The 144,179-nt window shown below is 37.7% G+C and overlaps 7 protein-coding genes across 9 annotated transcripts; 2 read left to right on the top strand and 5 right to left on the bottom strand.

Annotated features, from left to right (window-relative positions):
* Positions 1 to 22,366: 22,366 nt before the first annotated feature.
* On the bottom strand, positions 22,367 to 27,454 carry gja1b (gap junction protein alpha 1b). The gene is made up of 2 exons (XM_084432909.1): positions 27,319 to 27,454; positions 22,367 to 25,184 (listed from the first exon to the last, which is right to left on the bottom strand). The coding sequence occupies exon 2, from the start codon at positions 25,166 to 25,168 to the stop codon at positions 24,023 to 24,025; it is 1,146 nt and encodes a 381-aa protein (XP_084289035.1). The 5' UTR covers positions 25,169 to 25,184; positions 27,319 to 27,454; the 3' UTR covers positions 22,367 to 24,022.
* Positions 27,455 to 28,042: 588 nt separating this feature from the next.
* On the bottom strand, positions 28,043 to 45,934 carry LOC311304426 (gap junction alpha-1 protein-like). Its single transcript, XM_084431422.1, has 5 exons — positions 45,837 to 45,934; positions 45,281 to 45,346; positions 43,718 to 44,504; positions 31,640 to 31,699; positions 28,043 to 29,041 (listed from the first exon to the last, which is right to left on the bottom strand). The coding sequence occupies exons 3-5, from the start codon at positions 44,468 to 44,470 to the stop codon at positions 28,178 to 28,180; spliced, it is 1,677 nt and encodes a 558-aa protein (XP_084287548.1). The 5' UTR covers positions 44,471 to 44,504; positions 45,281 to 45,346; positions 45,837 to 45,934; the 3' UTR covers positions 28,043 to 28,177.
* On the top strand, positions 39,484 to 41,982 carry gja12.2 (gap junction protein alpha 12.2). The gene is made up of 2 exons (XM_084432914.1): positions 39,484 to 39,623; positions 40,943 to 41,982. The coding sequence occupies exon 2, from the start codon at positions 40,949 to 40,951 to the stop codon at positions 41,684 to 41,686; it is 738 nt and encodes a 245-aa protein (XP_084289040.1). The 5' UTR covers positions 39,484 to 39,623; positions 40,943 to 40,948; the 3' UTR covers positions 41,687 to 41,982.
* Positions 45,935 to 47,350: 1,416 nt separating the features above from the next.
* Positions 47,351 to 49,938, bottom strand: gja13.1 (gap junction protein alpha 13.1). The gene is made up of 2 exons (XM_084432913.1): positions 49,826 to 49,938; positions 47,351 to 49,076 (listed from the first exon to the last, which is right to left on the bottom strand). The coding sequence occupies exon 2, from the start codon at positions 49,052 to 49,054 to the stop codon at positions 48,200 to 48,202; it is 855 nt and encodes a 284-aa protein (XP_084289039.1). The 5' UTR covers positions 49,055 to 49,076; positions 49,826 to 49,938; the 3' UTR covers positions 47,351 to 48,199.
* Positions 49,939 to 51,087: 1,149 nt separating this feature from the next.
* LOC311305298 (gap junction Cx32.7 protein-like) lies at positions 51,088 to 52,012 on the bottom strand (the record flags this gene model as incomplete). Its single annotated transcript, XM_084432912.1, has 1 exon — positions 51,088 to 52,012. Exon 1 carries the CDS (start codon positions 51,982 to 51,984, stop codon positions 51,088 to 51,090), a length of 897 nt encoding a protein of 298 aa, XP_084289038.1. The 5' UTR covers positions 51,985 to 52,012.
* Positions 52,013 to 54,124: 2,112 nt separating this feature from the next.
* Positions 54,125 to 56,975, bottom strand: hsdl1 (hydroxysteroid dehydrogenase like 1). Of its 2 annotated transcripts, XM_084432911.1 has the most exons (5): positions 56,674 to 56,941; positions 56,539 to 56,579; positions 54,838 to 55,283; positions 54,527 to 54,745; positions 54,125 to 54,431 (listed from the first exon to the last, which is right to left on the bottom strand). In XM_084432911.1, the coding sequence occupies exons 1-5, from the start codon at positions 56,706 to 56,708 to the stop codon at positions 54,360 to 54,362; spliced, it is 813 nt and encodes a 270-aa protein (XP_084289037.1). In that variant the 5' UTR covers positions 56,709 to 56,941; the 3' UTR covers positions 54,125 to 54,359. The 2 variants fall into 2 exon arrangements, with proteins under 2 accessions (XP_084289037.1, XP_084289036.1); XM_084432910.1 differs by having other exon boundaries at positions 56,539 to 56,975.
* Positions 56,976 to 57,024: 49 nt separating this feature from the next.
* On the top strand, positions 57,025 to 111,097 carry tbc1d32 (TBC1 domain family, member 32). Of its 2 annotated transcripts, XM_084432908.1 has the most exons (35): positions 57,025 to 57,342; positions 57,665 to 57,771; positions 57,847 to 58,042; positions 58,133 to 58,294; positions 59,694 to 59,871; positions 60,006 to 60,077; positions 60,189 to 60,314; positions 61,596 to 61,674; positions 61,771 to 61,874; positions 61,962 to 62,023; positions 64,159 to 64,309; positions 65,041 to 65,100; positions 65,796 to 65,898; positions 66,799 to 66,936; positions 67,045 to 67,134; positions 67,958 to 68,100; positions 69,151 to 69,278; positions 69,995 to 70,196; positions 71,914 to 71,993; positions 72,160 to 72,298; positions 72,655 to 72,742; positions 73,019 to 73,137; positions 73,584 to 73,703; positions 74,814 to 74,902; positions 82,952 to 83,074; positions 83,205 to 83,313; positions 84,478 to 84,571; positions 85,036 to 85,161; positions 86,318 to 86,401; positions 91,809 to 91,878; positions 96,791 to 96,906; positions 97,997 to 98,151; positions 99,770 to 99,910; positions 107,206 to 107,394; positions 110,181 to 111,097. In XM_084432908.1, the coding sequence occupies exons 3-35, from the start codon at positions 57,888 to 57,890 to the stop codon at positions 110,298 to 110,300; spliced, it is 3,915 nt and encodes a 1,304-aa protein (XP_084289034.1). In that variant the 5' UTR covers positions 57,025 to 57,342; positions 57,665 to 57,771; positions 57,847 to 57,887; the 3' UTR covers positions 110,301 to 111,097. The 2 variants fall into 2 exon arrangements, with proteins under 2 accessions (XP_084289034.1, XP_084289033.1); XM_084432907.1 differs by lacking the exon at positions 57,665 to 57,771.
* The last annotated feature ends 33,082 nt before the right edge of the window (positions 111,098 to 144,179 follow it).

Raw genomic sequence — 144,179 nt, 5'->3', positions numbered from 1 at the left:
GTGAGAGAAATTAATGACAGAAATTACATTTTTGGGCGAACTAACCCTAGGATGCATGTAAACCTATTGCAGGAGACCTCCAAAACTAAATTATTAAAATGGGCACTTTAATAAAAAGTCCAAAAAGTTCACTGGGCATTAACTAATGTTAAGAGATAACTTTTGCTCTTAAAAAATGTATTGGCAAAGCAATGATTTAATATGTTAATAAACTATAACACAAGCTCTTTCAATTGGGAGAGGAACAGAGTTTTACAGTAAAAAGTGTCTTCTCATGGGCTCCCCGGTGTCTATGGTTTCCAAGAGGAACGTCTACGACAAGAAAAAATGCCCCCTCAAACAACATAATTCTTATTTAAAGGGCATATCTCTTCGAATCACAAGGAAATGTACAGGTATGTGTACATGTCCCAGTCCAGTTTACTTGAGTATCTAACATAATATACAGTAAATCTTCTAGAAAGTCTTTGCATCTTTGTATCTGGTGATGGATTGTGCAAGATTTAGAGTTTACTTTTTTTTTTCTTTTTTAATCATGTGTCTCTAGCTATTGTGTTGTGTTTTAAGCAGACATGTCCTCACTCTCTGCTGACCACTAATTTACAACCACATAAATAATGCTTTTAACGTGTAATCAAGCACAAAATAACTGCATTTAAAAATAGGCAAACTCATCCCAGATTATCTGAGAGGATCCACCCTTACAGCTGATTAACATGTAGGTATTTTCTGACATATGTAACTATCGAGATGCTGCTGCCGGTGGTGTTTAACTTCAGCCATTAGTCATGTTGTTGACATCATAGTGCATAATATGCTATTATCCTGTATTGCGTAATTGCATGTTAGTACTGAAGCCAAACCAGGTAGACATTACGATAACAGCTTTAATTAGTTGTCTGGAGCCCCTGACTGCCCTGATTACCTGACTTACAGATGTGAGGTAAGCTGTGCCACTTACACAGGTTTTCCCAAAGACAAAGGGAAAGGAAACAGAAAAGTTATATTATGTGGGAATAATTTTCATTCCAAATAAAAATATTAACGTAAATGAGTTTATGCAAAAAACTATACCACTATAAAGTCTATTTTGACTGCACTTTATTTCCAATTTTTTTTTTATATGTTCCTAAACCAGCCAGCAAATGCTTCAAAATTAATTTCAAAACATTAAAAATGTCATGTAACCTTATTTGGTATTTAGAAAACTCATTTACAAAAGAGATTTATTGGACTTTGTTGAACTGAACAAACTGTAAGGCGTTATCATCCCACATTCCAACCATCAAGGTAACAGGGAAATATGAAATGTTGATCTCTGTTTGTAGTTTCCCCTACTGTGTGTGTCAATACACAATTTTGTGGCATAGAAATCTTTGATTATTTTCTTTGAAAGCTGATTATTTTCTTTGAAAGGTGGGACTCTCTTCATCCTTTGGTTACTCAAGTTTTTTCAATGACACCCTTGTAATACTATCACCTATCACCTTTTTACCCACCTTTTACCTAGATGCAACTCTGACACATTTTAGATAAAAATGCAATATACTGTACTACTGTAGCAGCCGGTGAAGTCACCGGGTTCAAGCAGCAATCTAACTATTCCCTATACCGACAGAGGCCCTCATTGACTCATTGACAAAACATTGACCTAAAATCACCTGATTTGCAGCTGATCAGTTGCACATGAATAGTTTTTAAGATATATGTATGCACATTATTTGATACTTCAAATGTTATCTGTACTTTTCATGCAGGAAAAACTATAAATCATTTCGATTTGTGTGTCTACTGCACACTGCCGACACAGGTAACTGAAATATATTTCTTTATGAACGTAATTATGCTGTAAATATTAACCATGAACATATATCTGGGAATATTAGCAGAAATTGATTCGAATATACATTAGATATTACAATACATACAGTCCCCTATTACTATATTGCACTGAATTGTATTAAAATCCAGGGTTTACCATGCATCATCTAGCTCGAAACGACATAAATGCTTGGAAGTAAAACTTCACGTCTTTAAATACATACGCAGCCAGTGTTATTTCTCTGAATAAGTTGTGAAGTGTGTATATTATTTCCTGATTTCTTTATATACACTTCACACTCTTAGAGATCTTGGAAACCGTTGAAAAAATTCTAGTGCTCTTTACTAGCACGACAGTTTGCATGTGAATTAAGTGTTATTTGAATATTTTTGAGCTAATTATTCGTTAAGCCAACATTTTAAGTCGTCATCTTTATTGCTTCGAAAACATGCTGTTAGCAAAAACACAGTTGAATCATTTACAGTTACTGCACAATTAAAATCAAATTGCAGTGAGGAAAATAAGTATTTGAACACCCTGCTATTTTGCAAGTTCTCCCACTTGGAAATCATGGAGGGGTCTGAAATTGTCATCGTAGGTGCATGTCCACTGTGAGAGACATAATCTAAAAAAAAAAAAATCCAGAAATCACAATGTATGATTTTTTAACTATTTATTTGTATGATACAGCTGCAAATAAGTATTTGAACACCTGAGAAAATCAATGTTAATATTTGGTACAGTAGCCTTTGTTTGCAATTACAGAGGTCAAACGTTTCCTGTAGTTTTTCACCAGGTTTGCACACACTGCAGGAGGGATTTTGGCCCACTCCTCCACACAGATCTTCTCTAGATCAGTCAGGTTTCTGGGCTGTCGCTGAGAAACATGGAGTTTGAGCTCCCTCCAAAGATTCTCTATTGGGTTTAGGTCTGGAGACTGGCTAGGCCACGCCAGAACCTTGATATGCTTCTTACAGAGCCACTCCTTGGTTATCCTGGCTGTGTGCTTCGGGTCATTGTCATGTTGGAAGACCCAGCCTCGACCCATCTTCAATGCTCTAACTGAGGGAAGGAGGTTGTTCCCCAAAATCTCGCAATACATGGCCCCGGTCATCCTCTCCTTAATACAGTGCAGTCGCCCTGTCCCATGTGCAGAAAAACACCCCCAAAGCATGATGCTACCACCCCCATGCTTCACAGTAGGGATGGTGTTCTTGGGATGGTACTCATCATTCTTCTTCCTCCAAACACGTTTAGTGGAATTATGACCAAAAAGTTCTATTTTGGTCTCATCTGACAACATGACTTTCTCCCATGACTCCTCTGGATCATCCAAATGGTCATTGGCAAACTTAAGAGGGGCCTTGACATGTGCTGGTTTAAGCAGGGGAACCTTCCGTGCCATGCATGATTTCAAACCATGACGTCTTAGTGTATTACCAACAGTAACCTTGGAAACGGTGGTCCCAGCTCTTTTCAGGTCATTGACCAGCTCCTCCCGTGTAGTTCTGGGCTGATTTCTCACCTTTCTTAGGATCATTGAGACCCCACGAGGTGAGATCTTGCATGGAGCCCCAGTCCGAGGGAGATTGACAGTCATGTTTAGCTTCTTCCATTTTCTAATGATTGCTCCAACAGTGGACCTTTTTTCACCAAGCTGCTTGGCAATTTCCCCGTAGCCCTTTCCAGCCTTGTGGAGGTGTACAATTTTGTCTCTAGTGTCTTTGGAAAGCTCTTTGGTCTTGGCCATGTTAGTAGTTGGATTCTTACTGATTGTATGGGGTGGACAGGTGTCTTTATGCAGCTAACGACCTCAAACAGGTGCATCTAATTTAGGATAATAAATGGAGTGGAGGTGGACATTTTAAAGGCAGACTAACAGGTCTTTGAGGGTCAGAATTCTAGCTGATAGACAGGTGTTCAAATACTTATTTGCAGCTGTATCATACAAATAAATAGTTAAAAAATCATTTATTTTAGATTATGTCTCTCACAGTGGACATGCACCTACGATGACAATTTCAGACCCCTCCATGATTTCCAAGTGGGAGAACTTGCAAAATAGCAGGCTGTTCAAATACTTATTTTCCTCACTGTATATACATAACTACAGTGAACTGTACAAGGCAAATTAAGTTGTATGTGCATGCCTTACAAAGCATGAATTCGTATTCATTTTGACATGTGTCTCGATCCTTCAAGTCCTGTAGGTTGTGAGGTGGAGCTGCTGTGGATCGAACTTGTCGGCCCATCACATTCCTAGACCTTCTGTTGGCTCGGACCAGATGGGGTCGCCTTCGTTGGATAGGTATGAGATTGCCTTGGGTGCCCAACATCCATGTAGCCAGTTTGTGGTTTGTCCCTCCTCGGACCACTGTTGGTAAATTTTCACTGCTGACCCGGATCAACCCACAAGCTTTGCCATTTCAGAGATTCTCTGACCCAGTCACCTTGCCATAACAATTTAGCCAAAGTAAAAGTTGCTCAGGTCTTTATTCCCTCCCATTTCTCCTGTATCAACATGTTGATTACGAGAACTGATGTTTGCTCACCTTCTTATCTACCCAGACCATATATGGCCTTGTTAACAGATGATCACTGATATTCTCTTATCTTATCTCTTCTTATCTCATGATATATATAGCCTGAATTTGCTCTAGCTTTACTGTATTTGAACACAACCAATATTTACGTAGCTGGATTTGTTTTAGTAATTGTTGCACCGTCTACTTTTACAGAAGCATTGTATTTAGTTTTGAAAACCATTTCCTTTCGCACAAATAGCATGTGCAGACAAGAATAGCATGTAAGACAACCGTTTTAACAGCCATCCGGTTTGTAAATGGTTTATAGTTTTCCACCAGTTCAGCTTTCAGTCCTTCGCAGCTTTTTTTTCCAGTTGATATTAATTTTACGTTTCACACTTTATGGCCATTTTACGCAGACTAATTCTGCAACAGCTGCACCATTAACTCTTCAATCACTCATGGCGTTCGGTGCAATAAAAAGAGCTGTGAGGCGAGACGCGCCGCGGGCTTGCGGTGAGGGTGACACACGGGAAGACCCGCTGTGGGCTGATGGAGAGGCATTCAACGCTCCCAGGCTTGTTTCTGGCTGGCCGCTTTTCCAAAGCCCAGCCCTCCCAGCAGGTGATATGGGTAGCTACTGTTTATTAAGCTGTTTTGTGGGCAGTAAAATGCAAGAAGTGGCCTATTAGGCCTTGTCTATGTCTGACAGACTGTGGCCAAGCAGTTCACTAATTACTGCTTATAAACGCTATAATTTCATTACTTATCGCTGAGCCCAGCAAAAAGGAAAGACATTATTTGTTCAAATCGACCAATACCACTCATGTAAATCACAGTTTGCTCTCCATCCATTTGTCCAATTATGCACGCTTGTGCGCAGATGACAACCTCAGACATATATCTGCCTACTACTGTGTTAACTTGCTAAACTAAATGAAAGTTTGACCCATTCTTTCAGTAAGATTTCTTTCCCACCAGATGACATGAGACAGCACCTTTTAGCTCTGTTTACCCATATTTTTTAGTCAATGCATGGGAACAGCGACTGGCTGACATGCTAATACCATGTGTATGCATTTAAACCCATTTAAATGTGTTTTTGTCAAAACATGGAACACCCAGCAAGTCACATATCATATAATTTAGGAATTATAACTCATTTAATTTTGTCTGGGTTTAAGTGCTTTTACTTAATTGTTTATGATTATAGCACAATAGCGCTTTACTATTAATCAGAAGCAAATGTTGTGGTTATTTGAGGGTTAGACATCAGCAAATCTCCAGAAACCTCAAGGTTTCATATGGCATATTATATTCCAATAATTACAGCAGAAGTGTGAGGAACTCGATCTCCTCTGTGCCAGACCGTTCTGGGTTGACTGAAACCAGATCATGCTTCAAACTGGTTTCCGTTTATTTCCGTATTTATTGGATTGTGGTTCAAACCATAACCACACTTTTTTTTTTGGACTGACAAAGTCACATCAACCACATTTTTAGATATAGGGGGAATTCATGATTATAATTATTTAGTTTCAATTAACAGTCATATTTTCTACATTACTCTAAATTTCACAGCACAATTCCCGATCTTGTGGACCAATTCTGAGTGATCGTTTGCCGTTGAATTTTATTTACGTGAGGTAAAAGCGCAACATTAATTAGTGAGAATACAATATTTTTTGTGAGTACAATCATTTGCATAGAAAGATGCGCTGATTTGCCCAGAAAAGAGCGACAATGACAAGGATTACTTAAAATAGTTATGGCACAGCCTTATATAAGCTTATTTAGTGCCTGGAAAGACTACATTGTAGGTTTTTTTTTTTTTACCAATTCATAAGCCATAAACCATAAAACAACTGTAGTGAATTTATCTTAGTATGGTCATATGGTGATTTGTCAAACCAAAAAATGACAAACTCATTGTCCAGATTTCCAAAAACAGAATGTCAGAGACTATAAAAGTATTAAACTTTGAAGAGATCCACACCAAGATTTTTACAGACAGGAAGGAAGGACATAACATTGGAAGTAAAAGAAGAGCCAAATTAAACACTTGTCTGGCGCTGTTGGATTTTGCTATGGTTACTGCTTGGTAACTGTTCCAAAGGCTTTAAGACCATATCCACAAAAATGAGAGCTTAATAGGCAAAAGAGAAACTGCACACAGTCCATTCAGACTTAACTCAGATGATAAGCTTGTTTCTTTATGGGAATCTCAATGGAGGTTCTTCTGTATTAAAAACGTTCTCCCAGGTGAGCTCATAGCTTCAGATCATCATGACTCAAACACATCACTTCAGGCGTCGGCATTTAAATGATGTCAGCTTCATCTGAGTATCGAGCGGACTTCATTGCTTCTGGGTTGCCTGTCTAATAGCCTCTTTAGCAGAAATAATTGCAATATAAATAGGCTGTGCTGATGAAATACATACTTTTGCATTTAAAGGTGTTTCTTTTAAAGCCTTCATAAAAGCATCCAGAGCTTGGCACTCTGTTTAAGTATGTGTCAAACTCTTTGTTGCCAGTATTACAGAGCCAGACTCGGAGACGTGCAAAGCAGAATTGGGTTGCATAGGAACTGAATTCCTCCCACGGACTCATGTGGTGAAAATTTGAAAAAGCGTTCATTTGTGTGGGTTGGAGAGCGTGTCTTTCTGATGGTTTTTTTTCAGCATTTAAAATGGGAACGCTGTGTCAATGCGACACACTTCATTTTTCAAATATTTTTTTTCCAAATGTACAGGTACACCACGAGAACAGTGACTCAAGTTCAACTCGTATTGTAGGTTTGTACCTATTGCTCGCATTCGGCCGCATATGAGATTTTAGAAGTTCATTATGAGTCATGAACCTTGTGATCAAATGAGGGGGCAGCTGAGGGCAGCCTCGCACTGAAGGCATTTTCTTTCAACTGTTTGAGCCCATTACCCCGTCCTCACCTCAACTCAACCTCAACATCAAGCCTTAATCCAATGTGTGCTGCAGCAGAAGCTAAGAGTGGGTAAAATACCACCTCTTTTCTTGTATCTCAAGTGGGAAAATGGTGGAATTATCTGTTTTGGCTTGGATCGTTAGCTTAGCATTCATCCTAAACATTTTCTCACACCTTTTGTCCGTTAGCTCTTAAACATCACAGCATTGCAGATTAAAAACAAAAAGCTAGCGGGGGTAGCAAAGTCCACCCATGCTTAGCTCAATGTTGTGCCATGTCCAAACCCCTACTAAGAGCAGCTCGTTCCGCTGTGAGCTGATTTCTAATTAGCACCCTGTTCATTTTGTTTGTTGTTTTTGCTTGGCATGCTTACTGTGAGTTCTTTCTGCTTTGACTATGCAAAAACCTTTCCCAAAATCTCTTGTTTGGTAGTACCTAAATGTTTTCCAGCTAACAACCAAGCAAGTTGATGTTGATGTTTTATGCTTCAGCTTTTATTTAATGATTGATTCTTTTTTATTATTATTATTAACAGGATGACAAGCTGATGCAGTGTAAAGAAAAGCCAATACGCTTCTTGTCATAGATGCATCATGCATCTATCAAAACTCTAGACTGACTTTGGTATGTCACATGAAATGAACATATTTGCATCCTTCTCAATTGAATTATTGTTTAAGGATTTTTCCAGAAACTGATAAGTTTGACAACCTGAGGCACCTTTTCACGTTGGCTTGGAGAAAACCAGTCCAGAAAAACTATATTGTAAAGTCATTCATTCCATACAGTACCTCACTTTATTTTTCATTTCCGACGTATCTCTTTTTTTTCAATCTCTCTTTCTTATTGCCTGTCTTTAATGTAGAGGGCCCTCGTTTGGTTTTATACAGGATGACATTTGGCCCAAATTCTTACAATCATGTTAATAACTAAAAAAAAAATAAGGTTGATCATCATTTGATTAATCTGACCATCAATACAGCCTTTACTTTATTATAATTTTTTTCTACTGGTTGTGTCAGTTTACTTTACAATGCAAAGATCTGTAATATTACTTGGTTATAATTTGCCAGTGTTGCTAAGTTACAAACAGATCATGATTTAAAGTATTTAAACTAAAGTCAAGCTCTTATGAAAAGCGAGACTGAACTAGCTATTAACAAAAAGTAGTAGTTCTCTCTCTCTCTCTCTCTCTCTCTCTCTCTCTCTCTCTCTCTCTCTCTCTCTCTCTCTCAGCATTCAACTGCCATCTGAGATTTGAATCAGTGAATCATTTCTTTTTGATTCGGTTCAACAGTTCAAATAAACCGATTCACTAAAGCGAATCAGACTTGTTAATGCTACATACCAGAAACATTCTAGGATAATGTGTTTGATTTTTGTGATGTGACAAGAATACTTAAAAGTAGTAGGTAAGTTTGATAACTTCAAATAAAAAAATATATTAAAAAAATGCCTACATTTTTTAAGAATAAGCAATTTGGTTGTACACGTAATTTCAAGTTAAATTATACTAAACAGAACTATTTTTTTTTTTTTTTTATGATGATTTACAGTAATGTAAAAACATAAGTTGCAAAGACTGATCATATAATTTATAGAGAGCACACTCTAAAAAATGCTGGGTTGTTTTAACCCAATGTTGGGTCAAATATGGACTAACCCAACGTTGGGTTAAAAAATGCAGTTTAAAAATGGACAAATTGCATTTTGGACAAAATCAAAAATGGACAAAAATGCAATTAAAAAATGGACAAATTGCATTGGTTACATTAAAAATGTAACCCAACGGCTGGGTTTGTCCATTTATAAATTGCATTTTTTAACCCAACGTTGGGTTAGTCCATATTTGACCCAACATTGGGTTAAAACAACCCAGCATTTTTTAGAGTGCAGCTACTTTTTGAAACAGGAAAAAAGGAAAACTCATGGTAGCAACAGTGGCCGATGCCTAAAGACAGTTTTTCCCGATCCTCGAATATGTATATTTGAAGAAGAGCAATGTGATCTGCAGATGGAGCAAATGCACCTGAGTACAGAGACAGTTCGGCTCTGAGATTACACAGATTTTAGAAGACAGCAAGGGAAACTGCCATCCCTCGCGAGCTAAGCAAGCTGCAAAATGAGGAAACCCTCTGTCAGGGAATTGCAACCATCTCAAACAGTCATCCATCAAAGTCATTTTATATTACAATGCACACTTTGGTATATAATCAAACACACAGGCGATGTTGTCTGTTTTTACAATCACAGCGGTTTGAGAACCTTGTATGCGTTAGCAGGGAAAATCAAAGAAGAATATTTTAGGAAGTTTGTGGATATGCACTTACGTTTGTTTGTTGAATGTGTCTATAGCAGTTAAATGAGTGCTATGTCATCCTGCCCTACTACTTTTTTTATATCTTAGCTGCTCGCATGCGCCTGAGGAACACGCGTTTTTGCTGATTTCAGAGTTCCTCAGCATCTGAGAGCCACTACTGCCTTGGCAAGTGTGCAGCCAGCAAAAGCGAACATACAAAGCCTTGTTTTTAACAAGGTTATTAGCTGCTTTAGCATTCCTGATGCGATTGTAAACATGCTTGTGAATTTATCTGGAGATGGAGAGCCAAAGCAGTGGAGGTACGACCAAGAGAAGGAAAACCCAAAAGCGTATAGATTCTCACAGGGTTCAAATGTCCTGAACAGCAGTAGTGCGGCATGTCAGATAACAAGAATCACATTACTCTAAATACTGACATAAGTTTCCATGAATGAGAAAAAAGATCCCTCATCTGTGCATGGTCTAAATTTTGAAAATCCTCATAATGTGCAATAGCATATTTAGCACGCTATTGCTGGAGCAAATGTGTCCATTTCAACACTATAGCTATGTTCAGAATACACTCTCAGAAAAAAAGGTACAAAAGCTGTCACTGTGGCGGTACCTTTACAAAAGGTACACTTTTGTACCTAAAGAGTGCATATAAGTCCCTCAAAGGTACATATTGGTACCAAACGTGTACATATTAGTACCTAAATGGTACATATTAGAACCCTTTTGAAGGGTACTGTCCCAGTGACAGCTTTTGTACCTTTTTTTCTGAGAGTGAATACCAACAAAGCTATTAAATAAAAAATAACTAACATTGAATCTAATGTTTTAAAATAAAAGGCTATTTGTTTAATCAGTGCAGCAGTTCTGTGGTTCAGAACAGTTAGATTTTTTTGAAAAAGTTGGGTTTTTCATAAATTTATTTTTTATTTTTATCCCTCTTTTAATTAAAGTAAAAGTTTTGGTTTAGTTAAACCAGAGCTGTTCTGCAGCGCAAACAGAGCATTGTCAAGTCAAGTCACCTTTATTTATATAGCGCTTTTTACAATACTGATTGTTTCAAAGCAGCTTTACAGTGATTACAGGAATTTAATGCAACAAAGTCATGGGTTAGTAGTGCTGTTACGAGGTGTTGTGCAGGTGGAAGGAAACTCAAAGTCCAAAGGCTTCAATGCAAACAATTTACTTCAAAAGTAACTCAGCGATACAGACAGGCAGGAAAACACTCCAACATAAACGAGAACCGACCCACACAGAAGGAGAACACAGGGCTTAAATACACAGGAGAACTGAAAAGGGAACAAGACACAGCTGACAAGACTAACGAGGAACCAGGTGGTACAAATGAACTGATGACAGAAACCATGGAAACAAGGACTAGACCAAAATCAACAGAGAACAGGGGAAAACGGATCACAGAAACAGAACTCAGAAACACAGAACATGTAACATTACTCCCCCCCCTCCCCAAAGGCGCGTCCTCGCGCCTATAACATCCAAAGGGGTGGGAGGGTGGGCGCCCTGGAGGCTGACAGGGGAGACCAGGCAAGGGAGACACAGTAGGAAGCCTCCAGGGCGGAGCAGGCTGTGGGCGTGGACACGGCAGAGCAGGCGTGGACACGGCGGAGCAGGCTGTGGGCGTGGACATGGCGGAGCAGGCTGTGGGCGTGGACACGGCGGAGCAGGCTGAGGGTGTGGCCACGGACACGGCGAAGCAGGCTGAGGGTGTGGCCACGGACACGGCGGAGCAGGCTGAGGGTGTGGCCACGGACACGGCGGAGCAGGCTGAGGGTGTGGCCACGGTGGAGCAGGCTGAGGGCGTGGCCACGGCGGGGAAACCCCTTCGGGCGGCCATGGCGGGGAATATTTTTCGGATGGCCAGGACAGAGGTATATGGCCCCCCCAAAAAAAATACTTGGGCAAAGTCCCGGGTGTCAGAGAGGGCTCGGTGCAGGGCAGCGATGAGGGCTCTGCGCTGGGCAGCGATGAGGGCTCGGTGTCGGGCAGCGATGAGGGCTCGGCGCTGGGCACTGTGCTGGACGGGACCAGTGGTGAAAGCTCTGTGCTGGACGGGACCAGCGGAGAGGAATGCTTTGTGCTGGACGGAACCAGCGGTGAAGAAGTCTTTGTGCTGGACGGGACCAGCGGTGAAGAAGTCTCTGTGCTGGACGGGACCAGCGGTGAAGGATCTGTGCTGGACGGGACCAGCGGAGAAGGCTTTGTGCTGGACGGGACCAGCGAAGATGAAGGCACTATGCTGGACGGGACCAGCGGAGATGAAGGCACTGTGCTGGACGGGACCAGCGGAGATGAAGGCACTGTGCTGGACGGGACCAGCGGAGATGAAGGCACTGTGCTGGACGGGACCAGCGGAGATGAAGGCACTGTGCTGGATGGTACCAGCGGAGATGAAGACACTGTGCTGGACGGGACCAGCGGAGATGAAGACACTGTGCTGGACGGGACCAGCGGAGATGAAGGCACTGTGCTGGACGGGACCAGCGGAGAAGAATGCACTGTGCTGGACGGGACCAGCGGAGAAGAATGCACTGTGCTGGACGGGACCAGCGGAGAAGAAGTCACTATGCTGGACGGGACCAGCGGAGATGAAGGCTGGGCTCTGTGCTGGACGGGACCAGCGGAGAGGAATGCTTTGTGCTGGACGGGACCAGCGGTGAAGAAGTCTTTGTGCTGGACGGGACCAGCGGTGAAGTAGTCTCTATGCTGGACGGGACCAGCGGTGAAGGATCTGTGCTGGACGGGACCAGCGGTGAAGGCTTTGTGCTGGACGGGACCAGCGAAGATGAAGGCACTATGCTGGACGGGACCAGCGGAGATGAAGGCACTATGCTGAACGGGACCAGCGGAGATGAAGGCACTGTGCTGGACGGTACCAGCGGAGATGAAGACACTGTGCTGGACGGGACCAGCGGAGATGAAGACACTGTGCTGGACGGGACCAGCGGAGAAGAATGCACTATGCTGGACGGGACCAGCGGAGAAGAATGCACTATGCTGGACGGGACCAGCGGAGAAGAAGTCACTATGCTGGACGGGACCAGCGGAGATGAAGGCTCTGTCTCGACGTTCACAGACACTAGCGGGCAGGCAACTGGCTCTGGCGGGCAGGCGATGGGCTCTGGCTCTGGCGGGCAGGCGACGGGCTCTGGCTCTGGTAGGGCAGGCGACGGGCTCTGGCACTGGCGGGCAGGCGACGGGCTCTGGCTCTGGCGGGCAGGCGACGGGCTCTGGCTCTGGCGGGCAGGCGACGGGCTCTGGCTCTGGCGGGCAGGCGACGGGCTCTGGCTCTGGCGGGCAGGCGACGGGCTCTGGCGGGCAGGCGACGGGCTCTGGCTCTGGCGGGCAGGCGACGGGCTCTGGCTCTGGCGGGCAGGCGACGGGCTCTGGCTCTGGCGGGCAGGCATGGAGAATCTCAGGTGGTGGGAAGGCGGCCACCCTGGGTACCAGAATTAGGCGTGGCCGCACAATCTTCCATCCCGCTGCTAGGTCCATGTTCATCGAATATTTTTTTTGGGTCGGTTCTTCTGTTACGAGGTGTTGTGCAGGTGGAAGGAAACTCAAAGTCCAAAGGCTTCAATGCAAACAATTTACTTCAAAAGTAACTCAGCGATACAGACAGGCAGGAAAACACTCCAACATAAACGAGAACCGACCCACACAGAAGGAGAACACAGGGCTTAAATACACAGGGGAACTGAAAAGGGAACAAGACACAGCTGACAAGACTAACGAGGAACCAGGTGGTACAAATGAACTGATGACAGAAACCATGGAAACAAGGACTAGACCAAAATCAACAGAGAACAGGGGAAAACGGATCACAGAAACAGAACTCAGAAACACAGAACATGTAACATTACTCCCCCCCCTCCCCAAAGGCGCGTCCTCGCGCCTATAACATCCAAAGGGGTGGGAGGGTGGGCGCCCTGGAGGCTGACAGGGGAGACCAGGCAAGGGAGACACAGTAGGAAGCCTCCAGGGCGGAGCAGGCTGTGGGCGTGGACACGGCAGAGCAGGCGTGGACACGGCGGAGCAGGCTGTGGGCGTGGACATGGCGGAGCAGGCTGTGGGCGTGGACACGGCGGAGCAGGCTGAGGGTGTGGCCACGGACACGGCGAAGCAGGCTGAGGGTGTGGCCACGGACACGGCGGAGCAGGCTGAGGGTGTGGCCACGGACACGGCGGAGCAGGCTGAGGGTGTGGCCACGGTGGAGCAGGCTGAGGGCGTGGCCACGGCGGGGAAACCCCTTCGGGCGGCCATGGCGGGGAATATTTTTCGGATGGCCAGGACAGAGGTATATGGCCCCCCCCAAAAAAATACTTGGGCAAAGTCCCGGGTGTCAGAGAGGGCTCGGTGCAGGGCAGCGATGAGGGCTCTGCGCTGGGCAGCGATGAGGGCTCGGCGCTGGGCACTGTGCTGGACGGGACCAGTGGTGAAAGCTCTGTGCTGGACGGGACCAGCGGAGAGGAATGCTTTGTGCTGGACGGAACCAGCGGTGAAGAAGTCTTTGTGCTGGACGGGACCAGCGGTGAAGAAGTCTCTGTGCTGGACGGGACCAGCGGTGAAGGATCTGTGCTGGACGGGACCAGCGGAGAAGGCTTTGTGCTGGACGGGACCAGCGAAGATGAAGGCACTATGCTGGACGGGACCAGCGGAGATGAAGGCACTGTGCTGGACGGGACCAGCGGAGATGAAGGCACTGTGCTGGACGGGACCAGCGGAGATGAAGGCACTGTGCTGGACGGGACCAGCGGAGATGAAGGCACTGTGCTGGATGGTACCAGCGGAGATGAAGACACTGTGCTGGACGGGACCAGCGGAGATGAAGACACTGTGCTGGACGGGACCAGCGGAGATGAAGGCACTGTGCTGGACGGGACCAGCGGAGAAGAATGCACTGTGCTGGACGGGACCAGCGGAGAAGAATGCACTGTGCTGGACGGGACCAGCGGAGAAGAAGTCACTATGCTGGACGGGACCAGCGGAGATGAAGGCTGGGCTCTGTGCTGGACGGGACCAGCGGAGAGGAATGCTTTGTGCTGGACGGGACCAGCGGTGAAGAAGTCTTTGTGCTGGACGGGACCAGCGGTGAAGTAGTCTCTATGCTGGACGGGACCAGCGGTGAAGGATCTGTGCTGGACGGGACCAGCGGTGAAGGCTTTGTGCTGGACGGGACCAGCGAAGATGAAGGCACTATGCTGGACGGGACCAGCGGAGATGAAGGCACTATGCTGAACGGGACCAGCGGAGATGAAGGCACTGTGCTGGACGGTACCAGCGGAGATGAAGACACTGTGCTGGACGGGACCAGCGGAGATGAAGACACTGTGCTGGACGGGACCAGCGGAGAAGAATGCACTATGCTGGACGGGACCAGCGGAGAAGAATGCACTATGCTGGACGGGACCAGCGGAGAAGAAGTCACTATGCTGGACGGGACCAGCGGAGATGAAGGCTCTGTCTCGACGTTCACAGACACTAGCGGGCAGGCAACTGGCTCTGGCGGGCAGGCGATGGGCTCTGGCTCTGGCGGGCAGGCGACGGGCTCTGGCTCTGGTAGGGCAGGCGACGGGCTCTGGCACTGGCGGGCAGGCGACGGGCTCTGGCTCTGGCGGGCAGGCGACGGGCTCTGGCTCTGGCGGGCAGGCGACGGGCTCTGGCTCTGGCGGGCAGGCGACGGGCTCTGGCTCTGGCGGGCAGGCGACGGGCTCTGGCGGGCAGGCGACGGGCTCTGGCTCTGGCGGGCAGGCGACGGGCTCTGGCTCTGGCGGGCAGGCGACGGGCTCTGGCTCTGGCGGGCAGGCATGGAGAATCTCAGGTGGTGGGAAGGCGGCCACCCTGGGTACCAGAATTAGGCGTGGCCGCACAATCTTCCATCCCGCTGCTAGGTCCATGTTCATCGAATATTTTTTTTGGGTCGGTTCTTCTGTTACGAGGTGTTGTGCAGGTGGAAGGAAACTCAAAGTCCAAAGGCTTCAATGCAAACAATTTACTTCAAAAGTAACTCAGCGATACAGACAGGCAGGAAAACACTCCAACATAAACGAGAACCGACCCACACAGAAGGAGAACACAGGGCTTAAATACACAGGAGAACTGAAAAGGGAACAAGACACAGCTGACAAGACTAACGAGGAACCAGGTGGTACAAATGAACTGATGACAGAAACCATGGAAACAAGGACTAGACCAAAATCAACAGAGAACAGGGGAAAACGGATCACAGAAACAGAACTCAGAAACACAGAACATGTAACAAGTGCCAAGGTCATGGGTTCATGAGTTCAATTCCCAGGGAATGAAAGAGTTGATAAAATGTATTTGAAAATGTAATACTTAAAAAATAAATAGAAAAAGGTGTCGGTAACACTTTACAATAAGGTTCATTAGTTAACATGAACTATCAATGAGCAATACATTCGTTACAGTATTTATAAATCTTTGTTCATGTTACTTCATTAACTTAAGTTAACAAATACAACCTTTGATTTTAATAACGTATTAGTAAATGTTGAAATTAATATTAACTAAGATTTATAAATGCTGAACAAGTATTGCTCATACTTAGTTCATGTTATCTAAGGTAGTTAACTAATATTAACTAATGAACCTTATTGTAAAGTGTTACCAATGTGTCTACCAAACGCATAAAATGAAAATAACCAGGGTTAATATTACTTCCAGTTCATTTGTCACTCTAGAAATGGAAGGTTTAGTTTAGCGCATTGCATCAAGGGAAATGTTTCATACAGAGTGCATGCAATGCATTGTAAACATACTATACTGTATATAGGCTACTGCAGAAGTAGTAAGAGTAATATGATAGTATGCAATTCTGATCAAAGTAAAAATGTCACTAACTGTATTTAGAATTGCATACATTTACATTTACTGCATGTATTTTTTCCAAAGCGTTGCATTCAAGGTGTACATTTTATCAGTTCATGCAATCTAACCCATGACTTTGGCGTTGCTCTGCTGTCTGAGAATGGCACTTGCATATGTTCTGGTGTAAAATACTGTCCTAAAACATTTTTAGCTGCCTTGAAACAATAGAGTGCTGCAGTAATGACGTATTTTTGTTGGCCAACCCGGAAGTTAGCATCACCCTGGTTCCTTCAACAAAAACCCAATAGGATTTTTCCATTGGCTTGAGCCAGGCTCAGACTACAGATGTTTATAAATCTCAACCGATTGTGAAATCTGGTTGCATCACAGCACATAAGAAGAATCTTCACAAATTGTCTTCTTTCAAATCTCAAACCTGCACACACTACAAGATTTGAAAATCTTTAGATTCTTAAGATTGCCAGATTTAGTGCCTCACGTGATCTCACAGGGAAGCAGATGTAAAGAAAATGGCAACTTGCTCTAGACATCATATGAGGTAAAGTCATAAAGATTTATAAAGATATTATAAAGTCAGTCGTATTATTGCAACATTTCGACCAGCTGTTCCTCCATCTATACAGATGTTTGTTGTTTCGCGGTCGCCATTTCAAAGGTTCCGCCACTTCCGTCTCTTTGTAGACTTGTCAGTCATTTGCTATTGTGGAAGTGCTGATAAGTACTTAGGAAGTAATCATAATCATAATCTTTCCCAAATTAAAATCCATCCGGTAACGGTCGATTTCTGGCCAAAGAGTGAACTCTGAGTGAACTTGCATTATTCTGAGCGCAGAGGATAGAGCTAAACAAAGCAACGGTCACGAATTAGAAGTCTAAAACGAGATTTTTTAAAGAAATTTGTTTAATGTGGGAGGAGCTTGAGTTTGTTGCCCAGCCCTATTTGTTTGAACCGCAGGAGGCGTCTACTCTCACTTAAGCTTACGCTACTCCTACATCCTATGTCAGGCATCGGGTCAGAGGTCACTCTTCAGCCGGAAGTTGACTCATGTACAGCCATTATCAAATTTATAAATATGAATATTATTCTTACAAAAACGCATAACTTTGCTTCTTTATTAGCCGTATGGATTACTTTATGGATAAAGCTTGGAAGAGCCAGGATATGTTTTAATATAACTCTGATTGTGTTTGGCCTAGGACACCTATACACCTAGGATGGCTTTAGAGTAAATTATGGGTTAATTATCATTTTTGGGTAAACTGACCCTTTAAGCTTCCAACAACTCTTTCAGTCTTTGTTTAAAATCATTTTCGCTGAAAGTTCGAGTTATAATAGTTTGTGAGAGCGCGATTATAAACACAGATTATATGCACAGATTCTCACTGCTAAGGGCCAATGCTGTTGAAGCCACTTTATTGAGAGTTAGGGGTGCAATGGATCACAAAATGGATTGGATCATTTTTCGGATCAGGAACACTTCAAGTACTTCGGTACCACAGTAAAAGCTACTAGCCTTACTAACAAAGTTCAGACATTATTACGGACAAGTGAACAGTCGGTAATAAAATAAGAGCAAATAAACATGCATAGATAAATACAGTACAATAGAACAAAGAAAGATAAACAGTGCCATATTTAGTTGCAGAAACTGAATAATCAATAATCTTTCTCGCTTAGCAGCTGTTTAAGCAGCCCTTTAAAATTATAGCTATTGCAAATACATATTGCCAGAAGAGCAGTGTTGAAAGTGATTCAGACTGCTGCATTCTTTGAATAGATGCTGGTTACAGTCAGGCGAATGAAATATATCTTATTCCCCATTCTTAGAATACTCCTGGCTTGATTTTCCCGATTTGGACCTCTCAGTGGAAAACCAGGGTGCATCTGGCTAAATTTAGAGTAATGACCATAGTCGACATATTGGACGTTTTGCCGTAAGTGAGAGCCGGTGTGGAAGTGAGGGGAAAAAACGCAGAACGCCGTTTCGGGGTGAAGCATGGAAATATTTTGCCTATGCCAGTCAACCAGCTATTGACTTTGGATGTGGGCCGCATACTTTCTTCTCTCCTGACCTCTCGGTAACCGATGACAAGTCTCGTAATTTTAGCTCTGGTATGGACCCAGCGTGCCCTATACTCTCCAAACCCCATCCACCTCAATTAGAGGTATCTTACAGAGACCCAGTGAACTTTAAAGTCTCTCTTTGAGACGCGCAGGATCCGGCCACATTAAAGATTTTACGGCCTTGACACTTGGACGAGGGGAGCCGAAGAGTTAGTGCTATCAAAACAAAGGTGGCGCTGGGTTGCAGAGAACAGAGTGGACAGTGGCAGGACCGCCGTATAATGCATCCCACATGGCCAACATCCTGCTCCAACAGCGACACATGGAAGAACCTCATGTTCCTTAAAAAAGAGATGCTGTGCCGAGGCCTGTGCTGATTCACCCCGACCAGGCCCAGAGTTTGCTATCTGGAATATGCTGCATGTGCGCATACGTCATGCAATATTGTTGTTGGGTTTTGCTGCTCATGTTCTGGATTTGCACTTCATTCCTCCTATAATTCTCTTCATCTGCCTCATTTAATTTGCATGCATTCCAGTGCGCATCTGTCTGCTCTCTGAAGTTGTGCTCTGTTCTTGATATCAGCTAAATAACTTAATTTTTCTGCTCTTCCCTGAGCCTGGTGTTTAGTGCTCGCGCTCATTTCCTGTCTTTCATTTCCTGTGTCCGTATTTTGAGTTTCTGTCTGTGTTTTGAGTCCGTCTCTGTGTCTCTTCCTCTGTCTCAATAGCAGCCTGTGAACTCATTCTGTCATGTGTTGTTCTCTAACTTTAAATGTGTAGGAGACTGCTTTTAACAATAAACTGTTTGCAGGGCATTGTTTTGTGGTTACTAAGGTGTTCTATAGGTTATTGCCAGGACATTGCTGTGTGGTTGCTAAGTGTTCTTGGTAGTTGCTAGGGTGTTGCTTACTCAAAAGTAAAAAGTTATTCTGGTCACTCCTTCAATGCAAGATCAATCCTTTTTTTTTACCCCCAGACCTTTTATTACCATTTTAAATGTCAAATTTGTAATTCTAACAGCTTAGAACAGTAATAGAACATCTCTCCTCAACAAGTCACACGATTTAGATACTTAAGCAAACTCCACTAATAACACAGATGCTTCATACTGATGACTTTTGAATGTAATTGGAATAGAAGTGAAATGAAGACAAGGACAATTGAAACGACAGACCCTTTTGATGTAGCGCTTGCTTATGAGAAACTCCAGGCAAAATTGCGGGCTTTAATAATTTGCGTTGTTTTCCACGGAAGGAATTGGCAAAGCCTGGGGTCACATGCCTCAGGTCTTCCTGCAGACTTCCCGTTGGAGGCCTAACCTAGCAGGGAGGAGCTCATATGGCCTACAGACAACATTAACTCACTTTGAATAAACAGCAAGGGACTAAAACAAGGCAATAAATTAGGTGAGACTGAGACTGACAGTGTCAGGTGATGATATAGTGAGAAATGAGAGAAAGAGAAAGTTAAATCCTCTTGCTGACAGAGAGAGTCTATTAGTGCTGAGTTCCTCTGACTCTGTGCGTGTTCTTCAGCTTATTAGACATGTTTGGGAGCTGCTCTTCCATGTTTAATAAAACCACAGCTTTTCTCTCAGCAGTCCCAGACCATCCAGCAGTGGAAAATTTCAAAGAAAAATGCGATGAGGACGAATCCAATTTCTAACCGCATGGAAAACTGAGACACCATTTGGGATTGGCAGCTCTCGCCATTGTAAAATTGGAAGCATCCTATTGTTTTGCTTTGCTTATGCTTATATAAACAGCAGGGAATGGGCAGATCTCTCAGGAAACATGACTGTGCATGATATCCACAGTGCCTGGAGGTGCAAAGCGGTCAGTCCGTGTGTGTTGACCATCTACAAAGCATTGCATGTTTTTCACACCCTGCGTGCTTGATAGTCGGCATTCCACCGCTGAGCTCCAGGAAGAGTCGGAACATTTGCGGGAATCACATGTGATGTTCTCATGCACCTACACTTGGACCCGCTCCCATATAGCAGCAGGAGAGGGATAAATTCTGAGATTTAATAAACATTTTGGTCAGGAAGATGACCGTCACAGAACCAATGCTTTTTGGAATTGTGAATAAAACTCCCCAGAACATTTGTTGCAAACTTTCTATGGTTTATCAGATTGTGAAAGACGTGTCATTAAAAAATAAAGTCAGGCGGGTGTCCAATATAAGATTGTGAGAGAAGCAAAGCAGCTGTTTAATCAAACATGGGCGACGTCATAATAAAACGTCCATTGGACATTTTTAGTCAAAGTTAGCAGCTTTAACATGGATTCCCAGCACCACCCAGGAGTTGTGGTCTGGGTGGCAGTTTGGGCACAGGAAATGTAACTCACACACTGAGGTTTCCAGGAGTGTGGGCAGAAGCCTATGCATTTCCAGTGACTCTTTACTGACGTCCCCATCTTTCTCTGCAACATGTTTACCCATCCCTCGAGTGGTTTCTCTGACGTACATTCTGTTTCATTGCTGACATATCTTGTGGGGATGAATGGTGACTTAGCATTGAAAATACATTCAAAAGTTTGGGGACAGCAATACCTTTTTTTTCTGAAAGAAATCAACACTTTTATTCCACAAGGATGCATTAAATTGATAAACGGTGATGTTAAAGACATTTATAATTAGGGATGCTCTGATATCAGTATCAGGCCTGATACTGCATGTGAAAGATAAAATATGATAGAGCAATAGAATGAACAGTGAAAGTGACAGAAGCTTGTACATTACATTTTAACAGGCAAAATTAAGCATGAAGGAAATATACATAATGTTACAAAAGTTTTCCATTTAAAAAAAATGCTGTTCTCTCTCGTTCAAAGAATCCTGAAAAATAAAATGAATAATTTTTAGTAGCACAACTGTTTTCAACAGTGGCAATAATAAGAAATGTTCAAACAACATTCTTGAACAGCAAATCTGCATATTAGAATGATTTCTGAAGGATCAAGTGACACTTAATGCTGCTGAAAATTCAGCTTTGCCATCACAGGAGTAAATTACAAAATAGAATTTTACAATTTTTACTGTATTTTTTATATATTTTTTTAAATGCAGCTTTTGGTGAGCATAAGAGACTTCTTTCAAAAACATACAAAGCTCTCATAGACCCCAAACTTTTGAAAGGTAATGTATATGTGTATACAGAAGACACTGGGCTTCAAGGCCTATTTTATTTATTTTTGCACCAGCTGATTTCTTTCTTTTATCTTTTTCTGATGAATAACTGCAGAATTTATCAGTTTGGCCTCTGGTATATGCAATAGTATTGTGTGATAAATCTGGTCTAAAAAGATCTGCATTAATTAGCATTAGATCAAAGTCTCCTGCTTTTTTTTATGTTCTTCTGCTCTAGCCACATGTGGTCCACAGACTCGGCCCAGGCATATGGTTTTATTTAGCTTTGTGGAAAGGTTAAATAGGAAACTTGGATAAGAGAAAAGGCTCTGAATCTTTTTATATGATGAAATTTTGAAAGTTTCTGGGGCATTTTAAAACATACATGTAAAAACTTATCAGTCTTTCAGTTTGCAGTCTTTCTTGGCGTGGACCGATCTTGGCCGTTACACTGCGTTTGTCTCTATTGCCTGTTTAAACACGGTGGTTTGTGTAGGGCTAATTCTCTTGGATGAAAAGCCTGCACCAGACTCCTTTAGATACTGGCACCAGACAAATTGCAGTGCATTTTTTTTTTTTTTTTTTGATCATGTGCCTCTCGTTGGGTGTAAACAAAAATACTGAAATGACTAAGTGTATATTGGAAAGCATTAGTGTGGTCATATAAAAGAGTTTGACTGAGACACACAAATACAAAATGACAAAGAAAAAATCTTTATTGGTTAAATTGCTTTTTCACAGATTTGATTAATGTCCGGTTTTGTTTGATTGCTCGGTTTTTCCACTGTCATGCACACCGTACGACAGCGGATTCCCATGGAATGGCATTACATCAGTGTTGTTCTGATTTAAAACCCAATATGCACTATTTACCAGATGCAAAATCTTGCCTTTAGCCACTCGACGGCCCAAACCCAAGGATTCTGTGAGAGCACTGTTAAAGTGTAGTGATTTTACGCCTCGTAGTGTGTTGTAAAATAAATTAGTTACGTGCATAACAGAGAACTTCTCGTCATTTTTGCATCAAATAACACCCTAGCCAAAATCTCAGTGCAAACACCATTGTAGCTGAAAAATCCATGAGCCTCTGCAAATGAGTACCAATACTATGATGCACAATTTGAAAAATCAAAACAAAGAATGTCCATAATGAAATGTCATCTACTAGAGTTTGGTAGTTGTGGAGCTACGCTGGCATATATCTCTTAATATAACTGACTAAATATTAGTCCAGCTCTAAAAAAGCAGTCTTCTATCAAAAAAAACTCACATTTGTGACATAGTTAGCTTGATTTACAGTACTAAAACTCTATCTCTCAAGCAGCAATGATTACATTGAGTTAAAAAGGTCATTCACTCCAAAGGTAAGACGTTAATTCTACTCATTCTAATTCGAAACTAATTCATTCCGTCTGCCCTCCACAAAGAAAAAAAGGAAAATAAAATGACAAAAAAGAGAAAAAAGAGAACAAAAGTTAAACCTTTCTCTCACACACTATTTAGGACAATTTCAGTAAAAATGCAGAAAAGAAAACCAAGCCGTGTACCAGTTGGTACAGCAGCGCCAGTCCACACATAGACATTTTCAATCCATACCACCACCCAAAAAACAACAAATATCATCAAATAACAAAAACCGACACCACATAAATTCAAAGTTTATCAGGAAAATGACAGTCCACTGTGATTAATAAAAAAAAAAAGAGTATTTGCTGATGAATGTATTGCTGAAATTTGGATTATTGTCAATAAATATGCACTTGGATGGTATTAATTATGTAGACATGACCTTGAGTAGTAGTCAATCTTACTCTAGTGGTGGATATCCTGTTAATTTTTATGAATAAATAAATATTAACACCCTGTTGGACAACAGGGATTTGATGTCATGCAAACGAGTGACGTATAACCGTGTGTTTGTGTGTGTGGGTGGGGGGGGGGGTTAGAACACAAATCTACACGTACTGTAGGAGTGCAACATGTTAAAGTGGAATCATTGTGTGGCATTTTAATAAACCAAATACGAACAAGCAAACAAAATCAATCACATCACCAAGGCATATTCTGGTGGGCAGAATCGAGAGGCGCCCCAGGTCTGGCCCCTTTGCTTGTGCCCCTTTGAGCCCCCCTATAGCTGTTCGTTTGTTAGGGCATGTTAGCTCCGCTAGTTTTCAACATCATTATTAATGAATAGTACCTCCAGCAGTGTGAGTAATTTTATGTCTCTGTATCGACTAGAGTCTAGAGAGAGGATCTTGTGCGGGTGAAATCCCGCCCCCTCAGCACAGGAGTTGAGCGCGTCTCACTGCCTGTGTCAGTCTTTTAGCGTCGTGACGCGGCACCAAGTCGCGCGGCTAGACGTCCAGGTCGTCGGGTCTCGCTCGACTGCTCATGCGGCTGCTGGCGCGGCTGCACGGCCGGGCGTCTATCAACGCCAACGGCTGCAGCTCGTGGCCTGGCGCCAGTTTCTTGTGCTCCTGCGTGTCGTCGGGGAAGTCGAAGGCCTGAGCGTGCGAATTGGAGATGGTGCTTCCGTTCTGGCCCAAGCGGTTCTGTTCTGCGCTGTAGTTGGCCCAGTTCTGCTCGTTGGCCTGCTTGTTGTAATTGCGACAAGAGTTGGTCCGCTCGCCGGTGGCTAGTTTATAGCCCGGAGGCGACATGGGCGAGAGCGGTGCGGTCGGCGAGGAGCAGCCGTTGTAGTAGGCGTACTTGGTAGTGGACAGTTCCTTCGGTGTAGGGCTCATGGTGCCGGTGTGGTACTGTTGGTTCTGTTGGCCTTTCACGCGGTCCTTGATCCGTTTGAAGAGCACGTAGAAAAGCTCTATGATGTTGAGCAAAAGCGAGACGAGCGAAACCACCAGCATGAAGATAATGAAAATGGTCTTCTCCGTTGGCCGAGAGAGGAAACAGTCCACCCGGTGGGGGCAGGGCGAACGCTCGCACGTGTACACGGCGGACAGGCTGATGCCATAGATGTACCACTGGATGACCAGGAAGCCCACCTCAAAGACGGACTTGAAAATGATGGTGACTATGTAGGTGCGCAGCAGGGCGCCTTTCATCTTCACCTTGCCGTGCTCCTCTAGGCCGTGCTTGAACTTCTTGTGCTCGATCTTCTTCAGGTGGACCTCGACGTCGCCGCCGTCGTTCTGCACGGCCTTCAGCACCTCCTCTTTGCGGTTGAGCTTCTCCTCCTTGCGCATCAGGTAGAACACGTGCGCCAGGTACAGGAGCGTAGGCGTGGACACGAAGATGATCTGAAGCACCCAGAAGCGCACGTGCGAGATGGGGAACGATTTGTCATAGCAGACGTTCTCGCAACCGGGCTGCTGGGTATTGCACTTGAAAGCCGACTGCTCGTCACCCCAGGCCGACTCCACCGCTGTTCCCAGAACTAGGATCCGGAAGATGAAGAGCACAGAGAGCCAGATCTTCCCTCCGGCCGTGGAGTAGGCCTGCACCTTGTCAAGAAGTCTTCCCAACGCACTCCAGTCACCCATCTTGAGGGAGTTCTAGCTGAAAATAGAAAAGCTCAGATGTAATAAAACGTACTCAGACACTTTTGGACACTTCGGTGACACTTGAATATGTCAGAATGTCTTTGTATTAGATGCAAAATATCAAAGTGACATCTCTGAACAAATAATTTTTTCTATTATTTTTAAACAAATAGTCCATCACTTTTAGTGAATGTATAAAGTCAGTTCCCCTCAAGTTCATACCAGCATAACTGTTATAGCATAACATAAATATATATATATACACACACATGGCACATTTGGATTAAAAAGTCACCTGGTTTTAGTAGTTGTTATGCAATGCAAAGACATTCGTACATTTTGCAGTGTGGCTTAAGTGTCCAAATACTTTTTTTGAGGCCACTGTAGTGTATTTTTTCTGCACGTAAAGCACATGATGAAAGTGTTAGTTTCAGCACCTGCTGAGGATGTTATTATGAAAATAAGCATGAAAACTGACCTCAAGATTATCATAATATAAACTACACCTGGTCTCAGAAAGCTCACATAACAAACATGTGGCTCGCACACACGTAGGGGTTAGGTTTAGGGTTGTAAAGATAACTGCCAGCACTCGCTGCATGTCTTTTGCTTTGTGAAATCAAAGTTCTCAAGCTAATGCTACCATGACAGTTTTTACAGAAAGTGAGTCATCATCTACTGATTAAAACATACCTCTTTAACATGACTGACTGGGGAATTTAAAGACACGTGTTTTTTTTAGCAAGACGTTGGTCCCTCTGGTTACACCAGCAATGTTTAAATGCGAACAATAACATTCACTTGAAATCTGAATTGAATTGGGAAGCACGTCTTTGATTAATTCCCCTGTGCAGCATGGAAAATCAAATATCATAAGGAACTGTTTAAGAAGTTCTAAAGAATTTCCTGATTCATGTGGTGCAGGCATGATGAAGAGCATCTCTTCAATATCCTGGACAATTTGTGGGTCTCGTGGCACTAATAAAGTTTAAATGGGGTATGTGGAATGTATATCACGACAATTACAGTGTTAACATTTATAAGAGACATCAAGGGGGAGACATCAAATAGTTAGAAAGTAGGCTTGTCTCTCTGTAATGTTGCATTCTACTAAACCATTGATAGGTTTTAGTATATAGTAAAGAAGAATATGGTATAAGAACTGTTTATATAAAATTTACATGTAGGAATACTTGAGAATTACAGGTTTAAGTTTTGCTACAGAAGGGATATTTAAAGGGATAGCTCACCAAAAATGTAAATTCTGTCATCATTTACTCACCCTGTATGAATTTCTTTCCTCTGCTGAACACAAAAGAAGATATTCTGAAGAATGTCAGTAACCAAACATTTGACCGGCCCCATTGACTTCCATAGAATATATATATGGAAGTCAATGGGGCCCGTCAACTGTTTGGTTAACAACATTCTTCAAAAAATATCTTCTTTTGTATTCAGCAGAGGAAAGAAATTCATACAGGTTTGGAACAACTTGAGGGTGAGTAAATGATGACAGAATTTTCATTTGTGGGTGAACTATCTTTTTAACATTGTAATACGGGACTGAACAGCGCCCTCTAGGCTACAGCGCGTTGACGACGCAAGCGAAACCGTTCGTTTTTCACCAGAAAGTCGTATTAGAGTTGTAAAAAAAACAAAGGCAGGAAAAAATTAAAGTTGTTTTCCATTTATTCTATAAGAAAAATAGCTGTTATAATTTGTTCCAATTAAATTCATGTATTTGATTCCTGCTTACATTTTTCTTCAAACCTTATTCCAGACACAAAGTTTTTGAAGTTTCTATTAGTTCCTTTTTGTTTTAATTACTGAAATGTCTATTAAATGTCTTGTTTCTACCGAACATGTCCTCCACAACAGACGTGAATAAATACTAAACTAAACCTAAATATGATAGGCTATAATAATGAACCATATATGATTATAATATGTTATATGGCGATTTATATCGTTTCATAAACTTCTAAACTCACAGAAAAGTTTTTCAAAATCAAATAAAACATGACAAAAGCCTTTTAAAATGATTAAATTAATTCTTTAAAAGTAACTTTCCACTGTGATGCTCAGTTATGAATATTAGTGCTGCTATGAAAAAGTTTTTAAAAGTTGAAAGACTTTCTGTAAAAACTTACCTAGATAGAAGTAAAGAGAGGAGAGCCCTGTAGGGACTTACTCCGTCACCTCTGAAGACCAGTCACCAAATCCAAGTAAGCGACTATGGAGAAACTGAGGCACACTTGTCAAACTTTCCCTGCTTATAAGAGACTCGGAGGGAAGAAAGTGGAAAGCAGACACACAAAGTTTGGCAAAGTCACGTGACTGCTACGTCAGATTTTTTTGGGTCCTCCTCATACACTCTCGCTTGATGGGTTTCTTCAACTCAGACGAACAAATATTTCGCTCGAAAACTTTATGAAATTGACGAGAATTTAACAATTCACAAACAGTTATGTATTATAAGAAAGTGATCTGTAAATCAGAATGGTAGAAAGTTTTTGATTATGCTATATGTATATATATAATTTTTTTATAATAATAGTTTAATAGCTCAATAGCTGAATCCCCGTCTTTATAAGACAATAATTAATACACAGTCGTTTTCATGTATAGATTTATCTCCCATTTATTCTTGGTGTATAAAAAACGTGGTTAAACATATTTCTAGTTGAAAAATAAAATAAAAAAGGCAGTAGAAACTATAGAAACGGACAAAAAAACACACACACAAAAAAAACACTGGCCTTAGTGACAGAAGTAAGGCGTTTAGTGAATGCAACTCAAGAAGATTACAGCGCCATCTAGTGTTCAGTTAGCAAAAGTTACAATTAACAATTAAAACATAAAATAAATCATAGGCTAAGTTTGATAATAATTTATCATATTAATATTTCTTTCTTATATTAATAAAGTTGATTATATTAGCTAGCCTATATGTATTTTCCTACAAGTGTTCCCAGAAATAGGTGCTAGAATATGACACAAGGACTTTCCTTATAGATCAGTTTTGGCTCCATCAAGACTGCCTTTTCTTTGACCGCACCTGTTCTGAAAGGCCATGTTTAACTCATTGTGTCTCATTCCATCAACAGCACTGGGTTCTACCATAAAAGGTGAACGATAATGGGGATCTCCAGCATGCATTATAGGCCTATTCTTATATTTCTTATTCCTCCCACTTATGCTCTTACAAAGCAAATATAATATTTCTAGAACATTTAAGGCCAGAGACACACAAGCCACCACCAGCATGAAGATAATGAAGATGGTTTTCTCTGTGGGTCTAGACATGAAACACTCTGTCTTCACCGTACAGGGCGAGATCTCACAGTGGAACTTGTGCTCCATGATAAATCCAAACAGGTAATACTGTCCAACGATGAAAGCCACCTCTAAAATGATCTTTACAAACAGCTGGGTCAAGTAGGTACCCAGCATGTTTCCTTTGATTGCAACCTTCCCGTTAGCGTCTGTATATTTTGGCTGCTTCGACATCGGGTTCCTTTTCAGCTCCTCTCTCAATTTTTTCTCTTGGTGGATGACGTGCACCACGTGGCCCAGGTACAGCAAAGTCGGAGTGGAAATGAAGATGATCTGCATGACCCAGAAGCGAATGTGCGAGATGGGGAACTTCCAGTCGTAACACACGTTCTCGCAACCAGGAGTGTTGGTGTTGCATATTAAGTTGGATCTCTCGTCACCCCACACGCTCTCCGCCGCCGTTCCCAACACCAGGATCCTGAAGATGAAAAGGACGACCATCCATATCTTGCCGATGACGGTGGAGTGGGACTGTACTTTGTCCAGTAAAGCTGAGAGAAATCCCCAATCTCCCATGATTGGTTGCTCAGGGCTTCCCTGGAGGATAGATAGGAGATTTACACTAAATTATACACAATTCGTTTTTTATAGGAATACATGGTGATCATCACAAATATAGCAATTGGAGGTTAGCAGAGTGAAATCAAGTAAATTAGGCCGTTTTTTTATCAAAGTTTTTTACTCTTCGTTTTTTAGTGTGTACACTTCATAAGCAAAACACTGAAAAATGGCATTTCCTACTTAGTATTTTTGTCTTGTTTCCAGTCCAAATATAAAAATGATTAAATCAAGATGCATTTACTAGATGAGTAACATTGTTTTCTGAAAAAAAAAACTAAAAAAAAAACTTTTTTGCTTCCTGTTACCCTCAAATCTACCCTCAAATCTTTTTTTTTTTTTAAAGGTTTAAGTCAGGTACTTCTTTGTCGACTACTTAAATATCCCTTTAAATAAAACACCACCAACCCCACCCCCGCCCCTTATACATCCAGAATACCTACTGCACGACTATGAACAAATTAGCAAATCACTATAAAATATCACTGATTGACATAAAATTATATATATTTTTGGTTTTAATAGCTTTATATTATTATATTGTTATCAAGGTTAGGTTTGGGGTCAATTTGACACTCCCATTGATGGTCTCAGGATGCCTCACTGTTGGCACGACACAGGACTCATGGTAGCGTTCACCTTTTCTTCTCTGGACAATCGACTTTCCAAATGTACCAAACAGTCAGAAGGATGCTTCATCAGATACAATAACTTTGCGCCAGTCTTCTGCTCTCCAATTCTTGTCCTTCCTGCAGAATTTCAGTCAATCTTTGATGTTTTTATTGGAGAGAAGTGGCTTCTTTACCGCCCTTCTTGACATCAGGTCGTTGTCCAAAAGTCTTGGCCTCGCTGTGTGTGCAGATGCACTTACACCCCCTGCTGCCAATATTGAGCAGTTCTGCACTGGTGGTGGCACAATTCTGTAGCTGATTCCTCAGGAGGAGAAGGTCCTGGCACTTGCTGGACACTCTGGGATGTCCTAAAGCCTTCTTCACTGCAGCCGAACCTCTTGAAACGCTCTTGATGATCTGGTAAATGGTTCTTTCAGGTGCAAAATTCTTTGCAGCTATTTCCTTACACGTGAGGCCATTTTGATGCAAAGATGATGGCTGCACATCTTTCTTTGGAGGAAACCATTGCTTATACAAGAACACATTGATTGGAAGCACTTCTTAGCAATCATGTGCCGATGATATGATTGGTAAAATTATGTTAGCTGGTCATTTGGTGCCAAGGACAAAAACAGTGAAATTTGGGGTTTGTGATAAAGCTTTTTGCAAATATGTAAAATGCCTCTGATCACTCTGCACAATAATCTAGAAAAATGTGAATCAACATCATAACAACTAAAGCAGCAAACTTTTCAAATTTGGCCACAGCTGTACCCTGTCATTCAAGTGGGAAGTGGGACCATAGTAACGGTCCATTTTTGGAAGGTAATTTACCTGCTAGACAACATGAGGGTCAACACTAGGAGTCTCATGCTCATCTGAGGAGGATGCCTCATAATCAGGGTCTTCCTCTTTCTCAGACACATTCTCCTCTGTCACTGTCACTTTCAAAGAACTGACAAAATCTAATTGACAGAAAACCTTTGCTTAGAGATCATTTTCAATTGAGAGAGAGCATAAAGAGAGAAGAATATCAAAGTTCTTGCAAGAATTATGTTTTCCCTTCCCTGGAAATATCTAATTGGCACTGGAAATATCTAATTTCTTGTGAGAATTACTGTATGATTCACCCCTCCACTATATCGTGTGAACTATCAGTGGCTCTCGCACACTTCAGGTAGACTTACGTATATGGTAATGTTAGGTTACGGCCCTAAAGCAGAGGGAAGTTTTTTGAAGATCATAAAATCTCAAGTTATAATGACCTCAATATTATCCAAACCAACCAAAACAAATGTGTGATTTTTTGTCAAATCACCAATGTGTGATATATTTCGTATATGTTTTATACAGCAAAATGAGCCTGGGGTCAAATTGACCCCAAAGAACACAGATGCTACAAAATGTGTACAGAACATTGAAAACATATCATCATGTTAACTTTATGTTTACCCAGAAAATATTTTAAATATGAAGCAAAAATGTTTTTGTTAATTATGTATTTAGAGACGTTAAACACTGAATGTGGTCAAATCGACCCCGAAGGTAATAGGAGGGTTTTAAAACAAACAAAATGATCTGCCAGTGGGATAAGGAAAATATTCTTGTTTCTGTTTGAATTCAGATTAGTTTTCTGACCCCATTGGCAGATATTTTTGCAGATTAATGCAAAATGAATGCCCCCTCCCCCCCAGTAAATCTAGTAAATGCATCTTGATTTGAGCATTTTTAGATATTCTGACTGGAAACAAGACAAAAATACCAAGTATAACTTATTTTAATCAAAAGGGTAAAGGAATGTGTAAATTGTCACCTTAGTTCCACCATGAATGTTACAAGACAACAACAGCGACTGAGATTTTTACAACACATTGGCCATTTTGCTGTAATGTTCTCACTTCCCAAAAATCTTTCCAGTTTATTTAAAGCATTTGCATCTCATCCATTATAGAAATGTCATACTCACCAAATTAAATGGGCAAGAAAAAACGTTGTGCCTTGTAAGCTCAGAGTATTTGTCCCCAACCTGTAGACATATAAAATCATACATTTTAGGACACAATCAAAAAGACAATTTTTGGGTTATTAACCAATCTGAAACCTTTGAGGGAAAGTTACTTCCTAGTTAGAATGTTTTCTGTAAGAATTCATACAGATAAGATGGGGGACCAAAGTAATATGTATATATATATTAGAAATGTTTTATGAACGATATTCAAAATATATTTAACACTTTATATTAGGTGTCTTTAACTGCTATGTACTTGCAGCAAAAAATAAAAATACAAATAAGAACAACATGCTGTATAGCAAAACACTTTTGCTATTGAAGTGGGATACATACGGGTAAGGTTAGGGACAGGTTTGGTGTTTAAAGGTATGCAGTGTAACAGATGTAATAGATGTAATTACAGAAATTAATACATCACTGTAAAAAAGTTGCTGCCTTAAACTTTTAAAGCTACAATATGTAAGATTTTTGTAATAAAACATCCAAAAATCACTTGCACAGTGTGATATATTTCCTGCAGTTGCGTACTTACAATATCCCAAAAGTTCCCAAAGATTTCAGAGAAATTCCTATTTTAAATAATGGCTCGTCCCTGTTCACTTGACATCACATGACGTAATATCCACATTGTCCCTGGTTTCCGCTCGTACGTGTATGTACTTAATAAGTGCATTGTATCTATTGATTTATTTAAATGTTAGTAGTTAAAGATACCTAATATAAAGTGGGTCCAAACAGTTAACAATAACTATCTTGTTAATTATTTAAATATATTTTATATTAAATTAATGCATTGAATATGTAACTGTTAAAATCATACTCCAACAAATCCCAAAATATTCTTACCTGAATGAAGAGTCCAAATGGTAATTTCCCGTAAAGCAACAACTACTACTAATGATTGTAAAAAAATATATTTTTTTAAAATCACTCGCAAGTATGTATTTAAATCAGCTTATTTTCTTATTCAGTTTGTTGAGATTTAAAGACTATTCTACAATAAAACATCGGTATCTTTATGAAATACCGGTCGCTTTCGATGAAGTCAGACAAGATTCAGTCATTCATCTTATACATGACATGTGATTTGCCTATATCTGAACGAACACTGAAAGCTCCACCCAACTCTCTGATAAAGAAAACCAGTTTTAACCAGTCATTTATCACTTCTTGATTTCTGTTCTTCTTAGAAGTAGTCGAATCATGAGTCTAGTTGCAACACACTTTCACACATTAGCGAAATTTGTCTGAATCATCAGCTTTGAATATGTTGCTAGGTGGAAACAACATCTATGTGATGGTGGTGTGGTGTAGTGGCTAAAGATCAGGGCTGGTTATGTGCTGGGTTTGAGAAATGACAATCACTGCTGTGTCTTTGACTTAACCACTGATTGTTCCAGAGGGATTGTCCTCTATAAGCAAGGACACAAGTTTCAGCTTAATGAATAGCCTACAACGAAACAATATTTGGTAACACTTTATTGTACAGTGTCCTTGTAACACGTTACATGTAGTTACTATAGTAATTATTGTGCATAATTACACACAACAAACCTAAACCACACCCTAATCCTAAACCAAGTGAAGTCAAGTACCTTTATTTAGTGCTTTACAGATTGTTCCAAAGCAGCTTTACAGTGAAAACAAGAAAATTATTCAATGACGTAAACAGAGTTAATTTCAGCTGCAGCTCTAAAATAAAACAGTGTCATTGTTCAGCTGAAGTCAGTTTAGTGTTTATTCAGTTTCGTGGTAAAGAACATCAGTTATTAAATGAGTTCATTTCATCTATAAAGCAGTTCTGCAGAAAACAGTGATGTCATCGTCCAGTTCAGTTCAGTTTTTATCCAGTAGTACCAGCTAGTCAGATCCATAATATTGTTGAATAAGTTTCCCCAACTAAGCAAGTCGACAGTGGCAAGGAACCCAAACTCCATTAGGTGACAAAATAGAGGAAAAAAAAACCTTGGGAGAAACCAGGCTCACTCTTTCTATGAAAGAACATGGTGTGATTATGATTCAGGCAGCATCACAAGTCTGTAGGCTATCAGATTGTGGATCGGTAGCATTAACCCTAACCCTAGGTACATGTAGTTCATTATTATTACTCGGTACTTAAATGTATAATTACACTATTAAAACAGTTTTGGCAGACATTAATAAAGCTTGATGAAAACTTGCACACAAACAAAAAAACATATTTACCCTAATCTCAAGTCTCCTTGGTAAATAAGTACATTGACTTTTAAGACAACTTCTGACAAAACTGTTAGATGTGGTGGAAAGGCGTCACAACTGAGGAACGGTCATTATTTGTGTAAAAATGTATGGGTTTTTTTTCACACACAGGAAATTGATTTATTCCTTTATTTATCATTTATTTATGATTATTTCCCACTTTGTTTAGATAATTGTAGTTTTTATGGAATATTATTGTATGATGGATAACCTATTTAAACTTTATGTAGGCCTATTTAAAGTCATAGTAAAAGGTTTAAAAAGAACCTTTATATAATAGGAAAAAGCTTAGTTTTAATAAGAATCAACCCGAGATTTAAAAGTTCTATGTCATTGAAAAAACTCTAGCCATATCCCAATTTCCTAATCTGAAACAAGCCTTTATAAAACACGAATCCCAATTTGAATGCGTGAAATGAGGATAGATACACTGTAAAAAATGAGTGCTGTGATTATTTATCACAACTTAAAATTCAACATTAGAATAAGAAGTAATGTGTTGTTTCAACTTAAAAAAGAACTTGTTTGTGCTTGACTTAAAATAGTAAGTTTAGTTAACTTTAGTTGGATAATTAAGTTATCTCAACAAATTTTAAGTTAAGAATTGCAGCTATAGATAGATAGATAGATAGATAGATAGATAGATAGATAGATAGATAGATAGATAGATAGATAGATAGATAGATAGATAGATAGATAGATAATTCTCTGTATAAATCACAGATTGACCCTGACAACCTTTAACACTTGACAATTTATTTTCAATTAAAAGCTTGTGTAATCTCCCAGTAAAAAGGAGTTTTATTTCTCAAGGATTTGCATTTTTGTTTAATTATGTGTAATTGTGGGAGTGAGATCTGCGGACAGTCATCCTGACAATGAACTTGAGTAATCTCTGCTTATAAAACATGGACACGGACACTTTTCATGTCAGGTCTTTGTGATTGAAAAAACTGGGTTACGTTAAACTAACATAATTTGTTCATGTAACTTCAACATCATGGAATTAAGTCATTTTAAGCGACCCAATTTAAGTAGTCTCAAAAAGAATTTTTAAAGGCTTCCTGACATGATTCAGGAGTTCCAGGTGTATCCATTAATATTTCATTTATTTTTGTAACACATAATTAAATTGATAGATTACAGCTAGCTATTTGCTAGCAGTAGCACATGTTATCATCTTAAATGCTAAGATTTACATGCTCTTTCAACCAAAGCAGTTGTAAGTAACAACTGCCAATGGTTCAGTAGTCATGCTAATGGTTCAGTAGTCATGTCAAAGCAATAACTAAATCAGCATACTATCATCTGAAAAATATTGCAAGAATAAGATGCTTTGTTTCCAGACAAGACTTAGAGAAACTTGTGCATGCTTTCATCACCAGCAGGGTGGATTATTATAATGGACTCCTCACTGGCCTTCCCAAAAAGACCATAAGACAGTTGCAGCTCATACAGAACGCTGCCGCCAGGATTCTGAGCAGAACCAGAAAATATTAACACATCACACCAGTCCTCAGGTCTTTACACTGGCTCCCAGTTAAATTTAGGATTGATTTTAAAGTATTATTACTGGTATATAAATCATTCAATGGCCTAGGACCTCAATACATTGCAGATATGCTCACTGAATATAAACCCAACAGATCACTCAGATCATTAGGATCATATCAGCTAGAAATACCAAGGGTTCACTCTAAGCATGGCGAGTCCGCTTTTAGCTATTATGCCAGCCGCAGCTGGAACCAGCTTCCAGAGGAGATCAGATGTGCTCCTACAGTAGTCATATTCAAATCCAGACTCAAAACACATCTGTTTAGCTATGCATTTACTGAATGAGCACTGTGCCAATGCTCGTCCGACTGTTTGTACTGTATTTTATTAAATTTTTCTAAACTGTTTTAATTATTCTTATTTCTTTTACTATTTTAATTTCTTCTATGTTAAGCACTTTGAATTGCCATTGTGTATGAAATGTGCAATATAAATAAACTTGCCTTGCCTTGCCTAACAAAATCAGTCCACAGCCAAACAAAATGCTCCACTCTTCTCCACAATGGTAACACACTGTAATTTAAATGGTTCTAATAATTCCAATGTAATTGACCATTAAACACAATTACACACTATCAAGTCTTCCCCTTTTCTCATTTTCTCAAAAAAACATAAAATAACACTTAATTTTAACATTTATTTTCTCTTAATTCAACCATTTGCAAAGCATGCTGGGAACTAACAAGCACCGTCCAGTTTCAGTTAATGCAACACAAATCATTCATGTAATCCAACACAAATGGATTAAGTAAACTTAAATTTTATATATATTTAAGCAGATTGAACACAATCAAATTAAGTTAGGGCAAAATGGCAGTTGGCGTCGCACTATACTGCCACCCTCTGGATGTAAGAATTTTTTACTTAAAGGGATAGTTCACCCAAAAATGAAAATTCTATCACTGTTTACTCACCCTCAAGTTGTTCCAAACCTGTATGAGTTTCATGCTGAACACAAAGGAAGATATTTGGAAGAATGTTTGTAACCAAACAGATCTCGGTCCCCGTTGACTACCATAGTATATTTTTTTCCTACTATGGAAGTCAATGGGGACCGAGATCTGTTGATTACAAACATTCTTCCAAATATCTTCCTTTGTGTTCAGCAGAACAAAAAAACTCATACAGGTTTGGAACAACTTGAGGGTGAGTAAACAATGATAGAATTTTCATTTTTGGGTGAACTATCCCTTTAACATAAATGGTTTGTGTTTAGACAACGCGTTAGGATTTTGTAGAGTTAAGTTGAGACATAATTACGTGGACCTTAATAGAAAAAATCATTTAAAGTCAACAAACACAATTATTATAAGTAAATTGAATATAAATATATTATGTCAAGTGCACAACCTTCCTTGTTAATTTTTTTAGTGTAATTTCCTAATCTGAAACAAGCCTTTATAAAACACGAATCCCAATTTCAATGCATGAAATGAGGATGGATGGATGGATGGATGGATGGATGGATGGATGGATGGATGGATGGATGGATGGATGGATGGATGGATGGATGGATGGATGGATGGATGGATGGATGGATGGATGGATGGATGGATGGATGGATGGATGGATGGATGGATGGATGGATGGATGGATGGATGGATGGATGGATGGATGGATGGATGGATGGATGGATGGATGGATGGATGGATGGATGGATGGATGGATGGATGGATGGATGGATGGATGGATGGATGGATGGATGGATGGATAGATAGATAGATAGATAGATAGATAGATAGATAGATAGATAGATAGATAGATAGATAATTCTCTGTATAAATCACAGATTGACCCTGACAACCTTTAACACTTGACACTTTATTTTCAAGTACAGTAAAGCCTTGTGTAATCTCCCAGTAAAAAGGAGTTTCATTATGTGTAATTGTGGGAGAGAGATCTGCGGACAGTCATCCTGACAAAGAACTTGAGTAATTTCTGCTTACAAAACATGAACACGGACACTTTTCATGTCATACGTGACTGAGATCCAAAAAAGGGGGCAACTGAGGGACAGCAATCATTTGAACTGATAACTCAATAACAAAGATATTTTACTCAAGACCTGAGAAACTTCACCATAGATTTGAACTTACACCCTAAGTGATCAAAAGAAATATTGTCTCAGGTCCTGACAGAAAAGTCATCTTGCAGTGACAGATTAACTAAGCCCAAATTGATGAATGGACCCTAATATTTTCTCTTTTTGCCACATGAGGACAGGAAATTTCATAAGAACAAGATCAGCGAATTACGTCAAACTCAACATTTTAGAGAACACATGCTTACTACCGCTTCAACCACCCCCATATTGAGAGGTCAGATCATTAAACTGTGGACTGAAAACCAAATATTACAAATATAAAAACAAATCCTTTCAAACAGATACATTAGAAGGATATATCAACATTGGTTTAGAGATAACAATGTGGTGAAAAGAGTTTAAAGAAACCATAAGATGGGGGGGAGGAAAGAAAACAGAAGTAAAGAAGTTTTGCTTCCTAAAATGGCTGTTGTTTAATATAGACATCACTGGAAGCTGGCACTGGTCTCTGTATTGTGAGTTAATCTAGTTGGACTTGGTTCCTTTTACCAAATGCCGTGACATTAGTAGGCCAGGCTAAGATGTTTTTACGATTCTTACTTACAGTAACATTTTCGATTCATTCTGAATCTGTTCGTCTTAAACAGTCCTCTTTCCCTCTCGTAGATAGTGCTGTAAAATCTGATTGATTCTAATGAATCGGTTTGTCCGAAATGGCTCGGTCTGGAAGGTCCGATTCACTCTTTTGAATTTGTTCGTCTTAAACGGTCCAGTCTCTAATACGAAACTCTCATAAGTTTTTTTTTTCCGGACGGTTCTTATAAATGAACAGATTCTAAAAACAGTTGAATCACGTCATTTTTGTAGCAGACTATTCATCATTTTATTATTTTAATTAGTTATATAGCCTATTTAGTGCATTTTATTGCTATTTATAACATTTATTTGTGCAAGTTTGATTTTGACATGTCATCCTAATTGGGTTCATTCATTTAAAAACCCTCTTTTTTTAACACATTACAGCCTATATTTGACTTTTGGGTAGTTATATATTTTACCAACATAAACTTCACCTCTCATTTCTCCAAGTAAAATCTCTAGCCCACTCATGATGACCATAGAGACGCATATACCTCCACAGAACTGGACATATTCGTCTTCTTTCAGTGGTTTGCATCATAAAAATACTCTCAGACATGACATTCTTTCAATTATGATATAAAAAGGGATCTAAAAATGGATGACGAGGATAAAAATTGTGTCCAAAATGGGTGTCCTTTCATGTGGTGTTTCTGTTTTATCACTGAGTGAGAACAACCATATTCTGTCTGCACTGTACACTTCACAGAACCGCAAGTAAAAGTAATGTTTGCCAATTTTCTCCCATAATTATGGTTTCTGTGGAGAACAGCTGCGGTGAAACTACATGAGAGCTGGACAAAGTTCAAACATGCATGCTAACATACATATTTACATATTTGCTGCTTTCCTTTTACCCAAATAAATCCTTAATTGGCTTTTGTACCACGGTCAGACATGCATATTGAAATTAATTTTACAGAAATGTTATCTGAATAATATCAAAACATTATATTGTATAAATCCATTACTGTACATAGACAAAAACAGCATAACATATTGCAATGATCATGGCCTTTGGATTACATAAGATATTTTTTGCAAAAATGTCAGACCTTTCCTTTCAACATTGTGTTTGTGTTTTCGGAAAAATGCTGTATATGGAAACGACAGTTTCATCACATTTCGCATGATCATGACTCTTACTCTTTTCTTTTTTTTTTTTTTTGGTTTCATGTATTGCAACATCCTGAGGCAAAGCTGGACAATGTAAAGATCGGTGTTATTTAAATCCGAGAGTGTGCGATTTTGAATACGTGCTCATCGACCCGAAGTGAAATGAAGACATTTTTTTTTTTACTTTTGTTTTAGTGTCCACCCATTTTTTTTTGTGGGTGGACACTAAATGAAAGCTACACTTATAAAAAATACAAAACTTGTTGAAGATCAGATCTTGAAACCTCTGATATCATCTTTTCGCCTGCACACAAGAAGTGTCACAGGAACTGTCATCATAACAATAAGGTAACCTTGCAAATGGAATTACACTCTACTTTGCACTTTAACATTTACTGATGATTGGAATGATTGTTTTTATTTAAAACAACATGTTTTCTTATTGCTGATAGGCCACATATTTTAATGTTGATGTTGTACCAACTTTCCTACTGTACATAATAGAAGAACCCATACATTAGCTTTTTTCTTTAGTCAATTTTACAATTTAATTATTTTAAATGACAGTTATAAACTTGAGGGGAAATGACTACATACGCCATTAAAAGTGATGGTGATAACTAAAAGACCATTTAGTTAAAAATAATAGATAAAATATCTAAGTAACAGAGTTGTCAAATATATGTTCACTACCATTCAAAAGTTTGGGGTCAGTAAGATTTTTAATGTTTTTAAAAGAAGTATCTTCTGCTCACCAAGGCTGCATTTATTTGATAAAAAACAATTGAAAAAAATAATATTGTGAAATATTATGACCATTTAAAATGACTGTTTTCTATTTTAATATATTTTAAACTGTAATTTATTCCTGAGATCAAAGCTGAATTTTCAGCATCATTACTCCAGTGACTCCAGTGTCACATGATCCTTCAGAAATCATTCTAATATGATGATTTGATGCTCAAGAAACATTCATTATTATTATCAATGTTGAAAACAGTTTTTTTTTTAATTCTTTGATGAATAGAAAGTTCAAAAGAACAGCATTTATTTAAAATAGAATATTTTCTAACATTATAAATGTCTTTACTGTAACTTTTGATCAGTTTAACTCATTAACTCATTATTTCTTCCCCCAAAAAATAAAATTAAAATTCTTACTGACCCCAAACTTTTGAACGGTAGTGTTTAATGTTACAAAAGCTTTAGATTTCAGATAAATGCTGTTCTTCTGAACTTTCTATTCATCATAGCATCATGAAATAAAAATGTAAATAACTGTTTTCAACACTGATAATAAGAATGAATGTTTCTTGAGCATCAAATCATCATATTAGAATGATTTCTGAAGGATCATGTGACACTGGAGTCACTGGATTAAGACTGGAGTGATGATGCTGAAAATTCAGCTTTGATCACAGGAATAAATGACACTTTACTGTATATTCACATAGAAAACAGCTGTTTTAAATTGGAATAATATTTCACAATATTACTGTTTTTGTTTGTATTTTTAATCAAATAAATGCAGCCTTGGTGAGCAGAAGATACTTCTTTTAAAAACATAAAAAATCTTACTGACCCCAAACCTTTGAACGGTAGTGTATGTCCATGTAATTCCTTTTCTCCCATATTGTACTTTACCTCAGAAGTCTTCTCGTTTGCAGGTCAGCATGGGAGACTGGGGATTCCTCTCGAAACTTTTAGACAAAGTGCAGTCTCACTCAACCAATATTGGGAAGGTTTGGCTGACGGTTCTGCTGATCTTCAGAATAATGGTTCTTGGGGCTGGACTGGATAAAGTCTGGGGGGATGAACAGTCCAGTATGGTCTGCAACATCAAGACTCCTGGTTGCTTGAATGCCTGCTACGACCATGCCTTCCCCATCTCCCATATGCGATTCTGGGCGCTCCAAATCATCTTTGTGGCCACCCCGAATCTGGTCTACCTCGGCTACGTTCTGCACGTCATTCACAAAGAAAACAAACTGAGACAGCATTTACAAAACCAGGCAGAGAAACGTGGCGTCAAACAACCCAAATACACTGATGACAACGGGAAGATTTATTACAAAGGAAGCCTGCTTTGTTGCTATATGTTGAGTCTCTTTGTGACTATCTTGTTTGAATCAGGGTTCATTGTAGGCCAGTACTATTTAATTGGCCTTTGGATGCCCGCGCAGCTAGACTGTAAAGTAGACCCTTGCCCTAAAATCGGCCTGCAATGTTTTACATCCCGCCCAACTGAAAAGACCATCTTCATTATCTTCATGCTCGTTGTGGCGTGCGTGTCTTTGGTTTTGAATCTAGGAGAAATATTCTATCTGATAGGTCGTAGGAGCCAGCACAAGATGAGGCCATCTGCAGTGATTGAGATGGAGAAATTAACCCATACTAAGACATTTTGCTAAATGAAATCATTTTTCCTTTAGACCCATGTCTGGAGCTCAAGCCTTCCACCATTTCCTGTTCTATTCTATTTAAACAGTTTTTTTTTTTCCTTTTCTTTTCAGGTGAAACAAGATTTAAACGTAAAAATAGTGTTTACATCGCTTATGTATGCCATTGTATCTGTTTTATAATATCTGACTTGGTAGCTAATTGAAGAACACAGTTTAATTATTATGATCATTAGCCTATTATTTTAGCAGTAGCTTAACACACAGTTCAGGGATTATTATGAACATAACTATTGTGAATATGTCATATGTGCAAATAAAAATACACATAAAAACAACAGCAAAAATACTGTGTTGTTTATAAGATGCAAGATGAATGGTTATTTCTAAATATTACGAGTGATGGTGTCCATGTTAACTAGAGAAAAAAAAAAGTTGGCTCGCATTGCTGTTATGTCTTTTCATCACAGGGGGGCGTGTGAAGAGCACAAATCATCAGTGCATTTGAAAATCAGGACAATTAGACACCAATACTTGAAATAACACTTCTGACAGAATAATGTAATATTAAATTGCCGTGAAAAACAACTAATGCACTTATAAAGCAAACAAATAAACACATTTCCATTATTATTATAAAACTTGTTCTATTTAAAAAAAATATATATATATATATATATATATATATATATATATATATATATAGCTTGAGATCACCAAACAATTTAAAAGGATACCCCACATGCGTTTTAATAGTCACATCGCATTGTATTTGTTTATTTGTATGTATGTGCTTCAAGTAATTCCCATTAAGATTTACATATAGTTCACCCAAAAATAAAAGGTCGTATCAACACTGCATGGTTCTCTTCTTCCATAAACCACTAAAGGAGATAAGGCAAGTAAAAAGACACACGTGAAACAACCAAGTTTGACGCGTCAGAAACGGACATATCTGAATATTTGTGAGATAAAAACGTAAAATATGCGCACATTCAAATTGCAATTAGATTCCAGCAGCACGTGAGACATATGGACTACTTCTATGATGTCTTTATCGTGCTTTTTTGTTATTTTTGGGGTCATGGAGGAGGTTTGGGTGAGTAGCTAAAGTATGCTACAATTGATATGTTTGGATGCTCCTTTAAAGGGATAGTTCACCCAAAAAATGAAAAATGTGTTATTATTTACTCACCCTCAAGTTGTTCCAAACCTGTAGCCTATGAGTTTCTTTCTTCTGTTGACCAGAAAAGAAGATATTTTAAAGAATGTTGGTAACCAAAAAGTTGACGGTAGCCATTGACTTCCATAGTAGGAAAAAAATAGGCCCAGTACTACTATGGGTGCCTTCAACTGTCTGGTTATCAACATTCTTTAAAATATCTTCTTTTGTGTTCAACAGAAGAAAGAAACATACAGGTTTGGAACATCACGAGGGCAAGTAAATTATGACAAAATTGTCATTTTTGGTAAACTATCACTTTTATTCTTTTCTGAATGAATGAAACTGTAACAGCAATACACGTAGCTTCCCACACATCATTAGCTGAGCAATACTTTAATTTAACAAGAAAAAACATAGACTTGTTACATTATTCACAGTTTTTATTTTCCACATTTTATTGGTTACTCTCATAGAGTTCCACGTGGTTTGCTTTAACCAAATGGTGAGAGAAGAAAGTATTTAGAAAATTATGAAACTGTAGTATGTTACATAAACTATTATCTATGTGTAACGTAAGTTTATGACAATTCCGTTGTCAGACCAAGAGAGCATCACAAAAATGTAATACAATGAGATAAGTGATAGAACATAGACAAGTCATTACCTTAACAAAGGTTAGAAGTTATAGTCCATATAAAATTACCTTAAATACCATGCACCAACATTCATTCTAGTGCAAACATTAAATACATATACTCATTTCACAGCAAAACAAAAACTGTGCAAAACAAATTGATCACAAAATGACATTAATTGTAATACTCATTTATCTATGTACAAGCTTACAACACCAAACAATCTTTTCACCCTTAAGTTTTGCTAGACTTTGAAGTTCCTGTGATGTACACCTTGGATCCATTTAAATCTTTCGAGAACGCAGACATCTGTTTGCCACGATGTCTCTTTGACCTGCGGCATATCAGGTAGAACATCTCAACCACGTTCAGAAGCAGAGAGATACACGCCACCACCAGCATAAAGATGATAAAGATGGTTTTCTCTGTGGGACGAGACATGTAACACTCAACCGTATGAGGGCAAGGCGATTGGGAGCATTCTATCTTAGGGATCATTATGAAACCGTAAATGTAATACTGGCCTACAATAAACGCAGCCTCCAGCAAGATCTTAACAAACAGGCTGACTAGGTAACTACCTAACAACTGGCCCTTGATTATAACTTTGCCATGATCGTCGGTGTATTTGAGTTGCTTGATGCCTTGCTTTTCAGCATGGCTTTCAATCTGCTGTTTCCGTTTTTTTTCTTTGTGGAGGATATGCAGAACGTGGCCGAAGTATAGAAGCGTTGGCGTGGACACAAAGATGATCTGAAGTACCCAGAAGCGAACGTGGGAGATTGGAAATGTGTGATCGTAGCACACGTTCTTACAACCCGGTTGCTTAGTGTTGCAGATCATTTTTGATTGTTCATCGCTCCACACCTTTTCGGCCCCGGCCCCGAGAACCATGATCCTGAAGACAAAGAGGACAGTGAGCCACACCTTCCCTACGACAGTGGAGTGAGACTGCACTTTGTCCAGCAGCTTGGAGAGAAAGCCCCACTCTCCCATGCTTGTGCCTCTAGTGTCTTCTCTGCCTGGAAAACTAGGGGAGAAAGACAGCATTTTTGAGTTGTTTTGATCTGCCTAAAATGCTGAAAACAATCTCATTATTTATGTCTTTCAAAACCCATATGCTATTATTTTTTCAGTGAACACACGTAAGTAGAAATTTGAAAAGAATCATTGCATGGCTCATAGAGCAGCGGCTAATCCAAAAAAGGAGAGAGAGAGAAAGAAAAAAGTCTAATTTATGGACTATATTCCAAGCCTCCAATACTATACTAACTTTGAGGGCGGAGCAGAGTAAACATTTTTGTTATTATTCATTATCACAAATACTTCATACATATTAATACAATATTTACAGCTGTGAAAAACTATTGGCTTAGAAAACAAAGAGAAAATGGATTACAATTTTAAAATTATATTAAAAAAATTATATATATTTTTTTTATGTAAAAAAATTAAACTTGCTTTCAAAATTCAAATACTCCACGTAAAGTTTTCATAGTTACATTGCATTTTATTATTATTATTTTATCTATGTGCTTCAAGTATTAAAAATGAAAGGTCATCTCCCGGCATGGTTTTCTTTCTTCCATGGGTCAAATAATTGTAGTCATTATTCAATGATAATGTTGAATACACATCGCATGACTTATGTTTCTAAAAACCAATTACTTGCATCAATAATGTCAACACGACATATCTACATGTGGGCAATGCCAACGTGTAATTTTCGACAGAGGGTACGATTATTAGAGAATAAGTAAACAATTATGTATACAAAAAAGAAAGAAAGACACTTAACCACAATACCTTTGTGAACTGTGACAACAATTCAATGTTCAGAAGAAAAGAGCGTCCAAGGTGCAGCGTTAAAATCTGGTTAAAACAAAATATAATTTAAAAATATGAATTTGAAATGAACATAATTACATTTACTTATTAAGAAATTATGAGTTATTATTATTATGACCAAAACACAACATTGATTTCTGTCTGTATTATATCCTAAAGACACTGTATTTTTTGAAAACAAACAATTCTAGGCATTTAAGTAATTACATTTGTGGTTTAATGGCAAAAAGGGAATATGTAACTAATTAGCAAGTAAATCTTTCAACATGCAGTCTTCAGGATACTCAACAATGTTTTAACAATGTGAATGACTGACTTTTCCAATCTAGCATTCAGTTCGAAACAGTGAACATTCAGCAATCACCAAAATGCGTCCGTGTATCAGTACAAAATAATATTATTTGATTATAGTCAGTTTTGTGTTTAGAATCCTGAAGGGAGCTTAACAATACATAATATCACATATAAATTAGCAAATAGAGCCATACAAAAATGTAAAATACGAAAAACTTACATTTCTACCTGTGACAACTTGCGTCTCAGTCCGGTGCTGATTGACTCTATTGCTCAATGTTGAAATGCCATGTGTCAGGTGTAAAGATTGAACTTCAGTGCACTTGATTTCGCAATTTTTTCCTTTTTTTTTTTTCTTTTGGGATGTCACCTTCCTCTTGACGTCTGATTAAAGTTCCATTGCCATATTTGGGATTACAGGATAAAATTGAGCCCAAAGTTAATTATTAATCATGTTAGAATCTAGGATAAGTACATACACACGAAACAATATCTCTGTACCTTTGTATTCTCACATACTCGTACTCGCATAAATACACACGCAATGCAGTTCAAACACGTTTGGCACGGTATATTGATTTGGCATCAGTGTGATTCATAACATTGCAGGAATTTCTGAACACAACTAGTACTGGGAAGTAAAACCACTTTTTAATGTTTCACCATGAGAGAAGAGAACAGAATAAAAAGTATCTTGGCATCCACCACAGGAGGAGCTTTTATAACATAATGAATCCTTGAGTTTTAGTGCTTTAGGGGTTTCATCATCTGAGCTGTAGTTATTCTATGCTATAGTCAGTAATAAGAACAGTGATAAAAATCAGCAGTGTGGCCATTTTTGAGATATGCGAGAACAACATACATCAACATAAAGATAATACAAATGCAAATGCAATGCAAAAAGGAATAGTGGAGCAAAAATTTTAATAAATAAATGTAATAAATTAATTAAATTAATTTTTTATAAAACTATATAAAATGCATTAATTGTAATATTTTAACATATTGTGCAGGCCAAACATATTGCTACAAAATGTCTTTATTTGTTTAAATGTTTTTTTTGTTTTTTTTACTGATCACAGGAAACTACTTGATAATTCTGAATCTTATTCCTTGAATAAACAATAATGCAAATATAAAATATGCAATTATTGATTTAAAATAAATACATGACATAATCATTCTCTAATAACCCTTTACTATGTCTTTAAAACATTTACCCTTAAATGCATGAATGTCTCGCCAATCATTATTACATATTCGGGTCTTAAGCGACCCGGGTCTATATCTAACACGGATGGATATTTGGTACCTTTTGGAGCTTGGAAGGGTTCAGTTTGAGCTGAAGTTTTATACAATCATCACTGTCCTCGTCAGAGCTCATTTCCCAGTACATTCAGCATCTGGCTCATTTTCGCGATCTCAAACATATTCTCAAAACTACCATTTTCAGCATCTTCAAAATCAATATTTTGATCGCTGACAGCTTCTTCACCAAATCCACCATTAAGTGACAGTGACACTAATATTTGATTGCTTTCAGTACTTGCTATGTAAATCGCTGAGCCATTTCAAGTTTTGCTGATGATACTTCCTATTCTTTTGTTTTCTGCCTGCGGTAACTATGAGTGAAACGACACTTCGTCATTGTGTATCAGACATTGCCACCTTGTAGAATAACAGTGAATTGCACTTATTCAGTCATCAAAGATTCTTTATTGTTGTGTCGTTAGCAACCCTATACAATTTTTTACAACAGTCATTCTTTTATCATTTTATTATTTTGTTCTTGTTATGTTGTTTATAATGAATCGATTGAGGAATACTAAGAAGGTTGATGTCTAACTTTAAAAAAATGTATGAGGACAAGGGTAGTGAATGATGTCCCGTGTCACTAAAGACCCGAGGTATGCGTTTAAGGGTTAAAACATGCCTTTAAGGTAAAGAACAATTAATAATATGATGAATTAATATAATTAATCAGATATTAGCAATTAAGCCTGATTTGTGATTAGAATGATGACTTGTATGATTATTTATATATAATTTTACATGTGATTTTTAAATAAATCCATTGCCACTTCATGAAACTGCATTCATTCTGTGCTTTTGTGAACGGATTAGATATATTGTGAAATAAGAAACTTCGGTTGTTTTAAAAGTTTTATTTTAAACAAGGATATTGTTTATACATCACTATAAATTTGTCTGTTTTGTAACGACAAATGTGGCCAATGGAAATGACAACATCAGACAAACAAGGCATGTGGACACCAGTGCTTAAGTCACCTACTGACTCTTAAAAATATTTACACACATTATATACAATAGTATAACAATAAGCAGTTTTTACCATAGTCAAAACTATCCAGGCCAAACATGCATTATGCACAAAATAATCATAAAATAATTAAATAACACAATCTATTTTTTAGAGTATACCATAACAATATACATTCTTTCTCAAGTGTGTAAAATACTGGGCAATCAGTTAAGGGCTTTGGAAAATGAACTGTAAAGATGTTTCTCTTAAAACTTGGCAGATTTGTTACATTTCTAATGTAAAGATCCAAAAGTCCAAATCTAATGGTCTTCCATCAATTGTTTTTCTTCTTTCGCCCCATCCAGGCTTCCTCCAAGACTCTGACCGCTCTCATAATGCTTGTTCATTTTGTTTTGCCTCAGAGCGTCTTCCGAGGTCATCTGCCAGGAAGATGGCAAACTGGCGGGGTTTCTTGGCGAAGTGATGTGATGTGAGCGTTTCTTGCATCCCACCCTGGTGCACAGCAGGTAAAACACCTCTATGACATTCAGTAGCAGAGACACACAGGCTACCACTAGCATAAAGATGATAAAGATAGTCTTCTCCGTGGGACGGGACATGAAACATTCTACGGTGTAAGGACAAGGAGATTGGGAACATGTAAACTTGGCGATCATAATAAAGCCATATAAATAATACTGCCCAACGATGAACGCAATCTCGAGGATGATTTTAAAAAACAACTGGGTCAGATAGCTGCCGAGCAGGTTTCCTTTAATCTTGACATGGCCAGTTTCATCTGTGTATTTGGGTGACTTCAACTTGTGGCCCTCGCCAAGGCATTTTATCTTCTCCCTGAGTTTCTTCTCTTGGTGAATGACCTGCACCGCATGGCCGAGGTACACCAAAGTTGGAGTGGACACAAATATGATCTGCAAGACCCAGAAGCGGATGTGCGAGATGGGGAACTGCCAGTCGTAGCACACGTTCTCACAACCGGGTTGCAACGTGTTGCAAACCAAACTAGATTGTTCGTCACCCCAAACGCTCTCCGCCGCCGCTCCCAGCACCAGGATCCTGAAGATGAAAAGGACGCTCATCCATATTTTGCCGATGACGGTGGAGTGAGACTGTACTTTGTCTAATAACGCTGAGAGAAATCCCCAGTCTCCCATGTTTGCTGATGCTCAGACTTTCCTACGAAAAAAGACATGAGAAAGGGTAGGAAAACAGATGAATTACAAAGTCCACTTTAGGTTTAACTTAATCAATAAGCCTTTAAATGAGGCTTCATTAATGGAATACTCTTAATAGATGAATATACTTAATAATTAATTAGTCCTTCAAACAAGTTTAGTTATTGTGCTTAGGTTTGCACATGTAGAAAAGTAAAACGAGAAGAAAATTATAATGGTTCAATAACCATTGAATATTCAATGGTGTTATTAATAAATGTTACATTTTATAAAACCAAATGAAATGCATTAATAATTGTAATACTTCAACATGGCGCAAGCAAAAATGAGTAAGAAATATTGATTCAAAATGTACAGTGGTGTTCACAGGAAACAACTTGATAATTCTGAATCTTATTCACTGAATAAACATCTGTGGCTACTGCTACTGGTAAATATAAAATATGCAAATATTGATTTAAAAGAAATACATGTTAAAATGATTCTCTACATTTTTACTATGTATGTAAAACACTTACTGTCTTAAAACATAATATGTTTTTAAGGTAAAGAACAATTACTAAGATAATTAATTAGATATTAGTAATAAGCTCTTTGCCTGGCTACAGTCAGCATATAATTCATTTTATTTAATATATTCTTAAATATTCTTTTTTCACCACAAGGCAAACATTTTTCATATTTGTGACCTGAAACAATGTATACATGAACAGAAGCATACAAACAATGTTATATTGATTTCAGACTTACCTTTAGCGAGTTGCACCTCTTCCTATTAGAAACTAAGCCGCATACCAAGTGGCGCCGACAGTAGTTGAACCTTGATTTTTGGGGCTTTACTAAGATTACGTAATAGCTGTAAGTTGTCCTACTGTCACGTTGTCCAACAGTTAGCAATGACAAGAACTAGATTTTGAATGCAGATACACAGGAGTGTCACATTAATGATTGAAAGGCTCTAACAATGATATGTACCACACTTAAGTGCCTGACCCACACAACTAATATTATGTCTTATATTTAATAATACTAATCATTCATTATATGTGTGTGTGTGTATATATATATATATACACACACACATATAATGAAAAACTGGAAAAACTTGAGGTCTCGAATTTTAAATACCTACAGTAGGTACAATTGTTGATAAGAAACTTATTTTTGAAAGTAACGTAGAGTACATCCATAAAAAGGCAAGACAACGCCTGGGTCTTCTTAGGAAACTGAGGAATTTTAACGTTAGCACGCACACTCTAACTATGGTATATAGATCACTGATTAAAAGTAGTCTACAATAAAATATTGTTTCATGGTACGGTAATCTAACAGTTAAACAGAAGAACAAACTTTCACAAATAATTAATCAAATCACTGGACACAAACAACACCCACTTCAGGGATTATTGATTGTTTTAGGGAAAAAATGGCAATTGTGATTTTTAAAGATCATACTCACCCCCTTCATTCTACTTTTGAAATGCTCCCATCTGGGCGTAGAACCATGATACATTTTTATACACACACACACACACACACACACATATATATATATAAATGTATCATGGTTTACAGAAAAACATTAAGTGAGCACCAAATCAGTACATTTGATTAATGAAGGATCATGCGACACTGAAGACTGGAGTGTTAAATTATAATAATAGGTCACAATATGACAATATGTTTGGTCAAATAAATGCAGCCTTGGTGAGCATAAGATGAGCTTTCAAAAACCATTTTAATAAATCTTACTGACCCCGAAATAAACAGAACAGAAATACAAAAACACAGTTTACATTTTCTGTGTAAAAAAACTTTCTACAAAGTACAATTTCAGACTTAAATGATAGAAAAACTGAAATTTCAGCAATACATTATTGATTTGTTAAACAGAGAGAGAGGGTCAGAGTGTGCTTGGAGTTGGGGGTCTTGTCCACGCACGAGTTAGTTGGATCAGTGGATGTTTGCTCAAGTTGACCGTGTGAAAGACTTTGTGTGCAGAGGCTTGTTGATTAGATATGGACCTCTTGCATGTCAGCACTATGGTTCTCTGAAACCACGCTCTTGGTTGCCTCATTGCCAAGCTCCCTCCTCTGAAGCTCCAGCTCACAGTTCACCCAGTTCTGGATCCTCTGATCTGTGTTTTTGATGTCCTTCCTGTTCACAACCGGGGTCACAGGGGTGACGGTGCAGTCCTTTCTACGGCTGAGACACTCGTTGATCTTCTTGACGCACAGATATAGGATCTCAATCACATTCAGGAGTAAAGAGACACAGGCCACCACCAGCATGAACCAAATGAAGATGCTTTTCTCAGTGGGCCTAGATAAGAAGCAGTCCACCTTGTGAGGACACGGAAAACGGGCACAGACATATTGGGCCTGAAGGGTGAAGCCATAAAGATAGTACTGGCCCAAGATGAAACCCACCTCCAGAAGTATCTTACATAGCAAGCTCAGAATGTAGCTTCTCAAGAGACGCCCCCGAATGTTGACCTTCCCATTGTCCCTGCTGTACTTGGGAAATTTGTAGCCTTTCTTGAGGAACAGATTGATTTGCTCATTCTGAAGATCTTTCATCATAATTTTTCTCACTTTCTTCTCGACGTGTATGACGTGGACGACGTGGCCCAGGTAGGCCAGAGTAGGTGTGGACACCGAGATGATCTGCAGTACCCAGAAGCGGATGTGCGAGATGGGGAACGCATGGTCGTAGCACACATTTTCGCACCCCGGCTGCTCGGTGTTGCAGATGAAGTCCGACTGCTCGTCGCCCCACACTCTCTCTGCACCAGCACCCAGGACTAGAATCCTAAACACAAACAGGACGGTGAGCCAGATCTTCCCCACCACCGTTGAGTGTGTCTGGACTCTATCCAGCAGTCTTCCTAGGAAGTCCCACTCACCCATCTTTAATGTTAATCGAATTCCTGAAAGAAAAAACATTATTAATTGGAGCATGTTTGGCAGCAATTAATGTGCAAACATGCCCATAATTTGATTCCAGGTATTTTATGCAAGCACTGTTGATGGGATTGTCAAGTCAGGAGACAAACCAGGTTCTTTTACAAAACATACACAGGAACCAAGGTTTTTGCCCTGAAAACCCAAAACATTGATAACGACAATGGTAATACATCTTCAACTCAGCTTGTCGCTTTTTTATAATCATAGAATGACATTTTCATTGTTTGCCTGCTCAGGGATATAATATAACACTTACATTTCAGATCACATTACATATATCTTTTTTTAGAGGCTTTATTTTTGTAACATTTTACTGAAATATGTCATTTATTTCTGTGATGGAAAAGCTGAATTCTTAGCAGCCATTTGTCCAGTTTCAAGTGTCACATCTTCAGATATCATTCCAATATGCTGTTTTGGTGCTCGTGAAACATTATTATTATTTTTATCAATGTAGAAAACAGTTGTGCTGCTTACTATTTTTGTGGAAACCGTGATACTTTTTTCACGATTCTTCGATGAATAGAAAGTTCAAAAGAACAGCATATATTTGAAATAAAAATATTTTGTTTATTATATTAAAAAAACAACAAAAAAAACCTTACCGACTCCAAACGTTTGAACGGTAGTATAAATAGAATCATGAAAAAGCATATAAATGACATAGATAGATAAATACAAATAATTACTCTTTTCACTTACCAAATTTAAGAAGACTGAGAAGAAGGCTCAATCGCTCAGTGAGGACTCGAGGGAAATGTGTGTAGCAGGATTTCTCAAAGCCATCCACTTCCTATCGAGGCAGCTTTTGAACCAAAACATAGATTGTCATATTATCTGTAAATTCCAACTTTCAGCCTTGACATCTGGAAGTGGAACATTTAGCTAGAATATTAATATTGTTCAGTTGTGTTTCTCATGCAAGATTATACGCCATAACATTACTATAATATCCCTTCATTTATGTATCATACTTTAGTTCTGTTGTATAACTCTTAATAATGAGGTAATTTCTGCACAACTTGCTGTCTGAATAGCAAAACAATTGTTTTCAAACAGGTTTCCTAAACTTCTTCCATTGGTCAGATAAACAGATAGTCCCACCCCCAAACTTATAACATGTTGAGCCACTGTTTCCGTGGCATAGTAAACTGGGAAAAGTATTTTTGGAACAAAAAAACTACACACTTCACCTTATAGGATGAAATAAGCATTATTCATACTTAAGTATTATTCAATATAAAAGTCATTAACTCTTGACTCTAATCCCGTCTATTTTTGAAATAATTCTATGCTCCAACTCCATACAGACTTATTTTTCAAGATTTCTGTTTTGACTTCCCTGGAGGAATCCAGTGTTGAAAAAAAACATCCAAAGTATGGTACGGTGGTTGTTTTGTACTTCTGTTAGTGTTAATGCAAGTGAGATTAAGTGAGCAATGTGCATTATCAACATCTGAGCTTATCATCTCATTCAGAGATAATACTGCGTCAGCATGACTGGAGTTTATACAATGGAGAAAATATATCAATTTAATTTTGAACATTGAAAATCAAACAATTTCAAACAGTCTTTCACTAAACGTCCACTAAATTAATTACATAAAAGAATAAAACAGTCTTTTTATAGACATTGAGGATATTTATTGATAATTTCACTGTTGCAACAGCTAAATGAGATACACTGCAATAACCAAACACTGGCTACACAATGGTACAATGAAGATCTATCAATGCTGAGTATAGCCAGTATACTCAAAAACACTTGGAATAAAAGTCAATAAATAATTTACAAAACCTTTTTTTCTAAATATATTACTATGAGCATTGCAAAATGCATAAGGAGTTTTTTTTTTTAAAGGGATAGTTCACCCAAATATGTTGTCAAAATTTACTCACCCTCAAGTTGTTCCCAAACAGCTGACGGCACCCATTGACTTCCATAGTAGGAAACATATTCCTATGGAGGTCAACGGTTAAGTGTTCAACCGAAGAAAGAAACTCGTACAGGTTTGGAACAACATGAGGGTGAGTAAATGATGACAACATTTTCATTTTTGGGTGAACTATCCCTTTGAGTCAAAAAGCAATAGTGCAAAAACATTATAGAATTGTCAACATGATCCAACCATTCAAACCACTTGGAAAAAGTTTTGTTTTGCAAACAGAGGCATTTCTTTTAGACCTGTTAAAGGAACAGTGGTTGATTTGAAGTTTCAACACTTGAATCACTCATTTTGTTCTAAGATTGGTCAAAGTAAACTCTGCAACATCCATTTGAAAAACCAGGTCTTTCACATGGAGGGGAAACATCCCTGTCAGGTGGCCCTTGTGAACACACGTGATCCCAGAATCCATACCCACTCTGGCATGCACTGCACCAGTCCAAACTAGAGAAAAAGTGAAACAGAAAAGCAAAGAAACACTAAATATAATGCACATGTTCCCTAAAAGAGGAAACTCACTACAGTGACTTAAAATGTACCTGTATGGTGTGAGGCCAGTATCCTGTGGTTCTGTGAGAGATGCCCAGAGTTAAAAGAGCATTCTTGGCATACACTTGTGGGCTTGGCACCAGCCAGCCAGCAGAACCGTAACCATCAGATCTTTGAGATGCAACTCTAAAAGGCAGCAAACTCTGCACGAAGACTCCTCGATTACCATATTCATAGTGTAGAGAGCGACTGAAGTTATCGAAAAAGGCCTGTGGGGAATTGAAAACGCAGCTGAATCATAAGACAAAGTAAAACACCATATATTTGGATGAAAAATTGGTACACAAACAGACAAACTGACCGTGGATGCAGAGAGAGGAGCCTTTCTAGGAGTCGGACGCAAGCAGCGCCCAGCGGAAATGTTGACCACTGCTCCTTTTCCCCTCTCCACCATAGCAGGCAGTGCCAAGCGGCTGACAAGAGTGGCAGCAACTACATTTCTATTAATAGTGTCCCACACTGCAGATTCAGAGAGGTCCGTAAAGTCTTGAGAGGTGTCCAGAGACCCGTCCAGACTGTTAATGATGAATCCAATATCTTTACCGGCGATGGCATCTCTTATAGGTCTGCAGGCCGTGGACCCCTGACTGAAATCAGCTTCAATCCAAATGGCCTCTACCCCGTGAGCGTCTGAGATGGCTTTGGCAGTGTCAGCCACATTACTGATGTCATTACTGATCAGAATCACAGAGATGCCATGCCTGGCCAGTTCCTCTGCATATGCTTTTGCTATTTCCTCTGAAGCTCCTATGAAAAAGTTGTCCATGTAAGTTAGGTAATTATCTGTAAAATATCAGTATGCTATTGAAGCTTCTTTCCAATACGGAATGACGGAATAAAAAAGGTAGGCTAATTGCGTATTTTGATCTTACAATTCTGACTTTTTTCTTTCAATTGCTAGTTTATATCTCACATTTCTGATTGTCATTCACATAATTCTTGGTTATAAACTCACAATCGTGAGTTAACATAGCAATTCTGAATTCACCCCCACAAAATTCTAAAAACTTTTTATGCGGTTTGGCCGATCATTTACATGACAACAGCGTTTTGGGGGTGCAAGTTTTTGAAAACAATAACGTTATTGTCCCCGTGTAACAACAAAAACAGGAATCTGTGAAACCGATGACGTCATGCTCATGCGTATACATGTTCAGTCTATAAGCGTGTAGTGTTTCTTTACAAAGTGATATCGCCAACTGTTAAGCCTGTTAAACGTTTTTACGGATCCGTTTGAACGGGAACGTTTTGACAACGTTGCCATCTATATAAAGTAAATACTTTTCTGTTTTTAGTAAATTGTTGTCGTGTAAACGTACCTTGAGTTTTTTTGTTTTGTTTTTGTTGTTGTTTATGCCACTGAATTAAAAAATAAATAACTGACCTTTCATTGATCTCACAATTCTGACTTCGCAATTGCGATTTATATCTCATAATTCGGACTTTTTTTTTTATCAGAATTTAGAGAATTGTCCAACTTTTGAGATCAACTAAAAAAGTCATAACTGTAAGATAAAAAGTCGCAATTACTTTTTTAAATCTATTTATTTATTTTTCCGTGTCGGAAAAAAAGCGTTTTCGCGGATCCGTTTGAATGGGGAACGTTTTGACAACGTTGTCAACTGTATAAAGTAAATGCTTTTCTGTTTTCTGTACATTGTTGTCGTGTAAACGTACCCTGAGTTTACATCAAGCAAAATGTTTTTATTTTTTTATTTTTATTTTATACCACTGAATAAAAAAATAAAAAAAGATGATTGACCTTTCTCACAATTCTGACTTTTGTCTTCGCAATTGCGATTTATATCTCATAATTCTGCCTTTTTTAATCAGAATTGAGAGAATTGTCTTACAAATAAAAAAGTCAGAACTGTAAGATAAAAAGTAGCAATTACTTTTTTAAAATCTATTTATTATTCCGTGTCGGAAAAAAGCTTTCCTGTTATGCAGTATTATTACATAATTATATCAAGGTTCAATGCATAAATTAGATAAAACCTACCACATATGACAGCCCATTGTCCATATTGCTGACTAAGATCTCTATGGCACACAAGACGAGGAATAAAATGAAGCCTTATCAAACTATAGGAGTCCCTCATAAATATAACAGCCTTGCTGACTGTGTAACACGCACCCACGAGCGCCAGCGTTTCCACATAACAGCTGCATGATCTGGCAATTTCTCTATACAAAAGCTGGAAGCTGTCAACAGCGGCCATTATAAGCTGAAATCTCTACAACTGGTCACTCTAAATTAGCTGCCAATGGAAAAAGAATAATCTTTTATATTCAATGATTTAGTCTGCACTCAACAAGCCTGACTATGTTAGTTAATACAAGCACTATTTCACCAGATTCTCCTCTTCAGTCTCGTCACATCATCATGTGAATCCATAGACAGTGTGTGTATCAGGAAACCCGGAACATTTAAAAGTCACGTGATATACTCCCATCACGTGATCAACTCTGGCGTCTTCAGCCAGTGTCAAATAAAACACATGAAAACATCACCTTTCTTCTTATTTATTTGGTTTCATCGTCTTAATTTGTAATATTCGCTATCGTAAATATTGATAGATACGGAATATATTCATACGGTTGTGCCGTGAAGCGTATTTTTGCATATGACAAGTGCTTACTGCGGGTGCTTCATCTCAAACTGTGCTTGTTTCCATAGAAACGAGCAGTGCTAACGGGTGCTAAGCTGAAAATATATAGCTCTGTGCGTCCGATTATGGATGATTTCTAATGTTATGGAAGCGATGTAACTCATCTGTTTGGACATGATGTGAAATTATTGAAGGTAATGTTTAGAACTAACGAGCTGAATGTGAAATGTTAATGTGTTAATATTTAATTAACGTTACATATAACTTAGCTAACGTTAGCCTGTGATGTATTACTCCGATGTAGGGTAACGTTAGCCTAAATTTTATTAATAATGTATCTATATTTCCTATTTTTAGCTTTCTTAAGTTAGTTATACAGGGTAAGTTATATATAGCCTACTGTATCTGATTCAGGCACACTTGACATGAATCTTTGTTTCTCATGATTTTGAAATTGCTTTTATAGACAAATTATTTTATTTGCTTATTGGTTTGTTTTATTGTTTAATGGGTTAGGTCAGATATTGAGGAAAAGCAGGCAACAAGTAACTTATACAGCATACATACTGTTTTAATAGCATTCTAGGAATCTAAACTTTGAGGGAATATACTGTGTGGACTGTGTAAGTTAATTCCCACCACTGTTACTATAAGCCAAACACACCTTACTTAGGCTAACACCTTGCTTCTCTAAGCAGGAGATCACCCGTAGAGAAGAGATCACACATCCCGAGGAGCGATGTCTCAGTTCTCCAGCGAGGATGAGGCAGAGCTCCAGACCCTGCTGCGAGAGCTCCTGAAAAGTGTCAAAGACAGAATCTCGGGAGCACCATCGGTAGAATGTGCCGAAGAGATCTTGCTTCATTTGGAGGAAACTGACAAGAACTTTCACAAGTGAGAGATCTGCCTATTCCAGTACATGTTAAGCCTGATTGTGATTACTATTTGTTTGACCTGGTTTTGTGCCCTCCCTCTGTTTTTCAGCTATGAGTTTGTGAAGTATCTGCGGGAGTATGTGGAGAGCAGTTTGGGAGCAGCTATTGAAGAAGAGACTGAGAATTTTACCAGGGGTGATAGTCATGCTATTGGGTCCGGACAGGACAGTCTGGTTCATGCTGTTACCAAGAGGACTAGGGAGTCCACACAGTATGTGTTTTTATAATTCCCCTTACCATGTGTTTCTTTATATGATAAGATCATTTTGTGAAAGTTTTCTCACAGCATGATGCAAAAATATCTGCATAAATGCAATTTTGAAAGTAGTTTGGTAAGTTCCCATTAAAAAAAAAAAAAAAAAAAAAAAAAAAAAAATGCTCTAAGCCATGAACCGAACCAAACCAACCATATACAGGGTAAATCACAATATTACAACCACTAGCCTCTTTCACACAGTAATCTCGGTAAATTAACGTAAAATTACTAGAATTACTTTTCCGGTAAATATGCAAATGTGCTGTTCACACAAGCAACAGCGTTCCGTCTTTTAATGTAATTTATGATCAAATCAACTACTTATCCCATAAAGCTTTGCGAATTACATAACTGAATCAAAACAGTAGAATATGAAATTACATATTTTAAGTCATTATATGAACAATGCATGTTTTAACTTTATTTCAAAATACACTACCCTTTAAAAACTAGATTTTTTAAAATGTTTTTGAAGTTATGCTCGCCAACCATTTAGTTAAAACAGTAACATTTTGAAATATTATTACAATATAACTCAATCAAAATAACTCTTTTGTATTTTTATATATTTTTAAAATGCAATTTACTCATTTTTTATTATTCTTTTTTTTATTATTATTACATTTGAAAATATTTGTGCTGCTTAATGCTTAATATCTGCTTAAAAATGTTGGCAACCATGGTGCATTAGTAGTGTATCCAGATGTATTCAAATAGTATATAACTTGATTATGGTATCATCAATGCTTCATGTGACTGGTTTCTGTTTTCATTGTTACAGCAACTTTTCCGAGTATGGGTAGTTTAGTAGTTCATCACCATAAATTTAGTGAGATGGTATATCTGTCTTGAAATGTTTATGTTTTTGTTAAAAATCAATGATATGTGGTTTGTCTAAAAGCACAAACTACAAACTGTACTACATTTGACTTTGAACTTACTTCACGACCTTTAAAAAAGTATGTTCTATGTAAAATGAATATGGGAAGTCGGAATAAAAATCGGATGTACATCCGCCCTGTTGTTAATGTCACGTGACCTACCAGCATCAGTTGCGTCGCTTCACTGCCACTCATAAATCCTGTCCTGTGTCCTCATGGGACAGTAAAGTGCCCATTGAATGCGCACTTCAGAATCTCAATGGTAGTAGTAGGTCATCCAAGTACTTTTCTCCTGATATTTTTCAAATACTATGTATTCAGACATACTACTCTGTTGGTGTACTGTAATTTCACATACTTTATAGTAGGAAAGTATGCGATTACGAAAGCAGCGATGATGTTTACTTTTAGTTCCTCAAAGACTTGTATAGAAAATTATGATGTTAACATGACTTTTTTTTATATATCTCTAGGTATAAACAGATGATGCAGACTCTGAAACAGACCATGATGGTGGTTGTGGAATCACTAATCAATAAATTTGAGGAAGATCAGCTTAAGAAAGAGGAAATGGACAGGAAGATCCAACATGAACAGTCAGGCAACCATTACACTGACAACTGCTCTGACAGTGACTCTTCATTCAATCAGGTTGTTATTGTATTAATTCAAATAAGTTACAGTGGCTGCAGTGTTTTCTATGACATAGCATATCACAGTTTTTATCTCAGCTGTTCATACCATAGACTGAATCACTAACTGATGTCTTTGATTTCTTCACGTAGAGCTATGCATTTATCAAACATGAACAATTGCAAGTCATCGCTGAGAAGCTTGACCCCGGTAGACCACGAGAGGTGAAAGCTCCTTCTCTGATACACCCACTTGCCATTGTTTCAATTATAGAAAGGAGAGAACTGTGCTTTTGAGTCAGCATGATGCAGCCATCCTGATGTGTTTAACTACAGGTTCGCTGGGAAGCTTTGCAGTCTCTGTGCTATGCCCCTCCCTCTGATGTCCTGAGCTGTGAAAGCTGGACTGGTCTGCGCCGAAACCTCGCTGCTGCGCTCACTGACCCTGACCCTGAGCTCAGCGTAAGAGCTAAGTGCTAAATAAGCACTGACCTTTGCCATGGTCCAAACAGCAAAACTGTTTCCTTAGCTGCTTAATGTGGAAATACAACATTTTCAAGCAGTTTCCAGAGATGTGGTTCCATGTGGAACGGGAGGCCATGACCCGTTCCAGTGTTAATATTGAATCCCACAGTATGTGGGAGTTTAAATATTTTGAATCAGCGTTATTATAGCTAACTAAATCCATAAAAAAACATGTTCATCACTTGAAATAAAATAAATGTGAACTGAAATAAAATTAAACATGAATAACTTAAGGCTGGAAAACAGTACACAACTTTTAAAATCTGACCCGATTTTAAAACTCGAGTGGCCGGTTTCACAGACTAGGCTTAAAAAATACACTTAAACCTAGTCCCAGTTTGAGCTGTTTTAACTGAAAGCAACTTGCACTGACAAATCTTAAAATGTCACTGCCATTGTTTTGTCTCAAGATGCACACAAGTGATGTTTTTTTAATGCACCTTTATAAAAACTACTTACATAGGCCTAATCCTGGCTTAATCTAAGCCTTGTCTGTGAAACCGGGCCTAGGCATCATGACCACAGTAGTGTGTGCTGAGTGAGTCAAAAAACAAAAACGAGCCAAGCGCATTTGGATGCGGTCTTGGGTGGGTAGATGCGGTTGTAATGGACTCTACAGATTACAACGGGAGTTAGAGGTGAGTGGCGCAGTCAGGTTTTTTTTTTATCTGAGCTGATGAGTCATATATATAGGGGCTAATTTGTTACTTGTGTTCTGTTAATTTGCTTTTGTATTGTATTTTAATGCAACACTGGTAGATAGAGGACAGCTTTGGTTTCAGTAGCTACGCATCATACACTACGATATGTATTCTAAAATAGGCTCAAAATATCAAACGTTTTGATATCCTCCAACTGGATGGAATCCTAATCTGAAGCTGAAAAACAAAAAAATCTCCAACTGCCCAAATCTGCAGAATGGCACAGACTTTCTGCAACTATTGTCGACTCGTTAATCTAAAAAAAAAAAAATGCAGTGCAGTGTATTCCAGTCTTTAGACATATTTTCTGTCAGCTAGTTGCCAAGCAACATTTCTCATTTTAATTTAGTTTAATTTGATGTACTAAAATAATTAAACCAAAATGTAAATAGACTAAAACAAAAAACTAATAAAAATGACAACATAATTACTAAAACTAACTAAAAGTATAATTGAGGTACTTAATATCTCAATGATACTAAAATAACACTGTCATGAACATATTCTGTTTTCACAGGATAAAGTCCTCCAGTTTTTTGCAAAAACATTTTCGTCTTCTCCATTAAATGTGACCAAGGATATCTACGCTAGCATTGGTAATAGTTTAAACTTACTTTAGCAGGATGCAATATGTTTTAATATTCATATAGTCTGTCAATTCGTTCTCATGAAGTGTCAACATCTCTATTCAGCAAAAAGCTTGGAGGCTCATTTCCTGTACCACAAGTTGAGTTTTCCCAGCGGTTCTTCAAGTATTGATGCGAACAGACCAGATATGGCCCGTCTCCTCAAACAAGTATATGTCATTTCTTTTCTCCTTGCATATGAATAAAGTTTAGGTTGCTTGGATATAGATGAACTTGTTTCTTTTTGGTCGTTCCAGATGCGATTAATGAACGACTTTCAAAAGGAAGTGACAACATTTTGGATACGACATCCTGAGAAGTGAGCTTTCACGTTTCAGTCGCATTTCCCAAGTATCGTACACTATACAGTGCTATGCATAAGTTTAGACACCCATACTAAAGTTGACTAAAAAGAGGAATAAAAAATCATCTTTTGGAAACTGAACTTAATGCCTTAATTTAAAAAATTAGGAAAAATCCAACCTTTAAGGACACCAATTTTCTTTGAATGAATAATGCATTGTAAATAAATAAATGTTCTTCCTTAAAATACAGGGTGCATAAGTTTGGACACCCCTATGTTAAATTCCCATAGAGGCAGGCAGATTTTTATTTTTAAAGGCCAGTTACTTCATGGATCCAGGATACTATGCATCCTGATAAAGTTCCCTTGGCCTTTGGAATTAAAATAGCCCCACATCATCACATAGCCTTCACCATACCTAGAGATTGGCATGGTTTTATTTCAGTTAGCCTAATAGCTAGTTTGATTTGCATTGAGAGATGATCTTATGGAAAGTACCCCATGCCAATCTCTAGGTATGGTGAAGGCTATGTGATGATGTGGGGCTATTTTAATTCTAAAGGCCAAGGGAACTTTATCAGGATGCATAGTATTTTTTATTTATTTTATTTATAAGTTTATTTGTATAGGGACAGTACAAAAAAACATGATCCCAGTCAAAACTGGAAAATATGTATTGCACATAGAGAGTATAGCAAAAGCTAATTTGCATCTCAGGTCCCTAGAAAGGCTTTTCTAAACAAAATAAAAAATAAAAACAAAAAAACAAAACTACTACTCATAGAATAAAACTACCACAATATGTTACCACACTTATAGACATTCAAATACCTACCTAAATTATACATATTAAAACGGAGCTATCGACTCTAACATTAAAAAAGAACGTTTACATTACAGTATACTATTACATACAAAAAATACTACATTTAAATATGCGCGCAGTTCTGGTTTATTTTAAACCACCGCTTTACCTTTAATGTAAAGGACTTCATTTCACGTATTGCCTTAAACTCATTCGGCAACAGGTTCCAGAGTTTGGAGCCCTCAACAGAAAAGGCTCTTTGCCCTTGTGTAGTTCTACGAAAATTAATCCTACAATTCCCACCTACCGAACTCCTAGTGATTCTATTTATATCATCCTGTCTCTTTATCAAATTACATAGAACAGATGGTGCCTTATTGTGTAAACATTTAAAAATCAATTTTATATATAACAAATTTTTTAAATTTGTAAAACTTAACATATTAATTTTTTTTAAAACGTTGCAGTGATGCCATCGATTTGGCTTTTTATCCATTATTTTCAGAGCTCGATTATATAACATTTCAATTTTTTTAATTAAGGAATCATTTGTTTGAGTCCAAACTGTAATACAATATGAAATGCGGGACAAAATCATTGCATGCAAAAAAAGATGTGCTGCCTCAATTGAGATATATTTTCTAATAAGTCTGAAACAATTTAGGTTAATCCTTACCATTTTTGAGAGCTTTTTTATATGTTTATCAAATTTAAGTTGCGAGTCTAAAACAACACCTAAAAAATTAAACTCATCTACCTCCTCTATTTCTTTATTATTTACTCGAATTATTACTTTATCTTTTTGCTTTCTATTAGAAAAGCACATAAAGACAGTTTTCTTAACATTCAGAGTAAGATGATTTTCCTGGAGCCATATAGATATCCTTTCCATTTGTTCATTTAAAACTGCAGCAACCTTGGCAGATGACTTAGCCGATGTATAAATGACTGTGTCATCAGCATAAAGCTGACATTCAACATCTGGACAACAACATGGTAGATCATGGTATCCTGGATCCATGAAGTAACTGGCCTTTAAAAATAAAAATCTGCCTGCCTCTATGGGAATTTAACATAGGGGTGTCCAAACTTATGCACCCTGTATTTTAAGGAAGAACATTTATTTATTTACGATACATTATTCATTCACAAAGAAAATAGGTGTCCTTAAAGGTTGGATTTTTCCTAATTTTTTAAATTAAGGCATTAAGTTCAATTTCCAAAAGATGATTTTTTATTCCTCTTTTTAGTCAACTTTAGCATGGGTGTCTAAACTTATGCATAGCACTTTATCTTGATTGTGTCAGATTCTTGAAAATAAATGAGTTTTCATCCTGTGCTCTAGGTACATGGAGGAAATAATTGAGAACACCCTCTCTCTTCTCGCTCTGCATTCTGAACAAGGCATGAGCAGTCCCGGCTCAGAGAAATCCCTAGAGCCTATACACTTAATCTCTCTGCTGGATATCAAAGCCACCTGGTTTAAGAAATGGATGGTGAGCCAAGTTTTTATCAAAGAATAAACAAAACCAGAAACACAAAACACACCGTTTTCTAAATTAAGCTGTGTTCACACTGCCAGCGACATGCAGCAACAAAGCGACATGATCCCAGTCATTTCAATGGAAAGTTGGTGATTTCCGTTGTTATGAGCGACAGTGACCATTGGCGACGGGGTGTAGTAGTGTACAGCAATGTGAAGAGGGACTTTCGGGAGCGACAACAAATAGGAGTGTTGTCAGCTGACCGCACGTGATTCATCACTGCATCCTGTAGTGGAGAGTGTCGGCGGCAAGATGGAGAAGTTATTTTAGTGGTTTAACTTTCCAATACTTTAACGACAAGAAAACTGATTTGGTGTCTACAACATGGAATAACATCCATGAATGTCACTCGTAAATGTTACTAGGCAACCAGTAGTGAGAACGACCACTAGGCATTCAGCAGTGTGAACACAGTTTTAGAAGTTTTGTTTACTTGTTTTTCCATGTCCAACTTCCAATATATAGATTGATATTGATTGATTGATTGATTGATTGATTGATTGATTGATTGATGTTCTTGGTGTGAACAGGGCTTTTACATTTAAAAACAAGTAAAACGCAATCCAAGATATATTCTCTGAAATTCAGTTTTAGCTATGTTTACTGGAAAATATGACTAATACTGATGTAAAAATATTATTTCTCTACTCAAACGATCAGAATGTCTAAATATTGTTTTCTAGCATGGCTACTACAGCAGAACCGTTGTCTTAAGACTTCTTGAGAGGAAATACAAGTCTTTGGTGAGTTTTTCTATGTGGTATGCACAAACCAATGGTTGTAAACGCTAACTTCTAGTCTTAACCATAAAACCCAGTGAGAATGAAATACTAGCATACTGAAAACTGGATATTTTTTTTGATAATATGTAAAGCAATACAATAGACAATTTCAAACAATATTATACTGTATTGTTGTCACATGATGAGCACAGGATCCCCGCTGCTCCTTAAAAGGTCTTTAAAAGTCTTAAATTGAGTTTAATTCCATTTAGGGCATACAAAGTCTTAAATATATCTATATATGTATATACGATTTAAATGTGAACGTTTAAAAGTGGAAATTAATTGTTTACTATTTTATAAAACTTTTTTGTCAAAAGCTGTATTTGAACTAATTGTTTAAATTTAGTTTTTTTTAATCGTCATTTGTTTAGTATAAAATAGACATTGGCCTCTCATATGGTATTTAATTTGTGTAGGTCTTAAAAAGCCTTACATTTGATTTTGAAAACATTGCAGATACTCTGGAGCATGTTTAGCGGCATCATTTTCATACTGTACATTGCATAAATTGTTGTGTACTTTGTAGTATGATAATATACTATTCCGAACATAATCAATATTCACTGGCTGGTTTAAATGGGTAAAATGAACAGTTTTTCAAGTGTCTCTAATAATAGTATGTGTTCAAGTGGTTATTAATCCTTTTTTCCCAGATTGTTAATGCTCTGCAGCAGTGCATTTATTACTTCGATTCCTGTGATTCAGTAAGAGAGGAAACCTTGGAAATTATCCACAGCCTGGAACATCAGCAGATTGGTACGGCTGAACTTTTGCCCACAATGTTCACATGCAGTATCATACTTTATCTGACAACCTGGCTTATGTTTTCTCCAGTGTGCCGTTACAGACTGTCCTCTCATGGTCAACTTGCTAGATTATCATTGCCAGAGATAATTCCAAGGGTTTGTGGACTTACAGTGAAAAACTTTCCCAGAATTCGGGTTCTGTATTGTAGCTGGAAGATTCACATGAAAAAACAAAACACCCAAACATACACACAGTATTGACTGATTGCGTTATCTTCTGCTGTATACACAAGTCATAGCCACCAGACTTTTAAACCTCCCACAGATGTAAAATATTCGTAACACATCAGCTATATTCAAAAGACGCTTATCTAGTTTCTGTGATCAGGGTCAGTTTATGATTCTTCCACACAGTTCTCCTTTAAGGTCACTCATGTAGTATTACTATAGATTTCAGATGTCATATTTCAGTAGAATCAATCTACCTTATCTTTAAAAGGTCAAAATTCTTGTAAAATTGCTTACTGGGTGAAAATCACAGAAATATGTACTGGTGACATGCTGACATTTAAAAAAAATGTAAATGTACTTTTATGTATATACACTATGAATATTTATTTTTCTTTGTTCCAGCATTTGGCATGGCAATTTAGTAGTCTACCCACAAAAACTGACTTTTTGTTATGGGACTTGGACGTGTATTTTACGAGTTTTGTGAGACCCAGTAAATAACCCAAACTATTTTCTCCTCTAATGCTTTTTGAGTATGCAACCTTTCTGCACTCAGGTTTGTGTAAAGATAAAAATTTATATTTCAGTGCTAATTTAGAAACTGGAGGTCACATGCAAATGACTGAATCCATTTAGAGCATGCTCTGCGAATGAGATGTTCTTGTGTTTTGCCCCTCAGGCCCTGCTCGGAGAACTCTCTACACTTCTAAAGAGCTAGAGTTTGTTTATTTCGTTCACTCGCTGTGTGTGCTCGGGAGGCTTGTGATGTACACTAATGGAAGGAAACTTTTCCCCATTAAAGTGAAGAAGCGGAGAGGTAAGTTTGGAAGCAATAATTTTTGAGAATAACAAATCTGACTCACTAAATGATCTCTACGTGTTAAACTCTACGTGTTAAACGTGTTAAACTTGTGGCCTGTTTCAGATCCGGTGACTTTGACCGACTTGGTTGTGATTCTGATCAATATCATATACCAACACCCAAAACCATCCTGTGGTGAGACACCACATGCAGGTGCGTCATAAGAGTACCAAAGTGATAAACTCTGAGTTTATCATACTGAGTTGATAAACTCTGTCTAAGTGTGGTTGTTTTTTTTATGATTAGCACTAACATTATGTAAATGTTAGTGCTAATATGGGTGTGCCAGATCATCCTTCTCACAGTGACACAACTGTATTAGAACAAGGGCCTATTATGTCTTCTTCAGGTTAATGAACTTACTCACTTCCTTGGGAGGATAAATTATTCAATCTTATCTAGAAAACTTACAGGACTGCACTTTATACAGTTCCAGTGATTATCTTATTATGTGGAGCTGATTATTGATTTGGATGCTTATTTAAAGGGAAAGTGTAGTTCACTAAAACAAATATGAAAAAAAAATTATTTTCTCACTCTCATGTTGTTCCAAACCTGTATGACTTTCTTCATTTTTTGCAATTGTGACCTTTTTTAAAAAAGTGACCATCAGATTATTCAACATTTCTCATTTTGCGTTCCACAGAGGAAAGAAAGTCATAAGAATTTGGAGTAAATGATGACAGAATTCTCATTTTCAGGTGAACCAGGCTTTAACCAGGTAGCGTAAATCACAAATCACTTATTAAGGCACATAACATATTTTTTAAAAGAGGTAGACTTTTTTTTTTTTTACACTGGAACTGGAAGAAATACTACTTTTCTCTTGGTTTGTCTTTGTCGGACATGTTGTGCTGCACTTTAAATCATTCATTAACTGAGATCTGCAGTAAAACTAAAGGCCAACAACAGAGGGGTCTTAAAGCTCCCAACGAGTTATTACAGGTATGTATGTCTGTGTTTGTGTATTCTCTAGACTCCCTGTCTCCCACTCATCTTGTGATGGAGGTGTTAAGGACCCTGTGTGACCGCACTGAGTGTGCTGTGGAGTGTCTCTACCAAATCCCTGTTATAGAGACTCTGCTGGCTCCCGTTATCACCCTGCTTAAAGGAAAGCTGGTCAGCTGAACATGAACACTTACATCAGCACATGTGTTATCAAGAGTCTAGACATAATTATGAAATGTGCATTCTGCTTCACCACAGGGGCCCTTTCTACTACTCCTACTTGAAGTATTTTACTTCTTTTCATTGAATTTATTTGTTTGATTTATCTTCACAAATAGTGCACATTCTCGTCCATTATAGCGGGGAAAGTTCCTGAATACTGAATAGGCATGCTAATGTGGGTAGTTTTATGTTAATATGTTGTTGTTTTTGACATTAATTCTATGATGATTTTTTTCTTTTTTCTTCTTAATTGTATTTATTTATTTAAAAAAACATATGGTAACATACTACTATACATACATAACTTTATACAGGGTTTGTACAACCATTACAAAATTTCAAAACGAGCCATTTTTGCTATTTATATTCCCGCAACATTAGAATATGTATATGCAAAATTTTGTAACGTGTAACATATAACTTTTGCAAAGTTTTTTTCTATTTTTGAAAGAATATTTTTGCTAATCAAGGCTGAATTGATTTGGTTAAAATACAATAAAAGTAGTAACATGTTAAATATATATGTATAATATAATAATCTTGTAATGGCAAAGCTGAATTTTCAGCATCATTACTCCAGTCTTCAGTATCACATGATCCTTCAGAAATCAGACATTTTAAATTATCATCAATGTTGAAAACAGTCTTTACTGTCATAAACTTAATGCATCCTTCCTGTTAATTTCTTTAAAAAAAAGAAAAATCTTGCTGACCTCAAACTTTTGAATGTTAGTGTACTGTACATAGGACAAATGGATTTCAGAGCAACTCTATGACCGTACATATAAGAGAGGAATTGATGCCATTTCCATGATGTGTCCTCTTTGAAGATGTGAACAGAATATTTTTACAGTTTCACTACAGAAGAAGCCTGTTAATTTAAATCCTGAAATAAAACTGTAAGCTTTCATATAACATCTCATCAGAGACCTCATCTGCAGCATTTTATATGCATTATACTGTTCACCCCAAGCATTTTCAATTTGTCTTTTGTTGCAGCCCAAATTAAATTCCCTAGAAAGTGCCCTGACTCACATAGCAGACACCCTGGCGAGGATCGCTACCACTGAACGAGGTTTATCACTCCTGCTTTATGACAGAAATCTCGTCTCGGCCGAGGGTGAAAGGTAAGTAAATCTAATTTTGCTCTCAGGTTACATTCATTATTTTTTTCTTCCTGCTAGTGTCATCTCGAGCTAGTCAGCTCTTGCGCCATATATATCATCAGCAAGCATAGAATGAAAGGATGAGCTTCTTAATAAAAGAAAGGACTCTTTGACACCAGTGTCTTTAGTGAGATGAGTTGTAACATACTCTGTAAAAGAAACAAAAGATGAATGCCATTAAAATAGAATCCACCTTATTTTGCAATGCGAAAGTAAGCTTTGAGAATTCCCGATTTATTAGCTACTATAGGTAAATAACTAGAAGAATAACAAAGTGCAGTAAAGGGTATAACTCTTTGCGCTACAAACCAGTGTGTTTATGATTAGGATAATAAATACAAATAATATGATAACAAATACCAGTTTGCAATATCAAGCAACATAACAGACTGCGTCTGTACAGCTAAAATAATTGGAAACCGATGATACCAGAAGCCTTGCACATTCAAGTTACAAATGTCTGCACCTACTCTTACGTTTAAAATAAGTTGAATAATATATAGAATAGAATTGCCCAGGTTGTTATCCACTACACTATACCACCATTCATTTGACCACACTAATCCAGCAGTTAAAATCACAGTTTCCATTTCTAAAATGACATTCATAGATCCAGGCACTTTAATATTTTATCAAATTGGACACGGTACTAATATGTTGTGCTGTTATTTCCGCAGTATTTCAGCTGCACATGTGGTTGTGCAGTTTACTCAGAGGCTGTTGGCAAAAGAGCTGCATGTGTTCAGTGAGCTGGAGATTTCTACTGCCGTGAGCGGGGCCTTTATCTTCGTCTGTCGGCAGATGTACAACACCTGCGAGGGGCTGCAAGTTCTACGGCCATACACCCTGCACGAGTGCATCGCTAAAGCCTGGAGAACGGTGAGCTTTATACACATTAGCCTCACTAGTTCAGTTATTACCGATGTACTCTTTAGCTGACTGTTTTATCCAGACTAACAATATAGTAAATATAAAATTGTGATGACCTTGTGGGCTTTAAACCTACAATCCTTCAGTTACAAGCCCAGATCTTTAACCACTATTCCATAGCACAGGGGTCGGCAACCTATGGCACACGGAGGGATGATCACAGAAGCTTGCAAATGGTTTGTCGGGTCTTCGCGTTAGCGCAGGTTCAAATAGTCCTCGCTTGGTGTGCATAAACGATTTTTAGGGACCATAGGTTATAACTGTTAAAAAGCTTTTAAAAGTATATTTCCTATGGTAAATTGCATTTATTGGCTGTAAATGGTCTTTTTTCTTCTATGATTTAAGTGGTTACATGCTTGCTAAATAAATCAAAATATTGTTTTATACATGAGCTTAAAGGGCTTAAAATGCTTGAACCCCGTTAATTGCTGCTTGCAGCTACATTTATTATGAATGTTATATACATGAAATTATATACTGTATATATATTCAAACGTAACCAATGAAAGGTAAAAGCACACATTTAGAGTAAGTTTTATCTTAATCATTATATCAATGATTATATAAAAGCCAGAATTGCATCATCTTATTTTAGTCATCTAACTAGTCTTATGTCTGTGGTTGTAGGAGTGTCATGAGGTCAGACTCAGTGCCTAAGAAATTTAATTAGTAATCCTTTAATCATAGATAAAATAACTCGTATGTCTATCGTTGGTGTTGTAATGTTTTATGAAAAGACGTGTCTGATTAATTTTTGTCTGGGAATCTGACCAGTCCCTGTCTCATACTGCTAAATTTATTACCGTTTAAACATTCTGGGTCAGAAAGACTTTTTAAAAATTATTTGAAATTATTTTGAACACTTACCAAGGAAGGCTGCATTTATTTGATTATAAAAACAGTAATAATTGTGAAATATTATTACAATTTAAAAATAACTGTTTTCTATTTGAATATATTTAAAAAATTGAATTTATTCCTGTGATGGCAAAGCTGAATTTTCAGCAGCCATTACTTCAGTCTTCAGTGTCACATGATCCTTGAGAAATCATTCTAATATGCTGATTTGGTGGAAGAAACATTTCTTATTATTATCAATGTTAAATGTTATGTGAAATAGACATCTTTTCTAAAAAAATAAAAATGTCTTTACTGTCACTTTTGATCAATTTAAAGCTGAATAAAAGTATTGTTTCTTTAAAATTAATCTTACTGACCCCAAATGTTTAATCCATAGTGTATGTCCTGGCATACAACAGAAATGACTGTGTGTCAAGAAAGTTAATTTTATACAATAAAATGTCAGTAAACATGTTTTTTCCAAAACAGAATTCTGCTTATTGAAAATTAATTTGAGCTTATTCTGAACTGCTGCTTTAGAGCCTGCAGTGTCTGTTCCCCAGGCAAAACAGTATTAATGTTGGAAGAAATGCTGAACGTCCAATCTCTGGGCTGTGTGAAGAGGATTTGTTGAATATAGAAGCAGCAGTAAAGTGCTGCGCCATCATTAATGAAACCTCCCGGGGGTTCCCCTGCCTTCAAAAAGGCTGAGTTCGAACGGTGTGAGGAATCAACATTGCATTCAACATGTCGTCTCATTATTTAGCCAATGGGTTTGAATGCCGTGTAGCAGTCCAGCCTGACAGCGAATTCTCTTCTCCCACAGACAAGCTCAATGTCAGAGAGAGTTCCCACTCCTGTTCCTGGAGCTCCCCCAGTGCTGGCTTCCCAGGAGCTGCAGAGCGTGTGAGTATCTCTCCATCATGCCTTCAGTGATCTCCTGTTCCTGCACAAGCTGTTTGTTTCTGTGCTAAACTCGAGTTTGGCCTGCCAATGCTGTTTCGTGGGAATGAATCAACAAGAACAAGAAATAATGAACTCTCTTCCTGAATCTTTTATCCTGGTTCTACAGGGTGGCCTGGGAAGAGATGCTGTTGGACAACCTGCTGAATTTTGCTGCCACACCAAAAGGACTGCTGCTCCTTCAACAGACTGGAGCCATTAACGAGTGCGTCGCCTACATGTTCTCAAGATTCACCAAAAAACTACAGGTAATATAATCAGATGCCACTTTCAAAAGCATTTTATTCTGATAAAGAATATTAGTGGCTAGTGATACTTATATTAAAAGGATAGTTCGCCCAAAAAGTGTGATCATATGATCTCAATATGGTGGCCACCATAACTTTTCATAATAGAATAGAATAGAATAATACCCTTGTGAACAGTATATAAAATGTATATAAAATCTATTTGTAGTGTACATTTATGCACAAGTTTTCATTACTTGAGTCTACTCGCTTGCCATTGGGGACATTTATTTTAATTGTTTTGTGTTGATATTACATATTTCCAGACTCTGGAATTTGAAGGATGTGTGTTTCCTCCATTCTTTCTCTTATCTTAGGTCAGCAGGTGTGAGAAGTTTGGTTATGGTGTGATGGTGACCCAGGTGGCTTCCACAGCCCCAGGCATTGTGGCCTTGCAAAGCTCAGGTAGATAGAAGTATTATTTATGACCAATTTCATCTATATCAAGAGAGTTAAGAACATCATCTTCCATATTTTCTCCTTACAGCTTCAGACAGCAAAGGTCATGTTAAAAAAAATACTGAATTACATTGTTAGTCTTTCTGCAATCATTATATTTCCTGGTACTATTGATCATGCACGCCATTAGTCACTAAGACGACGTTGCACAAGGGAAATGTTTTAACATGGAAACTAGGTTTTCAGGCTGTTGAAGGAGTTGAACTTTGAGTGAATTCGCAGGATTTTTCCAGACAATTGTGGTGGAGTTGTGGTCAGCCTTGGAGTGTGGTCGAGAGGATGTGAGGGTGGTCCATCCGAAATCTACTCCAATGGACCCTATTGACAGGAGCTGCCTCAAGGTTCTGACTCCCCTATCGTTTATCTTACAATTAATATTCAGAAATGTTTTGCTATTTACAGTTATTTAGAAGCAAAAGCTATGCTTCATTGAGATTCTATGGATAAGGCCTCGATTTGCCAATTTCCACAGTCTGCCTACAAAAGCTACACTGAATAATTCCATAAATAAATGCAACAGTGCGCACAATGACCCACCAACCACATTAAAGTTAATATGAAATTACATTCACAACCCATTTTACCTGGTTAACATTATCCAGTTGCAAATTATTACATTTAATAAAAGATTATGAAAGCAGACCTTTTTCGTTTTGTTTTGAATAAACCATTAAGGACGAACACTAAATATCGAAATACTTTTTGACATTGTTTTGACCCCAAATATGGGTGATATATTTCTGAATGACTTTGAGTGAGTTTTGTGTGTGTGTGTGTGTGTGTGTAGTCCTTCCTGTCTCTAGTCAATCTGCTTTCTTCACCTCACGCTGTGTGGGAGCTGCTGGGACATCGAGCGCTTCCTAATAAGACAGAGTACAATCTGAGAGAGATGGCCACATCAGTTTTAGTGAGTATAATAGACAAACCCAAACTGGCCTATATATGTCTAGTCTCAGCTCACAGCCATGAACCACCCACAGTCTGTTCACTGACCTTCTGATGCCTATTGTTCACATAACTATTGTGATTTCTCAATACAAACAGTATAAAAGTAGGAATTTTTCCGTGAGCGGTATGAGCAGTATAAAGTATATACAGGGTTGTTTTATTCTGAATGAAACTTTCTTTTTTTAGCAAGGATGAATTAAATTGATCAAAAAAGACAGTAAAGACTTTTATATTGTTCAAAACATTTCTATTTAAAAAAATGATCTTTTGATCTTTCTATTCATCAAGAATCCTGAAAAGAAATCCCTCAAAGTTTAAGCAGCACAACTGTTTTCTACTGTGGTAATAATAACATTTCTTAATAAGAAATGTTTCTTATGTGCCAAATCAGCATTTTAAAATGATTTCTAATCACAGCAGTAATGACCACTGAAAATTCAGCTTTGCATCACGGGAATAATTTAACATTTTAAATACATTAATATATGAAAATGATATGTAATCATTTTAATTTAAAGTGTCATCATATTCTACAATAGCACTGTTTTTACTGTATTTTTAATCAAATAAATGCAGCCTTGGTGAGCATATTAAAAATATATTTAAAAATATTACTGACTCTAAATTTTGCAACTATAGTATGTATATTAACTAATAATTTCACAGAGTCTACACATTTCCCTCCATTTTCCTGTATTTTTGTACAACCTTTCATATGGGACTGATTTATCATTATTTGTTTTTACATAAAAACAAAATGAACTGTGGTTGGTTACTGTACATGGCCAGAAGGTGTCTTCCAGTCTAAGTTGGTGGTTCTTGGCTACACAAGACTAAATCATATCTAAGTTGTGTCTGCTGATAAAACAGTATTGATGAAGAGACAGGTAAAACTCTCAGAGTTGTTTAATATGAAATTTAGCAGCTCAGATTTTCTTCATTTGCAGTTCAAATCATGATCATTGGAGGGCACACTTTGACTGGTGTGTCTTTGAACTCGCTCTGGTCTTTGTCACACTTATTTGAAATCATGCATTTTTGATAATGACTCACTGACTCTTCCCGTCAGGACCTGATTGACCGCCTCATCATTATTAACTCTGATGCGAAGGTTCACTCCCTTTTCAACTACGAGCAGTCCCACACGTTTGGCCTGAGGTAAGATCAATAGTTCACTTCTCTCTACCAGTAAATGGACAGGAAGAGCACAGAAGTGATAGAGGGTCCTTATAGAGGTTTATTATCTGATTAGCCTTTTTTCTTCGTTCATTCTTCTCTGGGGATCAATGGCTGATTGATTCAGCTCTTTGTGTTCTCTGTGCTATGATTATCCTGAATTAATGCCAGACAGGGTGATACCAGGATATGAAAGAGTTCTCGGGATCTCAAAGGAACTAGAATTGACTGGTGTAATCCATCTACTTATTAAAAAGGAACACTTTTGATGCGTTTGAATTTGTTCACATATAAATGAAATATTTTTTAGCAGCTATCAGAAACAGAATTGGTTCAGCACTTTAGATCACTTGCCGCAGCTTGAGATCACATTTACAGTACATAGATGCATAGTGCTGTGCCAGTTATTTCCCCCACCGGTGGTATTTATAATAAAAAGGATTATGTCAATATTATCATTATGAGTATAACATAACGTAACCCTCCACATTTCATAAGGAGCCTTTTTTAGAGACTTTAATCTAGGTTTCTGAAAAGGGCAAAATAACTGAGTATTAAGAATAAAAATCATGTATTAATATTGCATGAACAGACCATCAATTTACAAATGTACTTTCAGTGGTTTCACACTCTCAGCAGCTAATAATTCACCCCACAATACACAGTGTTGTTGGCGCAAACAATGTTTATGCTCACTGCAAGTGAACTATTTATTTTATTGTGTTTTATTTTATCTTGTGTCGTTTTATTGATGCTTTTCACGGATGAGAAAATGTTAAAGCAACCTACCCATTTTGGCATCTGCCTAGTTAGGTTAGTGCCAAAATACTGTAGAGGTCAATTGGATGAACAGCCTTTGACAGCAAAAGATATAGGATGCTTTTTCTCCTCCCTTTTAACTTCTCCTAACTATGTGATAAATGGTTAGTTATTAGTTATTATTTGCATGCATGTGGCATCGTTTTTCCAAGTCCAGAACCAGAGTTGGAGTATGGCAGGAGATTAGGTTCTATTTGAGCGTAAACATTTATAGATATGAAAAAGTGTGTTCAATCATTTTAATCCATACATGACTGCTAAGATGTGTCAATTTTGATTGAGTTTTTAAATAAACAATCCGTCTTCCTGTGAGTTTCTTAGCGTGTGTTTGTCTTATTCTGCCTGAATCTAAATCTTTATATGGCATTTTGCCTCAGTGCAGAGGAAGTTGCCCTTGGCAATCCAAAGAACAACTGTGATGATGAAACCAAGTGCTGTTTATTCGTTGCTGTCATGTTAGGTTTGCTGTATTTCCCTTAACAAAGTCAAGATGTAAGTTGTGGCATAGAAAAGAGTGAGATCTTCAGGCATATTCTGGTAAAAATATAGAAATGCATTGTTTTCATCATTATCCATTCGGTAACAGTTCATGTTAATGGTTTGAGTAGAAACATTGTTTACACCCTTGAAAGTTTGCAGGATGAAATAAAGGAGATTAATAAAGATAAATAAGGAGAAACTACCAATTAGTACGACTTTCTGAAGAAAATGTGTGTGGTTGCCTATGCCTAAAACTCTATTGTGGAGTTTTTCTTTTGCTATTTTAGCAAGTGGGAACAAAATATATTTAATGTAGTCTCTCATTCACTACTATTGACAACTATGACAACTTCCGCTTCTGAGAAACCTGGAAATGTGAAAAGGGTCAAATGGTTGCATGTCAAACGAGCCCCGATGATGGTCTGCATGAGAAATCTTTCACCCTCATGCGGAATCCCTGATCGGGTGGGATTCCTATTAAAAAATTGCCTGCGAAAATTTGCCGAACAAAAGTAAATCTGACCACACCCTGAGCATTAAGTCCCCACATCCATTAGGTTAAGTCATCCTAGAAGACCATGAAAACAGTCATACAATGTTTGATCAGCACACAGTGTACAAAAGCTTACCAAACAAACTCCTAATTCAATAACCAGAAATTAGTCAAGGTTCAGTCTTTTGAATTAAAGTAACTTTAAAACTATGATTTCTACTGATAAGTTCAAATGGATGGCATTCTATGGAGATTGCAATAACCAGCCAGAGAGTGCAGCATATCTGTGATTTGATAAAATGACTCATTAATAGATGTCTGGCTGTTGGGATGGCAGGGCTCAAGAGGTGAACAGGCACATAAAGCAACAGAATTTCCTGGGTGTGGGTATGTGGGAAATGACAAAACTGTGACTCTTGTGTTTGTGGAGAGATACACACGCTATATGATCAGTCCCACACTCTTGTGTTTACATGGAACATGGTCCGTTTGCGAAATATCAGCATGCAGTTCACGCCCTCGGCCATCTGAGGTGTGTTTTGAAGTCCTTCAGCTCAAATATTTATCTGTAGATGTTACAATGTCACAGTTGTGTATAGATAAATCGCCCCCTTGTGTCAGATTTGAGACTAAGCATTAGGCCCATTTAAAAAAAACAAAAAAAAAACAAAGGAGGTTAACCAGCATTATTATGCATCTGATTTGTAAAGGTGTTTAATTTTCTTAGTCAAAATAAAAATCTGTCTTTTTTCCTATCATTCAATAACTACGTGTTATATTTTATAGAATTTACAGACTGCTGACTTCACAGCCAGCGTTTCTGAATGAAGGAACATCCTAAGTTAACTGATTTCAAACAGACTTCTAAGGCACTATAATATCTACAGATGGTGGACAACCAAAATGCCTATTACCGCCGCGCCAGCCGCCGCGGCGAAATCACCGCGGCAAAAATAAACCAGCCGCATTTCAAAGTCGTTCCCGAAATGACCGCCAGGTGGCGCAAAGGGACATTGTGCAAAACAGCAGCAATTGCCGCATTTTAAAATGTAAGTGGGTTAAATATAAAACCCTAAGCCTAATAGGCATATTTTTCATATATATAAATAGGCCTATTAGGCTACAACAGAATAGAACCAAAGATAGAATAAATTTTAGAACTGAAAAAATAGAATCAAAAGTTAAAAATAGAGACGATATTAGGAGCAATGACGCGGAATATTTTTACTATTCTATTGAGGAATTAGATAAATGAAGAGCTCTCGTGAGCGATACAATTGCATAGTAATTTATAGTGATTTCAAAAGCAGTCCTTAAAAAAAAAATACATGGAGTAGAGTGGCATAATTTTTGAGAGATTACTCGGAACGCGTTTTAGTTAAGATCCTGGTTTCAATGCCCTTAATGTATATAGGCTTGGCTACTGCTTTAAAAAAATGTCACAACGCGTTTTGAGATTGTTTTGAATTAAACAATGAAGTTTAAAATGTAGTGTTTTGGCACACCAGGCCGAGTGGCGTTACGCATTGTTCAAAAAACAGGTTTTATTCTGGCATGTTGAACTGGCGTTATATATATATATATATTTTTTTTTTTGATTTATTAGATTTAGATTTTAGATTTCGTTAGATTTATTTTTCTCATAACAGCTAAAATAACTAATATATGCCTTGTCTTAATATGACCTACTTAATATAGGCAATAGGCATATAATAGCCTATATAATAAATTAGCAAAACTTGGCCACTAAATATTTAATTTTCAATTATTTTAATTATCACAATTAAGTTTTAATTTTATTAAATTGAACAAGCGCAACAATCAGCATTTAATCAAATATTCTAAAAGATGTATTATTAATAATAATGTTATTTCAACATAATATTTCGTTTTTTCGACATAATGTGTGCGTGCAACAAGCAAGATGTGTAGCCTATTTGTAAATCCGGTGATGCGTGCATTGATTTTTATCAATAAACTAGTGTTTTCTGACAGTGTCGACTACAAAGATGAAGTTGACGATCGCCATATTTGTAGTGAACGCACCTAGAGAGAAATGCACATATAGACATAATCAGAGAGTAGCCTTTTTCTTTTCGTTTTGAATTATTTCGTTTGAACACATTTCAAGCTTTGTGTATTTGATGTATTTATCATGTCTGTGTGAGGCATACGCTGAGTTTCGTTAAGTTAGGAGGATGAGATGCGCTCCAGCTGACGTGCAATGCAAGTGACCGCGCGGGCGCCTCCATGATTAGTGTCTGTTATATTTGCTTCTCTTACTTATTTAAATACAGGCAATTGGTTAATGAAAAATTTATTAAAATTAAGATACAATTTATAGAAAACGAAATTCACTTTAAAGAAAGGTTTTCTACTAAACAAAACGTAATGAAGTGGTCAAAATCATGTCTGACCCACTCCATATCCATCTCTCGATATATTATAACAATATTAGAATATTTTAACAAATATGATACTAAATGAGATTATTTAATGGCTACAACAGTATAGTAGGCCTATAGACTTTTTTTTTTTAGAATAGAATTTTGCTGTGCACTTGCATATTAGTGTCAGCTGGGAAGGAAATATAGAGACCAGACCTCTTGGAACTTTAACTGAATACATAGCGTTGGTAAAGCATACTGAAATTACATCCCTACACATTTATTAGGCCCTACTGAAAATAAATGTATCGAATTTAAGCAAAGTAGCCTAAATGTTAAGACTGTAAGCCCTTTGCTTTTTTACGTAGCCTATAAAGGACTCTTATAGCCGACTTTGTGTTAATTTAATTTGTAGAGGTTTTTTTTTTAACTCAAACATTAACACTGAAATAAATGAAACTAAATTATTGTAAAGTTTTTGGCACACCACGACGAGTGGCGCTATGCATTGTTCTAAAGCCAGGTTTTATTCTGGCATGTTGAATTAGTGTTCGACAAACGCGGCGGCGCGTTCATTTGAATGAAGAGCGTTTGAGCGAACACACACTGGAACGTTAGGCCATGTCGCAACGAGTGAATCGTGGCCGAGTGGTTGAACTTACGTTACGATCATTTAGATGACACGGGTTCGAATCCCGAACTAACTTGGACTACTGATATTTTTATATTAGCCTATTAATGCATTAATGCGTTTAAACAACAAACAATAAAATCAGAACCAGTATTCTGTTGCGTTCATGGTTTCAGTGGCAGTAATGCATCCACGGCTTTTCAAAATGTCACAAAGCGTTTTGAGATTGTTTTGGCACACCACAACGAGTGGCAAACTCTTTGTTTTGTTTTGCAAACTCAGCTAGCCTGTGGGGGGTTTGGAGAAGGCAATAGTTGCTTTATCGTGGGGGTGCAGGACAGAGGTGTTAATGTTCCGTCTTTCATATGGAGAGTGTCGGAGCCAGCCTGATGAGCAGGCAAAGGCTAAATTCTTTTAAGGATTAATCTCAAAATCTCCAAAAGTCCATAGCCTATGTACAGTAGGCCCTATATCTTATTAAATTATATATTGTAGTTTTATTGATTGTATTTAAAGGTTTTCCACACACAATTTCAATTTAGCAGATACAGAGCTCTTTAATTCGCGACCCACCTCGTTTTATTGTAAGGTGAATTCAGCAAGGCATGTTGTATCTTTGAAGGAACAAAAGCTATTTGTTACTGCCACTGAAACCATGAACGCAACATAATACTGGTTCTGATTGTATTGTTTGTCGTTTAAACGCATTAATAGGCTAATATAAAAATACCAGTAGTCCAAGTTAGTTCGGGATTCGAACCCGTATCATCTATATGATCGTAACGTAAGTTCAACCACTCGGCCACGATTCACTCGTTGCGACATGGCCTAACGTTCCAGTGTGTGTTCGCTCAAACGCTCTTCATTCAAATGAACGCGCCGCCGCGTTTGTCCAACACTAATTCAACATGCCAGAATAAAACCTGGCTTTAGAACAATGCATAGCGCCACTCGTCGTGGTGTGCCAAAAAAATTACAATAATTTAGTTTCATTTATTTCAGTGTTAATGTTTGAGTTAAAAAAAAATCCTCTACAAATTAAATTAACAAATTTTTTCGATTTTTTCTTTCGTGATTTGTGTGGATGACACACAGCGACATATACAGTATTATCAGCTGTATTATTAATGCTTAATTTCGAGAAAGACCCGCCGCGCGCAGTGAGGGAGACCAAACTTAGTAAAAAAATATCCAGCGCGAGAGAGGCAAAGAAAAACGCCTGTTCTTAATTTATGTTGCTTTGAACTTTTTTCGTTTTGTACCGTTTTGATTTTTTAATTTAGCTGCAATTTCTTTGACAATAGAAATTTAAAATGTTGCAAGAATAAGATTCTGTGTTTCTTATTTTGCATCACAAAGGGAATAAACTCTATCGATGCAACCCTGTTTAAATAAATAAACTGTCCCGACACTTTATTCACCTTGAAATGTGCGATGGGTTTTCAAACTTAATTAATTTTCTTTTTCTTTTACATTTTCATTGTTTATTTTTTAATTGAAAGTAATACTGTATTGAAAGTATTTTTCTGATTTGTTCGATCTGTTTTGAAAAATGTCTTCCGTTGCTATGGCCGGGTATCACTGTCAGTCATCTCAATCTCGTGACTGATTCACACACACAAAAAAAATAATTTAGCAGATTAAAGACGAGCTTCATCATCTTCATTTTCTGGTGCAATCGGCTGACAGTCTTCCTTCATCATATGTGTCGTCTTTGCAGCGGCACAACTGGAATGTTGCAAATTTATGTTGTAATGTACAATTGATAATTAAACAAGACGATTGACTTTAATAAACAGATGCATTTTTACGCATCAAGAACGGAAAAACATAAACACTGTCGGCTACACTGAGATTCGATCTCAGATCGTTTGAAGCTCCGAGAGGCTATTGTTAATGCATTGACCACAGAGCTATGGTCTGAATAGCCTAGGTCTACTACTGTTTGTTCGGTATTTGAACCGATTTGAATTCGGCCACGAATTTGTTTTGTTTTATTTTGTTTTAAATGTATTTTTACATATTTTGCTTTCGTTAATGTTAACCAATTCTGTTGTAGCATAATAGGCCTATATTTTTTCCCTAAAAGTTTGTTTTATTCTCTACTTTGTTTGTTTATATTTTTACATATTCAATCAGTCTCATTTTTGTTCAAATAATGAATTTTTTTTATTTTTTTTATTTTTTTACAAGATCTTGCGCCATGTTTATTTTTTTTTTTTTAATTTTTTTTTTAAATAAACAGATAGGAAACTTACCTTTTAAAATGCCGCAGTTGCTGCTGTTTTGCCCTGTCACTTGCGGCACCCGGTATAGCCTAGTCATTTCGCTTCGACTTTGAAATTCGACTGGTTTATTTTTGCTGCGGCAGTAATAGGCATTGTGGTTGATTATTTATTAAATAATTCAATTGATAATCATAACAACATGTAAGCCTATTTAATTCTGAATATAACAAAGAATGCTTAAACCGACTAACATCGGTTAGTAACTGCAAGTCCTGAAATTTTTTTAATTTTATGTAAGTAAATGACAAGTAACCTATTGACATAGCCTTTCTAAATTATAGAAAAACTGGGCACACACTTTTAACGTGTCTACTTTGTTTAAATTTAATGAATTTGAATTCGTTTAACCACAATATTTATCTTGAATTTATCTGTGGCCTCTCAGCTCAGATTACTGCCGCGGCAGATTACGTCATAAAGAGAATAAACTGACACTTTTCAAAGTCTGTGATTACAGCGCCACTCAGCGGTAAAAGGCAGCAAATACACATCCCAATTTTGCCGCCGCGGGAACGGCGGCGGTAAAAGTCTCATTCTGGTTGTCCACCATCTGTATAACGTCATGTCTAATGACCGAGAACAAATTCAACTGAGCTTTAGACATTAGTCTACTAATGAGTTATAAGTTAAAAATAATGAAAAAGAATTACATTTATGAATGAATTGACACCTACCTACAAATGCCTTGTTGTTTCTGCATTTTTAAGTTGGGGTAAGAGAAAGTATTTTAACATAATAAAATGACTTATGATTATGAATTTAAATTCAATGTAATGTAGAAAAGTTGTAACGCAAACATCAAGTCAAAATTTGATGGTACGGAAGTATGCACCATCCATCCATCCATTTCTCAGCTATGTACAATTAAAGTAATGTTGCTTGTTCTTTGTTTTCCTTTTTAAACACTTCTGTCTCCCATCTGCGCTCTTCCAGGCTCTTGAGCGTGCTGTGTTGTAACCTGGATTCTTTTCTTCTGCTGGAGTCTCAGTATAACCTCACTGAGTTACTGCTGCAGGGTCAGAAGGACAATGTCACAGAGCCGCCCTCAGGTGAAGGGTGTGTGACCAACTCTGACTCTATAGTTCAACAAGACTTTACCATAGACTTAGATATCCTGTATGTACAATATGAGCATACTGTGGAAACACTATACATTAATTCTTTATACTGTCTTCATCACCCTTAGGGAATTCATCATTGATGGACTGTCTGTGGAAAGAAACCATATCCTTGTTCGAATCTGCACAGTTGGTGGCCCGTCAGAGAGGAGGCTTCCTCGCAGAGGACTGGAGAAGGTGAGGGTGCAGTTGTGTACAGTTTATCACGTTGTAGAATGTAGATACAGAACCACTGAAGCAAAGTGTCAGTTTTGACACATTATTTATTTACACTGTAAATTAAAAGCTGAACTTCATCCTGGTTATTCAGTTCGGAAAAGGGATAGTGAGATTTAATCTGTTATTGAAGACAGGATGCTTTTGCACAATTTTACATCATTGTAACTGTGCCCAAGTTAATAATCTAGTATTAGATGCCTCTACATCTCATGTTTAGAATTTAAAAAACAGAAATGGGGTCTTAAATATCAGCATTCATATATCAACATTATTTCCAATGGGGGGTGTTTATTGCTGCTTTGTCAGTTGTTTATTAAGAGTGTGCTGTATTTCAAATGTCTCGGAAATCATTTTAGTGGTGTGAACAACAAATATTGTTCTTCTAAATGGAGTTTTGCTGATCCTTTGTTGTAATGTAAAGAGGATTTGCGAAGTCTGGTTACAAAAATAGATGCATATGTGACAGTTTGAGTGATGACTGAATATGACATATACAGTAGTATGTGGCTCTGGTTGATGACTCAACGCATCTTGAAGTGATTATCACGACTGGATAAAAAAAAAAAAGTAATCCATCGGATTTCTTAATCCACCCTCAGAAGGCCTTCGTTTATCCCCCTGGAGCCGGATGGATTACTGTTGTGAAGGATGCATGCACATTTTTGGGACTTGAAGGAGGTGGACCCCATAACTTGACATTATAACCACTGAAAGATCTAAGACATTTTCTAAAATAACTGAAAATGTGTTCGTCTGAAAAATGATTGACATATGCATCTCGAACGGCTTGAGGGTGAGTAAATCATGGCTTTAATATCATTTTTGGCCGAACTATCCCTTTATAGGGATTGTTCACCTAAAAAGGAGAAATCTGTCATCATTTACTCACCCTCAGGTTGTTCCAAACCTGTATGAGTTTCTTTCTTCTGTTGGACACAAAAGAAGATATCTTGAAGAATGTTGGTAGCCAGACAGTTGTTGGACCCCATTGACTTCCATATTTTTATTTTTATTTTTTTCTATTATGGAAGTCAATGGGGTCCATCAACTGTTTGGTTACCGACATTCTTCGTGACACCACAGTGTACCATAATTATGTAAAGTGTTCCATCTGTCCCATAGGGAAGTGACCCTTACCCATGGCCAATGGTGTTTACCTACCCTCTGCCCAAGTTTTACATCCTTGACGTGCCCAAGACTCTCCGCACTAAACAGGGTAAGAACAATCTTTTAAAGCTCTAGGCATTGTATGTGTTATTTCCCTAATTAAAAGGAATCCTCTTATTTAACAGTTACAGTTTGATTCAGTGTTTTACAGGGTTCTACTTTGTACTAGTAACTTCAAGGACAATTTCTCTCTTTATGACAGACTCATTTCTCTTCTTTACTGTCATGGCGATACATCTTTATTTCAATGTGACAGCTGTTTCCAGCTCAGTAAATAGAGACCAGAGGTTCTTAACGCCTGGTAAACACTCTTCCTTTAGGAACATGCGTCAATATGTGTGTGAAGGCCTATTCAATGTCTCAGTGATGTTTCTTTAAATGTTTACTTGGCTCGAGTCTGTATATTGTACTTTTGAAGGCCAAGTAGTTATACAGTTGGCAGTCACAAGTCAGAGTCACAAAGTGCGTGCCGTAAACTGTCATAGACTTTGAACACTGCGTATTTCTTCTCAGAGTCAGAGATCAGTGCTTTCTTGGCCTCGTCTAAAGAAAATGAGAGAGATGCTAGTTGGATGGATGACTGCAGGAGACAGTTCTGCAAGGTCATGGCTACAAAGTCAAACACTCTGACTGGATACGGTATGAGCCACATTCAGCTCTGTCTGAAATTCACAGCAAGATGCACATAATCTCTAATCTTTTTACAGTATTTAAAGGTGTCAGTAATGAGAAATCAAATTGCTGGGCAAACAACATGTCTGCCCAGTCACCTTGAGGTAATAAGGGGTGTGATGATGTAGGATAAATGCTAAGAGGCTCCCAAGCATAGACGCTTCTCCTAAACACCAGAAGAACTAACAATATCCCATCCTTTTTAGTGGCAGTCCTATCCTACCACAGTCCAATCCTTTTTCACATCACATTTCAGTGCAGATTGTTTTGTGATCCTATCACGGTGTAATGCAGGCTTTGCAAAGAGGCTGTTATTGAAGGCCGGGACAGCACAAAGTATATTAGGCTCGACAGCAAAGCTGCAGCTCGTGAGTCAGTGTTGTTACTCATTTCACATGCAAAGAGGGCATTTACATAGAGGTCCTAAAGGCACAACAGCAGCCTGTTTAATTTGAAGGGACAGAGAGATAGTGGAAAATCATTTTAAAAAATAAAACTAAATATGACTGTTTGGGCAAATTAAAAGTGAACCAGAGGGAAAAATACTGTGAACTTGGATGTACAAATAAAATAATGGAAAAACAAATAAAAAGATAAAAAATGTATGAAATGACCCTTTTAAATTCAAAACAAAGCTCTTTTGCATTATATGTTCCAAATGTTATTTATTTTGGAAGAGAAAGCTTATAAATGAATGCATTCAGGATCTCTAATTTTGCAAGACCAGTTTCTGTAAATGCAGAAAAGATTCTTTACAATGTGAAGTGTGCAATTGATTTTTAGATTTAAGTTATTGGCATTTATTTACATTCATACCTTAATGTCTGTTACAGTATAGTATGTCTTTTTCTTTAATTTTACGGTCTGATCTCCGCTAGAAAGACAATTGATTTTTACATTAAATGTATTAATACATTAATGATAAAGCTGTAAAACCCTCTGTGGTTTTCTGGATTAAGAGTAAAATATTTCAATATATTATATTGTAGCTCAAGATATTCTTTGATTTCTCTAGCACCCACTCTTTATATGACAGAGCTCTTTTGCATGAGATTTGAGGTTTGATTCAAAGGGAATTGCCTTGACGGTCAGGTTTCCTCTTTTCTGTTTGCTGCTCTCGTAGTACTTGCTGATCTTTTGGAGAAGGTCGTGCTGCATCTCTCTTCTTCATCTACCGACTGCTTCTTTCCACCTGCTGAATATAAAGGTCAGTCAAAAGCACTTCAATGTTTAATAAAATAATATTATTTTCATATTCTTGCAGCCAGCTAACAGAGATATCCTTGACTTCTGACTGAATAAATTGAATAAGAAAAGCACAAGAGTTTATGTGAATATACCTTTGTGTACTATAGCCCTTGTAATGGAAATTTCTTTAACCTGACTATCTAAAATAAAACTGTTGCGTCTACTGTCGACACAGAGCGTCTACTAATCGACACTTAATAAATAATAAAACTGTTGCGTCTACTCATCGACACAGAGCGTCTACAAATCGACACTTAATAACCTTTATACTCTAGCTCTTGCGTCTTCAGTCGACAACTGGCCGAGTCTACTAACCTAACTTACTTGATTCCCTAAACTGACCTGCTGCGCAGCAGAAATAACAGACAGACTTTTTTTAGCAAATGTCCTCTAAATGCTTTAATAACGTCCGGGAGAGACTTCGAGCAGTTCTCAGAGAACTCTCCCAAGAATCAAGGCCGGAGGATCTCAGACAAATTCCATTGAGACATCCCACCGTAAAACACATATACAACAGTTTTTATAGTATAGAGGTATGACATAATGTCAGGCTGCATTACATAATTTCCCCACTATTTGATTGGTTCTTCATATGCAAACCCCTATGTTACTAGGTAAAGCAAACTCTGATCTTGCGATGACTTCATCTGTAATCACAAGATTCTAACAGACTGTCTAGTTTCATTTCCCAAAACTGTGTTATTTTTACATACATACGCACACGGTCAAAGACACAAGTTTTCCATTGGTTTCATACAGTACATCCTGTTCCAATGTTAGATGTTAAATAAGGTTAGATGTTAGAAACATGGTTAGTTTAATATACAGTTTAAAATTTCCACGACACCCTGCTTCTCATTACTGTACATTAAAGGGTTAGTTCACCCAAAAATGAAAAATCAATTGAATCAATTACTCGCCCTCATGTCGTTCCAAACCCGTAAGACTTTCTTTCATCTTCTGAACACAAATGAAGATTTTTTTTATGAAATCTGAGAGATTTCTGTCCCTTCATTGACAGTCCACGCAACTACACTTTATCCCTTCAAAAAGTTCATAAAGAGATCGTAATATTAATCCATATGAATCGAGCAGTTTAGTACAAATTGTCTAAAGATGACTCGATTGCTTTATATGATGAACAGATTGAATTTAGGCTTTTATTCACACATAAACATTGTTCAGCAAACGTTGGTTCTTGCATAAACTCAAATGTGCAGTGTAACACAAGAAGGAACCTCATTGGTCCTCGCACATCAAGCAACATGAGTGTGAGTAAATGATGACAGAATTCTCATTTTTGGGTGAACTAACCCTTTAAACAACAAATATTGTATTATTGGGTGTGATAGTGTCACATTGCACAGCAGTGTTTAAAAGACAAATTGCTTTCTGATGGAAACTTTCGGCATCCCACCTGGTTAGCACATGCATGATCACCATGGTGAATTTATTGTAAAAATCCTTCTGGAAGACATTGTTCAGCTTTCTATTCATGCAAACAGAATTATTTAGAAAACAGGCGAATAGTTGAGGCTCTGTGGGTTTTATCATTTATTATCAACTGTATAATTTATTAAACGTAATGGTTCTCAGAAATAATATTGGATATGCTCTTTTGTTTAAATCCCAGCTGCAAGTAATATCTGCAGGCTTGATTAATGTGACGACTTCAAAGAAAGATTTGACAAAATTCACATCCCTCTAAAACCTATTATTGTTTTAAGAATTATAATAAGCCATGATAATTATAATTGTTGCTTTTCTATTTGATTCCATGACATCAATTAAACATCTTACATATATTTTTCTTTTTAATCTCAGAGAGCTGAAGTTTTCATACTTTGAAAGACTTTTTGCTAACTTTGTTTGAGTGTGGTAAGGGTCAGGGGTCAGTTAACTGTGGAGATTAATAGTGGTTTGGGTTCTGAGAAGCTCATAAACTTTTAATTTAATGACAAGCATCTCTTCATTTATGTGTGAAGTCCAAGGTCTGAGACTACAAGTGAAAATGCTTCTAGCATTTTTATACCTTAAAGGGATAGTTCACTTTGAAATAAAATTTTGGTATGTTTTAGCTTACCTCAAGGGCATCCAAGATGTAGGTGTCTTTTTTTCCGCAGTAGTTTCAATTCCCCATCGTCCAAATTAAACAATTCCCCGTCGTAAGTACACATTGATGGCCTAAGACACGAAACGAGCGGTTTGTGTGAGAAAACGAACAGTATTTATATCGTTGTTATCTCTTGAACACAGCACACGTCCAAATGATCTGACGGCACGGGCGGGTATAGATATATAAATAGATGTCGCCTTGGCTACTGCAGTTCATTGGAACGAAACCGTAGCCAAGGCGACATCTATGTATATATCTATACCCGCCCGCGCCGTCAGATCATTTGGATGTGTGCTGTGTTCAAGAGATAACAACGATATAAATACTGTTCGTTTTCTCACACAAACCGCTCGTTTCGTGTCTTAGGCCATCAATGTGTACTTACGAAGGGGAATTGTTTAATTTGGACTCTGTGCTTGTGTTTTGAGACAGTGACCATAGACCTGCATTAATTGATTGACAGACAAGAACGGTTTGACCTAAAAATATCAAAATTGAAACTACTGCGGAAACAAAGACACCTACATCTTGGATGCCCTTGAGGTAAGCTAAAACATATCAAAAATTAATTTCAAAGTGAACTATCCCTTTAAGGCGAGACACTACTAGCCTGGTTCTACCAGACTCTCGTACATTTCATTTGTACAGAGAGTCTGGCCTCTCTCCATTGACAAGCTTTAACTTCCTTGTAGGCGGGTACTCTGTTGAAGTTTAAAACTATTGGATCTGACCAGAGTCACTCTGGATCTGCCATAACCAATTGCTAACGTTTGGTCGTGACGTATGTCAACTCAAACTAGCGCACGATCTCAACGTCATCGTTCTCAGCCACTCCCTCTGTTCACTGATTGGACCGGTTAAAAATTGATCGGAGAAAACCAAAGAATACACCACAATCCCAGACGGAGTTACTAGGAAAATGAAATAGGGTATATGTCGAACGTCGCATTACGAAACCGGAAAACAGAACGCATCGCTTCCGGTTCAGGTCTTTTGTATGTGCTTCTTGCATTTTTTTACTGTTTTACTCAAGATAACTTAAAAGGAGCGAGCAAAGATGATCATAACCAATGTCCCTCGCATGTGAAGATCGATATTTAAAAGTAAAAAAAAATAAAAATCTTCACACTAACGTTTAGATATTTAAATAGAATAAAACGCCAATAACAAAGTGAGATAGGTAGGTTAGCTGATTACCTTAAAATTCCATAGATATCGGCGTCAGTTCATACGGCTGTTAACACTTTCTATGACAAGCGGATGCGATGAGACCAGGTTTCCGGTTTCGTCATGCGACGTTCGACATATACCCTATTGAGCGGAAGTACGTAGGAGGGCGGAGCCAGGCTAGACACTACAGGTGAATAGGGTAAAATTTTTAACTAGCAGATATCAGCATGAAACTTTCCCAGTTGATTACCTACATTAAGATGAGAAAAAAATGTATTACAAGTTTTCTGTAATTTAATGTTTAAATATGCAAATTAGGCTATATCTAATTAAATATGCGCTAATTTGCATATATTTTAAAAAACGAAATCTGAGTATTGGATAAAGCCAGGTAAAAAATGTTTCATTGTGTTCACATATTAGATGGGAAAAAAATGACAGAGGGATTTATGGATATCTACTTTTGTTATCCTGTCAATAGCCTTAACAAAATGATTTTCACCATGTTTTTTTGGAATAAAATGTTATATAAATCAGGCTAGGAATAATATATTTACAAATCCCTCTGTAAATGTCTTCATAATATAACTAGGTACAAGACTGGAAAGTTTGGTGTATATAGGTGCTACTGAAGTGGAGATTTCGGACTTGGAGTATGAGAGAAAAGTCATTTTGAGAAAACGGGCTTTAAAGATTTATCATCAGCCAATGAGATTGCGCATTCAGCCCTTTTACTTTCACGATTGGTTGCTGATAAAAAGGAAATGACCATATTTGGATCCGACAGCATTGTACAGGAGAGAGAGAGCTTTCCAGCGGTGCATGTGATGACAGGGAGCAGACAGAGATCGCGGAGCAGCGGGATGATTCAGAACGCCAACTTTTGTTGAATTTATGAGAAATCTACAGATGCAAACAGACAGAGTGTAGTAAAATAAAGACCTAAATGTGTATTTCTGACTTTTTTTCACCACAAGTCTGAAAGAAGACATGTTATTGAAGACAAATATCCAAAAATCCAAAGTTTTTGCCTGCCGTGTCTAGCCTTAATGCAGTTTTTTTCAGAAACTTGTATATTATATTATATTATATTACGTTATGCTATGTTATATTATATTTCTCATTTGTTATAATGTATGTTTGTTTTTACATTTGGAATCAGTGTTTGAATCTACTTGATCATGATTGTAATGTTTGATTTGGAAATAAATCATTCTTTTGAAACAGTTCTTTATGATCCAGTTTGTCTTAGGAAATCTAAGGAAGAGAATTCATCTAGGAATAAAACTTGTATGATATTTTGGAAGCAACATTTGCCATCTATATAAGAATTTGAAAACATACTGATGAACAGTAGTATTTAAGTAAATATGATTTTGCTTCAGCAAGAAGACACAAAATGCAGCTTCTGGGCAAACTTTTGAGTGATAAATGAATTGGTGAGTGAGTTCATTCAAATGTGAATTGAAATGCCTGAACAAGTTGCAAATGCCCAAACTTCCCAAATATGATATATGGGTACATGCAGATGCCCGACATCGAAAGGATTGTGGTGTTATGTTACATTAGCATTTGTGTCCTCTGTATCCTCACCTCTCATTTAGCAGAGCAGTTGGAGCGAGTTGTCATGCTTCATCTCACTTAGCTGTTCATGTCATAATCGCTGAGGGAAGTATGATTTGTCATTCCCCCTTCTCTCCTATTGGTTTGTTTGCCAGCCAGTCAAGACCAGTCACTTCACAAGGTGCACATCTATCTGCATTATGTCATCATTACAATCCTGACATTGTTGTTATATTAATGAGGATGGAGGAATGGTCCCATAATTATATCACTGGGCCCATTTCCGTCTCACCAAGGGCATTCACTCAATTAAGGCGATTCTTAAGCATGATGAATGTAGATTACGCAGCTGATGCTGACTTGTGGGTAAGCCGATGCTGAGATGAAAATGTATTATTTAACAGCACATTTTTCAGTGCTCTTTTGCTACTCTCTGCTCCATTTACCAAAATGAAATGGGTGTTTGAAGAGGGGGTGTACATGAGAGGTAATTTCTCTATTCTTTTTTTGGTTTCAGTGGTGGACCACAGTGTAAAGACTCGAAGCCTGTCTTCTGTGGAGCAGTTAGGTGTGGGGATATCCCTCAGGTAATATATATGCCATAACTAGGCTAATGGTTTATGAGAAAATAAACCAACTTTGAAATGAATTCATATACTAATGTACTAAACTCATTTGATTATTTTCCATAAAAACAATTCCTTAGACATCCTTAAAACAAAATTAATTTACTTAGAAACTTTATTATTATTAATAGTATTAAAGTAAAACATAATAATTTAATTATTAATAATTAAGCATTTATAATTAAAGTGCTTTTCATTGCAAGGCAATCTCCTGGTGCTGGTTAGAGATTTTCTTCTCATCTAAATGTATTCTGCTTTAAAGGGCATGACATGGATTTTTTCCCCATTATTTTAATGTGCCTTGAGGTTCACATATAATGTTAATAAAATATATATATTTTGCTATTGCAATTACTTTATTATCTCTGTTTATTTAACATTGTTTACTGTTATTTCACTCTTAATAGTCTATTTAGAAATGCATTCTATCCACGCATTACAAAACAAAATCAACATTCAATCTTTGTCACCCTCAACCCCTCATCGAGCACCTTGGACAGCGTAATGATCAGGACATTAGAACAGGGATTAGATAAGTGATTTAATGCAATAGCAATAGAATATGAATAAGCTACATCAAGCGGAAAAGTTTTACACCTAGGCTACTCTGATTTTGACATTTAAAACTTGACTTTCCGATAACGGAGTGCTGCAAAAGCTCGGACAAGTTTATCCGTATCCAACAATGTCATAACGTCATGTTCAATTGACATCTGGGCAAGTGAGGACAGTTATTCTTGTAGCATGGTGGACCGCATGTATGATTTTATCAGCCGCAGGCGAGATATAAATGAAACAATTAAAACATTTTTTTTTTACTAAAACGAGTGAGTCATTCAATCATTCAGTCAAACGGTTCATGGACGCGGACTCATTCAGAACTCATTCGGAGACTCTGCTCTGGAGGCAGTCATATGCAAATATATTTGCCCGTGTGATGTCACAGATCGCGCAATATCAATATGCGCCTTTTTTGGAGCTTGATTAAATAAATGCTTTGTTTATAATGACGTTTTAAGCTATGAAACATGCAGGATATTTTAATGGAGTCGTCCATTTTTACGCGGACGACTCTCAAATATATCTTCCCCTTAAAAGAGGCGAAAGTAACTCCCTCACACCTCTATTGGAGTGCTTAAAAGATATTAAGGCCTGGATGGCTTCTAACTTTCTTAATCTAAATGAAGACAAAACCGAGGTAATTGTGTTTGGATCCAGTCGGGGTCAATGATATCTTACCCGTTGACCTGGGCTACCTGAAACAATATGTGAAACCCTCAGTCACAAATCTGGGTGTCAAAATAGACAATGGTTTTAAACTAGATAAACAAATAAATAATGTTGTTAAAACCAGCTTTTATCACTTGAGGCTTTTATCTAAAATTAAACCTATCTTATCCCCTAAGCACTTTGAACATGTGATTCATGCTTTTATTTCAACGCGATTAGAGTACTGTAATGCTCTTTATATTGGTGTAAATCAAACCTCTCTCTCACGCTTACAGTTAGTACAAAACTCGGCCGCACGTCTTTTAACCGGAACTCGCAAGCATGAACACATAACACCAGTCCTGGCCTCGTTACGTTGGCTTCCAGTCCATTTTAGAATACATTTTAAGATCTTATTGTTTGTTTTTAAATCACTAAATGGTTTGGCTCCGTGTTACATTTCAGACCTATTACAGATTTACACCCCCTCACGGTCACTTAGGTCTAGTGAGCAACTTCGGCTGGTTGCTCCCAAAACCAGGTTAAAAACTAGGGGTGACCGCGCCTTTTCAGCTGCCGCCCCTAAACTGTGGAATGAGCTAATTCCTCCACAGGTCAAATTGGCCCCAACCCTTGAATCTTTTAAATTTCGTCTTAAAACTCATTTATTTTCTCTGGCTTTTAACCCATCATGTTAACTGTGTCATCATATGTTGTTTTAGGTGTGTATGTGTTTATGTTTTATGTGTTTTATGTGTTTATATGCACATATGTTTATATGCGCTTTTATGTATTATCCCTTGTTCAGCACTTTGTAAACCTTTGTTTTTTAAATGTGCTATACAAATAAAATGGATTGGATTGGTACACAGACCTCTTATACAGTGAGGAAAATAAGTATTTGAACACCCTGCTATTTTGCAAGTTCTCCCACTTGGAAATCATGGAGGGGTCTGAAATTGTCATCGTAGGTGCATGTCCACTGTGAGAGACATAATCTAAAAAAAAAAAATCCAGAAATCACAATATATGATTTTTTAACTATTTATTTGTATGATACAGCTGCAAATAAGTATTTGAACACCTGTCTATCAGCTAGAATTCCGACCCTCAAAGACCTGTTAGTCTGCCTTTAAAATGTCCACCTCCACTCCATTTATTATCCTAAATTAGATGCACCTGTTTGAGGTCGTTAGCTGCGTAAAGACACCTGTCCACCCCATACAATCAGTAAGAATCCAACTACTAACATGGCCAAGACCAAAGAGCTGTCCAAAGACACTAGAGACAAAATTGAACACCTCCACAAGGCTGGAAAGGGCTACAGGGAAATTGCCAAGCAGCTTGGTGAAAAAAGGTCCACTGTTGGAGCAATCATTAGAAAATGGAAGAAGCTAAACATGACTGTCAATCTCCCTCGGACTGGGGCTCCATGCAAGATCTCACCTCGTGGGGTCTCAATGATCCTAAGAAAGGTGAGAAATCAGCCCAGAACTACACGGGAGGAGCTGGTCAATGACCTGAAAAGAGCTGGGACCACCGTTTCCAAGGTTACTGTTGGTAATTCACTAAGACGTCATGGTTTGAAATCATGCATGGCACAGAAGGTTCCCCTGCTTAAACCAGCACATGTCAAGGCCCGTCTTAAGTTTGCCAATGACCATTTGGATGATCCAGAGGAGTCATGGGAGAAAGTCATGTGGTCAGATGAGACCAAAATAGAACTTTTTGGTCAAATTTCCAATAAACGTGTTTGGAGGAAGAAGAATGATGAGTACCATCCCAAGAACACCATCCCTACTGTGAAGCATGGGGGTGGTAGCATCATGCTTTGGGGGTGTTTTTCTGCACATGGGACAGGGCGACTGCACTGTATTAAGGAGAGGATGACCGGGGCCATGTATTGCGAGATTTTGGGGAACAACCTCCTTCCCTCAGTTAGAGCATTGAAGACGGGTTGAGGCTGGGTCTTCCAACATGACAATGACCCGAAGCACACAGCCAGGATAACCAAGGAGTGGCTCTGTAAGAAGCATATCAAGGTTCTGGCGTGGCCTAGCCAGTCACCAGACCTAAACCCAATAGAGAATCTTTGGAGGGAGCTCAAACTCTGTGTTTCTCAGCGACAGCCCAGAAACCTGACTGATCTAGAGAAGATCTGTGTGGAGGAGTGGGCCAAAATCCCTCCTGCAGTGTGTGCAAACCTGGTGAAAAACTACAGGAAACGTTTGACCTCTGTAATTGCAAACAAAGGCTACTGTACCAAATATTAACATTGATTTTCTCAGGTGTTCAAATTCTTATTTGCAGCTGTATCATACAAATAAATAGTTAAAAAATCATACATTGTGATTTCTGGATTTTTTTTTTTAGATTATGTCTCTCACAGTGGACATGCACCTACGATGACAATTTCAGACCCCTCCATGATTTCTAAGTGGGAGAACTTGCAAAATAGCAGGGTGTTCAAATACTTATTTTCCTCACTGTATATCAAAAGATAAAGGCAAATTTGACCCCTATAAACGAGTCATTGACGAATAAGGTTTTTAAAAGTGTAAAAAAAATAGAATGGAGATATAACTATATTTGAAACCATTTTTTAGTTTGCCTAGGTGTTACCAATAAGATTTTGTGGTTTGTACAATCAATTAACACTGTTTGTTGTCATTTTTTACAAGATGGAATAGATTTGTCACCAAAAAAGTAATTCGGTTTAACCACTGATTTGAAAGTTAAAAACTGATTTGACATTGATGTTGAGATAGTATATAGTGTGTACCACAGAAGAAATATTAAATAAAATTATCACTGATCTCATAAATGTAATCATTTATTGGACTACTCTAAACACTCCAACATATTCAAGTAAAACACTGCACAGGGAAAGGAGAAAAGGGGACATGTAAAAAAAAGAGCCTTATATTTGTATTATTGTAGTTCCTTTAGTTATTAAAAACAATATTATTCCATTTAAATATTTACTATATCGGTTTTACCGAATGACCTTTTGACACTTCAAAATCTTTAAAATACCTTTATATGTAGTAAAATATAATTAAAACCTTTTGGATTCAATAAAAGAGATTAAGTTGTACTACCTTACATACTTTGGATGTTATATATTTGTTTTTTTATTATTATTAAGGCCTTTGGACAAAAAAATGACCCGTCACGTCATTGACCCAAACATTTTTAGATAGTTAAACTGCAAACCAGGACAAAAATACTGATTAAGAAATTGTTGCAGTGTTTTTATTCAGATTCATTCTTTCTGCGATATGTCAGCACACTAAGTAACTATAATATGAACCCATTTAGATATTTTGTCTTAAGGCAATCCACATCGACTGTAATCAGCCAATGCATTCTAGTGCTCAGCACTTTGGGATAATTGTAACTCTCTGTTAACCTTGATTTGGTGCTGTGTTTCCCAGGGAGAGACTGTACATGCATGATAAAACCCAATTTAATTCAGTAGTGATATTTGTTCTTATTAGCCAAGAAATATTGCCTTGAGAAAGTTCTAATTATGTAAATTTACACAAGTTGGTGTTTTGGGAAGAATATTTTTAACAATGTCTTTTCAACTTTGTTTAGCAAGGCCTTGAATGGGGTATTAAATGAGGCTGCCATGTAAAACAGTGTGTGTTTGTGTGTATAGGTATGGCAAGTTCCTGAAGCTATTGAGAGAAGATTCAGAACAGGATCTGTGTCTTTTGCTAAAGCACTGTCAGGAGTTTCTCTCTCAGCAACGAGTCAAGGTCACCTCTGAGCTCTGTATCCTTCTCATTACAGATTATTCCTGATATCAATCAAGTGACGCAACTTATTGCAAGAATTCTGATACTTTACAGTTGTTTGCAAAAGTTTAGTATCAGATCAATTTAGTATGTATTTAGTATGCATACCAATGCCCATTGATAGGACACATTTTGAGTGAATTTAGCCCCAAAATATTGGATACACAAGCCATACTTTAAAAATTTTGAATGTCAATGCATATATAATGAAATATCAAACCAAATGGGCAAATTTGAAAGAAATATAGCTAAAATACACCTTTGAAGAGTTTTTGTAGGGTTTAAAATAATGGAACAATACATACATGACCTTTCAAAGGCTCTTTGTTTAAGATATTTACAAAATAAGTCTCTTATGTTCACCAAGATTGCATTTTATCTTATCAAAAAAGTATTATTAAAATATTAAATAACTGTTTTGTATTGTAATACAATTACAAATATTACTTATTCCTGTGATGGCAAAGCTGATTTTTCAGCATCATTACTTAGAAATATTTCTTATTATTATCAATGTTGAAAACAGTTGCTGCTTAATATTTTTGTAGAAACTGTTATATATATATATATTCAGGATTCTTTGGTGAATAGAAAGTTCAAATAACATAATTTATTGGAAATATAAATCTTTACTGTCACTTTTGATCAATTTAATGCATCTTTGGTGAAAAAAAGTATTAATTTCTTTTAAAAAGTCAGACTGAACCCAGACTTTTGAACGTTAGTATTTATTGTTTAAAAAAGACACTTTCTGGTTGTCAAGCATTAATGCAACATGTTCGCCCTCTGCTTGGCTAACTGTGAACTTACTAAAAATCAGTTGGTTAGAAGTCATTGCTAAAAAAAGCTCAGAACTTCTAAGAAAAGCTCTAGTATCTTTTGTTTGCAGATGTTTCTTGGTTTGTATCTAATGATGTGACATTCTTGCATTTCTTCAACAAGTTATGTGTTCAAATAGTTTTTGGGGCTACTATATCACTTTTTAGCCATCATGTCCTGCTCTATTGGCATTATAGCAACAACATGTAGGCTAGAATGTATTTAAGATTCCTTGACCCAGTTGTCAGCCTATTTTCAGGGGGGTTATCCTGGTCACGATTGGTTTGCCTCCACAGTTTTTCTGCTCATGCATGGCGACGTGGGCCGTTCTCTGAGTCTGCTCTTGCGTTTCTCCCGTCTGCTGCCGTCTGCCTTCCTGTGGCCCCCGAGACTGCACAGCTCTGTGAGTTAAAGCTCATCACATTAGTATGGGCTCTTTTTTATCGTTTCTCTTGTCTTCTCGTTCATGTCAACCTTCAGTATGTGTTGCTTGAGTAGCTATTATCATGACTGGAGCAACAAAATACACACACAACACATTAAAGGACTAGTTCTCTCCCCCCAAAATTAAAATGTTTCAATCAATACTTTTATTCAGTTATTAAAAAATGAAAGTAAACACTTTTACATTGTTACAAAAGTTTTCTATTTTAAATAAATGCTGTTCTTATGAAAGTTTTATTCATCAAAGAAACCTGAAAAAAGATGTCATGGTTTACACAAAAATATTTAGCAGCACAACTGTTTTCATCATGGATAATAATAATAAGAAATGTTTCTTAAGCACCAAATCAGCATATTAGAATGATTTCTGAAGAATCATGTGATGCTGAAGACTGGAGTAATAATGTTGAAAATTCAGCTTTTCCCTCACAGGAATAAATTATATTTTGAAATATATTAAAATAGAAAACAGTTATTTTAATTTGTAATAATATTTCACAAATTACAAGTGTTTACTCTATTTTTTTTATCAAATAAACAGGAGACTTTTTTTTTTTTAATCTTACAGACCCCAATCTTTTGAACAGTAGGGTAAATGTTGACAGAACAATGAAGTGAACTATTCCTTTAAATGTCTCAAACAGCCCATGGTGCAATTTTGTAAACTAATAACATCTGCATCCCTCTCATGTTTAGTAATGTTCTGAATTTATATGCATATTCTTGTGTAGCTCCCATATTCATGTGCTGTAAACAAATCTGAGCATTTTGACCTGCATTATCATTCTAATCTCCATTTGCATAGGAAAAGTTAATACTGGGAGGAAATGCTGGATATCATGATATTACTGGGGCATAGTCATTACTGTGGTCCCCATAAAATGTGGATGGAGCAATCTCGCTCTCTTTCTCGGAACAGCGGATAGTAAACAGAGCTCAGTTAATAGAGTTTCAGCTGTAGAAATATGTGCGGGATATGATAATGCTCCATACACACGAGTTCGTCTGATTACAATTCCATATTTCTGTGCTGTCAGAGTGGCCGTGCATGTAAATCATTCAGAGACAGTGATGAGAATCAGAAAAAGAGTAGATGCAGTCGTCACATTCGTCACAGATGCCTCAAAACAGGAAGACACAGGCAGCTAATAACATCTGGGCCGTGTCATTAGCATCTGTGGCATTTTGTTGTTTTCTGTGGTGGCCAGTACCCTTGGAGGAAGAGTTTTAAAAAAAAGTACTTTACTCACCTTCATGCAATTCCAAAAAAATAAAAAATACAATTTTCTTTCAGCTGAAGAGCACAAAAGGGGATTTTTACTTCAAAAATGAGAAAAATAGCATCATAAAAGTGGCACTGTGTGTTATATACAAGTCTTCAGAAATCAGTGATAGCTTTGTGTGGAGAACAGACCATAATCAAGTAATTATTTAGTGAAAGTCTTGCCCTTTGCAGAGTTCTCAAATCTCATTTGCACTTCATTATCAGTTACGACACCAATGCAGCTTAGCATCATTTACACCACACCTTGTGCACTGCACCTTCACAGTTTCTTCACATTTTTCCCATGTTTTAGGTGCATCTCCCTATAGAAATCGCTCAATCGGGAATACATCCGATCTACTCCTGCACCGCTCATTACGTTGAGATGTTGCTCAAGGCCGAGGTTCCTCTGGTTTATTCTGCCTTCAGGATGTCTGGCTTCACGCCCTCTCAGGTGCTGTATTTTATTAGGAATTGTTATTTTACATTTTTAATAAATCTCCTCTGTTGGTAAAACAGACTTGCCAACCTTGATGCACTTTGCATCGCAGGTATGTCTTCTGGTGTTTTCAATGTTTCGGAGCAGCAACCATCTTCCCAAAATCGTTTTTTCATATTAAACTATGTTATTCCCTTAACTAAGACGAGTTGATACATACCTCTCTCGTCTCAGTGCGTGCACTCAATCGCTCTGGCGCGCGGCGACACTTTGATAGCACTTAGCTTAGCCCAGTTCATTCATTAGGGACCAAACAGAGATTAGATTAGATTAGATTAGATTCAACTTTATTGTCATTACACAAGTACAGGTACAAGGCAACGAAATGCAGTTTAGGTCTAACCAGAAGTGCAATAGCAGCAAGTGCAGGATATACAGTGGTTCATAAGTGCAGAACATGGATATGTACTGAATAAATATAGAGTTGAATACTATTATAAACAAAAATTTACAGATAGATTGTCCTATGAATATAATATACAGATAACTCTTACTGTGAACAGAATTTACAGCTAGATATGTACTGAATATAATAATATACAGATGGCTATTACTATAAACAGAATGTTTACAGATAGATATGTACTGAATATAATATACAGATGGCTGTTACTATAAACAGAATTTTACAGATAGATATGTACTATGAATATATATACAGATGGCTGTTACTATAAACAGAATGTGAGCATAATATACAGATGGATATTACTATAAACAGAATTTTACAAATAGATATATGTATAAGTTAGGCTAATGAGCAGTATAACAATGGATTTAAAGTAGTGCAAATAAAGTTTGGACAGAAGCTATCCGAGTGAGTGCAGTGGAAAGTAATTGCATATTACAGTTAAGGTACGGTATTGCAATGTATATATAACAGTCGGTACTGTAAATAAACAGTCGGCAGTGCAAATGAGCATATTCCAGTCAAGGTAGTAGTGCAAGATGCATATGTAAACAGTTGTTACTGTAATAACAGTCAGCAGTGCAAATTAACATTATAGTATTGCAAATAACAAAATGGAGGCAGGTGTGAGGAGGGAGAGGAGAGTCAATCAGTATATAAGGGGAGTGGGATCAATGAGGGTTAGAGTTTAATAAAGAGACAGCTCTGGGGAAAAAACTGTTCTTTAGTCTGCTGGTCCTGGTCCGGAGGCACCTGAAACGCCTGCCGGAAGGCAGGAGAGAAAACAGTCTGTGGGCTGGGTGAGAGGAGTCCTTAAGGATGCTGCGAGCTCGATGCAGACAGCGTTTCCTCTGGATGTGCTCGATGGCAGGTAGTGGAGTCCCAGTGATGCGCTGGGCGGTTTTCACCACCCGCTGCAGTGCCTTGCGCTCTGCAACAGAACAGCTCCCATACCACACTGTAGCACAGTTGGTCAGGATGCTTTCTATTGCACAGCGATAGAAGTTCACCAGGATAGTGGAGGAAAGCTGATTCTTCCTCAGTGTCCTCAGGAAGAAGAGGCGCTGGTGAGCCTTCTTGACCAGGCTGGAGGTGTTGGTTGTCCAGGTCATGTCCGCCGAGATGTGGGTCCCCAGGAACTTGAAACTGGAGACACGCTCAACAGCCATTCCATTGATGTGGATGGTGTCGTGTGTGCCTCTTGACACTTTCCTGAAGTCCACGATGAGCTCCTTCGTTTTGGTGGTGTTGAGGAGCTGGTTATTTTCGGTGCACCATGTGGCCAGGTGCTTGATCTCCTCCCTATAGGCAGTCTCATCGTTGTTGCTGATGAGACCAATCACCGTAGTGTCGTCCGCAAACTTGACGATGGAATTAGATCCGTACACAGGCTTGCAGTCGGAGGTGAAGAGGGAGTAGAGGAACGGGCTTAGCACACAGCCCTGTGGTACACCAGTGTTGAGTGTGATGGATGTGGAGCAGTTGGAGCCTGATCGAACATTCTGGGGTCTGTTGGTCAAGAAGTCCAAAATCCAGTTGCACATGGAGGTGTTGAAGCCCAGGTCTCCAAGTTTGGCTATTAACTTAGTTGGGATGACAGTGTTGAATGCTGAGCTGAAGTCAACAAACAGCATGCGTGCATAAGTGTTCTTATTGTCCAGATGTGTGAGCACAGAGTGCAGTGCCATGGAGACTGCATCCTCTGTGCTCCTATTGCTACGGTAGGCAAACTGGTGTGAGTCCAATGTGGATGGTAGAGAGTCTTTTAGGTGTGCCAGGACCAGCCGCTCAAAGCACTTCATTACGATGGGTGTGAGTGCTACAGGGCGGTAGTCATTAAGGCACTTCGGGCTGGAGTGTTTTGGCACTGGCACAATGGAAGTGCATTTAAAGCATGTTGGTACAGTTGCTTGGGCAAGAGACAGGTTGAAAATGTCTGTAAAAACCCCAGCGAGCTGCTCCGCACATGCCCTGAGTACGCGTCCAGGGATGTTGTCTGGTCCAGCAGCCTTGTGCGCGCTGATCCTGCTCAGTGCATTGCAGACATCTGTGGAGGAGAGTGTGATCGGTGGGTGGTCAGCTGAGGATTTGAGCTTGGTGGCAGTTTCTCTGTTGTCTCTTTCAAAGCGAGCATAAAAGTCATTTAGCTCGTTCAGGAAGTTGACATCAGTGGCTGCGGGGGTGGAGTGAGAGGGTTTGTAGTCACTGATGGCCTGAATGCCCTGCCACATGCGCCGAGGGTCAGCGTTGGAAAAGTGTCCCTCTATCTTAAGCTTGTAGCAGTGCTTGGCCTCTTTGATGCCCCTTTTCAGATTTGCTCTGGATGTGCTATAGGCTTGTGCATCTCCTGATCTGAAGGCAGTATTGCGTGTCTTCAATAGGAGTCGCACTTCCCTGTTCATCCATGGCTTCTGATTTGGGTATGTGGTGATCTGCTTCTGGGTTGTGACACTGTCAATGGTGGTATTAATATAATCCAGTACAGAGGAGGTGTAGCAGTCAATGTCCGTGTGAGAGCCACTGGTGGCTTGAGAAGCAAACATACTCCAGTCTGTGTGTAGAAACCTTTCCTGGAGTGAGAAATCTGCCCCCGCAGGCCACACCTTGATGGTCTTCACTGATGGCTTCACGCGATTGATCAGAGGTGCATATTTGGGGGTGAGGAACAAAGAAAGGTGATCTGACTGTCCCAAGTGGGGGAGGGGTGTCGCGACGTAAGCTTCAGCCATGTTTGTGTAAACATGGTCTAAGGTTTTGTTTCCTCTGGTGTGACAGGAAACATGCTGGTGAAATTTCGGTAGCACTGACTTTAAGTTTGAATGATTAAAATCACCCGCAACAATAAACGCAGCTTCCGGGTGAACGGTCTGTTGTTTACTGATGGCTGCGTGAAGTTCTTTCATAGCAAACTTGGCATCAGCATCCGGGGGAATATAGGCTGCAGTTATAATAGTGGAAGTGAACTCCCGCGGTAGATAAAACGGTCTACATTTAACCATGAGAAACTCAAGGTTAGCTGAACAATGTCTCCCAACAATAGCAGAGTTTGTGCACCAAGCTTTGTTAATGTAAATGCACAATCCACCACCTCTGGTCTTACCGGAGCCATGTAATGTTCTATCCGCCCGGAATGTATGGCGTCCCGCTAGCTCAATAGCGTTGTCCGGTATTCCGCTGTTTAACCATGTTTCCGTGAAAATTAGAACATTACAGTTCAAAAGTCTCTTGCTGTATGTGATGTTGAGTCGAATCTCCTCCATTTTGTTCAACAGCGACCGTACATTGGCAAGGAAAATGCTGGGTAAAGAGAGCCGGTGTGGTGTTAGCTTTAGCTTAGCTCTTAGTCCTCCGCGCTTCCCCCGCCTTTGTTTACGATCTCGCCGGCGCCTGCGAGCACTTCCGCCCGGCCGGGCAGAGTGCATAGCCTCGGGTGATCTGGCGATCTCAGGAAGGAGTCGAAGGTTGTCCATAAAACTGTCGGAAATTCGCAAACCAATATCCAAAAGCTCACCTTGGGTGTACGATGTTAAGGCACAACTGTTCTGGACGAACAGACCCGAAATGAGCAAGAAAAATACTGCTAAATTACAGAATCTGGAGAGACCGCGAGCCTCGCGATGTACTCGCGCCGCCATCTTGGATCTTTGAGATGAAGTTAGAAGCGACCAAACACCTCCACATTTTCCCTATTTAAATACAGTTACACGAATAGTTACACGACCAAGTATGGCTTTTCTAAGCGGGTAAAAAGGATAACTATAATGTATGGCGGAATAACACTTGGGAGCACTTCGACTCGGCGCAGTAAAAAGTCATGCCTGAAAAATCCTCTCCCCCTCTCACTTCTGTCATTAGAACCAACGTGACTTTTTACTGCGCCGAGTCGAAGTGCTCCCAAGTGCTATCAAAGTGTCGCCGCGCGCCAGAGCGATTGAGTGCACGCACTGAGACGAGAGAGGTATGTATCAACTCGTCTTAGTTAAGGGAATAACATAGTTTAATATGAAAAAACGGTGGAGTGTTCCTTTAATGTGGATTGGTTATAAATCTGTTGTCAACAACAATGAAGCAATAAGGTCTCCTCTGTGGTTTCACCAAAATTAAAGTTCTGTGTTTTCTGAAAATGTTTGAAAGAAATAAGAATTAAGAAATTAATCCATGAATATTAGTATTGTTATTTTAATGTTAATCACTAAATTTAAATGTATTATTATTATTATTATTGCTGTTGTTAAATATGCAATTGTTTTACTGTACAATATAGTTATCACTATAGTAATATATTTCTTTAGTGGTTTTAGTTTTATTACAATAGAAAATATTCTATTAATTATAATACGAAAATTTTATTAAACATCAATAATAATAATAATAATTTTGTCTATGAAACATGAATAATTTTGTAAAAACCTTTCCATACAACAAAAGCATATAGTCAGAAAAGCCAAATATGGCACTGACTTATCTGAATTTACTTATGGGGCATAATAATAATAATAATAATAATAATAAGATGGTGTGGATGTCCTGTTTTTAAGCTCATCGCATGTTACTTTGTCACGAATCTCTGTGGGAGCCACATCACTTATAATGTGAATTGTGATCGCTGGGTGAATTTGTGTGACTTTGCCAGGCTAGAAATATAAAGATGCAAGGACATTCTGTGATGACCTGAATGACTGACAATCTTCATAGACAAACGCACTGATTATTCAGCGCTACACTTTCTCTGGGGTTTATATGCATGATCTCAAAGCTCTGCCTCAAGTCTTTTGTCAGATGAAGTCAGATATAACCTTTACTAGCAGTCAAGGACAAGCAAATTATAGAGTAACTGTGTTTTCTGCATTTAGTTTATTTTTATATTCTTTACCATTTCATGGATCTTGCTTTATTCCTATGACCTGACTAAAAAAAAAAATCCAGAATTTTCTTTTGGAAAAATAGCATTTTCAAATTCTTAAAATGCACACTCACATACCATTCTAAAAATATGAGCAATCTTTCTGAACAACATTTTTTTTTAAGGACACAGGAAAATAAAAAGTCTTCCAGTATAACAGGAGGCAATTTACACAACATTTTTGTTTGTACTTCAGTGTGATGTGAAGAGAAAGCAGAATCAAGGTTTCAGTATTCCAGGGCATCAGTAAAATATTTGCTGTAATTGTCTTCTTCTGGTACGTTGTTGAGTCACTGAGTTAGAAGCAGGGTGTTAAGATTTTTTGGTATAGTGCTAAGTTGGGATGTTAACGAGTAATCGTCGCTTAAGTAGGTTCATGCGTGTGACATGTAAAGCAGACACTAGGAAAAATGAATGTTATGTTTGGGACCATTTTACAGTTTGCGTGTGCATTCGCAGCCTTTTGTTTTGTGCAAATGTAAGTTGTAATATCGTGTTTATTTTGTGTAGGCCTATCTATTCATTCAGCACTTCAGCGCACGCAGCTCAAACAGCAATGCACGACTAATAATAACTATGATTTGGACTGTCATATTACATAACATTTATGAGAACACTATTTTATCATATACACACACGCATTCAGTTCATACAGATTCTGTGACAGGAATTTTATTTATACCACACAGAAGTATTGATTCGCTAAAGGCTGCAGTTAATGATTGATGGTCATCAGTGTGTTGAGTGTTACGCAGCTGAGTATTAAAAAGAAAATACCCAAAGTTGTGAAACTAGTAACTAGTTTTGAATTGACAGAAACTGAAGGAAAGAAGACTTTCTGTTTTAAATTGAGTGTCACCTCCATCATAGAGGGCATCCGTGTCTGTGCACTCGGAGAGAGTGTTTCGAATTCTAGACAAAGCAGGAAGAGTGTCTGAAAGAGAGACACAGATGCTGTATAAATTGCCTGCTGGAGTGGTCTGAATGTATGCATACACGCTTGGCAAGACTGGAACACCTTTCTATGATACCGTAGGATAATTGAACAGCTTCTGAGGAGGATTATATGACCTGAACGCACTTCACCACCACAGAAACAAAACAGAAATATGTCAAGCTTGTTGATGAAAGGGATTTTTGCATATGATTCATATGATATGACTTGATTTATTTCTGTGTATGAGTTCAAGGAACATTCTTTCAATGTTATTCATACACTACAAATAAAATGAAAAATCATGTTCTTTAAAAAAAAAAAAAAAAAAAAAAAAAAATTTCCAGTGAACATACCAAACAGTTGTTAGATTTATACTTTAACGAGATAAAAAAAAAAAAAAAGTAGTGTTGTTCATTTTGTAATGTTTTTGAAAAGTCTCAAGGCTGCATTTATTTGATAAAAAATACAGTAAAATATAATATTGTGAAATATTATTAAAAATTGTTAAAATAATGTTAAAATTCAGTAGTATTTTTGTGGAAATTGTGATATTTTAAGCATTCTTTGATAAATAGAAAGAAAATGAACCGCATTTATTTAAAATAGAAATCATTATTCATTATAAGTGTCTTTATTGTATTAAATATTTTACTTACCCTAAACTCTTGAACATTAATGTATTCTCAAAACAAGTTTTATTATCTTGCTGTTTTGATTCTCAAATAGAGCTTGTTTACAGGAAAATGACAAAAATACTAATTAAAGAAAAGTACTATTTTGTGTGTGATGATTTGTTTCATAGTTAATTATGATTCTAATGGGTAATGTACAGTTGACTGCATCATGTTCAAATTCGATACTCAGAAGTTTTTGATCTCTCATTTATTTTTCCAGCATTTCATATTGATTGATTTAAAAAATGTATGGTGCTAACGTTGCATTTTCTCTCTCTCTCTCTCTCCTTCCCTCGCTCTCTGTTCCTCCCTCCACCTGCCGTGTAGATCTGTATTCAGTGGCTTGGCCAGTGTTTCTGGAACTATCTAGATTGGCCTGAGATCTGTCACTATGTGGTCACCTGCGTCATCATGGGACCAGATTACCAGGTGTACATGTGTGTTTCTGCCCTCCGTCACCTGCAGCAAGAGATCCTGCAGCACACGCAGACGCAGGACCTGCAGGTCTTTCTGAAGGTGCAGTATAACTTTTGTAAGATGAAAACGATGCAATCATTTACCCACCTTCGTGCCATTCCAATGTATGAGTTTTTTTTTTTTCTTCTGTGGAAGCTGTTTAGCTGAATGTTCACGTTCTTTTCCGTACAATGAAAGTGAATGGATCTGGGGCTGTCTAGCTCCAAAAAGGACCAAACAGCACCATATAAACATTATTGAAGTGTTCCTCAGAGGAAAGAAGTTCTGAAATAATAACAGAATTTACATTTTTGGCTGAACTAGTCCTTTAAAGTAAGAGGCGGTGTTGTTTTAAGGGACCACGGAGTGTGCAAGCGTGACTGCAGTAAATCAGATTAAGCAGACTCTTGTCCTTGGTTCACCCTTAGAAGTTCAAAACTTTTTAGTGTTTGTGTGTGCGTCAGTGTTCACGGTGTACAATAGAGAAACCATTTCAGACTATTCCTGAATGGTTTCTGAGGATTTGTACATATCCAAGATTGCAAAACTTATCTGTATTTCATCTAAATTAAAGATCGGGAATGGAAATTACTCGTAACAATCCCTCCCGATGTCACTCTGAAGCCAGAGTAAATGTACAATAAATCCATTTTGGATGATTCAACAAAGGGGAAATCAAACTCAACTAAAGTCATTCTTTGTTTGCAGGATTTCAAAAGAAATTGTCTGTCACTATCCAATCGTTCCAACACTTTGAAAACCATGACACAGTCTAGCTAGTGAGTTCAAAGCATCCTGCAAAACCATTTTAGGCTTTTTTTCCCTTCATTTTTATCAGCAACAATAGATGGTGGAATAGTTTTAATGTCTTAGATAATGGGGTACTTGTAATTAAAATGTCATTTTTATTGTTTCATTTTGAACACACCAGCGTGCATCCACTTTCTGGTTTTGAATGGCTTTGTAGGCAGGAGACTTTCTTCAGCTTTAGGGAAACATCTGGGCTTTTCACAATAGTCCCTAATGGCTCTGTGATTTTATGTTATAGATTTGTTGCTACTCCACAGCTATCATCAGTGGTGTGAAGAAATTCAAGTAACCTTCCTCACAATAATGTAAATTCTGTCGTTATTTACTCACCCTCATGTTGTTTCAAACCTATATCACGTCTTTCTTCTATACATTACAAAATAAGGTATTTTGAAGAATCTCCAAGCTGCTTTTTGACATATAACAAAATATTTTAATATTCCAAATTCATCACACCATGTTTGAATTCAGTGATACTAAACACTACTGGTTCTGACTTGTGACCGATTGTGACATGCCAAGTTTAAATATGGAAATGGTGCTTTTTTTCCCCTCAAATTCTCAAAATGTGAATATCCTTCAAAACATCAAATTTTTTGGTTCCTTGAAAGAAAGTAATTGGAACAGCTTACCTGCTTGATGGTCAATACGTTTAATTTTGGGGTGAACTATTCCTTCAAGTTCACCAAAGATTAGTTAAATGAGGTCTCACCTTACAATACGTAATTTAATTGTACGTTAAAAAAAATTGCGGAAACCTACTTTTTTTCCATCAGAGCAGCGTATGCAATTTCACCATCTTTATCTATTCTTCTCAGTTTACTTTTTCACAAAACCAGTCACAAGTCGCACGGGTATATTTGTGGCAATAGCCAACAATACATTGAATGGGTCAAAATGATCTTTTATGCCAAAAATCATTAGGATATTAAGTAAAGATCATGTTCCATGAAGATATTTAGTACATTTTCTACCGTAAATATATAAAACATTTATTTTTGTGAGTTAATGCAGCACAGTCGCGAACATAAATGAACAACTTTTAAGGCGATTTTCTCAATGTTTCGATTTTTTTTTTTGCACCCTCAGATTCCAGATTTTCAATAGTTGTATCTCAGCTAAATATTGTCCTATCCTAACAAACCGTACATCAATGGAAAGATTATTTATTCAGCTTTTCCGTGATATATAAATCTCAATTCCAAAAAATGTACCCATGTGACTGATTTTGTGTTCCAGGGTCACATATTGTCAGTTATTATCTGACTATTCGTTTTATTGAAAGACGCTCCGCATTTATATTTATGACATATCTTTGCATTTATCAGCAGTGGATAAAATAAATTATAGTTTGTTTTATAATGAACTATTTCAGTCATTTTTTTTTTAAGCATTGTGAGTTTATCTATTTTGTTTGTCATTGCCAAACCTACTGTTGTCATTGCCAAGCCGTCTGCAGTTATATCACAAAACTGCTTGCACTGCAGGCATGTTTTATTTAATGCAGCAATCTCATAAAAGTTTATTATCCCTTCTCTCATTTTCATCTCTTCACCATGAACTGAAGTGTCCTTTTGTAACTTCAGGCATAGCTTTTGGTCTTGCGTCCGCTGACTCATCGTAAACAAAATGTAATTAATTTGGCTTTGTCTAAACGATATTATTTATCCCAAGCTAAATGTCAGAGTGTATTAGGCGGTGCATTGTTTATTTAGTACGCTGACGTGTAGCCATTCCTCACATAGTGCCAGTATATGACCTCTTGTTTCATTAATAAAGACCTTTTGTTACTGTTGGCAGTGAGATTTGTCACAATATTTATTATGTGTAAAAGTTTGCATGCTTTCATGCAGCAGAATACAATTGTCAGAGTAATTTTAACCACTCTGTGTCGCACATAATCAGGATCTGCTCAGACTGGAATAAGAATATCAAAATCTTGAACGTAATCATTTCTAAAGCTGTTTTAAGCCTGATCTACCTCTTTTCCGCAAACCGGCTCTCTCTTCAAATCTGTGCTGCTTTTATGCTTGCAGGAGGAACCAATCCACAGCTTCAGGATGAGTAATTACCTGGAGTACATGGAGGGGCTGGAGCGCAACTACAGATCCATGGTGCTCTCGGACATGAGGAGCATCTTACCAAGGAGCAGCTAGAAGGAAATTTGAGGATCAGCAGGGACTGAAAGTGCTTGTGGTACAGAATAAGACTGAAAATGTTTCATGGAATTTAGGCTGTTTTTGTAACGCAACGTGCTCGACGTGCAACGAGGCCGGCGTTTTGACGGACACTATGTGAATATTTCCCTTTTGCTTTCATTCTCTTTGATTTTTGGATTCTCATACTGAAGTATTCTCACTCAGGGGATCATAAATATAAGAAAACAAACTCTTCAAAGGCTAGTAAATAAGTAACTGTAGTAAATAAGTAACTGTAACTGTATTGACTGGTAATATTTTTTGTAAAATGATGCTAAAATATATATTTCACTATTGTGTATGTGAGCGTGCGTGTGCGTGCGTGTGTGTGTGTGTGTGTGTGTGTGTGTGTGTGTATGTATATATATATACAGTACCAGTCAAAAGTTTGGATACATTACTATTTTTAATGTTTTTGAAAGAAGTCTCTTATGCTCATCAAGCCTGCATTTATTTAATCAAAAATACAGAAAAAACAGTAATATTGTTAAATATTATTAAAATTTAAATGAATGGTTTTCTATTTGAATATCATTTAAAACATAATTTATTTCTGTGATGCAAAGCTGAATTTTCATCAGCCATTACTCCAGTCTTCAGTGTCACACGAACCTTCAGAAATCATTCTAATATGCCGATTTGATACTCGGTTATTATCAATGTTGGAAACAGTTGTGATGCTTAATATTTTTTTTTGGAACCTGTGATACTTTTTTCAGGATTCACTGATGAATAAAATGTTAAAAAGAACAGCATTTATTCCAAATATAAATCTTTACTATCACTTTTTATCAATTTAACACATCCTTGCTGAATCCACTTGATTTGGGAATGTTGTGGGGACACAAAAGATTTCCCAATGCAGATTTCACAACAGGTTCATGTTGGAGTCCGCGTTGACCAACAGAAAGCTGCTTGTTTTGAAAGCGAATTCTGTACAAGTTGTCCTTTATATGTTGCTATTGACAAGAGACGATGAACCGTTTTTGCTTGCGACATTTCATTTCAATTTCGTACCTTCGTGGTTGCTGACCCCAGATACTAGTCACTCAGCCTGTTACATGACATCAGTAAATATGAAAAAATCAAAAACTATTTTTAATGGAAAATCAAACATGAAGTGAAGAACAGGGTGGGCCATTTATATGGATACACCGTAATAACATGGAATGGTTGGTGATATTAAAGTCCTGTTTGTGGCTTCTAAATGGCCACCATGGTCACCACCCATCTTGAGGAGTTTGCCCCCTCACATACTAATGTGCCACAAACAGGACTTTAATATCACCAACCATTCCCATGTTATTACGGTGTATCCATATAAATGGCCCACCCTGTATATGTGATCTACAGGATGAATCGCAGGCCATTCGTGTTGTGTAGTGTGTGTTTTTTTCTAAAGGTATACATTAACATCTGTAGTCTGTTATTCCCATCCTAAGGAAGCTGTATAGAGAGGCAGTATCACGTTGACAGGCCATCATTAGCACATAGATGCAATCTCTCACCCTCGCCATCTGTAACTCACACTGTGAATAATGAATTAGATCATTAGAGAGAGGTGTCTTTCTCCTTCACAACAACTGCTAAATATTGCATACGGTTTACTCAGTAGGAGGCAGAAGCAGTTATAATTTTAAGCTGTAAAAAGTTCCCTCAGAGTGCAATCTTTTACACCTATATAACTTCTATGTATGTGCTCAGATACAACCACTGCATTAAAATCACTTGTGCGTCATCAGTTGATTTTTATCTTTGTGTAATCATAACAAGCTGTACACATTAATCAGGTTAATGATTTAACGGCTGATTGTTTGCCAACAGTCATCTGGAAATCTGGAGTGTCTTGCTTTGGCTTGTTATAAATTGACAAAACAAGCCTTTGTGACGTGGATGTTGATGATGTATCTACAGACCAAAATGGTAGGATAATTAGAAAAGACTAATTATGGGTAATTAAACTGATTAACTGATAATTAGGGCCTATCTGTCTCTGTATTAGGCTTGAGGAGTTGCATTAGCTTGACTTTCTCTGGTAAATATGCTTTATTATTCTCCTCCACATTAATTATCCATGTTATGACTGCCAAATTCCACTTCTTGAAGAATCTGCTTGATGAATGGGCAAATTTTAATCAAACGTGAGCATCACTATCCCTTACTCACTCTGAAGGGCACTTGACATTAGTATTTCTGAAGGGTGCAGGGCATTAAGGGCCATTCACACCAAAAATTGTAACTATAAAGTTTTCATAATCATTTCAATTTTATGAGAATAGGGAAGTCCACAACTATATACCCCACATCTATAACAATAACAACAAAGAGGAATGATATAGTTGGAATCACATTCCAACCATTCAGTTATCAGAAAATTTGAATTCAATCAGAAAGTTACCGCCATGAACAAATGATTATTATAAGTCATTTATTTTAAATTAATGCATGAAGCTTACAACTATAAGACATAAATCAGTGTGTTTACTGACTGTTTGTTTATATTTCACAACATGTAGGTAGGTTTAGGGTTGACGAAACCATACAAATCCAACCTGGTTTAGATCCGATTCAGCAAATGTGATTTCACTAAGTACAACATGTTCCTGGATCAACATCTTTTTTGATCCTTGAACAACATTCCAATTAACCAATCAGATTTGAGGGACAAGTTTACTGTTTGTCAAGTTTAGGCTTACAACCATGGTTAGGTGCTTCTACATCTGTGTTGTTCGCCTATCATTTCCTTCTGATTTTAGGGATAAGTTATGGGTAGGTTTAGGGTTAGCGATAGGAATTTTTTCGAAAAATTGGTTCCTGGATCAACATGTTTCGGTTTCTCTTTATTTTGATGGCCCCTTTAACACATGATGTTGACTATAAGTAACGTTGCATCTACATGTCTACTAACTCTCATTAGAGTGTGAGTTGAGTATTAGTAGTCTAAAGTTAGGGTTAGAATTATTTGGCATGTACTTGCAAAGTTACTTATAGTCAGTAGAATGTCTGTTGGAGGACCATCACAATAAAGAGTTAGCAGATATTAAGCAGACGGTCTACTGATACTCTAATGAGAGTTCGTTGACAGAATGTTCAAAAGAGACCATCAAAATAAAGCGTTACCCATGTTTCCTGTCCAAAAATGTGTCTTAATAGGTAGAATCACGGTGACCTGTCATCGTACCACTTTGCTCACAGCTGATTGGTCCAGTTTTAGTTTGCAATCTCTAACCCACAAAACGATGCAGGTTAGCCGTGTAGCCTAAGTGACATTGTGACGAACACCGGTAAAAACCAATCCGTCTTCTTGAGCCTGAAAAACCAGAGCTTGCTCAAACTATTCTCAAGTAGAAGTTTATAAAAAAATACTCTTTATTTTAGTGGTGCTCTACACTGTGCTAACAGCCCATTTTGAATTTGTCCTGTATTTCAGGTGAAGCTAAGCGGTTGTCATTTAGCATTGATGTTCAAGTGTCATTCATCGGATACCTACTTACTGTGGACATACAGTCAATCTGAGAGTCTTTGAAGAAGATATCACAAGCATTATCCATCTCCATTAAACTCCAGAATCTCAAGGGGTGAGGGGATGAATCCATTTTCTCTCTGTATCAGTTCTAATCTGGACTGATTAGCGTGTGATTAGAATGCATGACTTTAACTCTCCCTGTCTGCAAACCCAAAGCCCAGTAGCATCAACGATAGGTCGGTTTCTACAGCAAATGGATGAGATGGAGGGAGTCGATTCTTATTCCTTGTGGAATAGAGGAGGCTTAAGGATCAGGCTCAAACTAAAGAGAGTTAAAACAGACAGACCTTGTGTGGAAAGTAAATTTCTCATGTTCAAAGTAGGCTCTGAAGAAAGGAAACGAAGAGAAGGGCCGAGAGGCAGAAGATGATTAACACACGGGCATAACTCATCCATTCCCTGTCAGAAGAAGCCAATAATTTATAACACACATTGTGTATTATACACACGCTTCCTCAGTCAAGTTGGAGCCCCATTCTCATCACACAACATCAGTACCACTCATTTGAATCGTATCGCCACTCTGGAGTAGCACGACGGTGTCCTCTGGCTCAGCTCCTAATTTATTTAGGGACTATTCTTTTCACATTCTCTTTTCGCTGTGATCTAACCCAAAATGACATCATCAAGCACAATTCCCCCTCAGGCCCACCTGACGAGACCATCAGGTTAATTGCAAAAAGTCTCATTAGCGTTATCATATAAGCAGCAATTTGAATTACCCGAAACACAATACTTACCAGAGCGCAGAGGGTGTCCCATGAATCGAATATGAGAGCTTGATGATCAACTAGTGCAGATAACCCACCCGGGCAAAAAGCAGCATTATTCTCGAATGTCTCTGTCTCTTCGAATTACAGGAACAGAGATTGCAGATAGTGTTTGAGTGAAGATATCACAGAAGAAGTGTACAATATGTCAGAGTCACATCACAGAGGTGAGGCTCTTCTGTCTGCTGTGTGACATACCATTCATCCAGGGCATTTTGACCCGTGTCCGTCCATCCGTCCATCCATCCATCCATCCATCCATCCATCCATCCATCCATCCATCCATCCATCCATCCATCCATCCATCCATCCATCCATCCATCCATCCATCCATCCATCCATCCATCCATCCATCCATCCATCCATCCATCCATCCATCCATCCATCCATCCATCCATCCATCCATCCATCCATCCATCCATCTTTATGACCGTTATTATATTTTTTACACATTTTTTTGATTTCAGTTAGCTTTATGTTAAACTCATATGCCACCACTTAACTGTGAATAAAGGAAACGGCAAAAAAACTAAACAAAAATACATCTCAGTACAAAGAGCAAGCCAAATGGAATTGTGGGCGTTGAAGGGAAAAAAACTGTACCATCGCATTGCGTGGACAGCTGAGATATTTTTTCCCATTGTCTGCCTCCTTTTCACTGTGAAGTGCCTATTATTGACTTTGATTTTACATAATGTATTGACATCCTTGTAGCTCACACAAATGTGGCACTAACTGATGAAACCATGGTTGACATCTTTCCTGGCAAAAGTTCATTTCATTCCTGCAGGTGAAAATTCAGTCAAAACACACTCCAGGTGTTACTGAATGTGTTTTGCACTAAATGGATCTGCTGATTTATTGCAATTTGACTAGAGTAACCTGGTGGATATAAATATATAGTATAACATCTGGACTACAAAATACTATAAAATAGGGAAAAAATGTGACTGGAACTTGACTTGCTGCCATAATGATGTGGCGCTTGCTTGATAGGCGGTTGCTAAGTGGTTGCTTACAGGCCCAAGTCAAAAGAGCCCATGCATCACCCCAAGACCTCATATCAGCTACTGTATATATATTCTAGATGTGCGCCATGACTATTTTTATTAATGTATACAATTTTGTAACCAACTAGAGTAACAGATCCTCAGAGGACTGTCAAAAAAGTCTGTATATGTGATTCATTTAAAATAGCCTATACTTAATCCATGAATCAAACAGTCAAATCCAATACTGTTGGATGAATGTCACCGAAAAACATATGCAATGTACTTATATAAATTATGTGATGCTTGCCTTGCATTATGATCATTATACAGTAAACCTAAGTGTTCACTTAATCAACATTAACCAATATAGACATATTAGTCTTGCATTGCCTAATGATAAAGTACCAACTCAGCTTATTATAAACTGAATTCCTCAGATAAAATGTAAAAGTAAGCCGAAATAAATCAGCACGTCAAGGTATTGTTGTTCGTGTCCATTTTTGAACAAGCTTTGAGAGTATGAAAAGTGCATGTATTATTATATAATATTAGCTAGTTAAAAATAAACATGATATGTTTGAGTGCTTAAAGACAGCATGCAAGGAAAGATAAATGATGGGTGTAAATTGGTATGCCAGCAGTGTATGGGGCTTCCTCCACTGAGCAGATCAAACAAGCTTCTGCTTAATGCTTTTCATTTATCAATACGGCCCCATCAGTAGACAAGCAACAGTCTGGATTCTCTCGAAGGAGCGCTTGAGCTCAGAAACATTAATGACAGACATCACCGCAGAAAGGTCTGAGTCATGGCAGAGAGAGGCTAACGGAGATCTTAGGGATCAAATTGACGATTAACCCTGGTAATTGCTCACACATACACAGATGTACAGTGGTGTGTGGCATTTTACATTATCAAACAGACATTAATACTATAATATTTTATTTTAGTATGTTTATATTCTTAGATTAAATTAGCAATTAAAAATAATTTGCATGTAACACTCAAGTGTAAAATTAATTGTTTCTACTGTTTTTGCATTGCTTCAAAAATAATAACTGCAGCAATACAGAACACTATTTTCTGTCTGCACTTCATTACCACTAACTGTTGTTCTGCTATTATTATTAATAGTCGCCTTCTTTTCAGATCATTAGTCGGCAAATTGCCTGTTAGCACTGCAGGTGTCATGATGGTCGCAGACATGCAGATGCAGCTCTAATTTCACCAAGCTGGGGAGTCACTAAATTCAGCTAAACAGTTCAAGTTTGTTTGGATTCGAAGGTAATGGTGTCAAGTGATTCAAGTTGTTTCCTTTGTAATTAGTCCATTCTAACCAATATGCCACTTCCGGGATTGTTATGAACATCATTATCTATCATTTCTTTACCCATCTGTATACTGTTCCATAAAACTATGGAGATGGATGGATGGATGGATAGATGGATAGATAGATAGATTTTTCAAAACCTTCTCCTCTCTTCTCAACCCTCCTCCTCCTTCAGCAACCCTAACAGCTGACGATTTTGCCACATTCTTCATAAATAAAACAACCATCAGCGGCCAATTTACCAATCCACAAACTGACACACATTTTACCAGCTAACACACACATTCTACCCTTTGTCTCTCTACTTTCAGAGGCACAAGTCTCCAAACTCCTCTCAGGAATTGAAGCTCTGAGACTGGCAAGAGCAGCTTCCAAATCCTCAGTTCTCATCCTGCTGGATCTGTCTGCTGCCTTTGACACAGTTAACCACCAGATCCTCCTGTCAATCCTAAAGATGAAGGGCATCCCCGGAACCGCACTCCAATGGTTCAAGTCTTACCTCTCAGGTAGGTCATTCAGGGTGCTGTGGAGGGGTGAGGTGTCTAAGACCCAACATCTAGCTACTGGAGTGCCTCAGGGCTCAGTGCTTGGACCACTTCTCTTCTCCAACTACATGACATCACTAAGATCTGTAATTCAGAAACATGGCTTTTCCTATCACTGCTACGCTAATGACACACAACTCTACCTCTCATTCCAGCCTGACGATCCAACGGTAGCTAATCATATCTCAGCCTGCCTGACAGACATTTCTGGCTGGATGAAGGACCACCACCTTCAACTAAACCTTGCGAAGACAGAGCTACTTGTGGTCCCGGCCAACCCAACACTTCATCACAACTTCACCATTCAGCTAGGCTCGTCATCCATAACTCCATCAAGGTCAGCCAGGAACCTTGGAGTGGTAATTGATGATCAGTTGAACTTCACAGACCACATTGCTAGAACTGCCCGGTCATGTAGATTTTCCTTGTACAACATTAGGAGGATCAGGCCCTTCCTCACACATGGGACATGTCACTCCTCTCCTCACAAAATTGCACTGGTTGCCAGTTGCCGCTCGCATCAAATTCAAGTCACTGACATTTGCCTACAGAACAACCACTGGCTCTGCTCCCTTTTACTTATACTCATTACTTCAGACTTATGTGCCATCCAGAAACTTGCGCTCTGCAAGCGAACAACGTCTTGTGGTGCCATCTCAAAGAGGCACAAAATCTCTTTCTCGGACCTTTACCATGACTGTTCCCTGCTGGTGGAATGATCTGCCTAACTCAACCAGAGCTGCTGAGTCCATAGCCACTTTCAATAAATGGTTGAAGATGCTTCTTTTTCGACAGCACTTGATCCAGTAATACTAACACATTCTCTTCTATTCTATTCTATAAAACAAATATAAAATTAACATGTACTGCGTTTGATTAAACTGAGAGAGGTCATAGCACTTGCATATTGTTGTCCTATATTGTTAGTTTAGTTGCTTCTATTGTTCTCATTAGTAAGTCGCTTTGGATAAAAGCATCTGCTAAATGAATAAATGTAAATAAAGATAGATAGATAGATAGATAGATAGATAGATAGATAGATAGATAGATAGATAGATAGATAGATAGATAGATAGATAGATAGATAGATAGATAGATAGATAGATAGATAGATAGATAGATCTGTCTCTATACATATAATTGTATGATCAAAACTATTGCTAGGGACAATTCAGGATTCTACATATTGCTGTATGTACTCAATAATGAAGCCCTTTAAAGTTCACTAGCTTCTTTTCTCATTAATCATATAGGGCTAGTTAACAGAATCATTTCCTTAACATATTATGAATTATGGGCTAATATCAAAAAGTACAGGATAAATGACCATAAAGAATGAAATGTAATCATGTCAAAATGTGCCCATCATCAAAGGAAATACTAAGCAGGAAGAGCCTATTCAAAGCACACCTTCCTTTTGTCCTCTTAATCACATTTCATGAAAACATAATCATCAGTCATTTCAGACAATACTTATTCACGGTGAAAATACATGAAATCTGAAATAATTGACATCAATTTCGATGCCAGCAACACAGACCTTGGAAGGCCTGAAAAGGTCAGAGCGGGACACGAATTATGCCGGTGTTAATTAGTGACGTGCCCCAGTGGCTGCACGGTCTGTGATCAGGGTGTCAATGAGCTTTCATTAGCACAGCAACAGGAAATACACACTCGCACACATGCCACAGAACAAGATTATAACTAGGCTGTTCCAAATCTGTATGTGGAGCTAAACTTCTCCTCACCTCTGTGTGCTTGACAACATTGGTCATGTTTTTTTAATGCATTTACCATATTTACATCCATTAAATTCACAGTTTTTTTTTTTTTTAAGTCGTCATGCATCAAATCCAAGGGATCAGGGTGTTGCTGGTCAGCATAGGCCATAAGCCCCTGCTGGTAGATGATGTAACTACACCATCTGCCAGCAAAAAGCATCTTTCTCCATTGATGGCCACTCAAAAGTTTGTATTCTGACAAAATAGTTTTAGTTTTGTTTTTTTAATTTTTTTTCTGCTGCTGCAAGAAACATATGGGTCCTGTATAAAGCTAAACTGATATTCACCGTATTTGTCAATGTGGAAGTAAGTTTTTTCCTGTGAATGTGCAATGATTTCAGCCGCTATAGGTCAATAACTATAGAAGAATAAAGTTCAGTAAAAAGTAAATCTATTTGCTCTACAAACAACGTGATAACAAATTTCATTTTGCAATTTTAAGCAGCATAATGGACTGCTTTTGTACACTTAAAATAACTGGAAGTTGTATTTTAGTATTACTTACATAATATTAGTATTTTTTTATTTTATAAAAATGCATATACCAAATGTTGAAGTAAATAAATTGCCAATATATATTTTGTTTGGTTTGTTTTTAGGCAATTTGTTTACATGATATGGAATGCTAACAGATAGCTTTCTATCGGTATTATAATCTTCCTTACATCAGTAAATGGACTGTGTTTAAATTAAGTATTTTCATAAATGTCCTGTAGACAAACAATCAATCAATCAGTCAATCAAAAACTTTGGAACTCTTACAAATTAGACATGAATAATGATATATTGAACGGTCGTGTCTCGTTTTTGTTTGCAGCGTAAATATATACTCTGACTAAAAGTCTATTGGTACTAATTCCAGTAAAGTGCTTCGTCTTGAAGCATTTTTTTCTCATGGATCCTAGAAGTACTCCTCCAGTTTAACTTAGATGAAAATGACACAGATGGAGATATCAGAGAATTTCAGACTGCGATTGAGAAAAATAGGAGCTTTGTAATTGGACTCATTTAAATAATGCATTCAATGCACAAATTAGCATTTGCACAATGTAATTATTGAGGAACCTATGTGAGCAGATCATAATTTCAGCCTTTCTTGCTGAATGACATCGCTCTCACCTAGGTGTGAAACGCTCAGACACATACCAGTGTAAGTAAGGAGCTTTTCTTTATCTTGTACGATCAATAATTATGCCCTGAACAGACGCTCACGCATTCATGGCTGAATCTCAAGGTCCCAGGGTCTCAGTTGCACAGTGAAAGCCCATATGCTTAGAGAGCGTCTAATGAGGGCCTTTCAGTCATTTTCTTCAGTGTTCCAGGCAATACGATGGTTGACTGCAATCTGAAAACCAATTACGCTACCGAGAGCAAGAGCATGTGTATTTGTGCGGAGGCGGCTTGCTGTACCGAAAGTCAAAAATCACTATTTGATATATTTAAATATGGTTCAATAAATCTTTGATTCAATAAATCAGAGATTAACTTTGTTTCTCTGCTTTGAGATTTGAGAACTGGGCGTCTAAAGCTTTGACAAAATGGTTGAATGAATTTTGCTTTTCAGCTTTCCGTTTTTAAATGAGTTTTTCATTCCCTCTGTGTATGTGTGTGTCTAGGTGCAGTTTTTCCTGTCTGCCGGATGGTGAAGGCTGCACTTCCTGTGATAGATGTGTTTCTATCACACCAAGAGTTTTTTTTATTCTCATCAGTCCTTACGGAGGTGAAACCGCAGGTCTTTATATTATGCTGAGAGAGCGGGTCAGGGCCGTCTATGGGGGTATGTCACTGCACTGTTGTTTTATATTAGATCTGCTAACAGAGAAAAATGTAAGCCACTCTTTTGACGACTGAAATTAGTTTTTTTTTTTTATTCAGTTGACTCGACTTAATAATCTTTACCAGCAGATAAGTTCATGATTTTGTTGAATATAACCAGGGCTGGGTACAGGGTAACACTTTAGTTTATGGTCCAATTCTCACTAGTTGCTTATTAGCATGCATATTACTAGGATATTGGCTGTTTATTAGTACTTATGAAGCACATATTAATGCCTTATTCTGTATGATCATCATCCCTTAATCCTACCCACTACCTTACTAACTATTAATAAGCAGTAATTAGGAGTTTATTGAGGCAAAGTTCGTAGTTAATATTGAGAAACGGACCCTATTCTAAAGTGTGACCAAAAGCTTTTCTTACTCAGTATTTTTGACATTTTTGACAAGGTTTCAAGGTCCAGATATACTAACAGCTTGCGCCAGCACCACTCTTGGCGCTGAAAAATGTGGGCTGTTATTTTTGCACCTGACCTTATTGCATGTGCATTTGTAGGAGTTTTCCTATCAGACTGCTAAACTTTAGGCCAATTCACAAAGCACAGACAAATGCTAACAAACATGTTTGTTGGGTTTTGTCAGATCAGTGTGTTACGCCTGTCGGTGTCTGTTTGGCGTTGGTCAGGTTTTGTTTTCACCCGACTTAACATGTTCAATCAGTGTTTTTCTGTGTCTGTTGGGGCAGTGTGAACATCCAACGGCCAACTTGTTTGTTGGTGTTTGATGGCATTTGTCTTTGCGGTGTGAATTGGCCTTTAGGCTATGGGTGGAGAGTATTTAAAGAATCATGCAACGTGATTTACTAATGTAATTCAGTGGTATTTCCCCCCATAATCCATTTTGCGCCTGACATGTCAGTAGAGCACCGATAGAACTTTCCACTCCCATGGTCATAATAGACTTTGAGCACACAAAATTTCTACGGACACTGTAACAGTCGTGATATGATGTCACACTTGTTTTTATAAACATGAATTCAACATAGTAATACATAAAAAATGTAAAAATATACAATCTACTCGACTCGATTCTTTTAATCGAGACAATGTGACGTATCGATTTCTACTGGTCAAAAGTCTTCACGTGATGCGAATTCGCAGGTCAGAGTTCACCAAACTTGACCTTTGGAACGCAGCGAAATGCGAAACTTTCCGCCAGAGCTTGTGTTTCCGGTTTGACGCATTTGCATCAAGGGCCCTATCTTGCACCCAGCGCAATTGACTTTGTACACTGACGCATGTATCATTCCTATTTTGCACCCGCGCAAAGCGGACTTTTCCCTCCACAGACGCGCGTCGGTTAACTAGCAAATACACTTGCGCTCCCCGGGGCGGTTCAGCGCAAAGAGGAGGCGTGTTCCGGCGCAAACGTTCCCTCATGCTATTTTGCAGGTTTAGAAAACAATTCCGCCAGTGACCAGGAAAAACCTAGTCTAAAGTCAGTGGCGCGTTGCGCATGTTATTCATGCTATTTTAAGGGCGCATGCTTGGCCATAATCAATGTAGCGTGTGCACAACGCGCATTACAATTTGATGCTCTCATCTACACAGAAGCAGCCGTTTTCATTTTTGCAAATCATACATTATTACTAGAAAAAATATTAGGTCTTGTAGGTCTTGATAAGCCTAGGGCTTCTACATATCCCTTTTCGAACAGTGTGATTATTATTATGCAAAAAAAAAAAAAAGGTTTTGTTTTTCTTGATTTTGTTTTATTTTTATTGATGGATATTTAATGTGTTGCTGTCTTTGGTTTAATTTATTTTTTAATTGTTCGAAATAAAGATTTCATTCATTTATTCATATTAATACACGAGGGAAATCATCGTTGTGTCCATGAAGATGTGAAAATAAAATAGGCATAAATCTAGCTTACACATTTAATCACACGCCCAAATTATCATACGCCTGTTTAACCGAAGCTAATTTGGGTGTGTTTGTTTCTCCATCCCCAATGTCACTTCTCTGTGTTTTACGGCCGTGACGAGGACGTCGGTCTCCTCGGCTGTGAACCGCTCCTGGCGCGCGCCTGGCAAATCCGCCGTTATAATAGGAATCCGCTTAGAAAAAGCGCGCCTGCTCTTAAAGGGAATGTGAGATGTCGCTCTGATTGGTTTATTTCACGTTACACCCAAACCACACCTATGAATAATGAAGCTACTTCAGACCAACCCCTTTTAGATTTGCGTCGGGCGCAAGAGTCATTTATCCCGCCGGGAAAATAGCAACAGCGCCGAGACCCGCCCACAAAGTTACTTGCGCTTTGCGCTTTGACACTTGCGTTTCAGATCGTTAAAATAGGGCCCCAAGTGTGTCCAAGTGTGTCCCCTGGTGGCTGCTGCAGTATAGGTCACAAACCCCGCCCTCTCCATGCAATCTAATGGGACGTGAGCCAAACCAAAAAAATCCAATTACACTTCAAATACATTTTTTCCAAAGATGGTTTCTGTCATTTTAGAAAGTTCTTATCACGCAGACATATTTTAAAGCGTTTGGTTTTCCATTAAGTTTTAGTTTTTTTGATGCTATAAAAACGTGAAATGTGATTGACAGCTTGACATGATTGACATGATTGACAGCTGTGATTACCTTGATGCCGCAGCTCCACCTCAGGATCACCACTGCGTAGACATTTTTCTGCAGTGGGAGGAAGCGGAGACGCTCTGTCCATCTTTTTTTTTTTTTTTTTACAGTCTATAATTCGCATGCATATGAATGAAAGTCAATGGAAGTGTGATTGCTGCTTTAGAAGTAAAGGTTCTATACAGAACATTAAAGGGTTTAAAACCTTTTAGGGGTTTCTAATGGATTTAGATTTTTTATTCATTTTATATTTAATTCTTAATTTTATGTACATTATGAATTAAGGAGCTGATAAGCATACTTTATCACTACAAAAAAATCGAAGTAACCTGTTAAACATGAAAGCTTTACAATAATTTAAGATGAAGACTTTTCTCCTTATATAGAACCTTTTTGGCATAAAGCCTTCTTTAAAATTGAGTCGAGAACCCCATGGCTTTATATAGAATCCCAATGAACCTTGTTTTCTAAGAGGAGATTGCAGCGGCACGATAATTTGCACTGTTTAGTAAATCTGGCCCCAAGTCTTGTTTTCTGTGGGGGAAAAATCTCCCAATGGCATAAGAAAAATACATTTAATTCAAAGGGAAAAAGAGTTTTATTTTTCTTATATCATTGGCAGATATGTTTTTCTTCTTTTTAGCATAAACTTATTTTGGATTCTCAAGGAAACGCGTCTTAATTTAAGACAGTTTAGATATTTTACTGATAAACAATACAAGAATGCTTATTTTTACAGTGTAATTGCTGGACCAGTAGAGCCAGTGTCCCAAATTGCCAAAGAAGTCATTGAGCGACAGTGATCGAACAGGGTTCAACTTTGGATGCTTTTGATTACTGCTGGAGTCTCTAGTGTTAAAATGTTACTAGTGAGACTCGTGTAGAAAACAGGCCGGCTGTCTTCTGGCTGTGATTATGGTGGTTGGGGAGAGACCTCCAATACTGCCATTAATCTGGCTGACACTGACATAATACAAGAGTCAGAGGAACGTCTGGCCAGCAGCAACACCGCTGAGATACGGCCATTAATTCACACAACTGCGGACCGCTGTCTGTAATCTTTCCACGTTCCTCTTTGTCTGTGTGTGGTGAAAGCAAAACAAAGATGTAGCCTACTCGACTTTGGCTTCATGGTTTATTTTGAATTAAAAATACATCATCACAGAGGTATAGTCAATTATTTTTGGTACGCTCGCGCTCGCTCAGGCTCTGTGAGGCGTATTACCCGTTTCAGAGAGGTATCATCACTGCATGGCAAATAAATAATGAATCGTGATTCTGTCAGAGATTTATAAAAAATGAATAGAGATTTTGATTTGTTATAGTCTCTGTGTAAACTACAAAAACTTGAATTTGTGAAAACAGTGACATCATGCTCAAGCGTATTGGGTGTTTATTACATAAGGTGTGTTCCATTGAGCCTGATCTCACGGGAAAACGTACAAATTCTACGAGGTGACTTATTCGTACGAATTCATACGACCTGACTCGTACGAATTAGTACGATTTTTGCAAAATCGTATATATTTTACGAATTGGCCAATTCGTATGAATTCATACGAATGACCTACCCCTGACCCCGCCCCTAAACCTACCCATCACGTGGGTTTAGACAAATCGTACAAATCCGTACGAGTGAGGTCGTACGAATTAGTACGAATTAGCCAACTTTTTATCATTCGTACGAATTCGTACGAATTGGTCGTGAGATAGCGTTGGTTCCATTTGACCGTAAGTGGACTGCGAAGTGGACTTCACAGGGTATTCCGCCATCTTAAGTGAGATTCCAATCCGAAGGGAGCGAACATGTTCAGTTCGAAGGGCACTGCGTACGGCATAGGGAATAAGGGTACATCGATACATCACTTCACAGCAAGTGGAGAGCGATGATCACCCAACTGTCATTTCGCGCACCACGTCATCACCAGTCAGAACGGTCTAACGATGGAGGAGTTTACGTATGTGTGTAAGTATTCATACATTTCGCCGTTGTTATACAAATGACAGTATTTTTAAACATTTATTGTTGTGAATATTACATATACTATTTTTGATGATTATAATTTACCTCAGTGAATGCAGCCAGCTTACCTAGTTTGTGAAGTAAAGTGATTTTATTTTAGGTAGTTGTAAAATAGTGCAATATAATTGTAAATATATAATATAATAATAAAAATTAAAATATGAATGTAGTCCTATATATATTTATGTTATATCATAATCTGCGCGACTCCGTCGTTGACTTTCTTTGATGACGTTTGCAGGGCGTTTCAAATGAGTGGTTATTGTCAGTGAAGTCCACTTCGACTGATATACCGTGCTCAGGGAGTAGGGGAGCAGTGAACACTGCGTATGGACCCTGTCGAATGGAACACACCTATAGTCTATAGACCTTATGTAGCCCCGCCCCCTTTTCGTTGTCTTTTGACTTCCGGTCTGTATTTTCACAGTGATCTTGCGCATTTATGAATGAACGGCTCGTTTTAAAATCTTCCCGGCCGATTGACATTTGTTAAGACATCTGCTTTAAACATTACAATCCTCGTGATAACTTTCGTTAACTTTACTTTAAGTAAATCCACTTCAAAAGCGAATTACTCCTGGACAGCGACGCCATAGAAATATACAGAGCGACCGCAAAACCGAACGTTCAAAGACAGTATTCTAAAGATATAGACTAAAGATGGTCTATAGAAAGTATAGACTAAAGATGGTCTATAGGAGTGTAGTGTTTCCTTACTAAGTGACATCGCCAACTACTGGCCTGGCAGCAGAATACAGAGTTTTTATTTGTTTTAGCGGGTCCATCTGAACGGAGATAGTTTTGATAACATTGTCATCTGTACAGGAAAAACACAAAGAAAAAACGTTTCTGTTTTTAGCATATTGATGTTGTGTAAACGTAGCCTACCTTAAGTTTGATGAATAGTTTGTTAGTTTACTCGAGAATTAAAATGTTTATGTTGTTTCGAACCCAAACACAAGAAGAAATTTTGAAAAAATGTTCCATTTTTAATTTTGGTGCCAGCAGCTCTTAATGGAATTTTGAACAAGGCATTTGACCAAACGATAAAGAAAAGCTACTGGCAATTTCTTTATGCAATTTAAAATGTGCTCTATATTGTCTTATTTAGGATAATAAATCAGTGAATCCAAAATTTTAAATTGAAAAATAAATGAATATATTTAATACTTTTTTTTTAACCACATTTTAAAATATGAAAATACAGCCCTATCTATTAATATTAAAAAAAAATTAAATTTGTATGTTTGTATTATTGAAATTGATTTCTTATTCCTTCGTTTAATTTAAGTGCCACTCCATGACTCTCTGCTCTGCTCTTTATGCATTAAAGCTACTTTGAGGCAGATACATTAATATGTTTTTCTTTCATTCATTTTTAACTATGGTCTCAATCAGAAAATATGCTTAATCATGTATGGTTCAGCATCATAGGCAGACTTTTGCTTCAAATGTGTCAGCCTTCATTTTCATATTAAACATGTTTCTCTTATAAACTCATGCATATTCAGTAACTGGCATAGGCAATTAGATGATGTGAATTAAATTAATTTTGAGAAGCTGTATTTTGAAAACTTGCATGTAATTTTTCATTAATCTAGGTGTGAATGGTAGTAGTTTGAATGTTGTTTAAGTGGAAAAGTCCTCACTATTTTGGAACTTTATTTTTTTCGAAAAGGAATCAGATATATTAGTGGGAAGAAAAAGAATGTGCTTATCTGTTTTTCAATAAGTTCTCTCTCTCTTTGCAGAAGTTTGAGTCTCAAGAGATCTCCAGGTACTGATCCAGGAACAGGATATCCTTGTTTGAGCAAAAACAAGATGGATTACTTTGAAAAACATCCCAAGCGGCCAACCTAATCAGTTTTCCCCCTTTGAAGCATATGTTCACACATGAAATATTAATCCAGGGTGGCTTAAACTATTTTTTAGGTCGTTTGCTGCACATTTGATCTAATATGTTGCCAAAAACCTGCATGCATCCATATCAGCTCATGTACATGATCTAAAACACACAGCTTTATGCATGAAAAATTCATCTCTGTTGAAAAAGGAGTTTACTTCACACTGCTAAATGAAACATTGATGCAGAATAGCTGAGATTTGCACTCACTGATCGCATAATCCATCTATAACAGCCATTCTTAGACATCCAAAAATACTCAAACTTTCAGCTATTTTAGAAAGCAATCAATAATGGCTGATTGCATACTTGTAGTCTACTGTTGAAGCCTGGATCGTTAGATCTTCTCCTCTAGCTATTCAAGAGACTGTTAATTTCCTTCGCTCCTCCATTACAGATTTTGTGACCCTCAGTCTTTTTCGGTCCTGCAGTGAATTATCCGCTTTTGACCAGAGTCAAAGTTCTTTTTTCTCTTCTTCACTGTCTGAGGGCGATAAGCAGAACAGAGGCAGTGGACGGGTCAGGATTTGATTGGTGGGGCTTGGAGAGCTGAAGATGATGATGTTTAAGGTGAGCAGAGAGAGAGTGGCCTACACATCTCAAATTTGGATTTTTGTTGTAATTCTTAAGAATATTGTTTTTTATGTTTGTTTCTTAATAAAATTTGGGGAAAAAACTTCTTAAAGGAGAACTCCGGTCAATTTTAACATTGAGCTCATTTTTTTGTACATTTGGAGTGCTGTCAGTACAGAGAACAACGACAAAAATCGGTGTTGCCTACACCGTGTTATCCTCGTTTTAAAATGTGCACCCTGTTGACTTCAATGGGGCAAGTTTTAAACCTGCTTTTAGGCTCTTAACATCCTTGATGTGTCATTACAAGTGCACAGGTCATGTGAGTGATTCCTTCGGAGTGAACGCGGGTGAATCTGACTGCAGTAGATGTGAAAGATATTAATAAAAATGATGTTTATTCAGCCAGCGCACATACCTGTATTTACATCCTGTTTTCGGTCGAAGTCCACAGTAATCGATTGTCGAGTTCACGCGCATAGGTTTAGTACCTATGATCACGCGCGTGAACTCGACAATCCACCACTTGTAATGACACATCAAGGATGTTAAGAGCCTAAAAGCAGGTTTAAAACTTGCCCCATTGAAGTCAACAGGGTGCACATTTTAAAAAGAGGATAACACGGTGTAGGCAACACCGATTTTTGTCGTTGTTCTCTGTACTGACAGCACTCCAAATGTACAAAAAAATTAGCTCAATGTTAAAATTGACCGGAGTTCTCCTTTAAACAACATCATAAATAAATAACCCCATGATAGTATAGTTAAAGGATAGTTCACCCAAAAAAATTCTGTCACTCACCCTCAAGTTGTTCCAAACCTGTATGAATTTCTTTCTTCTTTTTGAAGAATGTCGGTAACCAAACAGTTGATGGACCCCATTGACTTCCATAGTATGGAGGTAAAAAATATATATACTACATTAACTGTTTGGTTACTGACGTTCTTCAAAATATGTGTCTTAAAATCCAAAAGGTAAGATGAAATTTTAATATATAAATTTGATGAATGTAAATTTACACCACATATAATACATATAATTACCACAATATTTTACTTTTGTATTCTGAAATACTTGGTTTTGCCAGAAAACCTTAAGGTGCTTGTTACATTAAAAAAGGATTACAGTTTGTTTGTTTTTTTACTGTAAAATTAGCCGTTTCTCTGGATTTACTGTACATTATGTTTGAGTTAAATTAACATTTTTGTTTCATTCCCTAAACTACTGACAACATTTTTTTTTTCTATGTAAATTTCACATAAAAACATTGTCAGTTAGAGCATTTATTTGCAGAAAATGACAACTGGTCAAAATAACAAAAAAACATTCAGACTTTGAATAATGGGCATTGTGGAACATTGTCAGAGCAGAAGGATGCAAGTTTTCTTCCAGGATGAAACTTAAACTTAAAGTTTAAGTTTCATTAAACTTTATTCCAAACTTATATTTTGTCTTATTTTATTTATTTTTTTCATGCATTCATAATCCAGCCCTGATTGCTCATTGGGAATGCAAGGATTCAAAACCCTTTTAGCGTTTCATATAACTGGTAATTTCTGTGCACATAAGAGATGTTGCTCTCTTTGGGAGTTTCTCATTTCAGTAAATATGTGCTCTCTGGCCTCATTAAACTGGGATGAGGAGTTTGTTTGAGTGGGTGTAATATAGAAGCCCCTGGATTGGGGGAAGGGTGGCTTACCGGGGCATAAAAGTATAGCTCATTTTTATGTCTGTGCCTTCCTCTCTATACCCACAGCAATAAAGCCCTGCAGGGAAATAACGTGCACACATGGACACATATCGAGGGTGGGAAACTATGGTCATATCTCTTCCTAACTGTGGTGACAACCCTTAATGGCTTGGACGCAACTAGGAGAGCACACTCGGCTCTGACTCAATGTATCCCAGCATGCTGTTGGTGCAATCCCCAATGAGTGACATCATTAATTATGTGTCTCTGAGTTCAGAAATGCCAGCTGAGGAGGGAGGCATATATTTCATCCGCAGACTGTTCAAAAAATTGTCTTTCAAGATGTGCTGACAGCACGCGTTCCAATCACGGGCTCATCCAGGTCTGAAATTGTGGATAGTTCACCAGCTGTGAGGCGCCTTAATGTGTTCGGTCTGTAAGCTCACCGAGATAAGTTAGCTCAAAGTCATGATATATGACAAGGATCTGTAATAATTTATAGCATTTAAATGGTAAAGCTCAGGGGCATATTGAATAATCAAATGGAATAGTGTAAAGTAGTCATTTAAAAATAGGATTTTGACCCGAGGTTATCGTGGCCAGAGTTTTTTGTTGCATGAGGTTATTGGGCCGACCGCCTAATGAGTTTTTACATATTAAAGCAATAAGCCACAAGAGGCCATGCATTGCAATGATTTTACCAGTTAATGGGTGATTTTAATGCATGTTGTGAGTCAGACCACATTTATAAAATGGCAAAAGCAATATGATCTCATTAATAATCGTAAGTATTTACATAAATGTGCACATAAATGTTTACAAATCATTTAAGGATCATAGAATATTGAATTCATGAAATTAATAGTTTTTTTTTTTTTGCATTAATCAATGACATTATAGTATGTTCAGTGCAATCATTTATTTGATGCATTTACATAATTTGAAATTCTAAGTTTCATTCTGTTCTGTGTGATTTCTGGTGCCGTATTTAAGTCGTTTTGAAAGTTTTTAACATAAAAAAAAGAAAGAAATTATGTTGAAAACTACCGTTTAAAAGTTTGGTATCAGTACGATATATATATATTTATTTATTTATTTATCAAACGTAATTAATACTTTTCATCAAAGAATCCTGAAAAAGAAAAATGCATCATGGTTTCCGCAAAAATATTAAGCAGCATTGATAATAATAAGCAATGTTTCTTGAGCATCAAATCTGAAGGGTCATGTGACACTGATTATATTTAAATATAATATAAAGGATGCATAAAGAAAGCTGTATATGTAAATAAGTTTACACTTAGATGCTGTCAGTACATCCATTTTATACTTCTTAAAGTATATCCAAATGTACAAAAATATAACAGTAAACATTATACACGAATAACTTTGAATTCGTATCATTTCTGGCTGGATAAAAGTAACCAAGGTTTAAAATCACTGTACTTCAATACACCACGTACATTAATATTATCCTAGCATGATTGGCTAGTTGTTAAGTTTGTAGTTTTAAAACTACTGTGTCTTAAAACCTAGAAGAGAATTAGCATTTTTGTCTTTTAAATTATATGTTTCATATACTAGTATATAACCTACGCTATAGATTGTGAAATTAAACATTTCTCGTTCCTAGTGTTTTTTTTAGTTAGCTTAGATAGTAGCTTAGCATACAGCTATCCGAAATGATTAGAGATAAAGTTTTTTCACCATCTATGATATTTTTCGATAAAAAAAACGTCGATAACAAATATGATACGAGCATAATTCTGTTTAAGAATTAATTATTATATTAATTATTAACAATGTCGCAAATCATACCTAAAAATGCAATTTCTTTCACTTAAACTATATAAATAGTCAGGATAAAAATAAAAGAATATTCCATTAAAGTTTGATTGATTACATATTAAGAATAGCGAGAACAGCTTTAGATCAGGCATACTACTGGGGTCCTAAGCTGGGGTCCTTAACCACACTAAACTACTTCTCTCTGGTTATGTCTATGTTTATGATGAGTCACGCAGGGGCTACTCAACAGACTCGTACCAGTCTAGTCTGAATGCAAATACTTATTATAGGTGTACCGTAGTGATTCAGGATAAGACAAAAACACGGTTTAAAAATGTATTCATGATGTAGGCCTACTCGCTTATATACATTTTGTGCATTTTGAACACACAAAAAGTTATGGACTGCAGCTATAAAGTGACATATTTTGCTGTACAACTTAAATTATACACGATCAGACCTCAAACGTGAATTTCAAACGTCTTTTTTTTTATGCAAATTGCTAGATTAGGACTACAACCACCGCAAGCATGTGAGTTTACATGCTTGATGGGTCAGACAATCACTGTAGTTCCTATGCAGCAATATGTGTCCTTTTAGGGAACATATGACTATAGGCCTACACTTAAGTGAAATCATTATGCAGAGTGTAAAATGAATTAAATATACTGTAAAGCCCTTGGGATTTCTTCATCGTCCCTGTGCAATGATCCTAATAATAGGTTCTTCATGCAGTGTAATTCCAATCTCACAAAGTTACCGGATTTTTTTTTTTGATCCCTGTCCTGATAAATCTCAGGGAATTCTTCTCTCTGTTTGTTTATGTGTTCATTCAGTTGAATAAAGTCATTTGCATTATAAATGAATAAGCCAGTGATGGTTCTGAGGGACCATTGATTTTCTTCCATGCGTGAATTGCGAGCAGTAATCACTCTTGCAGTGGGATTGCTTAGATTTCGTTCATGTATTTAATTATTGAATAGTTTCCAATAGAGTTTAATATTCCTGCGCAGTGGCTGGAGCGTTCATAACTCATGGATGCTCTTAGGTCCTGCGTATTTCTCCCCTGGCTGATGCCAGGCATAAAATGGAATAAAAGCCTGAAGTGAGAAGCTTAAGTAAAGTTCCTGCAGGTCATTATTCTTACTCCGGTTTTCATTGCGTAAGCCAGAAACTTGTTAAAATCAGGCTGCAAGATATTTCTAATTTTTACCAATCAAAGAATTCCCACTGGATAAATTTCAATGTCCTTTATTAATTCACACCATGACTTTTGCAGAAATGTTAATATTTACAGAGGCCGCCCTTTTGCTGATATGAAATTTAAACTGGTGGCATTTGCCATAGAGAGAGCTTTACTGAGACATTAGCGGTGTGAAAACGTAGATCAGGCTGTCAATAGACCCCAAACCTGCCTGATTTTTCTTCAATACCTGTCTGATCTATATCGCCCCGTCTCCTGGTGATTATGAGTTCTCATCTATGCCGCTGTCCCATAGGGAATTTGCTTTTCAAAGGGAAAGGATCAAGAGTCACACTCCAGCAGTTCCATTTGCAACACTATTCTGATCTGAGACTTTCCATCTTGTAGTTATCATTAGTACACGACTGCCAGGGGAGCAAGACATGAGGAGCGGATTATCATGCCACTGGTGTCCTTTCACAGGGTGGCTGTTTCACGTCTTGGCGACCAGAAACGTCTCATAGGGTAGGAATATGGCCACATTCACACAGCTACAGAATACAGTTGTCAGTCCTGTATTTGAATGCTTAATACAGTTATGTTCACGCACAGTTCAGTTGTTTACAGGTGTGACAACCGCATTCTATAACCTAACTCACACCCGCAAATTTTCAGGACTCACAACCGCATTCTGGGAAAACCTGCGATGTGTGATCGGAATCGGACAACTAGGGCTGGGTTCACACTGTCGTTTTTTGGGATTGACCGCATCTACTTACAGGTGAGTCTCGAAATGTCCCATTCAAACAGCAACTTCTCGAATACTGGCTACGTTCACACTGTAAAGGTGATGATACACAGGGCAACTTTTTGAGCAATGTTGCTGGGCAATCTTGCCGAGCGATTGTTGCTTGGGCACTTTCCCATTGAAGATGGGCAATATATTTCTATCTGGATAATTTAGATTGGTCGTGGGCCCTGTGTCTCATCTGGTTGCCCGTTGATGCCAACATTGCCCGGCAACATTGCTCAAAAAGTTGCCCTGTGTATCATCACCTTGAGTGTTTGGGATTGACAACCACGTTTACAAGTGTGAGTCTCGAAATGTACCATTCAAGCAGCAACTTACAGTAGTGTCTCAAATACTGTCTGTATGAACATGCAACGAGTCAAACCCATATTCTCCGAGCTAGACAACTAGTTGTCTTTATCTTTTTTATTTTTTGTAGATTTGTAAGCAAATCTTGTAATTCTACACATGCGCATTATTTAAATGTTGAAAGCATGATTAAATTAGCAAAAAACATTTCTTAAGTACATTAGGTGTGGAAGATGTAGGGCCCTATTTTAACGATCTGAAACGCAAGTAACTTTGTGGGCGGGTCTTGGGCGCTGTTGCTATTATACCGGCGGGATAAATTACTCTTGCGCCCGACGCAAATCTAAAAGGGGTTGGTCTGAAGTATCTTCATTATTCATAGGTGTGGTTTGGGTGTAACGTGAAATAAACCAATCAGAGAGACATCTCACATTCCCTTTAAGAGCAGGCGCGCTTGTTCTATAGCGGATTGCTATCATAACGGCGGATTTGTCAGCCAGGCGCCAGGAGCGGTTCACAGCCGAGGAGGCTGACGTTCTCGTCAGGGCCGTAAAACACAGAGAAGTGACGTTGGGGATGGAGAAACACACCCAAATTAACTTCGGTTAAACAGGCGTATGATAACTTGGGTTAATGTGTAAGCTAGATGTATGCTTTTATAATAAACTGTCTATCTATCTATCGTAATAATGTATGATTTGCAAAAATGAAAACTGCTGCTTCTGTGTAGATGAGAGAATCGAAGTGTATGCGCGTTGTGCACACGCTACATTGATTATGGCCAAGCATGCACCCATATGCTAATGTTATTATATAGCAATAACATGCGCAACGCGCCACTGACTTTAAACTAGTTTTTTTCGGTCAGTGGCGGAATTGTTTTCTAAACCTGCAAAATAGCATGAGGGAACGTTTGCGCCGGAACACGCCTCCTCTTTGCGCTGAACCGCCCCCGGGAGCGCAAGTGTATTTCTTAGTTAACCGACGTGCGTCTGTGGAGGGAAAAGTCCGCTGTGCGCGGGTGCAAAATAGGAATGATACATGCGTCGGTGTACAAAGTCAATTGCACTGGGTGCAAGATAGGGCCCGTAGCCTTTTAGGTTACACTTTAGTTTTATTGTCCACTTTAAACATTCCACTAACTATAAACAAAGTCTATCGAATAACACAAGGTGCCTCACTCGTATTGTTTTGAGTGGGGAAAAGTGCAACGCTCAATATGGCGGAATAAGTCTTGCCTTCTAAATAAGAACCAATCGCTGATTGGGAAAGTCTTTGCGTCACTGCAGTTAGAAACAGTCCACTGTTTGATCCAGCTTGAAAAATTTTGTTTTCTGTCATGATTCGAGCGTTTAGAAACTAAATTGATGAGACAGCTGTTGTCAGATTTCATTGGTGATTTCAAATATGAAATTTAATCATAAGCTTGGTGAACAGTTTTGGAGAATTTGATGTTTCCCCATTTAAAGAGATAGGAGCTGCACTTGCATACCCGAGAGGGGTTTCAAAGATGGCCGCAGAGTTAAATGACTTGTCTTAAAATAATTTTGCAACTACATGTCAACTAACTCTCAATAATTTGCAACAACATGTCATCTAACTCTCATTAGAGTATTAGTAGACTGTTAGGATAAGGTTAGTATAATTTGACATACTTGTCTGTTGGGGAGCATCAAAATAAAGTGTTAGCAGATATAAAGCAGACGGTCTACTGATACTCTAATGAGAGTTAGTTGTCATTCATGTAGTTGCAAAGCTATAGCTAGTAGAATGTCTAAAGTAGACTAATGAATTTAATGAAAAAGCTTGTAATTTCTTTTTTAACACGTTTCTTCTATATATACATATACATATTTACTTTACTTTACTTTATACTTTATTGTCCCATTCCTGGGAAATTTGTCTTGGACAACATGACATGGCCAGTACACAACTTCGATCACACACACAACACAGTACATAGCATACAATAATTAGCACCAACATTCCAATAATAAAAACTAGCAGCATCCTACATCAATTTTGAAAATATCTATTTAAAATTTTGACCGCACAAAATAGTTTTTATAACAATTACACTTACACATCAAGACCCTGAATCATCTCCCTGATGGTAACAAATTAAAATTCATATGTAAAATGTGTGTATCATCAGAAACAATTATTTTAGCTTACTTTAAAATAGATGCCTCGTACAGCTCTTGTATGATTCGTTTTTCCTCCCACCCTATAATTTTTTGAGCAGTATGCACCAGTCGTGCTAGTTTTGATTTTGATTGAACAGTCAGATTTCCATACCATGCAGTGATGCCATATCTTATTAAGCTCTCAAAAACAGACTGATAAAAGAGAAACAAGATCCTCTGGTTCACTCCAAACACTTATAACTGCTGCAGTCTAGAACAAAGAGTGTTTATGTGAGAAGACCAGCATAAAGAATTGTCCATATAAACTCCAAAGTATTTATTTGAAGAAACCTGTTAAATAATATTACCATGTATTATTACAGGGCTACGGTCCCCCACAGATCTATGATCAAAAATCATTTCAACAGTCTTCCTTTCATTTAAAATCAACAAATTAGCCAACAAACCTGTCAACATCAGAAAAATACTGTCACACCGTCCAACCTTACATGCAAACTGACATGGGTCAAGGAATGATTTTACCTGATCCTTTAAGACAGTTACAACAAGTCTTTCAAAGCATTTCATAACATTTAAGTCAAAGCCACAGGTCTAAAATCACATTTCTCAACTGGGAAAGTTTTCTTGGGAACAAGTGTAATTATAGATTTCTTCCACAAAGATGGAATAATATGTGAGTCCAAAGATTTCTGGAAGATAGGGCAAAATGCTGGAGTAAGTCTTTAGCAAAAAAGCCGAAATTCCATCAGGACCCATGGATTTTTTAGTACATCTCTAAAAAGCGAGCTTACTCTTTGTGGGGCTAACTCTAGCCTGTGACCTGAATTACATATAATATGGTCCAGAGTACATATTTGCTCCACCGGTGACTCAAACCTAAGAAAAAAAATCATTCAGGTAATTTGCTCTTTGTTGGTCATTGCTAGTTGCAAGCCTTTTTCGAGGGGCTGCCATATTAGTTACTACTTTCACAGCATCCCACAATTTTTTGGAATCCCCTGAATTAAAGTTTTGTTCTAGTATCTATGTTTTTCCTTGCCCCCTTTAGTAATAGGCTACATTTAATTCCTTTTGGACTGATTTTAGTTCAATTTTGTCTTGATTAATAAAAGCCAACTTCTTCCTATTTAAACACTCCTTAACTTATATTGTTATATAACTTTTGTTATTAGGAGATACAGTTACAGTTTTCTTCTCCACAACTGTGTCCACACAGATGTTAACATAGTCAGTTATAGTTTCTGTAGCAACCTCAATGTCCATCTCATCATGAAAAAGTTCCCAGTGCGTAGAAGCAAAACAGCCCTTTAATTTCTCAATACTATCATCAGACCAAACAGAAACTGTCGTTGTCTGTGGCTTAGTCCTTTTTAAAAGCGTTTAAAAACTAAAAAAGTTGGAATCAAGTGAATCGTGTTATGATCACAATTCAGTGTAAAAGTATATATATATATATACAGTATATATATAGTAGAAATGTATTTCCTTTTATTCACCCATATAATCTGAAATATTTAGTTTCATTATACATAATCATTCCTATAAACTGTTTTTTGAAGACCTCTGTCTTCTTACGTTGCAATTAACAGGAACACACTGGGCAGAGGATGATTGTGATGGGACATCCAGAGCATTTCAGCAGTGCAGGTCGAGTTTTATTTGAGGTATTCAGTCTCATGTGGACCGCCTCTGACGGTGAGTCCCATCATCAATTGGTATTCCTCTCCTCCTCTGACAACACACTTCATCAAGCAGTCTTCTGTCTCATCAGAATCGAGGAGCCATCACCGTGGGCAGCGTCTTGATAAATCTCACTTGCTGTTTTTTTCTCTAGCTGCATAACTAAAATTACATTCATAGTCGTGGGAGGATGAATCTCAGGGATCTCTTAGAAACTAGAGAGTGTGTTTCTCAAACACAGCATCATGTTAAAGCACAGTTAATGACAGCAGCCTTTTTTATTTGATATCTTCACTCCATTCATTGTCATTTTAAGTGATGGCTCATTTTGAAAATGGAAATTGGAGTTGCTGCTTGTTTACTTGTTTAAAATGAGTCTATGCAGCACCGCTCTTGAATGTTTGTTGCAACGTAATTGATTTGCATAAAATTATTGAAATATGGTAAACAAAAGTTTGTTTGTTTTGCATTGAGACTTCATGAATACATTTCATTTGTTGGATCGGGGGATTCCCAGTTTTCAACATGCTTTGCATGGGACTGAATGGGAAGTGTAAATGATATACTTATCCGGTAACACTTTACAATAAGGTTCATTAGTTAACATGAATGTATTAACTAACATGAACTTACAATGAGCAATACATTTGTTACAGTATTTATTAATCTTTGTTAATGTTAGTTAATAAACAGCTGTTCATTGTTTGTTCATGTTATCTCACAGTGCATTAACTAATGTTAACAAATACAACCTTTGATTTTAATAATTTATTAGTAAATGTTGAAATTAATATTATCTAAGATTGATTAATGCTGTAGAAGTATTGCTCATTCTTAGTTCATGTTTACTAAACTAATGTTAACTAATGAACCTTATTGTTAAGTGTTACCACCAGTTATTCTATATGTTTTTAACCAGATGAGAAAAGCGTGAGAGTTGTTAGAGTTAAATTGTGAATGTGGATTTAGATGAATTTCTGTTTTTAGCTTTTCCACTGAGGTGAAGAGCAGAGCTTTGGTTGCAAATATGCTAATGTAAGTGAATATTATATTAGATAATATAACCGTTTTATCTTTGTTGCGCTTCCACTGCACATGATAGCTTCTTTATTTCTTGTTCAATGTTTAAAAATATTGCTTTAAAACTTTGACGTGCAATTTGACTCAATTCAGTTAAGTTTCCACTTCACAGGGTATTTGAGCAATTTAGTTTAATGTTAAAGAAACCCACTATCAGCATAGAACTACTGAGCACAGTTGAATTAAGGATTTGATGTGGTATTCCAATTCATCCTTGATTTATTTACACTGCGTGTTATTTGGAAATGTCAGTTGTGATGCTGAGGTTGATGTAGTTCATCTGTGATGAAGAAAACCCCCACACAAAAACAGCTTATTTAGACAAAAAGATTCTGCTTAATTGTACATATTTTAAAAAGTTTCATCCTAACTAGAAACTCAATGAATAGACACAGCACACATTAACCCACACTGAAAAAAAAACTTTATTTTAAAAACAAGTAAATTTCACATGCATATTTTTATGTAAATTTCACATATGGAATTAAGTAAACTCTACTTAACTAAGTTAAGTGAAAGTAACAAAGGAAATAAGTCATTTTAACTTGGCTAGTAAAAGGTTGAGTAATATTTATTTATTTGAAGTTTCCTTTGCAATACATTTCACTCAACCAATATAACATTGAATTAAACCACACTTTTTAAAATATAAGCGCTTTACTTAGAAACATATATGTAATTAACACAATAGTTATTGTAGATATAAAAGGTTTCAAGTGATGTGAATGCAGAGACCTCAATACTTGGTAGACAATACACAATGACGGTAACATTTGATGGATCGTTTTTGTGCTTGAATGTGTCATTTTGAGTGGAAAATAAACTCCAAATGTCACAAAATGGCAAGTTACTACACTGTAAAACCCAATAAGTTAACTCAACTCAAACTGATTGAGGAAACTGATTGCTTCAAACCATTTAAGTTTAAAAACAAATACAAATGAGTATTTTGAACTTATATATTGAGTCATATTCACTCATAATTTAGTGTTGGTTTAGTCAATCATTTTGAGTATATGTAACTTGAATATTTTAAGTTTATTCCATTCATTTAGAGCTATAACAAATAGGTTATTCATAACTTATTCGGTTTACGTTCTGCAGTTTTGCAGTTGCAGTTTTTAGCGCAATTTTCCACCGGACAAAATTGCGATTGTTAACTCATGATTTCTGTTCTGTCTGTGCGCACCAATCTTGCACTTCTATCTACTCCTCAACCAGACCACCTAGAGACTTCGGGTTTTCGGCATTATTTTAAGGAAGGTCTAATCTCGGGAACGCACAAAAAAAATCCAGGAAAAGATTTTGGATTTCCTGGAAATTCCAGAAAAAATTCAGTTTTTTGCAAATTTCTCGGCAACCATAATAGCTATCGAGTTGAAACAAATTGCAATCGATAGCTTCTAAAATGTACAATAATATTAGAAAAAAAGATTTGATCAAAAATCTTTCCTTTATGCCTCAAAAATTGAATTTTGAGTGTTGTGATCCCATGACGTGAGAAAATTGCGCGTAATTTTACTTAATTTAACGTTGATATTTACACTTTCATTTCTACATGCTTGAATTGAGTACTAATATAGAATTTACTTCGTTTTTTTTTATTCTTGCCTGAACTAACTTTTTCATGTAAATTACATTGTTTTTTTTCTGTAGTATTTACTTCACCACAAGATCATTTTTTATCAGTGCAGTGGCTTTACTGTGATGAATGAGCCTGCAGAATCACTTTCATGTGAAATTAATTACACACCTAGTGGACCCTAATTTTCATGTGGAGAACCCAAATCAAGCTGGACTGATTAGCATACACTGTTATCTGTGAGATTTATTTGCTCTCATTTGCTTTGAGACTAAAATGAAACATTCACAAAAGGATGGAGAAGAAAAAAATGGCAGGTTCTGATGCCTAGTTCACTTATCTGGGAATACGATATTCTTCTTAACTGTAAATACATAATAAATAGAAAATACTTTTTCAGTTTTTCAAAATTTCATGTTTAATTTGTTACTTGGTGTGTGTGTGTGTGTGTGTTTTGTAATTATTTGCGAGTTCTTAAGTCATAATTTTGACTTTTTAATTCATAATTTTGTCTATTTAAATCATAATTAAGATTTTTCATCTCTTAATTTTGACTTAGCATGTCATAATTTTGACTTTTTGTCATGCATACATATAGACTCTATGACCTGAATATGATTTTTTTTTTTCTTATGTGGCGGAAATTGGCTTACAAATTAGAATATTTTAATGTATATTATAATATAGAAAAAACTAAAAGTATAGAGCTTTAAAATGAATGTGAATAGCATTGTTCAGAAGAATTTCATGAGATATTTTTGTGAAAATTTTTAATATTGAAATTGTGGGGGGGGGGGGGGGGGGTTGTTTTTTATGGCAGACTTTGGTCTCTTGGACAATATTATCACATTTTGAGATGTTGAGATCTCTGAAACTCTAAAAGAGACGTGAGAAGATTGCGAGATTACACTACTAGGGTCTGTTTGTCAGGAATAAAAATGAATTAACTTATAGTTTACCCAAAAATGTCAGTAAAAACCATTGCCATATCATACGGAATTCACCCAAATTGATTTTAATTAAATTGTAATGTTTTGTTTTCCACAGAAGAAAGCAGTCATACAGGTTTGGAATGACACGAGGGCAAGTAAGTGATACAAATAATGAACTATTTCTTAAAGATCAATTAATAATTCCTTGAAAATCTCCATTTAATGTCTTTTTTTCTAAGAAGATAGACAGACAGACAGACAGACAGACAAATAGATGGATAGATAGTATATCGGATTGTGGAGATGCTATATCAAACCGCATACAAAGAGTCTTGTTTGTTCCACCCAAAAAAAAGATGATAAAAAGGCAGATTTAGTAGGTTTTTGTAAGGCCCTTTGGGGGATTCTGGAGAGATCCTGTTGTTCTGAATCACACTAGAATATGAGCTGGATTATTGTTCTTCTAACGCAGGCACCAGCTGTGAAACAATTGCCGCCCCATGCAACAATCCCTGGAGTCTTTCATTTCCTCTGATAATAGTGTCTTTATATTACATCCTTGTTTTTGTTTTGTTTTTTTGTAGTTACATTTCGGAGTCATCTCATGCACTCCTTCTCCTTTTGTGGTTTTTTTTTTTTTTTCGCTTGTCTTCCTAGGTCTCAAACACATAACTGGTGACAAGTGAGTCTGGTTTAAACGCGGGACATAATTGTCATATGCGATTGGGGAGAGACAGAGAGATGATTACAACAGATGCAGCAGTGCCAAAAGGTGTTCAGGTTCCTTTCCCTGATCTCTCATCCTCATTAAGGGTGTAACTCACTCCATCTCGACACCATCAGTCTGCCAGCTCAGTGTACTGACACGACTCTCACTTTACAAAACCCTCAGGAGCTTCACTCCTCGTGCTAAATGTAGGGCAGAGCATTGGGGAAGATAGACGTTCACAACTTTGCACTTCTAATTACGTCTCCAGGAAACTATTTCTTGCTTGGTTTGTGACAGCTGAGCTGATGCCAGGGTCATGTGCCGAGGGCAGGCATTAGGGGGCAGTGACGTACTGTACTCAACCATAATGACTTGTCAAATATGAGAGAAAAATGTATTTGACAAAAAAAAAAAAAACACTCTGGAGATTTCACTCAAATTAGCTCAATCGACTAGCCTGGGTTTCCACATGCTGCCTTGCTCGCAGCGCAATTTTATTCACGCTGCTAGGCAGCCTGGACACCATGGACCAGATTTTCCCCTCAAAAAGGGAACCAATCACAGAACGGGGAGGGAGCAGCAAGACGATGACGACGTCTATGCGACACACCGAAGTAGTTTGTTTATATCTATGGATCCAACATGGCATCAGACGCGAAGTTACCTTTCGATGCAGCCTTAGATAGTGTTCTAAGTAGTTTAGAACGCAAGTTTATTTCGTCTTCTTCCTCGTCGAATTTCTGTCGCTCTACATACGTCATCTGGTATAATTGAAACGATTGGCTATGAGCTACGTACAGGCACATTTGATAGACATTCGTAGCGCCCAATAAACGACTCTGGGCATTCGTAAACCACGCCTCAAATACGAGAAAATGAACATGTGGTTCCCAGACCACGTCTCAATGAGACGAGGTCTGACGTTAGCCAGGCTATCAATCGACTGCATGTTGAAGCTGCCTACTACTGGTCTAGGATTAGTTTTAGTTTAACCCCTGTTGCACATCTATACAGGTGGAGGGTTTCTAAAAGCGCGCAGCAGACTGCTAACAGCAACCAGAATTTGAATGTCGAGCCGCAGCTCATTGACCGCTGATGCAACAGCAACCAATCAGATGCGCTATATGTAGATAATCATGTGATCGCTACCAAATGAGTTAAGGACCTATCAGCCTGCGCCATCTAGAGTTACATGCCAGAACTAGCTAAAATATTAAGATTTAAATGTTGGTTTTGTCTTAGGCACGTTAGTATTTTCACCAAATAAACAAATGGTTTTATTTAGATCGTTTGCTGTAGTGTGTCAGTAGGAAAAATCAGTTTACATTTACAAACATTCCTTTTGCCATAATAATCTACCTATACGCAAGTGTACCGACAAAAGCTGTTTTAAACACAAAGGGTGGTCACACCAAATAATGCTTTGATTTAGTTAATAAAAGTTAATTGATAAAGAAAAGAATCCTCATTTTACAGCATTTTTACACAAGTGCCTAAAACATTTTACAATACTGTAGCTTTGCAGGTATGTTTCTTCAGGCGTCTTGGATCTCATTGTGTTGCACCAGCTGTTGTCAGACTCCTTATGCATACAAAAAAAAATCTTTTGTTTATTGATTATTACAATTAATAGCAAAAAAGAATGTTTGGAAACATGAACTGGTATTTCCCACCGACACACTACAGCAAAGGATATAAATAACTGGCTTAAAACTTTTGGAGAAAATACTAACTTGATACAGCTGATAAAATTTTTATTTTTACCACTCAACACTTTAGCAAAGCATTGATGTTCTATACTTTTTAATGTTGTGAGATCTGTCAGTGTTACCTCTCGCTGATGCCGCTTGAGATAACGTTCTTACAAACACTCGTTCCTGCTCAGTCCATCTAATATCTGCTCACGATTTAGAGCTATTTACATGCATCAAGTATATTTACAGCTTCACACTTATAGTCTAAATAGACATCTCTTCTAGAGACTGTTGCCTTTGGAAACCATTAAGAATGTATTTTATGTTTAAAAGGCATACATGACATTGGTGGAGACATGATTCCAGGTCAAATTTATATGCATTTCTCAAATC

This window comes from Rutilus rutilus (assembly GCF_951802725.1).
Source record: "Rutilus rutilus genome assembly, chromosome: 15".
NCBI lineage: Eukaryota > Metazoa > Chordata > Actinopteri > Cypriniformes > Leuciscidae > Rutilus > Rutilus rutilus.
Note: the sequence above shows the minus strand (reverse complement) of the source record. Positions and strands in the feature narration are given on the sequence as shown.

Coding starts and splice junctions, on each gene's coding strand:
- gja1b (XM_084432909.1), bottom strand. CDS start 25,168: ATGGGTGACTGGAGTGCGTTGGGAAGACTTCTTGACAAGGTGCAGGCC.
- gja12.2 (XM_084432914.1), top strand. CDS start 40,949: ATGGGAGACTGGGGATTCCTCTCGAAACTTTTAGACAAAGTGCAGTCT.
- LOC311304426 (XM_084431422.1), bottom strand. CDS start 44,470: ATGGGAGAGTGGGGCTTTCTCTCCAAGCTGCTGGACAAAGTGCAGTCT. Junction 31,700..43,717: donor CAGGAACTTCAAAGTCTAGC/AAAACTTAAGGG, acceptor ATATGTCTACAG/GTTGGGGACAAATACTCTGA. Junction 29,042..31,639: donor TTTCTTGCCCATTTAATTTG/GTGAGTATGACA, acceptor TCTATCCTCCAG/GGAAGCCCTGAGCAACCAAT.
- gja13.1 (XM_084432913.1), bottom strand. CDS start 49,054: ATGGGAGACTGGGGATTTCTCTCAGCGTTATTAGACAAAGTACAGTCT.
- hsdl1 (XM_084432910.1), bottom strand. CDS start 56,758: ATGGCCGCTGTTGACAGCTTCCAGCTTTTGTATAGAGAAATTGCCAGA. Junction 55,284..56,538: donor ACAATGGGCTGTCATATGTG/GTAGGTTTTATC, acceptor ACTTTTTCATAG/GAGCTTCAGAGGAAATAGCA. Junction 54,746..54,837: donor CTCCTCTCTCTGCATCCACG/GTCAGTTTGTCT, acceptor AATTCCCCACAG/GCCTTTTTCGATAACTTCAG.
- tbc1d32 (XM_084432907.1), top strand. CDS start 57,888: ATGTCTCAGTTCTCCAGCGAGGATGAGGCAGAGCTCCAGACCCTGCTG. Junction 61,675..61,770: donor GGATATCTACGCTAGCATTG/GTAATAGTTTAA, acceptor ATCTCTATTCAG/CAAAAAGCTTGGAGGCTCAT. Junction 96,907..97,996: donor CAAGGTCACCTCTGAGCTCT/GTATCCTTCTCA, acceptor CCCAGTTGTCAG/CCTATTTTCAGGGGGGTTAT.